This window comes from Erpetoichthys calabaricus, chromosome 10 (genome assembly GCF_900747795.2).
Source record: "Erpetoichthys calabaricus chromosome 10, fErpCal1.3, whole genome shotgun sequence".
In the NCBI taxonomy this organism is placed as follows: domain Eukaryota; kingdom Metazoa; phylum Chordata; class Cladistia; order Polypteriformes; family Polypteridae; genus Erpetoichthys; species Erpetoichthys calabaricus.
Genome location: NC_041403.2, coordinates 119771111 through 119914494, shown reverse-complemented (window position 1 = coordinate 119914494; position 143384 = coordinate 119771111). Strand labels below are relative to the sequence as shown.

The 143384-nt window shown below is 39.1% G+C and overlaps 1 protein-coding gene across 1 annotated transcript; it reads right to left on the bottom strand.

Moving 5' to 3' along the window:
* Positions 1-22062: 22062 nt before the first annotated feature.
* On the bottom strand, positions 22063-118311 carry LOC114659374 (endothelin-3-like). The gene is made up of 4 exons (XM_028811828.2): positions 117753-118311; positions 100534-100807; positions 53986-54144; positions 22063-23565 (listed from the first exon to the last, which is right to left on the bottom strand). Exons 1-4 carry the CDS (start codon positions 117820-117822, stop codon positions 23535-23537), a joined length of 534 nt encoding a protein of 177 aa, XP_028667661.1. The 5' UTR covers positions 117823-118311; the 3' UTR covers positions 22063-23534.
* Between the last annotated feature and the right edge of the window lie 25073 nt (positions 118312-143384).

The window sequence follows — 143384 nt, the reverse complement described above, 5'->3', positions numbered from 1 at the left end:
TTTAAGTACAGTCTGCAAAGTGTTGACACTGAGATGTGGCGTCAGCGCCATATTTAAAGCCCCTAACGTTGCGGTCAGCAAGTCGGCTAACATCCGCCATGTGCCGTCTTTCAGTTGCGAGAAGCAGATCATAGAATGGTTGAAACTGTTGCCCCTAACGTTGCGCCACGGCGTGTGCTTCGTTTATACCTCGTGTCTTCTCATTAAACTTTTATCTCGCGAATATGTTATTACAATCCGCAGCGGGAGCGTTTCTATAAACTTAATTTAAACTTACGTTTTACACCGTGCTTTGTTTCCCTTATGAACATGCTTGTATGCTTAACTCGCTCCGTTCTCAATTGTTTAATTAATTTTTTGCTCTTCGCTGTTTGCGGCTGTTCCTCCATTTCCCCCTACTTCGTTCTTTAATCTCGCGAATATGTTATTGCAATCCTTAACGGGAGCGTTTCAATAAACTGATTGAAAATAGTTTAGCATTTACCTTTTTAGTAAAAGGCGAGCTTTTAAGCCTGAGAAATCACCCCGTAAATGCACACGTTTAATTGGACATGTGTTAATATGTATGGTTACACAGTATTAAAAGACAGTGAACAACGTCAGTTACCTTTCTTCCCGCGTTTGATAAAAGGCGAGCTTTTAAGCCTGAGAAATCACCCCGTAAATGCACACGTTTAATTGCACATGTGTGAATATGTATGCTTACACAGTATTAAAAGACAGTCAAAAATTAACGTCATTTACCTTCGTTCCCGCGTGTGACTCGTGCTGTAAATGTCTTCCTTGTTTTTACTTCACGTGATTACGTAGGAGGCGTGATGACGCGATACGTGACTCCGCCTCCTCCATTACAGTGTATGGACAAAAAATATGTTCCAGTTATGACCATTACGCTTTGAATTTCGAAATGAAACCTGCCTAACTTTTGTAAGTAAGCTGTAAGGAATGAGCCTGCCAAATTTCAGCCTTCCACCTACACGGGAAGTTGGAGAATTAGTGATGAGTGAGTCAGTCAGTCAGTGAGTCAGTCAGTCAGTGAGGGCTTTGCCTTTTATTATTATAGATATATATATATATGTGTGGATGTGTATATGTATATATATATATATATATATATATATGTATTTTTGTATATACAGTATATGTATATGTAGATATGTGTATATGTAGATATGTATATATATGTATATATGTATATATGTACAGTATATGTATATATATGTTTACATAACCTCTTTAACACACTACTTCTCCGCTGCGAAGTGCGGGTATTTTGCTTGTCACTAATATAAGCACAGAGAAATGTAAAGGTTTTTACTCATTCCACTGATTTACAGAGGTGTGTTCTGCTCCCTCTTTTTCTATGGGTCCACAATCATTTCCTTTGTTTTACTAACATTTAAGGAGAGATTGTTGGCCTAGTACCACATTACTAAATTTACCACCTCCTTCCTATTGGCTGTCTAATCTCTCTCAAATTTGATTATACTGGTGTTATTCTGGGAAGCAGCTCAGTCATTTCTGAAGAGGGTATAAAGCAGGGGGGGCTAGCACATAATCCTGAGGGGTCCCTGCATTTAAAACCTGTATGTTGGAAATGTTGTTCCCAATTTGAAATTCCTGAGATCCTCCTGTTAGAAAGTCCAGAACCCAATTACAGATAGTGGATGGCATACCAAGGGGGAGAAGCCTGTATGTCAGTTTTGATTGGTATCATAGCCGCTGGGCTGGCTACTTTGAGCAGTTGTTTAGAGCTGATCCTCTGGCTAGGACCTTGGATATCTCTGGGTCCACAGTTCTTGAGGCTGATCCTCCAATGATGACTGGCATCATCCCAACTGACTGGAAAACGGGACTTGTTGTCCCTAACTGGAAAGGGAAGGGTGAACGCCTGGATTGCGGCAACTACAGGGAGATAGCACTGCTCTCAGTGCCGGGTAAGGTCCTTGCTAGGGTCATTCTCAATAGGATCTGTGATCACTTGCTAACCTACCAGCGACCGGAACAGTCTGGTTTTATGCCTAAGAAGTCTACCATCGACCACATCCTGACACTGAGGGTTCTTATGGAATTTAAATGTTAATATCGGCAGAGTTTCTTTGCAGCCTTTGTCGATTTTCATAAAGCATTCGACTCAGTTGATAGAGCTACCCTGTGGGACATCCTGAGTGTTCGTGGGATCCCCTTGAGGTTGCTGGATATCATGGCCGGCCTGTACACTGGTACTGTGAGTGCTGTGCAGAGTGGAGACAGAACCTCTGTGTTTTTCTCAGTTGATTCTGGGGTTTGTCAGGGATATGTTCTTGCTCCTGCTCTATTCAGTGCTTGTATGGACTGGGTGTTGGGCAAGGTCGTGGGGTCCAGCAGCTATGGGGCATCTGTTGTTGAAGAAAGATTCACTGATCTTGACTTTGCTGACGATGCTGTGATCTTCGTGGAGTTAATGGAGGCTCTAATTGGGACACTCAAGAGACTGAGCGAGGAGTCTGAGTGTCTGGGCTTGCGAGTGTCCTGGATAAAAACCAAGATCCAGGCCTTTAATGACCTCTTGGGCACAGCCATCAGCAGTGTGTCTGTCTGCGGAGAGAGTGTTGACCTTGTCGAGAGGTTTACTTACCTTGGCAGTGAAAGTCATGTCTCTGGTGACTCTTCCTATGAAGTCAGTAGACAGATTGGGAGAGCATGGGGGGTCATGAGGTCGCTGGAAAGGGTGTGTGTGGCGCTCCCAATATCTATGCAAAAGGACGAAGGTCCAAGTCTTTAGAGTTCTGGTGTTTCCCGTCTTGCTATATGGTTGCGAGACATGGACGCTATCCAGTGACCTGAGACGAAGACTGGACTCCTTTGGTACTGTGTCTCTCTGGAAAATCCTTGGGTACCGTAGATTTGAATTTATGGCGATTGAGCGGTTGCTCATGGAGTCCTGAATGAGGCACATTACCTGCATTGTGAGGGAGTGTCAGTTATGGCACTACGGCCATGTGGCGCGATTCACCGAGGGTGATCCAACTCATAAGATCCTTATTGTTCGGGACCCGAGTGGCTGCACCAGACCAAGGGGTCGCAAACATAACACCTGGCTGTGGCAGATAGAGGGTCATTTCCAGAGGGTGGGACTGGACTGCGTGTTTGCCTGGGGGGGCTGCCAACTGGGATCCCGAGTTGTTTCATTGTGTAGTGGGTGCGGCAACGCACTGTACCAGTGCATGCTCCCCAACTTGACTTGACTTGATTGTGTTGAAGGCAAGACTCTAATCAATAAATATCGTTGACATCACTATTCTTGTTCTCAGGTTGTAGAGAACTACATACATGGCAATGCTGACAGCATAAGTATTTGTTTGTTAAAAGTACAGAGTATAGATCTGCAGTACTTTATACATATTTTAGTGACACATCATCCTCTAATGGCTGCCTCCCCACAAATCTTGAATTTAGACAGTCCTGAAGCAGCTGTTGACCCTCCCTTTACTACAAAGCAAACTGACCCCTAGCAGCTGTCCACCTGCACTGCGGGTGCCTCTCCTAAAATACTCCCCCTTGCCCCTACTATGCTCCTGTCCCATTTAGTATTTGAAGCATAAATTAGATTTTTGGTGCCTTATTCTGAAGGTGTAGTTCATTTATTGAATTTGTTGAGGATGTAGTAAGAATGCAGTAAGTACATTACTTACTTCAGCTCAGGTTATGGGTCTAAGTATTGAAAAATAACTTTAAAAGGGCACCAAAATTATGGACACCTAATGTAAAGTGCTACTGGTATACAGACGGACAATTTTCCAATCAATATTGTGTATTTTCTGTCTTGTTTCCACAGAGGCCTTGGCACCCAGCAAACTCCTGATACAATATGAAGGCCAAAGCACACTTACATGGCATTAAGTAAATGTACATTGTCAGCTTTGGAAAAACTGCTTCAAATGCTCCTATGTAATTCTTGGACTATTTATTCTATCCTGGGTAAAGACTGTGCTGCTTCCAGTTTATCAATTAATTCAGCAAAGGGGTCCACTGCACAGGGGTCACAGTGGGAGTGGCCGCAGTGCAATAAATCCTCTGGAATCCATGTGTGTTGACATGCTAAAATAATTCTACCTGATTTATGAGGATTAAAATATACTGCCTGTCTAAAGGGCTAAGATTTTAATTAATCAGGTATTGTCCGTACGGGAGGCCCTGCTTAAGATGTGAGGTTCCAAATTAATGGCATCGCCAATACTACTTAACTTCCTCTTTGTTTATTTTGGCCTTGATCCTTATTTTCATCTTTTTAAGTGGTGATGGCACCATCTGGTCTTTTATATGAAATTGTGCTACAAGTTACTATATGTGAAAAACTGTAAGGCATAAAAATGAGTATCATTTGTGCAAGCTGCCTTTGAAATATGTGTCTTATAATAATAATAATAATAATAAGGGTAACAATTTTGAAGGTTTTCTCACTGATGTTGAGGTCTCTATGTGGAGGTTTTATTTTCTCCCTGTGTTTATCTGAGTTTTTCTTTAGGTTAATTGGTGGCCCAGTCTGACCCATATGCGTGTGAGTACGTAAGTGAGTGTGCCTTGTGATGGACTGGCTCTCTGCCCAGGGCTGCTTTCAGTTGTGCACCAGATGGTTCCAGGATGAGCTGCAACTCTCTTTAACCCTGAGCACAATACACAGATGGCTAGAATTTCTAAACTTTGGTTTCTGCCTTGCACTCTAACCTGTTGGGATTAGCTCTGATCCCCTTGATCCTAAAATTGGATTAAACAGGTTTAGTAACAACACACTAATGAATGATTGAAAGAAAGGGGGGAACTCAGGTAAACAATGAAACATTGAAAAACTACATAAAGGGACAGCAAGTACAGAAATGTAATTAGAGAGAATGTAGTTCAGACCTGTCATGGACTGTTTTGGCCCAGTCAACCATTTTCTGTGTTGGTACATTATTATTTGGCTTTCTTTGCTAGCAATTATGCATGTATAGTTCTCAAAGGAACAATATGTCTGCTTCTGTCCAGTAAAAACAATTGACTTTGCCAAATATTTACTAATTGTAATTTTTCTTCATGTTAAAACAAATGTACTACTTTATTAGAAATGATTAAATCTCTAAGCACTGTGAGCATGGGAAAAGTGCTATATAAATAAAATGTTTTATTATTATTATTATTAAAATTTTTGGGTTGCCTTGTGAAGAAAACAGATTAAGTGTAGTGATTTTTGTCATGTGCATTGTAAAAGAGAAGATTTATGTAATGCCACAGTCATGGGTGTATGCCTCATTGTCAGTTAATTGCTGCTTATTTTATAGAGAAAAGTCAAGCAAAATGACACCTTTTATTAGCTAACTAAAAATATTACAACATTCTTGCCTGAAGAATGGGCCTGAGTTGTCTCGAAAGCTTGCATATTGTAATCTTTTTAGTTAGCCAATAAAAGGTGTCATTTTGCTTGACTTTTCTCTACATTCATAATGGCTAACACGGTACAACACCGTAGTGCTTATAGAGTGAATTTAAAGGATTCACAGAACTTTACATGACAATTTAAATCAAATAACTCCATTTACGGACAATAGGACATTTCTGAACCTTGGAAAGGTAGAAAAGAAAATGTTTGCAGAATCAGTAGTGCATTCTGGGATGTTGCATCTCTGAGGCATATAGGTGAGTGATGGAGTTGTAAAGATGATACTAAAATGGGCAATCCGTCAGGGGGGCTAAGCTAACTTGAGGAACTGCATTGTGTGTAAGTTAGTTCACTGTCAAATGTACTTAGTGCTAATCAAAACTGAAAAGTGGTCAATAATTTTAATTATAATAATAATTATATTATACTGTAAATAATTATCGGTTCGCAGCCGAGTGTGAAGCGGCTGGGATGAGAATCAGCACCTCCAAATCCGAGACCATGGTCCTCAGCCGGAAAAGGGTGGAGTGCCCTCTCAGGGTTGGTAGCGAGATCCTGCCTCAAGTGGAGGAGTTCAAGTATCTCGGGGTCTTGTTCACGAGTGAGGGAAGAATGGAGCGTGAGATCAACAGGCGGATCGGTGCGGCATCCGCAGTAATGCGGGCGCTGCATCGGTCTGTCGTGGTGAAAAAGGAGCTGAGCCGCAAGGCGAAGCTCTCAATTTACCAGTCGATCTATGTTCCTACCCTCACCTATGGTCATGAACTATGGGTAATGACCGAAAGAACGAGATCGCGAATACAAGCGGCTGAAATGAGTTTCCTCCGCAGGGTGTCTGGGCTTTCCCTTAAAGATAGGGTGAGAAGCTCAGTCATCCGGGAGGGGCTCAGAGTAGAGCCGCTGCTCCTCCGCATCGAGAGGAGTCAGATGAGGTGGCTTGGGCATCTGATCAGGATGCCTCCTGGACGCCTCCCTGGTGAGGTGTTTCCGTGCACGTCCAACCGGGAGGAGGCCCCAGGGAAGACCCAGGACACGTTGGAGGGACTATGTCTCTCGACTGGCCTGGGAACGCCTTGGGATTCTCCCGGAAGAGCTAGAAGATGTGGCCGGGGAGAGGGAAGTCTGGGCATCTCTGCTCAAGCTGCTGCCCCCGCGACCCGACCTTGGATAAGCGGGAGACAATGGATGGATGGATGGATACATATACATATATAGGTATATCCAAATCATATTATGTGATATCATCTGCTGTTGAATTCTGCACTGTATTTGTAATATTTTACTATTGTATTGAGGATTACTCATGTTATGTTCTGTGTATTGTATTGTTTTTACCCCCTTCGTTTTGACACACACTGCACGCCTAACCTACCTGGAAAGGGGTCTCGCTTTAAACTGCCTTTCCCAAGGTTTCTTCCATTTTTTTCCCTGCAAGGCTTTTTTTGGAAGTTTTTCCTTGTCTTCTTAGAGAGTCAAGGCTCGAGGGCTGTCAAAAGGCAGGGCCTGTTAAAGCCCACTGTGGCACTCCTTTGTGATTTTGGGCTATACAAAAATAAATTGTATTGTATTGTATTGTACAGTAAGTATAAGGTAGCAAAGTGGTGCGGTTGTAGCGTTTCTGCCTCACAGTAAGAAATCCAGGATTCACGCACCAAGTCCTCCCAGCATGTTGTTTGCATGTACTCCCTGTGTCTTTGTGGGTTTCCAGGTGCTCCAGTTATTCTGCCACCAAAATACATGCAGGTTAGGTGAACTGGCAGCAGTAAATTGGCCCTAGGGTGTGGTTGGTGTGTGGATATGTGTGTCTGTGTTGGCTCTGCAATGGACTGGCACCCTATTTAGAGTTTGTTCCTGCCTTACACCCTTTGCCAACCGGCCCAAACACGATCCTGGTCTTGATTAAGCAGGTTGGAAAATGATGTGACAAGTAAGTATAAAGCTGGTGGAACATTATATGACTTTTAGCCAGAGTGGATGACTTTGATGACTGCAGAAACTGATCTCTCTGATTCAGGATCTCAGATTACATGGCTAGATATCACTAGGGATATCAAAGTACATGACTGCATGACAACTTTCCAAAGTACGGGTCACGACCGTAATTTGTTCCAAAACTCTGGTCACAACCCGATTTGGTCATGACCCGAAGTAATTTCCCCCATAGGATTGTATGTAAATCCAATTAATCCATTCCGGACCTTACAAGCTGTATGTAAACCCAAAAATTTTAATAATAATAATAATAAAACATTTTATTTATATAGCACTTTTCCCATGCTCACAGTACTTAGAGATTTAATCATTTCTAATAGAGTAGTACATTTGTTTTAACATGAAGAAAAATTACAATTAGTAAATATTTGGCAAAGTCAATTGTTTTTACTGGACAGAAGCAGACATATTGTTCCTTTGAGAACTATACATGCATAATTGCTAGCAAAGAAAGCCAAATAATAATGTACCAACACAGAAAATGGTTGACTGGGCCAAAACAGTCCATGAAGAACATGTAGAAAAATAGTTAATTATGCCATAGAATGTACAGTGTAATAGTAAACTAAATGTAAAAACATTGAATAACACTGAGAAAACCTTGAACAGAGAAAACTAAATTGCAAGAGTTCACGCTACAGCCTTACGAATCGCTCGCTGTAAACACTTTTTTTTAATGAGTTTTAAGCACAAGGAAAAAAAATGAACATTTGAAAAATCCATAATTTATACAAAAACTAACCATAAACATCCAAGAAAACTAACCTTGCATGAGTCGAGTTCTGGCATGAAGGATGTGAGGAGGAAGCTGGGAGGAGAGGAGGTTACAGTTTTGAGGTAAAGTCCCTCTGCATGATGCAAGTCTGACCGAGAACAATGTACTGTACAGGGAGAGACTGAACACGTGCGGAAATCTTAGGCGCATACGAACTAGAAAGGAAAACTGGCTTGTTCGTCACTGGATGTGTGGTCATGAACAGATGCAAAAGTTTGGAACACTTTTTTAGTCGTAACCCAATTTGTATGTGTTCCGAGACATTCGTGACCCGAGGTTCCACTGTATTTCAAGCCCGTTACATTTTTATGATAGCCAATAATGTTCTGCCTGACAGAGCTGGTGTTGTATAAATGCTTTCGACTAACAGCAAGTTCAGCAACCTCAGCCCCTTTTCTCCCTTTCTGTCATGGCACATAAAACATGAGACATCAGACAGACGAGGCTGTCTTCTGTTTCTGACGTTCAAAGCACCCATGTTCTTTACAGTATATCTCGTAGCTACTTTGTACTCTGGTTGAGCTCTCCCCTTTGACTTAAGAGAAAATTGAACATTATTGATTTTGTTGGGGCAAATTACTGAGTCGCTGGGTACATCAGCCTGAATGGTTGTCACAGAAGTTTGCCATAACTCCCTTCGACTCAGTAAGATTATGTAAATGAAGTCTGTATCTGAAAAGCACTGGAAAAGCATGTAGTGTAGAGTTAGCTTATTCTTTTTAATCATTTTATGAGCCCTTGAAGAGCCTAACTCAGCAGCACTAATACCAAGAGCAGCACCCAATCATCTAAGGATGGTAACTAAATTCAGTTACATTTTCCTCCTACATACCAATGATGTGTGAATCAAGTTGCTTGATCATTTTAAGCCATGAGTACAGGTATGTGTGTGTGCTTCCTATGATGGACTGGAATGCAGTGCTGACAGAGAAAATATCTGGCCACTCATGACCTGAAGATTTAAAAACAAGGATGTCCACCAGTTGAGCAGAAGTTTAGGGAAAAGTGCAACATCTGACAACAAAATGTGAAAACCATAAGAGCAAACTCATACATATAGAGACTGTTTAGGAGGAACTGCTAAACATGCTTGTTAGAAGTAACGCTTGACTTTGTTTCTTCAATCAGGTTATGTTCTGAAAAAAAGAAAACACTGCAGATATGAAATTTTGTGTTTTTCTTTGGTATTACATGCCACTGTATTGGGTTCCTTAATCTCACACAGGACAGCACAGGGGGTTTATCTTGGACATTAGCAGTGACAGAATTGTTCCAGCAGTGACATTGTCTCTCTGTATTCATCCATTATGCCAATGCTTTCTTATTATTATCATTTCTTTTTTAAGCAAACCTCAAGATCAATCACTTCAGCTCAAAGATGTACAGTTAATGAATGAAGAGAATGAGAGAGAGAGAAGGTTGGATGATGTGCAACAGATTAGCAAGGAGGAAGTAAGAACAGCTATGAAGAGGATAAAGAATGGAAAGGCCGTTGGTCCAGATGACATACCTATGGAAGCATGGAGGTGTTTAGGAGAGATGGCAGTGGAGTTTTTAACCAGATTGTTTAATGGAATCTTGGAAAGTGAGAGGATGCCTGAGGAGTGGAGAAGAAGTGTACTGGTGCCGATATTTAAGAATAAGGGGGATGTGCAGGACTGCAGTAACTACAAGGGGATAAAATTGATGAGCCACAGCATGAAGTTATGGGAAAGAGTAGTAGAAGCTAGGTTAAGAAGTGAGGTGATGATTAATGAGCAGCAGTATGATATCATGCCAAGAAAGAGCACCACAGATGCAATGTTTGTTCTGGGGATGTTGATGGAGAAGTTTAGAGAAGGCCAGAAGGAGTTGCTTTACGTCTTTGTGGACCTGGAGAAGCATATGACGGGGTGCCTCGAGAGGAGGTGTGGTATTGTATGAGGAAGTCGGGAATGGAAGACATAAGTACATAAGAAGTACATAAGAGTTGTACAGGATATGTACGAGAGAAGTGTGACAGTGGTGAGGTCTGCAGTAGGAGTGACGGATGCATTCAAGTTGGAGGTGAGATTACATCAGGGATCGGCTCTGAGCCCTTTCTTATTTGCAATGGTGATGGACAGGTTGACAGACAAGATTAGACAGGAGTCCCCTAAGACTGATGTTTGCTCATGACAATGTGATCTGTAGCGATAGTAGGGAGTAGGTTGAGGAGACCCTGGAGAGGTGGAAATATTCTCTAGAGAGGAGAGGAATGAAGGTCAGTAGGAGCAAGACAGAATACATGTGTGTGAATGAGAGGGAAAGCAGAGGAATGGTGAGGATGCAAGGAGTAGAGTTTGGGAAGGTGGATGAAGAAGAAAAGAAGAAGGCCTAAGCAAAGGTTTATGGATGTGGTGAGAGAGGACATGCAGATGATGGGTGTAACAGAGCAAGATACAGACAACAGAAAGATATGGAAGAAGATGATCCACTGTGGCAAACCCTAACGGGAGCAGCCGAAAGAAGAAGATCTTTGATGCTTAATTCATTTATCCTTGAATCCTTGCATGGCTCACACTAAATTCATGAAGCCAAAAATGATTCCCACATTTTTTATTTTCAACATATGCCTAATTAATAATTTATTTTTCCTGTTTTCTGCAAAGTGCATTGCTTTTAAAAGTTTTGGTTTTCATGTGTTTTATAGTCTTTGTAAAGCATTAACAAATCAAATAACACTAAACTGATGAATACCACGACTCATATCAATTTTTCTGTTTTTCAAATCTGTATTTCTAGAACAGTGTTGGTAGGTGCTAAAGTCTGTCTTTCTAGGTATGGGTGAATAGTCCTGAATCTGAATCTAAATCAACCATTAATGGGATACTAGAAGAAACAGTGGAAGCAGACGGAAATTTGAGCATAATGTGAAAAATACATTGAAAGCAGATCAATGGTTGTCTTTGGCAAACAACCTTGCTTTGCTATTGTGTTACAATCCCCTGCTCATAATACCTTGACTTTTAAATTTAATATATGAAATTTGTAATAATAGTAAAAGGCCAAAACAGTGAGGGTGAATAGTAATGTATCTTAATGACTAGGTTTTTGATACTGTATAAATGCTTAAGAAAATGCATGGGTGATTAATGTACAATATACCAATAATATTTGTAAGCTTGAAGGACATTGTGACTGTTTAAGGTGTTTTTTTTTGTCAATGTAATCGAATACTGCCTGAAATCTAAGTAATCCACATAGACCTCAGCGTTAACGTTTGCAGTGCACCTTCTATTGGAATGCATTTTGTAATGCATGTTGTAATAAAGTGCAGTGTGTTTGTCATTACAATAGATGGCACATCACAAACATTTATAGTAATCTGTAATTTGTTCATTCTTAATAAAGTCGAACTAAAGTAAGTGGGTAATGGCAAAATACTCCAGAAATAATTTCTATGAGTGGCTGGTACTTAAACAAGTGAACCAATTTGTATTGTTTCTACATATATTAAACTATTTAATGTGACAACCAAGAAATTTAAGTTACTTGTACTAGGAATCAACATGAAAGCCCAAAACATGTTTGTTTTGAGTAATGCCAATTTATATTAGCTACTAATTAGCAACATACTTCAATAATCATTTTTGGAATGACAGGGAGAATGAAAAAAAAAAGATCTATTCAGGATCTCCTATTTTTCATGTTTCCATAGTTCATCAAGTGTATTTGAAGATTACCTTGAATATTAGTAAGGATGAGACTTGTTTGTTTAGTAGTTACCACTGCTGCCTCACGTACAGCTTGCAGATCAGATGCTGTCTGGGTCATGTTTTCACATTGTCCCTCTCTGTGGATGGGTTTTTCCCCCAAGAACTCCCAAAGTTGGGCATGATCGGTTACCTATATATGGTCAAAAAGATGCCGAGATTGGCTTCATATCATTTCAGCTAAATAATTGGATTATGTGGGTTCATTAACAATTTCCTCAAGGTGGGCATGATTTGGCCCTGCGAATAGTTGCTGACCTTTCCACAGTTGCCTCCTGCCTTGCATCTGATGATGCTAGGTTAGACTCAAGTAGTCCTAAACTGGATATTTAACAATATTATGTTTGATATACAAGAAATGCTTGGATGAATACTGGACTAACTCCAACTCACAAATAAAAACTTTGTGATTCAGATTAAGCTGTACTAATTTAATTCTTTAGTAACATGAAAGATGCTGAAATCCTTACAACAGAAAGTACCTTCTTCTTTCCATGTTTTAATTACATTGAAAAGGGCAATGGCATTATACACTTTGATTCCATTTTAATTTTCTGTAAGGAATAATTTTGCATAATTCATTTGCCCTGTCAATGATGAGCCTTATATGTTAGTCCCATAAATAAAACTGTATTGCCTATGCAAATTATACATTCTATTACATTTTTAATTTCAACAAAGTAAAGGGTGTTACTTTCAAAATACTGTAGTTTATTGAAAGAATACCATATGAAATAAAACTGCAATGCAGTATTTGATAAAAATTGACCTCAGCTAATCAAAAGGCTTTTGAGCACTGTCTTTCCTTATGGCTACCTTTAATTTGGTGGCAATATATGAAAACACTTAATTTTTTTACTGCAAGGTGTGATTTATTACATTTTTAAGCCTTATTACTAGAGCACAATATGCAAAATATGTGTGAGTTTGGTACAGCTGATTTGAAAGTACTGAGCCACTCTGCTAAAGTCTACGAGTGTCACTAAATCCTTCTCACTTGGGTTTGTGTTTCACTTTCCTCTGGTTTACAGTTTAAAAGGAATGAACACTCTAAAGAGGGTGATTATTGTCAAATGTGCAAGTACAGAAACATTCTTACTTCTTCTTCTTCTTTCAGCTGCTCCCATTAGGGGTCGCCACAGTGGATCATCTTCTTCCATATCTTTCTGTCCTCTGCATCTTGTTCTGTTACACCCATCACCTGCATGTCCTCTCTCACCACATCCATAAACCTTCAAAGTTCCTACCCTCAGTTCCACTCTCTTTACTTTCCTCCTCTCCTCCTGCCTCTGGACACGTCTCCCCCCTCTTCTTCTCCTTCTTCGGCCAACAGTAGCCCAATTTCCGGCAGCACCCTGTTGGCTAACGGTATTGGTGGTGGTCGTTGTTAACCTGGGACCCGACCAATGGAAATGTTTATTGTGGTCCGCATGTTGATCTAGCAAAATTTTACACTGGATGCTCTTCCTGACATAACCCTCCCCAATTATCCAGGCTTGGGACCAGCATGAAGAAACACACTGGTTTATGCATCCCCTGTGGCTGGTGCTAATCTGTACAGAACATACATAAGCAGCATTCGTAATTTGATTTTAGCCACTTTCTTAAATAATCTGAATAAACATTTCATATGTAGTTTTGAGTTTCAGATATCAGCTATATGTTTTAAATGCAATCTCATGTTTAAGACATTTTTCTTTTTTTGTCACAAATCTGTGTCCCCAGTGCCAATTTAGTGGTCCCCTACTTCTTACTTTCTTGGATAACTTTGGATTTACAGCTGAAGCTTAGGCACTACATCCTGCCTGAAGAAAAGGCCCAAGTTGCCTTGAAAGCCTGCATGTAGTAATCTGTTTAGTTAGAAAATAAAATGGGTCATTTTACTAAACTTCTTATTGCATTCATAATGGCTACAACTGAATCTTAGTACAGTGATCCCTCCTCGGTCGCGGGGGTTGCGTTCCAGAGCCCCCCGAGAAAGGTGAAAATCCGCGAAGTAGAAACCATATGTTTATATAGTTATTTTTATATTGTCATGCTTGGGTCACAGATTTGCGCAGAAACACAGGAGGTTGTAGAGAGACAGGAATGTTATTCAAACACTGCAAACAAACATTTGTTTCTTTTTCAAAAGTTTATACTGTACTCCATGACAAGACAGAGATGACAGTTCATCTCACAATTAAAAGAATGCAAACATATCTTCCTCTTCAAAGGACTGCGCGTCAGGAGCAGAGAATGTCAGAGAGAGAGAAAAGCAAACAATCAGAAATGAATAGGTGCTTTTTGGGCTTTTAAGTATGTGAAGCACCATGCGGGAAGCATTTCACTTGACAAAGCAGCTACAAGGAAGTTGTTTAGATGAGCAGCCATATCTACTAGGGGTGCGAACAGCCCCCGTGCTCACAATATATTTGAGGAGTTTTATTTAATACGTAATAGGTGCTCTGATATGGGTAGCTTCTCAGCCATCTGCTAATAGCGTCCATTGTATGAAATCAACTGGGCAAACCAAATGAGGAAGCATGTACCAGAAATTAAAAGACCCATTGTCCACTGAAACCCACGAACCAGCGAAAAATCCACGATATATATTTAAATATGCTTACATATAAAATCCGCGATAGAGTGAAGCCACGAAAGTCGAAGTGCGATATAGCGAGGAATTACTGTAAAGCTAAATCCTGCTCATAGAAGGTGTGTGACACCCCGTGTAGTGGGAATCAAGAACACCAGCCTACACTCTAGGTGTCTAGTATGTGGGATGGAGCGTGACCAGGATGATAGTGCAAGACAGGGAGACACGGACACAAAAAGGGTTGGGTTTTTGAAAAATAAAGTGAAGTTTTATTTACAGGTGCACTTAACAAAAATAATGTCCTGCGGAATTTATATATTAAAACACAGTTCAATACCGCAAAAGACAAACAAAAACAGTAAATAAATGATGTTCAAAAATAGTGGCTATATACAAAAATAAACAGTGAACCAATACCCATAACCAAATTAAATACCTCCACCAAAAAATATTCCAGAGATATTTTCACGAACAAATATTTACAAAAACAAGGCACAAGCCGTAATGCTTGGTAAATTCAAGCTGTTCTACCGAGTACCCTTCTCCAAGAAGATCTAATCAGAAAGAACCAACCTCTAGGGGCCATGAGTCCCTTTTATATTCGGCGCCCTTGTGCCGACCAATTAAGCTGTCCTAAGTCATCCCTCTACAACCACGCGATGACGAGAACGCGTCTGCGAGAAGTGCCGTCTCCTGCCGTGCAAAAATACTATTAATAATTCAAGCAGCCGGTGCGCGCGTGTATATCTGTGCCGGCTTTTGAGACGCAACTGCGCTTCTGCCTTAAGTTACCGTAAGCACTTTTAAATTTTCACGTCCTTCCCCTGAGCTACTGCCCAGACACCTACAGACATGGGATCCCTTTTCTAAACCGCGGTAAACCAATATTACGACGCTTCACACTATCTTTTACTCCTTTAGTGTTGCGTCGCGGGAGGCACACGTAGTAGTAGAGGACCGACAATGACATCCTGGCCGGTAAATGGTAAGGCTGTCTCTCCGGTCTATCCGAGACCTACCGCAACACTCTCCAAAAGGCGCTAATAAGGTCAATGAAGATGTCCATCTGCATTCTATACAAAAGAAAAAAGGCAAGTTTCCTTTCTTTATACTTTGATTTTTTTACCCCAAACAAATGCCTCTCAACGCTGCAGAGGACACTTGACAAATTTTATATAATTATAGGTAATGCCAGTAAGGCGCATTACCACAGGGTGTATCCAACAGGGGGCGCTAGCTCCCTGGAAATGTGTTCTTTTGTAATTGCGGCGTGTTACATAACCCAAATCTATATACATATGATATTAAAAGGCGATACCCCTCTCTTAGTGATACGGTGCTAAGAAATCACATAGGAGAAATAACAGCTTTCTTTAATGACGGTTTACACAGCATAACAGACAAAGGAAGCCAATGGCAAGAACCAGTTCGGGACTCGGGGCCCGATGTGTAGAGTCTGCCATTTTTGTCGCTGCATTGCAAGGATTTTCAGGATCGGATGACCTTATCTTCCATCAGTCCGTCGGCTTCAAAGGTGTGCCGGACAATGTTCCAAGGCTTTATACTCTTTCTTCACATGCAGGACCCCACTTAGGTGAATCATGCCATTCCAAACAAGGCAAAGAGGATACAGTTTCATGCTGACTCTGACAACGTGACTGCCATTTCGTAGTTACCCCTAAACTGTCTTGCATTAAAATGCTTGCCTAGCAGTTCTTATATGGTGAACTCCTGTGCTAAATCTGGCTCTGTGTCAGCTGTGCATGTGAGTAGAAAAAGACAGATTTATGAAATATATTTGCACAGAGCACAGTGACATATTAAACGTTGTCACACACGTGCGCATGGGAGGCAGATAAAGGGCTTGAGGGACGGCAGTTCTCATACATGCCGGGAGGTGGCAGAGTGCACTGACTCTTTTACTCTCTTGCCTGCAGACCATTCCCGGGGGATTCCACCTGGCTCTCGTGACATAATTTCCGGGACCGAGCCAATGGAAGGAGACCTGACTGGCTCCGGCCCCTCTGACGTCATGTCCGGGCTCGGTCCAATGGAGAACGAACACATCCCTGATCCTTATGACCTCACTTCCTGTCTTCCCCTTTAAAACCCTGCCCTCTTTCCTAATTCCTCAGTCTTATCCTGGACTCAATTGTATGCACATCAGTGCTATTCATTGGCTTTCAATGACTTTGCAGCCGAGGATTTTGAGATTATACGGGTGGCTGCCCCAAACCTTTTTCTGTCTCAGACTCGTTTTGTGACAACGTATACACTTATTACAGAGGGTCAACTTCCTTTCTTTTGCCATCCTCACAACTACTTGCTTCTCTGGCACTGCTCGACTCTTACACCATCAGAGCTACACAAGGTAGGAATGTTTGTGTCTCCTTTTTTGCTTTCTTAATGATTATTTGAAAATCCAAAAAACTAAGAGACAAGTGTGGCTACAAGGAGAACAGGAACCTTAAGGTACCTTATATTAGTGTTGTTAGAGTGAAATACAATTTGGTTTATACACTTACTTTAATTTGGTACTATTGTTTAAATCACACAAATGCTTTCTTAAGTCATGGCACCTAAGAAACTGCAAATCACCCGCATGCCTTCCTTTTTTAACTTGTAGTGTTGTAAATGTCATGTTAGACCTTGAAAGATTTATGCTGATCTTCTGTAGAAATATTTCACCAAAGCAATTATCTTTTGAAAGTCTTCAAGTGGTCTAAAAGTATGTGAAAGCTATAAAGAGAAGTAAAAGTGAAGCCTATTTCATTAGGTGAACTTTAATTCAACAGGTGTTTTTTTATCATAAATGTATATATTTTTTTTCTTAATCAATAAAAATCACAAAGTAGAAATGAAATATGCTTGAAGTGTTTGCTCAGTGTTTTGTCTTGCCAAAGCAAAATAAGAAACAAGTAAGATTTATTCCAATACGTAATGCTACCGTTATTATGTACAATACATAGCAGGATAAGAATTAAAATATCATTGTATACATCATTTGCAGCAGTTAGGATGTCTATTGTAGACAACAATAAATGCATAAACGCGAGGTTTTGCATAAACTGGCAGCCTTGGTGACATCTTTATTTTTTGAAAGATCCTTTTAACAGAAGGCAATGATTTTTGAAGACGTACATTTCAGTTCTTTTCCACGCATATCCATTAGTTTATCCTGTTTTCATAACCCACGTATCAAGTGCAGGGTTGTGGTGAGGTGAAGCCTCCGCCAGCAAGCATGGGGTGCAAGGCAGAAACAATCCCTGGACAGGGTGCCAGGTCATGGCAGGTCTTCAAAAATGAGCTTTTGTTAAACGTACCACCTTTTTAGAAATAGTTACGTTTGTGGTTAGATTTAAGTAAGCTGATTACATTGTAATGTCGGTTTTTGTATGGCAGCTTAGGAAAATTTAATCACTCACTTTCTTGTCAGTTCTCTCAGGATTGTAAATCTGATATTAATCGTATTGCACTGACAAACCTTTGCCTTCCTGAGAATTAATGTGCTGCTAAGAAGTGGCCACGTCTTATTCTGTAAATAGAGTTCCATGTTCTAGAGTACTAGCATATGTTCTGTTACCTCTTAGAAACATTGCTAAACCAACGTCATACTGAAAGATCAATTGTCTCTTGGGACAGATTTGTCTGACAGGGCACAGTTCGAACTTCCTGTGAATTGCAGTTTTTAAACAGTGGCTGCCAAATCGGAAATGAGGTGAAAGAAATTTAAACAAAACCAAAAATCTTCATCAGTAACATTGCTTACCACAAAGATTTTCACCGATTAGGCTGATTATTCAAACATTTGCATAATTTCCAAGACATATATAACCTTAATTATGTTTATATTGTTAGCGTGATGGCATATATTACTAAAAATGAGTTAACATGATTTTTGTAAAGAATTACACATGACAAGTAGATCAGGGGTGTCCAACTCCGGTCCTGGTGGGCCACAGGTTTTCATTCTAACCCTGTCCCTAATCAGCGTGCAGTTTTCACTGCTAATTAACTCCTTTTCCCTTCAATTTAATAGCCCTGTTTTTAAGGATTCAGTCCTCTTCATTAAATGGCAACCAAACAGAAATGAAATGTGAAACTAGCCAACAGATGTCCAGCTAAATTGGAACGTCAAACTCCAGCCAATTTCACTCCAACCAGTTTCTTAATGAGAAGCCAATTCTTGCTGTTAATTAAAGCCGTTATTGAATATCATGACTTGTTGCTGCTCTCATTCTGCCACAGCTAACTCTTGATTTTTGTTTTCTTCTAAGACCCCCATTAAGATGTTTTGGTGACCTGAGCAGACCAACATGACGAGAACTTTGTCTCTCTTTATTTTCAGGTTAGCTGGTTATGTGGTGGCTTGTTTTGTGTCTCATTATTGTTTGGCTGCTCATTAAGGAAAAAGAAACAACTAAGGGGTCTGAGTCGCATCTGTTAACACTAAAGCAAAATAAGTTAATGAGCAGCAAAAACAACTCACTAATTAAGAAGATGGTTAGAATGAAAACCTGCAGCCACTGCGGCCCACCAGGACCAGAGTTGGATACCCCGAGATAGATAAATGCTAAAAAAAAAACCTCATAAATAAATAAACAGGAAAAAGATAGTGAGCGTGGGTGAAAGTAGTGACTGTCTGCAATGCTACACTGATGGTTTGAGCTGCCAGAAGTTGAGAAGAATGTTCTTTACACATATCTTTTAAACACATCAGGGACAACCACCTTCCTTGTCAAACCATTCTGGGCATGTTGGAATGTTTAAATCATCCTGAGGGTGCAAAAATGAAGTTCCTTTTACAGCATGACCCCTGGCAGAAAACTCTTCATCTGACCTTCGGCCTGCTCTCCTCCTTACTTTGACTACAGTAAAAGACGACACTTAATATTCCTGTTTCCTGGGAAGGTGTTGACCAGGGATTCTTTTTACAGATTACTAGCCCATTGCCTACAGATTTGGTAAAACTTTAAATTCAATCCACATCTGTTATGAACATTTTTGACATGATTCTAGTACAACATAAGTCAAAAATATGTTAACTTTGAAGCTCAATTAGCTCCAGCCCATGCAATTGATTTTGAATCATTCATAATAAGTGATTTATTGTTTATTTTTAAGTAATAATAAAATATTCAAAGACTGAATTGCTTCATACCTAAGTTAGGTACATCATATTACTAGCATATCTAAAACCTTTGCATATTCATATTCCATGCTCAATAATAGCTAGAAGCCCGGAAAATACCAAGTACTGCAACTCTAAGAGCTACAGTGAGAGCTGACATTATGTAAAAGGAACTGTGGTAGAAGAAATATCCATGCAGTGAGAAGCAGCACGCTGTTGGAATTAAAGCTGCTTAAAAAAACAATTATACGTATAAATAAGGTATGAAGTGAAAGCTCTATTTATTGGTGAATATTTACAGTCAGCATTGCACATTCCTTGTTACTCATTGAGTTGAGGTTTTTTAATCCAGTTGCATTTGGGATAATTGGGTGATCCAGGTATCCAACAAGAACAAAAGGAATGTCTTATGTGTGTGTGTGAAATGTGTGCCATATTACATTTGTAATTAATTTAGGCAACTTTGCAGAGGTCTGTTTTCACATCATTTCTGTTGATCAATGTCAAAACAGCCAAACTAAATCCTTTCTGATTCAGTGTCTCTCTCTCTCTCTATTTTATATATATATATAACATATAACATATATATTGGTAACATTCTTTTCAGAATTTATTAAATTTTAATGTGATGTTGTTAGATTTTCTGATTCTTATTCCATTTTTAAATTATAAACTAAAATATCAAGAACTCATGTCCCGCGAGACAAGGCTTTGTGCCAAGAGATTTAACCATGCTCAGGGCTGGAAATAAAAGACAAAGAGTAGGACAGATGCTGTACAGGCTTTTAAATGTTCGTGACGCAGCGTGAGATGCAGATCATGGGGCACGGCAGCAGCAGCAGCAAGCCAGCAGCTGATCGAGCAAAGAGGAGGTAAAAAAAAAAAAAGTTTAAGAGGGGGTTTTGGAGGAGTGATGGCATCTCCTTGGGGTGCATTCAGCCCCCCTCTTCATAACACAAGTGGCAGAGATGAGAAGTGGCTGGCATGTAGCACAGGAAAGGTGGGGGGTTGCGAACGAAGTGAGCCGGGTGTGTAAGCCCCCTAGTACAACAATAAAATATGAAAATTTATAGGGACCGGGTAATTTTTATAGGCACCGTATATGCAGTGCAACCAACTGGTTACATCTCAAGATTGTCAAGGACAATTTAGAATTATCAAGAAATGGCCAATATTGCTTAAATTTGCAAATGCAGTAGTGGCAGACATTACACATCTGATTGTAATATAACATCACCAGTCTCAGTTATGTATTAATTGACCAACGCTAAAAAGATTCGTCTGAAAAAGACAGTTTGGGAGTCTGAACAGTTACATAAATAAGGGATTTCAGTGTTTTTCTTTTTGATACATTTGCAAACCATTCCAAAAAATGTTTTCACATTTCCATTAGGGTTTATTATGTGTAGATTGATGCACAAATTTATCCTTGTAAAATTATATTCACACCAGAATAAAATGTGCAGAAAGTGAAGGGGTCTGCATAAAACAAAAACTCCAGCATGGTTGCTGTCAGTAGCAGTACTGTAGGGGTTGCTCGCAAAGTACTTTGATTGACGCACTAAGAGTAGCTAATAAAAAATCAAAGAGCTCATCGGTGAAAACTGAAATGTGAAAGTCATTGAAATGAAGCTTCCCTGGCAGCGGTTCATCCATCACTTTATACATAAGGCATGATTAGAGTTCTATTGCAAGGGTACTGTCAGTCTTCTGGAACACTCGCAAAAAACTAATAGTCAGGAAAGAATTTGACACAAAAGTAAATGTATGTAGATTTAATTTTACATGTAATTCCCGATTCATATCTTTATTACATAATACAATCACCATGCAGATCACTTGTGGTGCTGTAGGACAAAGTATAATTTAATAAATGGGTGCTTACAGAGTTTCTTCAGAATTATTTTTTCCATAAACCTAAGAGTATTTAACCTCTCAGCCTCAACATTGAAAATTGAGCTTGTTAAAGACCATGAAACGGGCCTAATCCAGAGCCTTCAAGGGCGATTACCTCAAGACACTTTGCTTTTGACAGTATGAAATGTAACTATATGTCCAATATTATGATGACTACATCCTACTGACATTTTGAAGGGGTGTCTAATTGTGAAGAAAGTTCTTCAGTTACACAAGAATTCTGCTGGTACTCCTAAAGCTGACTGTCCTTGCCATAACAAAAAATCCAATGAAAGCCTTAAAAGTGAGGCTCTGAAAAGTAAATCTAAGGCCTGCTCGCCAAGACAAAGGCCATAGTGTTTTTGATTGTGTTAATACAAAAATTATGTCTAGCATTTATGTCAAGCCAGTGAAGACAGTTCAAATACAATTTGCAATTTAATAAAAACAATCAGCTGTTGGGTGTAAAAGACTCATGTTAGTACTAATAACTTTGAATTGCAGATGCACATCGAAAATATAAAGTTATGTTAGATCGAAATGGACATGTACAAAGTATGACAATTCTTTACATGTGCATTTTATTAGTGTTTCTTTTACATAAGAATACATTGTAAGCACTGTATATACATTTATTCAAGACATCCATGCACCTTCCTTTAAATGGCCATGAAGATCAAGATGACCCTATCCTGGCAGATTTTGAGCACAGCTTCAAAAAAGTCTGGATGGAAGGACAGTACACTCTGGAGTACACTCTCAGTCACGGTTGAATAACGAATCCAAATGCACTTATTTGAGAGAACCCCAGAGAGGCACTAAGTGAGTTGGGAAGCAGGGCTGAAGCCAGGGAGTGGGGAGGCAGCAGCGGCCACAGAATGTACTCGGTTGGTTAGCCTGTAGGTTTCAGTCAAGTCAAATTATGTAAATTCCAGTTTCTGCCCAAAGTACTTAGTGAATTGAAATTTTGAAAGTGCTTCAAAATGGGCTTTATTTTTTTATTTGAATTTCTTAAAGAGTACAACTTATCCATAGGGTTGGGGAAGGTTTTGAAATTTAGTAAAGCAAGTCCAGCAGTCTAAAATAACAGATTAATAGAGTATGGTTTTGGAAAAAGAGTTTGCAAACTGGAATAAAGTTTCTTTTTACAATTGCTCATTAAAACTTCCCAAATGGTGACAGACTGCATGTAAAATATCCTTGTATTTATTTAGGTGCTTGTATCCATTAAACTGCTGCAAAAGTGTGCCAAAATGTAGCTTTGCTCTATGACTAGCCTCGTCTTTATCGACAAACCTGTGAGAGGCCTTACACGGACGAAGATGTTTCTCCTTACAGTGCTAAAGTTCATTTCCACAGAAGCACATTATGGACTGAAGTTGTATCCAATTAGCTCCCCAGGATTATGTAAAATATTCAGTTAATCCAAATATGATTTTCAAGACATCCACAAAACGTGTATCAGGCAAACTGCCTGTGTTCTGGTTTGTAGCCATGGAAGCTCATCATAATTGACACAAATTACTTAGCTCCGGGGTATCCATGTCCTAAAAATGAGCTCAGAGTTTGTTTCCTCATCCTCACAGCAACTGCCATCAGTGTATTAACTGTAGAGTATCATAGCAAAAACATGGCAAGTTGCATCTTTTTGGGTTACACCGTCACAGTCCTTCAGCACTTTCAAAGTGTGCTATCCCCCTGTTTTCGTTGTAAATTCTAATTCTCAATATATGGGTGCATATACAGTATGTGTGTTAAATATTTATATAATATACATATATATTTACTGTTATTATGTACATATATGTGTACTTTAGGCCTTTAAGACTTAGTACACCTTGGCTATTTCTCCTAAATGTGATGAGTCCATTCTATAGGATACTGAGTCATCGTACTGAAGTCATAACCCATTGTGTTAAAGAACAGGAGTCTTTTTTTTTTTTCTTTATTTCCACCATAAAATAGCCAAAGACTTGCATGTAATGAAAAATAACATGAAGAATCATCTTGCTGTGATGCACTACATGATCTTATCTTTTTATTTGCTCCCACTTCAGGTCCCTGTTGAGATAAGAGAGACATAAGGAAAAACATCTTATTAGCACAAGTTAAGTGGCAATATATTGATAACAGTATTCTTTATACTGATGTATTTAAATAGTCTACACCTCTTAAGACTATGCACTGCACCCCTTACTCCCTGTAGCTTTTCAACAGGCTACATGCACACTCTCTTCCAAATTCCATGTCAGCCAGCTGCTGCACTTCTGGCGCTGATATCAAAATGGACAAGCTATGGCATTTTTCACCTGATCGCTTCAAGACGTGGTCACACAAAGAGCTAAAAAGGAGAAGGGCTTCAAACTATATGTTTCAAGCTACATCAACAATTATGAAAGCAAGATCCTGATTTATTAAAACCTTTTATCGACTATGAACTTTCATGGGACAAATATGCAATTACATTAGGCATCTGTAAAAAACAGTTTCAATAATTAGTCATTGAACTTCATTCAGGGAGAAGTGAATATATATGTAAGCTTAATATTGCAACGGAGCTGGACAAGTTATATCAGCCAGAACTGAGCCACCAAAACAGTGAGCTGGCATTACATCATTGATAACAGGAGCTCCAATAAAAACAGCAGCCCTGCAGCCGCATGTACTTTTTCCAACTAGTGTGTCAAAAGGCAAGCAGTGAGCCACCTCAAAGTGCCATGTCAAGAGCTGAGAGTCTATTCATTGTGGCGCTCGGTGCTGATGCTACAATCCAAATAACACGTAGTCTGCTGGACATCTTACCTTGTAAAAAAGCAAATACCTGTCTGAGCCAGCAAAACAGTGAATGTCAAACCGCTGCTTCATTGTTAAGAGTTTCAGATTATTTAATCAGCTGGAAAAACTTCTCTCTGAGAGACATGTTTTCATCAAGTGCCAGGTTGACAACTGCTGGATTAGGAGCCGAAGTGCAGCCATGGTCCTGGAGGATTTTATCATCATCCTCCGCCTCTTTGCCTGGTGTGTCTACCTCTGTCGATCGCCTACTTCACTCGCAAACCCCTGGTCTTGAAAGTGGAATGGACAAACTATTCCACTCAAACAACGCAGGAACTGCTCCCTTCTTCAACAGTCGCTGCCATCTCAGATTATGACTCATGAAAATCTTAATTAAAATGCCAGCTACAAACTTGGGTATAATGACCAACCGTAAAGCTCTCACTCTCCAGATAGCAACATTGTATAGAACTGGATGAAAACTAAGTACCTTGTTGTACTTACTGGAAGCTGAAAAGGTTCACAACAATGTTCAGCTGTAGGGGTCTCTGCACACTGAAACTAAACTTCTTTTTCACAGATATTCTCACCATTAAACAAAAATCACAACTGCAGTATGGACAATGGAAGTGACTGAGCTGGCTGAGATTTCACCAGAAGTACGTCAACATTACCTAGTACATGTAGACCATTATCTATTTTAAGTGAAGTTTAAAGAAGAAGAAGGACTTTCTATGGGCATCTACCGAGGGGAGTAAGAATGGAGGCACTATTTACATTTGCTGTCTTCACCTTAATTGAGTTGAGATGGAATTACCGTGCCAAAACCATTCATTATTTTAAGCGTTCAACCTTTACTCTACAGTGATGGCTTTAACTATTGTACTTAACTATATTTCAATCTTTGTAACAAATCCTTATTTGTAATCACTCTGTCTAACAACTGCTGTTATACGTGTATCCAGAGTTCACTGTCCACATAAAAACTGTTATATTCTGAATTTGCATTAAAAAGATGTAAAAAGTGTGTGCGACAGCAGAAAGTGAAAATTACTCGCCCATCCAGAATATAAGAATAGTGTGCCACAGCCAGTCATAGGGTCGCTGTTTAATAGTGTTGTACTGAGCCCCTAAGGAAAAATGAGCAAAAAAAAAAGGTAGTAGTTGTGTGCTTTTAATTTTTCATTATCATTTTTTGCCTAATTAAATGAAAAATATTTACAAAGTGGACAAGAAGAGTAGATGTCCAACATGCCCTCTGGTCGCCATCCAAATACCATTCAGTTTTTCAGTTGGTAAGCAACTGTTCTTTTAAAACTGCCACATTTTATTTTGCTAAGCATTATATCTATTCCTTATGTGTTTTAAATGTTTATTTTATACTAGACATTAAGCCTGTTACAATAACGGGTGCTAGAACAGTAGTCCATAAACATTAGTAGGAACAGTCTATATTAAATGGCAAGAGACCTTTTACCTCAATAAATTTTTCCCGTAAAATGCCTGTAATTTTCTCTGACAGTAATACTGGCTTTGCTGTCCATAATATGCGTTCAATTTTCTGTCACAACGGTGGGCAATCAGCAGATTCTCCCCAGCAACTGATGTAATGTGCGCAAAAATAAATCTACTTTTAAAAGTCATCGTATTGTAATATCATGAAAATTCGTATGTTTAGGAAAACCCCTTCAACGACTGACACTTTACCGGGCCAAGCTTCTTAATCGCAAATCTGACATCCTCAGGGTGAACACTTGCACAACAATGGGGAAGCTGGTCGTGTTTTATGTTTTAGGTCTTACCTCATTTACCGATATCCAGTTTTCGATATTTTATAGGTCCCACCCACTCTGTCTTGTGTGACGCGTCAGGCGGTCATCGCACCATGCCCCTCGCATGCGCACTTCACCAGAAGACACACACACACGGACACTGGACGCACACAGGGGTTTTATTAAAGAGGATTACAGTACAAGCCCATTAAAGAAGTAATTAGTGTGTCAGATTCTTTATATTATGCAGAGGCCTCCCTGTTGGCTTTTACATATACATGTTTCCACCCCGAGTGTGTGGACATTTTGTTAACTCTGCAATAACTGACTTCAAAGGCCATAACAGCAATTTGAGCATAGATTTGACCAGTGGCTGACGACACAGTCCAGTACACACAGCAATGAACTTTCTCAGAGTTAAAGACTGATAGTAAAGTATCGATAATAATAATTCTTTGCATTTATATAGCGCTTTTCTCACTAGTCAAAGCACTCAGCAATTGCAGGTTAAGGGCTTTGCTCAAGGGCCCAACAGAGCAGAGTCCCTAGTGGTATTTACGGGATTCGAACTGCCAACCTTCTGATTGCCAGTGCAGATCCTTAGCCTCAGAGCCACCACTCTGCCAGACTTTTTAATTTAAACATCAATGTTCACATTAAAAGTATTAATATTACACATTTTCAATATTATGCAAGTTTATTATGTTGGTTTATTATGTTTGGACATGTTGGTGAAGGGAACAGAAGAGATGAGGAGGTGATGGGTAGGTATGGTGTTAAGGAGAGGAATGGAGAAGGTCTGATGATAGTGGATCTTGTGAAAAGGATGGACATGGCTGTGGTGAATACGTATTTTAAGAAGAGGGAGGAACATAGGGTGACGTACAAGAGTGGAGGAAGATGCAGAAGAGTCAATCTGAAGGTATTTGAAGACTGTAAAGTGGTGGCAGGGGAAAGTATAGTTAGACAGCATAGGATGGTGGTCTGTAGGATGATGTTGGAGATCAAGAAGAGGAGGAGACTGAGGGCAGAGCCAAGGATCAGATGGTGGAAGTTGAAAAAGGAAGACTGCAAGGTTGAGTTTAGGGAGGAGGTAAGACAGGCACTGGGTGGCAATGAAGGGTTACCAGACAGCTGGGCAACTACAGCAGAAGTAGTAAGGGTGTCAGCAAGAAGGGTGCTTGAAGTGACATCTGGACAGAGGAATGTTTGCTCTGAGGGCATTGATGGAGAAGTATAGAGAAGGCCAGAAGGAGATGCATTGCGTCTTTATGGACCTGGAGAAGGCATATGACAGGGTGCCTCGAGAGGAGCTGTGGTATTATATGAGGAAGTTGGGAGTGGCAGAGAAGTACGTAAGAGTTGTACAGGATATGTACGAGGGAAGTGTGACTGTGGTGAGGTCTGCAGTAGGAGTGATGCATTCAATGTGGAGGTGGAATTACACCAGGGATCGGCTCCAAGTCCTTTCTTATTTGCAATGGTGATGGACAAGTTGACAGACGAGATTAGACAGGAATCACCGTGGACTATGATGTTTGCTGATGACATTGTGATCTGTAGTGATAGTAGGGAGCAGGTTCACGAGACCCTGGAGAGGTGGAGATATGCTCTGGAGAGGAGAGGAATGAAGGTCAGTAGGAACAAGACAGAATACATGTGTGTAAATGAGAGGGAGGTCAGTGAAATAGTGAGGATGCAGGGAGTAGAGCTGGCGAAGGTGGATGAGTTTAAATACTTGGGATCAACAGTACAGAGTAATGGGGATTCTGGAAGAGAGGTGAAAAAGAGAGTGCAGGTAGAGTGGAATGGGTGGAGAAGAGTGTCAGGAGTAATTTGTGACAGACGGGAACCAGCAAGAGTGAAAGGGAAGATCTACAGGACGGTAGTGAGCCCAGATTTGCTGTATGGGTTGGAGATGGTGGCACTGACCAGAAAGCAGGAGACAGAGCTGGAGGTAGCAGAGTTAAAGATGCTAAGATTTGCACTGGCTGTGACGAGGATGGATAGGATTAGAAATGAGTACATTAGAGGGTCAGCTCAGGGTGGACGATTGGCAGACAAAGTCAGTGAGGCGAGATTGCCTTTGTTTGGACATGTGCTGAGGAGAGATGCTTGGGTATATTGGGAAAAGGATGTTAAGAACAGAGCTGCCAGGCAAGAGGAAAAGTGGAAGGCCCAAGAGAAGTTTTATGGATGTGGTGAGAGAGGGCATGCAGGTAATGGGTGACAGAGCAAGATGAAGAGGACATGAAGATATGGAAGAAGATGATCCGCTGTGGCAACCTCTGCCACTACACTGCCCTGCATTCAAACTGGCCGTGCTGCGGTCCACCAACCAAAGCAGTGGGACTGTGTATGTGAGGAAATGGTAGAAAGAAAGCAAACCATTTTTTGGAGTTATTTTACTCCACTGAGTGAACAATAATGAAGCAAAATGTGATACATCTCAGAAAACTGTACATTATTTTTGCAATACCACAAATCTAATAAAACACATGAAAGTCAGTCACATTGCGAACCCAAGAAGTTACAACAGAGCTGAACAGAAGAGTTCACAGACATTCAGATTCAAGTCTACTCTTAAAGAAGCCTGCGAGAAAGGCAGGCAGAACTCAGGTAACATCAGTATGTAAGATGATGTAAGGTTTTTGTAATTGTTTGAATAGAAAATAATCAAAGTCTGTTTTTAGGGAGGAGTACATTACATTTACAGCATACCTTGATGAATGGACATACTTCAAACACATTTTCAAACTTTCTATATTTATTATGTCCATTTTGTATGAAAAAAAATATTACTCGATATTATCTTTAAATCCCTCTCCCTAGCATTTGATCTGAGTATCACTCAGCCTGTGAAAACAACGCTAAAAGCGATAGTCTAGAGCGTTACCCAGGCAACAATATAGGTGCATCTTTTCCTCTCACGTTTAGTCAAACCTTTTAATAATGGCGTCTTGTAAAAAACATTTTTCAGCATCCAAAATGTTGCTCCTTAATGAGTGATATGAGCAGTAATGTTGAGGAGCCACTCATCAGTAGTGATGACAAAGTGAACCTGTGTTCAGGCAGTGAAACTGAAACGGACAGTAAAACCGAAGTGATGCTTGCTTGGTATTTGCATCAATATACTTTTTACATTTCTGCTTGCTTACTTTTAGTGTTTTGCACATTTACAGTAAAAACTAAAGTAATTTTTTGAGCCAAAAAATGCAATGCTTTTTACATTGAAGAAGAAAAAAATGTAACACTATCGCTTGTTGTTCCACAGATCATTTGTAAGAATTGAACATGTTTAATAATTTCTGTTAATAAACAAGCAAAGAACTTTGATCTTTGGCACTACATGTAATAGTTTACTAATGCAAAACCTTTAAATTGTGACCGTTTGATGTCAACACATCCTGTAAGTTTTTACAGAAGATTAACCATTCTTGCAAGATGACACTCAGGCTGCATCAATATTGGCATGGGTATCAGTATCGGCAATACTGGCTTCAGTATCACCCGATATCGGATCGAAAAGAAAATCAGCAGTATTTCCCATCACTAGTGTTCATCTAACTGAGTGTTTACACACAAGAATATTACATTTAGATGTTAGTTCAGAAAAAAAATAAGTGCTGTGTACATCTGATGTTCACGCAACAGTGATACTGTACATCTCTTATATAATTAAGGCGGGATTAACACTCCTACCTAATTACCTTCACCAAAGACACACACATGTTACTCAAACATTATGCAACATTATGCAGGTAACACGTGCAAATAATAGTCTTCTCTACTCAACCTCACAATTTTAGGCTTAACCAGTTTATTGGAATATAATATCACAAATTAAAACCTATAGTAAAAAATTCATCGTAAAATGTAGAAAATAGATGTTATTTGCTAATATTGCTGTTTAACACAATTTCTATAGTCCAGTTGCTTTGACCTCATTGGTTATGAAAGTATTCAACCATTTTATGCTTTCCTACCTAAAGTCCATCACTGACCCTTCTCCTTGATCCACTACAGTTCGCATATGGGGAAAATCACTCAGCACCTGGACTTGCCTAACACCTACTGTATGTAAGGGTTTTGTTTGTGGATTTCTACCTAGCCTTCAAGACTATTTTCCAGAGTTGCTTCAGAGTAAATTAATCCAGTTATTATCCCATGGTGGATGCCAGTAGATTATGAGTTTCTTAACAGGTAGGAAGCAGAATATGAGAATGGGCCCCTATATATCAGACTCAATGTCAGTTAGCATAGGCTCACCCCAAGGCTGTGTTCTTTCATCCCTCCTGTTTTTACTTTACACAAATGACTGAAGATCCATGGACAAATCTGTAAAAATCCTAAAGTTTGCATATGACACAACCGTAGTGGGTCACATTCCCAATAATGACGTGTCTTCCTATGAAAGAGAGGTGGGCCATCTTGTAGAATGGTGTTCTTGTAACAACTTGGAGCTCAATGCTATTAAGACATTGGAAATGAGGATTGACTTCCGGCAACAAGTCACTAACTGTCCACCTTTGCAAGTTAATGGCCAAACTGTGTCTGTGGTTCAGTAATTTGAATTCTTGTGGACTTTCACTAATACATTTAAAAAGAAACAAGCACATCACCTCCATCATCAAGAAAGCCAGGGATTGTTTTTCCTTCATCAGCTTAAGAAGCTGGACATATCAAGGCGTATATTGTTAAATTTTTACTCAGCCATCATTGAGAGAGTTGGTTGCAGCACATGATTTTTTTCAGCTGAGAAAATCATTGGCTATCGTCTTCTAACATTAAATGATCTGTTCATCACCAGAGCGAAAAAGAAAGCAGGAACAATTGGTGCTTACTCCACCCACCCCAGCAGCCATCTGTTCATTAAATTGCCATCACAGAGGAGGTACAGGTCTATTGTGACCTGAAGTATATGCCATCTCTGCAGCTTCTTTCCTCAGATTATTCCAATCCTAAAAAAAAACTTAAATAGGGTTACTCCTGTTTTTGCAACATATAAATGGTAACTGTGCTGTTTGTCTATTTGTAAATACTTCATACTTGCTCAAGTTGTACTATTTGATATCTATATACTCTTTTATAGTTTTTCCATTTATTTGAGATAACTATTGAAGTTTGCAATGGTTTTTGTTGAAGAAATTGTTCCATTTGTATAGTGCTTTGCACAGTGTAGGGTTAATGGTGGGTTGAAATTATGTTGTCTCGAGCTGGTAATGTCTTATATCCCATGTTTTGCACCTAAAAAAAAGTCAATTCTGGTATGTCAGTCAGTCATTGTCCAACCTGCTATACCCTAACACCGGGTCATTGGGGTCTGCTGGAGCCAATCCCAGCCAACACAGGGCGCAAGGCAGGAACAAACCCCGGGCAGGGTGCCAGCCCACCACAGATTCTGGTATGTTTCACATGTTATCAGTAAAGTGATTCTGATTCATGTCATATCGGAGTTGGGCAAACTTTTTTCTCCGAGGGCCACATAGACATCTGTAAGTTCTCTAGGAGGCCACGTGTGACAAAAACCTAAATTTGCTAAATAATGAATGATATTTTCACATAAAAATACATTATTCATATAACTATATAACTTTGGTACACAAAGAAAGGAGCCAAATAAAATTAGCTTTTTGCTGTACATCATTTTCTGATAAATTGACCTTAAAAACTGCAAGACTATCATGGCATATTAGGCACAGTGCTTTACTTTCAACATTGTATGTACTTGTATGTCCATTCCTTGTTAAAAACACAGCATTCACCTTCAATGTTACGTTTTTTCACAGTAGCACTCATGGTTAGGGATAACAAAATCTAAGATATAATACAGCACTTGGACGATTTCAGCTGAATTAATTTTAGCAATCCAAACACACGTGCGAGAATGCATGGACTTACATAGCAATCGGTCTTCCAACCATGTACAATCGAAACTTCAGTATATGCGTATGGTTATACATATCACAAAGTCCACTTTCATAAACACAAGCTTCTGCTTGTACACATGTAACATTATTAACAAGCTTGCTCATTTGCTCACATGTTCCAAAATGTGCACAGATTATGTATTTCATTATGTCATTTTTGTTAATAAAATCACGATTTTAAACTTATGCATGGGCCATTCACATTGACATTCACATTTTGTTAACAAAATCATGAAGGTTTTAAATTTGTGTGCAGACTGCACAAATTGACATTATGGGCTGCATATTCTTTTTAAAGTGCCTCATAATTCAGTGCTTAGTACTTATGTACATTTTGGAATAACCAAGAAATGCCTAACAATATTGACACTCATACCACCATAATTAGTGGTTTTAGCTGTGGTCTAACATCTCAGTGAAAAATGATGTTAACTGCCTCAGTAAAGTGTTCACAGTTCCTGCATGAGAAAGTACAGTAGCTGAGATGGGCATGTCTGCTATAATATTTGGTGACTGAATTTCAAATGAAGAAGAAAACAAAACTAACTACTGACATTCATTCACTTAACTGTGTCAGATAATGAGGTAATGTAATTTAAAGGAGACAACACAAATTTGGACTATCAGATAATCATTATAATCATCCATTAACTACCTCTAGCGAAAGGTGAAAAAGAAAATTGAGCCAAGGAAAGAAACTGACATGTAGCAAAAGAGAAATGGTAGTGAAGACTACAGCAGGGAAATGGGGGAGAATAAAGGATACAGAGGAAGGTTGTACCTGTTAGGTGACACACCAAACCAATAGAAGGGGAGGGCACAGTTGACCAAAAAATATTTCCTTGTAATTTTCATAATGCTGTGTTATTTAAGATAATTGTCTGCACCGTGTTGTTATTAAAGCTAGTTTCATCACTTACAATTTGAAAGGCATTATATTACAAAGATGGTATCAGAAATGCATAGGTTGAGATGGAGATTTTGTTAAAAAGTTAGCCGAGGCACAATATATAGATTTGTTGGATTAAAAAGTCTACGCCAGTTGGAGAATAAATGGAAACACATATTTCCAGTAGCCCTTCTAGTTTAAATGTACTTTATAGAGCAAGGGCTGTTCTGTTTAGTCTGTCCAATTTAAAACTAAGGATCTCCGATTCAACATCTACTCCAGTGCCTGTCACAGCTTCTGCTTGTATTCTACATCTTAATGAATCATACATTTAATATCCTCCATTAATTTTATTGCAAGCTGGTAGAATAATCTACATCAAAAATCAAAATTTATGTAAATTCCTCAAACCTGTAACAGCTCACTCTTCTGCTGTAAATGAGGTCACAAACCCAGCCTTAAATGAGACAGGGGAAAATGCTGCGGACTAAGCCAACATCAATAAGAATCATATAAGATTAAATCACATTGTTCCCCTCCAAGTCCCAGTATATAATGAAAGATAAGCACATCATCAAGATGAATTATATGTACATATATAAACACAGAAGAACACTTATAGGTACCCATGCATATACATTGTATAAACAGTTATGCTGTTTTAATGGTAGGAATCTAAACTCAAAAGAATCACTATTCACATAACAAACATTCCACCCCCCATACCTTGAAACACCCATATACAAAATAAACAGTAAAACAATGGCAAAGTCTGTGCAGGATATGTAACAAACAAAGTCTAGATTTGAATAAGATACTATGCCAGGTGGAAACTAGAAATGTAGAAACAGCTACAAGTAAGTTGTTTGTAACGGTCCTGATTGAGAGAGAATTGGAAGATGGTACTCCTCCCCCCAAAAAAAGAAAAAAACAAATTGATCTCACCATTCTGTTAGATAGAGATAGCCTGTTTAATGCTTCTTACCTTTATTCAAGCCAACTTACTAACTGTGCTTTGTCAAATATAAGCAGATGAGATTGCCAATGTGTTATATTCAGTGCTGGCACACATCTTCTTTGACCTTTTCTACCAAAACACACATTATTGGTTTTGTGAGTGACATATAGAAAATGTGGAACCTTATTGCTTTGTTTCTTCTGTTTTTTAATTGGATTTAATTTGGAAATAATAGTTGAAAGAAACAAGAAGTATCACCTCCTAAGAGCCGTAACATTATCTGCTGCCCTACTACTTGCTTTAACGGAACTGGAAAAAACTGTACGTGCACACTATCCACATGTACATTCAGTGAACAATACAAAACTTGTAAGCAGAAATCACATATCAGTATTTACAGTATCTGCAGCACTATAAACAGAGTAGAAGCCAGATAGGAGACAATGAGCTCCATCCAAGTAATTAACTCGTACTTGTGTTCCTCTGGGATGTAATATGCTTTTTAGCAAGTTTCAGATCAGTGAGTACTGTCAGATTGGTCAGTGCTAGCTTCTGTTTCCTTATGTACATTGGGTGTTATGAGGTGACGTCACTCATGTGGCACACTTGCAGTGTTTTTAGTGTCTGATATTCAGACTAACCCTAATCCTAAACCTAATTTACAAATTGAAAAAAAACTGAAAACAGGTTTTGTGTTTATCTGCAGTGCCAAGAATTACACACATGGTTATGTAAAATACATTTGCTTTTTGGAAGGTGATATAACTTCCTTAGACCTGGCTCGTCTGAATTTTATTTCCAAATATAATTTTAAAAAATCTGAAAGTAAAGATTTGCTGTGTGTAGAATTCCAAAACAGAACTGTTTTAAATTTTACATTTCTCTGTTCACTTACATTGACTGCGATGTTGTCACACACGTGGTGATTAGGAGACAGCTAAAGGGCTTGAGTAAGTGTAATACTACATCAGACCAGGGGGGTGGCGGAGTGTGCTGACTGTCTCTCTCAGTTCCCTTGCAGACCATTCCCTGGGAAATCACGCCAGGTCCTTGGCACCTCTGATGACGTCACTTCAGCTCCAGCATAGATGACATCATTTCCTCTACCAGCCCTTAAAACTGTCATCTTACAGTACCTCCAAGTATTCTGTTCTGTTTTGGACTCGGTCTTGTAAACAACTCAATCAAATTTCAACATTTTCAACCAAGGATCATAATGTATGGGTGGCTGCACCAAACCTTTCTGATTGTCTAGAGTCTTTTTGTGACAGATGTTTTGACTGTGGGGATTGTTTGTTCACTTTGTTCAAACGATTTGCTGGTGGAGTTGGGACAAATACATGTCATTGCATTTTGCATACATTTCAAAATGGAAAGTTTTTTACTCAAATTGGTTTTTCTGAACAGATTACAATATGCAAGCTTTTGAGGCAGCTCAAGGCCCCTCCCTTCAGGCAAGGTTTTCCCTCACTTCTCATTGCATCCATAATGGCTAAAATGGTACATCCACCCTACTACTTCATACTGGGTTTGAAACAGGTACAGCTGAGTTGCAGTGGGGATTTTAATTTGGGTGCTCTAGTTCTCCCCTTATGCATTCTGAAATCATGCTTGTTATTTGGTTCTTTTAGAATGGTTCAGTATCGCCATGAGCTCATGTGATTGACTAACTTCTGAAAATGGGTTCAAGAATCTTGTTCATTGTCACATGTACAAAAGCATACTGAAATTCTTACTGGTTACTGTCATTACAGGTATGCTCAAGACTGCTGTGAGTTTAAATTGGCAAAATTTATATGGAAATGGTTGGCTAAATGGACAATTGTTGTTCATTACCAACCTGTTGCATTTACCTCTCTGTTTAAAAGACCAAACTTCTTTTAAATCTCATATATTCTTTCATTTTTCCTTAATAAAGAGGATGAAGGATTGAAAATAAAGAGCAATCTTTCACAGGTACTTAGGGGATGCATAGGTCAGTCTCCACAAGAGACTATGAGCAACAGGAAAAACACAACAACTGAGGCACTGTCTCCAGCTTTTAAAAAACAACAGGTCTGATCTTAACAAATCACACATCACCTGCAGTTATGGCATTTTGAATCCCAGTGAGATGCAGGAAACACTTAAGATCTGTGGTTTTGATAAATGGGCCATGCTAGTAAAGACAAAGGGAACAGGAACTAGTCATGTACAACTCGTGCTCAAAGACACATTGAGTAATTTGGACTCTGTTATGTAACTGTGGCACTGTAGTTGCAACAAAACCATACCACATAAGAGCTTGAAAGAATGGCATCTTAAAACTCTAAAGTACTATTTATTTCTGTGTTTTCCCTTATGTTGAAGCAACGTCTTTCTGTTTGTTTATTATGTACTAGTGGATTAGTAATAGTATTTCAAACCACAAAATCATTTAAAAGTTGTATGCCATATTAAAAGATTAACTTACAATTTGCCAGGACATTTCATATTGTGCCTGGTCTTTTCAGCTTTTATCTCAGCCAGTAACTCTCCGCCACCTCACCTCAGCTCAGGCCATTGATTTCTAATGGGACACCGAACAGGTTGTCCTCACTTCCCTGTTCACTTACTGGCTCCAGTATGACTCTAATACTGTTTCCTTGTCTCTAACAGCTTTAGCAAGCTGTTTATGCTTATGTTTACTTCAAAGAGGCTTGAGACGATACATCACTACAGCCAGAGTGTGTGGATGATTGAGGTGCCTGGTGCTAGAAGAGAAAATTCAGATTTCCCCACTCATAAGCATATTTAGAATGGTGACAGGTTTGAGTTGGTTACAATAAATCCTCTTCTCTTGAATAATGTACCCTATATAGTATGTCTGGCTATTACTTAGTCATGTCAGGGTAAAATGAAGATATTGGAATCAGCCACAATTATCTACTCAAGTTATTGTACAGTGTTTATTCATTTTAAAAGGTGCTTTTACATTGTAACTCTATTTAAATGATCGGGAGTCAGTGGCTTGGCCAGTAGGCACTTCCATCTGGGAACAGCAGTTTTAGATAAAAAGAGATAAAGAGGTAACATGATTGAAGTGTTTAAAATTAGAAAAGGAAATAGAACAGTGGCTCTAAAGACTGTTATTTTAAAACACATATTTTAAAACATTAGGGAGGTTTTTCTTCACACAGAACCACAGACACATGGAGTATATTATCAAGTACTGTAGTATGGTAGACAGTAGGACGTTAGGGTCCTTCAAAACTTGACTTGATGTTATATTGGAAGATTAAATGGATAGGACTAGTGAGCTCTGTTAGAAACATTTAGTTGAGGACAGGCCATTAATTCTAATTTCCCAAAGTACCAAAGGAAGCTTATTACTTAATTTGCACCTTTATGCAGAAACACCAGTGCAGGCAATGGACTCGTTTCCCCATCCAAAATTGGTTCCTGCCCTGGTATTAATTTTAACAGGATAGCAGCTAAGTCCCCAAGACATTCTAATGGGAAAGGAAGGCCTAGATAATTATTGAATTAATAATTTTACAGAAGAATTGGAAATCATGGGATGAATTTTGTACAGTATTTAATAGAGTTAATTTTATTAATTATTTTGTTGAGAGGTTGAGCAGAAGGATGTTATTTTATATTTAGCATTGACTTTTGCTGCATTGGATGTTCAAGGAGTTTGTGAAGATGGAGTGAATGATAACAAAATTCCCAGCTTATGCCAGCAACAAGTTCTAATGAAGGTTGGATATTGCCATTAAAATAAATCAGGCACATTGTGCACTATATTATTCTATATTCTTTAAACATGTTTTGTAAATGAACTTGTAGGAAGATCTCAAATTAGATGTTAACGTAAATAAAGTTAGTATCAAAAAGCAGTGACAAAGTAATTAAACAGAATTTTATTAACAAGAAAGTGACACAGAAACTGAGGAACACTAGAATGACAATTTACTGTAAAAATTTATTTGTTTGTTAAGAACTGATATAGCCAAACCTTTCAGCTCAAAGAAGCCCAGAGTATATAAGCAAATTAGAAAACATTTTGTTCTTAAATGAGGAGACCTATGCATAAACACTTTTACTTTTTAATTGACTCTGTGTCATTTTGCTATGGATGAGTCACAAATGAAGCGTTTCAGAAACAAACAAGAACTGATTCAAGTCTGAGCTGTGACTGAAATTAGAAAGGTAAAATTACAACCATCACCAGGGTGCATTTTGAATATGTCAATGCATAGCCATTGCAGAATAATCACTGAAGAACAGAATCAACATACATGTGTGTTCTAGTGTAAAGAGACTTCCCTATCAGATTAGTAAATAACGTCAGATCTGCTGAACATGAAGTAATCAAGTGGAGAAAACAGGAGGGATAAGAATATCTAAACTCAAGAACAAGATATTTTATGTCAGGAAGAGCAGCCTATCACCAGTCCAGTACCGACCTCATAGAGTGAACAGAAAATGGAAGCAGACATATGCTATGTCATGGCACACAGTGTAGATATGGCCTGCTCCTAGTATCCTATACAGAAAGCAAGAGGCAGTGCATCCTTTCCACTTATGTTTAATGTGGAAATATTCTTTTTAATTTAATCCTGGGGTCTCTAGCCAGGTAAATGGAAAATTTATATGTGTTTACAATGGAGAATCGTAAAATCAATGGAGAGTTCTACTAGCTATGATGTGAAGCAGGCAGGCAGGCAGGCAGGGAAAGACACCTAATGCTTGACCTTTAAAAACAAATTAAGCAGGAAACCTCCAGTCACGGCATGAAAATATTAACAGCTATACTATAATGAAAAATGACAGATAATATATCCATCAAGAATACATGATGAAAAATATATCAGCATGTAGATCTAAGTCATCCAGCATTACTTAGAAAATTGCATCCACTCGTGATTAATCTTTACTTTCTGAGCCCTAGAAAACAAGTTTCTTGCATTTTGAAACTTTTGCACGTGTTTTTCTTCTTTTTTTTTTATATTGTCATAATTGCTGTAGTAAACAGATACTTCATTTTTCCCCAAGCGGAGACTAAAATATTACAGAATTTATTTTTCCCCAGGCGGAGACTAAAATATTACAGAAGCTCAAAAATACAAATATTAAACAAAATTCAAACAAAAGCCCTCAAAACAAACATAAAAACCAATTTTTTTGTATAATAGAGAGCTGTTGGTGTCAATAGCAGGCTTGTAGGCGGCAGTAAGGCCCAGCTAATGTCAGAATGATTCATTATTAGAATCTAAGTAACAGAGTGAATCATTTCTGTTGCTGAGTTGGCCGGGGATGATGAAACTCATCTGCCTAGACAGTAACGTGGATGAATTCAGTCTGCATTTCAATGTCTGGATCACACTTTTGTTTTAATTATAATGTGCTCACTTTGTTGCCATTGCTCTGTCACGCAGATGTCCAGTCGCCCTTATGGTTTTTCCACTTGGTCTTATTGTATCAGACGAAACCCATCCATTATTAAGGTAGCGACTGAATTAATAAAGTCAACTCAGCACCATTCTGTGTTTTGTGTTTTTGGAATGCAGACAACATTTTGATATCTTCATGGATATGTTCCATATTTATCGTTTGCCATGACTGTTGCTGGTCACATGACAAGCTGAGTCATCATTCCCTCTAAATTTAAGATGGTGGTGTACTGCCTTTGGGGTTCGAACATAGAATTAAATTACACAAGACACATCATGGATTTTAGTGATACATAGGTGACACAAATACCAGTCATGTTTGAAGACCATTTGTTACAAATATCTTTCCAATGATTTTAGTTTAGAGTTCTGCTTTTTAATGCTGCTTATGTTGCTGTTTTCAGTACTTTGATCATTTGCATGTTTTAAGGCAATGCCTCTGCCTGTCCCATTTCCTTGGTTATTTTCCTTATCCTTCAAAACATACTGCATCACTAATCATTCTCAATTCTTAGTGATGTTAACTCTTCTTTTAATTTAGCAATCAAACAAGCCTATCAAATTAAAAAAGTGGCAAAATAACAATAATGAAAAACACAACATAGAAACGTTGTAAAATACCTGTGAACAAGACATTAACATTTAGTCTATTCATCCATGTTTATTTAGTTCAAGTTATCTTTTATGACAGCAGTGACCACAACATTGAAAGCTGAACTTATTTAACAATCTCTATTCATTGTATCCAGCAATAATGTGTAATTGTTAACTAGACAGTGAAACAAACAGAATTCACTGAAGTATTTTCAAGAAGTGGAATCTGATAAATGCTTTATATATGAATGCGCTCAATGCTGTTAAAAATAAAGCAGTAGCTGGGTAGAGGATTTCATAGTTTCTTTTTAAATAACTCACAACTCAGTCTTTTGCCTAATACTTTTGTGCCCATTCAGCAGCAGGAGAATGTATAGTGGTCTAATTCCGCAGCCTGCGTACAGATCGTGTTCTTGTGCACACTGCCTTATGAGTTCTAGTTTAATAAAGATGCAAGGAATTCTTCTTTGAATTCCAAAATGAAACAAACTACCCTATACTTTTGACGTTATTTCAATCTAAATTAGCAAAAAAACTATGCCTATACCCATTCATAACTTTTTTTTAATAGAACATTATTGACAAGCATGGTTCCTGATACAATAAAGTTGATCACTGTCGGCTACTACTGATATGAATTGAATTTTGACATGAAAAGATTTAATAATTATAAGAAAGTTTCAAGCAGAATTTTTCATTTCTAAATCCTTTGAAAAAACTAGCAGCCTTACAATTTTAAACACTAAAAACATTTTGAGTATTTTAGTCCTGGGAGTGTATTTGGTAGACACATAGACAAAGGAAAGGAACCAGAAGATGGAAGCAAAGTCAAAACAAAGCTGACTTCAAAATCAGTAAAGTAACCTTTGTGCATCTAAACACGATGCAAAAAACAAAGCTTGAAGTCTTTCAAATTTTCCTAAATAAAGTTAAAAAAATCAGAAACGTTTTTAGATTGTATCCATAAGACTGGACAAGGTTAGGTTTGTGATGCCAGCTAAATAATATACCATTAACATTACACAACACAACTGCTAGGGGGCATGCTTCCAGCAACAGACATCCTCATTTTAGAAATGGAAACAAAAAAAAAATGCATCATGGTAGAGATAAAATATAATGATAAAAATAAAGTACAAAACCCCAAAACAAGAGTAAAGCACATAATGAAATTGAAGCTAAAAAACTACATGATCCAAACCATAGGAATCAAATATAAGGTCTTCAACAAAAATTTATTAAACCCACAAAAAAAAAATATCAAAGGTAATAAGAATCATACTGGGGACTGATCATAGCAATAACAACTGCCTTACCTTTAGTTGTCAATGGCAATGTCTTCCGACAGAGAAAATGATAAGCTGTCATTATTATTCCCATAGCATCAAGTGCAGCTTTTCCATACAACTGACTACGTTTTTCGTTAAGGCTATGTCACATTAGATGACCTTTCCAGCAATTTTCTGTGGTAACCTTCATTTACATAATGTGAGCAAGTAAGAGGGTGCACTCCCATGAAGTCAGTCATCTAATGTGTGGACTGAGACCAACTAGTCTGTGACTGGTTAAGACAAAATCAAAACAGGTTCGGCTTCCTTGTTAGTCAGAGGGGCTGGCTATGTACACAGGTGAGCTCACATACAAATGAACCAATGAATGCTCATCTGGAAGTACAATGTGTAGAATGTAGCAATGAGGATAAAGAACACACGTTTTAAACCTCACACACAGAACAGAAGCCCATCTGCCTGATGACATGAGTTTTACATACCATAACAGAATCGAAAAAAGGATACAAGGGCAGAGATTCCTGTTGAACTTGCTGCAGCTGTTAACCCTTCAGAAAATGCTATTCTGTCAGGCAACTCTCTTTTGGCTGTAAGATAAAGGGGCAAGCAAGACTGCGCTGGAAGACTGTAGTTCAGTTGTTATATATGACAAAGACTGGGATTTTAAGTCATTTAATTTGACATGGGATCAGCAACTGCAAATTGGCAAATGTGACATGCTCCATGAGAAAAACTCGTGTAATGTGACATTGGCTTTACACAAGCTTCAAAACTATGTTGAAATTTTAGGTTCTTGTTCTTTAGTGGGTTAGTTCATGCTTACCAAAATATTGAACATTATAGAAATGCATTGACAGTACTAGGTGTTTCTCAGGGCTTTGTTCTGGGGCTTGGACTGTAACCAGTTTCCCTCGATATGATACAATTAGACAATAAAAAATTAAAAAACATATAGAAATTCTCACTTTTATTGTCTTATCCAATCAAACATATAATGCAGATTTTATACAGGTGCATTTAGTGATGCGTGGCCACACTGATAAAAACGAGACACCAGTAGAATTTTATTATATAGTTATTACCATGGTTTAGCACATCAGGAAGCAGTCTCTGTGACTTGTCACAAAAAATGCATGTTTTGTTATACTGAAATGATGGACCCATGTACTGAGTCATACGCATACTTGCTCGTATTGTATGTTGCTACCCAAAATGTGAATTGCTGTTTCACTTTCCTACAGATAACTCTACAATAAACACAGAAAAAAAATGTAACTTTTAATCACTAAGATTTTTTAGTACATGTAATAAAAAGATAATACTCTAGTTTGAAAATTATTGATGCTACAGTTATTTCAATTAGCTAAAAAAAGTATATAAACTCGCCTAAAACTGTATTGCAGTTTTTTTGAACACATGGTGTACAAACTACACTGCCAGCCTCAATTTGACATGTGGAAAGGATAACAACCATGCTGGCAACCTGTGGCTGGAGTGAGCTGTGTGTAAAAAACACAGAAGTGATTCACTTGCAATGCATCTGCAGACCTGATAAATAAAGTGAGCTTTCTTTTGAAAATAGGACTGATAGAATCATTACAATGTGGTACTTGGCCACAAATTAGGTGCCTTAAAAAAAAAAAGTACGATTTGAGTATGGCTATGTTCAACTACTGGCATGTGCATTGGATCACATATACACAGCAGATGCATACACAAGTTAGAAAACCTATTGTTTATTCTTTTTTTTGCATACAATGTAGGATACATTGTCTGCACATTGTAATGTTTTCACAAACCTTGAGATACAAAGTTCACAGACAGCATCAACTTGATGTATACTGACAGCTTTGCTGACAGATTTCTTTCTAAAATTTTTATTATTAATTGGTAAATTTGTTCTCTGTTTGATTTGTCTAACTGCAGTTTACATGTCTGTTCAAATATAATAAAAATAAATCTTGTTTGATCTCAACTTTAAAAAAGTCTATAATAATCGTTTTGCTATAACTAGAAGGACTTCATTTTAGACATTTATAGATTTTAGGTCTATACAATAAGAAATACCATTGCAGTCCTACATTATATAAATATCATGATATATACTTTTTCTATTTTGAATATAAGAATAAACAATCTCTGCTAGTTTTGGGAAATGCTGCATACTGCAAAAATATATTGTGAACTGCAACTAAGAGGCCTGAAGTGGGATATGGAAATGTTAAAAAATGCACTTAATTCAATTTCATTTACTTTAATCACCGCTTTATTCATAGTTTGTTCAAATTGTGTTAATTACATGTTGGAAATAAACTGAATAATGCTAGTAGCCCAAAGTACAAATATATAACTACTCTTCTTAAGCCTTTCTATTGGCTTCATGCAGTTTAAAATTTGATTCAAAAATCCTCTTTCTACCTTGTGAAGATTAAATACATTTGGCCAATTTAAATAATGTGCATATTCAAGAGCATTTAAGTAAGATTACGGTTGCCATGACTTCTAAACTTTGCAAAGATAAATACATCTGCTGGGGGTAGTGGGATCCCAGATACAACAACAACAACATTTATTTATATAGCACATTTTCATACAAAAAGTAGCTCAAAGTGCTTTACATAATGAAGAAAAGAAGAATAAAAGACAAATAAGAAATTAAAATAAGACAACCTTAGTTAACATAAAAAGTAGTAAGGTCGATGGCCAGGGTGGACAGAAAAAACAAAAAAAAAACTCCAGAAGGCTGGAGAAAAAAAAAAAATCTGTAGGGGTTCCAGGCCACGAGACCGCCCAGTCCCCTTTGGGCAGATACAGTATGTCCTGCTAGCGTATGGAATGCCACATTGGACTCAGCATTTAAATCCAAGAAGAAGACTCAATAATTCAGTGCAGTGGATGCCTAATACAGCTGCTAATTAGGCTGTTCAAAATGAGAGGTTGTTTTTGGTAATATTTGTTAAATGTGTGTCAATAACAATCAGTGAGTGGTGAATGATTGTTTCCCATTCTGTTTTTCTGGGTATCATATTGTGACAATTGATGCTAGTACTACTTGGACCAAACTACTATTCCTGACAAGTGACACATCAGGAATAGGTAGAAAAGTTACAGATCAGCAGTTACTGAGACACCAGAAGGTAGGCCGTTTTGTCTGATGGACTATGAACCCCACAGAGGTTTGTTTTCTCTAGAAATACTGTTACCTTCAGTTTTCATTTTCCTCTCCTCTGTCCACCAACTATATCTATAACTGAGCCTTCTATTAGTATGACATCAATTACATTTTAAACAAAGTTCATTACTCTCAGTATTTCTGTTTATTTAATTAGACATGCCTAGTTATGGACTATATGCAATGGTTCAGTTGTTATGTAATTTATTACTGATGTATTATGTCTGTGAGTAACTCACATTTATTCTCAGTGAACAGCACTGTAATTGAAATAAAATAACATGGTCAAATATTAAAAGCAGACATTACGTTGTAAAAAAAAAGCGTTATCCCTTTTCCTCTTTGCTTGCTATACCTAGACCAGCGGTTCCCAAACTGTGGTACGGAGCCTTTTCAGGTGGTATGCATCGCGGTCACTGAAATTTAATTTATCTGTGCAAAACCCTTTATGACAAACCTGTTGTGAGCAAAAACCAATGAAACTGTTTAACTACAATAATACGTGGATTCCCAAATTTAGTGTGGTGTGAAATTTCGTCATCTGAATAAATAAAAACCTATTATTCGAATCAGTATTCAGTTCATTTAACGCTACCATAATTCCGTTTCGCGGAAGTCAACTTCTGCTTCTTCACTGTTTGAGCTTTTGGTCACTAGATGAAAGCACAACGCCGACACTATTTAGTCTTCGGTAACTCTGCCTCACAGAAACCGCTCGCGTTTGTTGTTATACGTGCACTGCCGCTGTATCGCATTGTAATCACTAGATCTAAGCACAAAGCCAATACCATTTCGTCTTCGGTAACTGCGTCACATACAGGCCGAAGGCAGGATTTAGTTTCGGGGCGGAATTTATCAATTTATGTACATGAACAAATTTTTTCATTAATTGTATGCATAATTTCTTCCAATTCTTTAACTTTTATTCAGATTTCGGGGCGGTTGTAGTCAGTGTCGTGAATTTGCTGTATATTACCTAATTAAGAATTAATCATTCGTTGCAGTACTTCCTTTTTATTTTTTTGTTAAAAATTCGGGTGGTACGCAACGCAACTCACTTAACCTCAGGTGGTACTTGACGTTCAAAAGTTTGGGAACCCCTGACCTAGACAAACTAGAATTTGGCACACACTGTAATTACACTGTCAGAATTAATTTTCAATATAAATGTACTTCTTTTTGGGACTTGAGAGAGAAAAAAATGATCATTTTAACCTAAAATGACTAAACAGGGTTGTTAGATCTAAAAAGAAAGGAAACAAATGAAATAAAGTTTCAGTTTACTTTACACTGTATCAGAAGTGCCAAACGTATGTTCTCTGATGCTCTTCAGTGTAGGAATAAATAAAAAAGACCCTTGCCTAATTCTAAAAAGTATCAGTTTGAGCACTTTATCATGTCCAGATTTCAAACCCCACTTCTTCCTTCATCTGGCAAATATAATGAACTATGATTATGGGGTTCAGAATGAGGAGAGTGAGCAATAAGCTGTTAGTCTTCAAATAATTTTGCATATAAAACTATTTATGAAGAAGTGCACAGCTACTGCGGTGGGTTGGCACCCTGCCCAGGATTGATTCCTGCCTTGTGCCCTGTGTTGGCTGGGATTGGCTCCAGCAGACCCCCGTGACCCTGTGTTCGGATTCAGCGGGTTGGAAAATGGATGGATGAAGTGCACAGCTACCACAATACTTTCTATAATGAGGAGCAATGAGCCAGAGGGGGAGGGATGGGGGGGGGGGGGGGGGGGGGGGGCTAGAGAGAGAGAGAATCTGCTTCTGTGTAAAATTACACCCTCACAGTTGCAATTAGTATTTAGAATCCCTCTCACTCACAGGTGAGCTCCCTCAACTGGGTAAGCTGGTGCTTTCTCACTCAAAGTTTGTGTCCTCTCCAGGGGCCTCATGTATAAACGGTGCTTATGCACAAAAATGTTGCGTACTCCCGTTTCCACGCTCAAATCACGATGTATAAAACCTAAACTTGGGTTTAAAGCCACACATATTTTCATGGTAGCTTGAACCCTGGCGTACACAAGTTCTCAGATCGGTTTTGCAAGCTGGCAGCACCCAGCATTAAAGCAGTGCTTTTGTTCCAGTGTGGTTTCCCTTTCTGTTTTAGATCCACATCCCTGACGCAGCTTTATCATATACAATGAAATTGTTTATTAGTTTAAGGCATCTGATTGTAATTAACCTGTAACAATATAATGGTCCACGGAATGGCCAAACTATTCCAAATACCAAATACCATAGCTGCTTTAGCGTTGTTACTCTCACTGCACCTTCTTCTTCTTCTTTCAGCTGCTCCCGTTAGGGGTTGCCACAGCGGATCATCTTTTTCCATATTACTCTCACTGCACCACTCTGAGAATTTATGTCACTGTATCTGAGTGTGGAATCACAGCTCTACAGCAGCTGATTGGAAGGAGAATTATTGGTATACAGCATCAAGCACACACTGCCTCAGCCATGCTGCCTATTTGAACTGCTCTCATAAGGCAAACACTTCAGAGCCTTTCCTGTACTGACCTTGCGGTTCAGAAACAGTTTCATCCCAAGAACTATAACCACAATCAATCAGTCCATCAAGTGCTCCTTGTAGAACTGTTTGTACTTGTAAGTACAATTACCTCACTGTAAACTTGCGATACAGTTATAATATTGCAACAACCTGAGCCACTTTAGCACGTATTTACATATGATGACAATATCATTTTTAAGATGAAATGCAGCAAAATACATTTATTATATTATACACATAAAACTTTAACTTCATTTAAATAATTTATATTGTTAATAATTAAACATGTGAAGACACGGTGTAACAGCGCTATCTAGTTCAGGGATTGTTCCTGCCTCGCGCTGTATTCCTTGCTGGGGCTGGCGCGACACTGGAAGGATAGATGGATAGAATAATTAAACATGTATTACGAAGATATTTCAATGTTCCTTAAAGGTTTTGAACAATCGGCATTCTCAGCTTACAGATGGCTTTACATCTATAACAGTGCTGATTGTGTGGCAATTGGGTATTTGGAGAAAGAAAAAGAAGGATAGGAATTGGGGGTTAGTACATTTGAAAGAGACAGTACTTCTGCAATAAATTATTAAAGGTCGTGCAGAGCACAGCAAGCATCTTGCATGGGGCAGGAACAATCTCTGGATGAGGCACCGAGTTCCCATGTTTAATACATGCTTTAATTCCTATCATCATGAAAATGATATCAAGTATACATCTCAGTATTTACATTATTCAGAGAGCTGTAATATCATGAATGTAATGGATTCTGTGTTCTGTCGGAGGAAGAGAAAGCCCGTTTAAGAAGCACATAGTGATTCACACACATACAGCACATATAAGAACACATACAAAACAAAGCATTTAACGTGCTACTTTAGTTACGATGGGATTTGAGAAACTAGTAAATGAAACGATTTTAAGATGACGTTTATGATGTTCTACTTTAATGACAAAATAAACTACGTGATTAAAGTGGAAATTTCGAGATTAAAGTTGACATTTCGAGGTTGTTTCCCACTGTGTCCCTATTTTTTTTTCTTTTCTCTGTACCCTAATAAGCTTTCATATGACACTCAGATGGTGGGCTACGACTTGCCTTTTCACTCCAACTTTGATATCTGACAACTTTTTTATTTCGGGCACTGTACGACTTTGTGAACTTGAGCTTTCGAGTTTCTCCGACACTCTATGTGACTCGATCAACTTCCTTTTGTTGTTTATACCACTGTTTAAACCAACAAATAGTACGTTTCTCCTTGCCTCCACTTGGTATTCGCTGAAATTCTTCTATTGTGCTTTTGCCATTGCCCTTTTCACAGAATGCTTAGCTTAAGGGCTATTTATATTGATTTGCATATTCAAAGAGGCATAATTTTGGGAGGAGTTTGGGGAGTGGCAGCAGGTGTGTGCACGTGCGTTACATAAATCCTGGTCGGAGTGAAAATTAAGAACGTGGAAGTTGGCCTCATGCATAACGCAGTGCATAGAATTCACACTAAAACATGGCGTACGGACAAAATCGGAAATGTGTGTACGCACAAAAAAAATTCAGATGGCCAAAACTGTGCGCAAGCCAACTTCAACCCACTTCCGCTACATAAATCCAAGTTGTCGTGAAAAGTAACGCTTGTGCATGTGCCTTCCGCCCTACCCCAACTCCACCCAGAATTTTGCATATTTTAATATGTAAATCAATATAAATAGCCCTTTCCGTTCAATGTTTCGGTTAAAAGAAAATGTAAAAAGCACATGAAAAAAAGAATTTTAACGAATGCGAAATTGAGACAAGGAAAAACATACTTTTTGTTGGCTTAGGCAGTGGTACTGTATAAACAACAAAAGAAAGTCGGTTGAGTGATACAGAGTGTGGAGAAACTCGAAATTCAAGTTCAGAAAGTCGTACAGTGCTGAAATAAAAAAGAAATTGTCAGATATCAAAGTCGCCATAAAAAGGTGAGTCATTTCCCACCGTCTGAGTGTCATACAGAAACGTATTAGGGTATAGAGAAAAGAAAAAAAAATAGGGACACAGTGAAAAAAAGTTCAAATGTCCACTTCAATCACATAGTTTATTTCATCATTAAAGTAGAATGTCGTAAACTTAATCTTAAAATCAATGTTTAATTTATTAGAGTTTCTCAGATCTCATCGTAACTAAAGTGGCATGTTAAATGCTTCATATTCTATGTGTTCTTCTATGTGCTCTATGCGTGTGAATCAGTACGTGTTTCTTAAACGGGCTTTCTCTTACGCCAACAAGACACAGAATACATTAAATTTATGATATTACAGTTCTCTGAACAATTTACATGCTAAGATGTATATATGATATCGTGTTCATGTGAAATGAATTAAAGCATGTATTAAACAAAAGGGTACAGTGGCGCAGTGGTAGCAATGAGCTGGTCCCCATCCAGAGATTGTTCCTGGCTCCCACAAGATGCTTGCTGCGCCGTGCGCAACCCTCGATAAAATAATTTATTGCAGCAGTACTGTCTCTTGCAAATGTACTGAACCCCAAATCCTGCATTCCTTTTCTTTCTCCAAGTAACCAATCACCACACAATCAGCTCTTCAATAAATGTCAACCATCTGTAAGTTTAGAATTCAGATTCTTCAAAACTTTTAAGGAACATTGAAAAATCTTCATGTTTAAGCCTTTTGCCGAATGGGAGAAGTTCAAATTTACTGTGCGCATGGCTGAGGCAGTGTGCGCTAGAAGCTGTATCCCGATAATTCTCTCTGCTCTTGACACAATCTGCCATACAGCTTTCCGATCAGCTGCTGCAGAGCTGTGATTCCACACTCGGATACAGTGGGTTAAAATACTCTGAGAGGTGCACTGAAAGTAACAACGCTAAAGCAGCTATGGTATTTGGAATAGTTTGACCATTCCGTGCACCATTACATTGTTAAGGTTAATTACAATCAGATGCCTTAAACTAATAAACAATTTCATTGTATATGATAAAGCCGCGTCAGGGATGTGAATCTAAAAAATAAAGGGAAACCACACAGGAACAGTAGCATTGTTTGACAATGGGTGCCGCCAGTTTGCAAAATCGAGCCAAAACTTGTGTACGCAATGGTTTCTGCTGGCGTGAGAATATGCGTGGCTTTACGCCAAGCTTAGTTTTACACATCGCAATGTGAGCATGGAAACGGGCGTACACATCATTTTTGTGCGTACACACCGTTTACACATGAGGCCCCAGGTAAGGACATTAAACACCGACAGGTAGAGACTTGAGCAATTTCTCACCAGTGCCAATTCCAGACGTGAGACAAAAAAGATTGCTGCATAAAAGCCCACATTTCTGTAGGAGACTTGTCAAACTGACAGCAGAAGAGGTCTGTAACATGTCAGTGTTGGGGCACAGGGCAGTTTGGGGTTGTACATGCTGGACTCGGGTACCAATCCAGGTGGTTCGTCATGTGGTAGGTACAGCAACACGCTGTATCAGCACATGCTCCCAAACCCTGAATGACTCAGTAGTTTGTTCCAGGTTCACATAACGTAATTAAGTGCTTCCTGGCTTCAGTTTTAAATCTACTTGTCCTTAATCTCCACTGGTGTTCTCAAGAATGTGATTCCCCACTTAGTCAAAAAAATTTGGCTGGATCTACTTTATCAATGCCTTTGAAGATTTTGAAGTCCTGGATCAGGTCCCCACGAAGTCTCCTTAGCTCGAGCCTAAGCAGGTTTTTTTCCTCCAAGACTGTTGAAGCAGGACATGTCCTTAAATCCTGGGATTCAACTGATTGCCCTCCTCTGCAGAACTTCAAGTGCTGCTGTGTCTTCCTTGTAGTGTGGTGGTCAGAACTACACACAGTACTCCAGATACAATTTCACTAGTACATTATACTGTATTGTCTGAGCATAACATCTCTTGATTTAAATTCAACAGTTTTCATTACATAATAGGGGATGGGATCCTTTTGCTGAGAGAGAGAGAGAGAGAATATGGTAGGCAAATGGCCCCATACCTTCTGACCATCAGGTACAAGCCAGTAGCCTAGTAATTGCGGCCAGGCTGGTTATTCAAGAGCAATCTCAGGGAATACTGGCCAGAAAATAGTATTCACTCATTCATTGGCCCCAAGATAGTGTGACAACTAAATAATCAGGTGTGCAATCACACCAGAGGCCATAAGAAAGAGTACTAGCCACCAACAACTAGGAAGTGATTCTGTGTTTGGCCGAAAGTGGTCTCTGTAATGGGTGTAAAGCTGCATCATAGCCAAAAGTCTGGAGTCAGCTGGTCAAAAGCTAAAGTGATAGAAGGAAACAAGAGAAATAAAAAGAAGGAGATGGAGACACAAGGCAAGATGGGAACTGCATTGACGAGACTGGTGTATGTGCGCAAAAGGATGAGCCACCCCACCAGACAGTTAGTGATGTAAACTGTGTAAACAGTCCCATAGTGGTCTTTCTGTTTACATTTTATTTTTCCCTCTTGCACACTTCTTGCTTGTATTTATCCATTTAATATAAATACCAGTTTTATATAGTTTGGTATTCTGAGTGTTATTCAGGTGGTGAAGGTCTGCCACCCCTGCAGTGCAATTTCTTTAAGGCAGTTTGGTTTTATATACTGTAATTTGATATGCCATTTGTTTGAAAAGACCAAAGAAAAGCTGCCTGATCCAGTGGCAGCCTGTCACTTTTTAGGAAGAAAAAATGTGTTTTTGTTTTGTGGATTGCTGTTATCATTTTCCTGCAGCTGTCCATGGTTGGACACTTTCTTTTTGCTGGTATATATATATAAAAGTCAATGTGTGTATGTATAAATGTTCTAGCATCATGTCCGAACGGCTGGAGCAATTTTCATGAAACTTGGTACACATGTTTCTCAATGATCGACTAAAAGTACTGTAGGGTGAAATCAGCCCTAACCCACCCCCTTCTGGGTAGGGATGGGGGTGATTCTTATGGTCTTGTATGCATGCTATCATCCAAATGACACTCGGAACAACCACCAGAGTGTGAACTGGAGATGACTGTCAGCATTCTTTATGTTTGAGCACCACCACACCCCTGTTGCTTTTGAAATTAAATAGAGTTCTATGTGTGAAAGTGTCTGTGTCTGTCTGTCTGGTAGAGTCGGGATGAGGGCTCCAGCTCGAGCATACGCAAGCGAGGCCAGCACACCAGCAAAAGGAAACCTCCTAAGAAAGACAGTCGCATAGCTGCTAATGAACAAATGATGTGAGCACATTGGCAAAACGAATTCTCCTAGAAGAGAGACGCCAGAGTAGTTCTGAGGATTTCAATACTTTCTAGGATACCGTGCTTACACAGTTAGTATATAGCAGGCAACTGCCAGCATTCTTTATGTTTAAGCACCACCGCACCCCTGTTGCTTTTCAAATTAAATAGAGTTGGCTGTTTCCGAGCGTCAAGTGGATGATAACATACATACAAGACCGCAAGACAAGGACATTAGTGAGTCCTTTATTGTTTGTTTAATTTATTTTTAAAGTTGTTTTTTTATTATGTTTTTCTCAAATAATTAAAAAAAAAAACACTTTATTTTTCTCCAGGGCAACACTGGGTATTTCAGCTAGTATATATAAAAAAAAATCAATGTATGTATGCATGTATGTATGTTCCAGCATCACTTCCAAATGGCTGGGGAAATTTTCATGAAACTTGGTACATTTCTCATTAATCAACTAAAAATACTGTAGGGGTGCAGGGTGGAGGGTGATCTTGCGGTCTTGTATGCGTTATCTTTCAGTTGACACTCGTAACGACCACCAGAGGGCGAACTGGAGGTGACTGCCAGCATTCTTTATGTTTGCACACCACTGCACCCCTGTTGCTTTTGAAATTAAATAGAGTTGGCTGGTTCCAAGCGTCACATACACATTAGTGAGTCTTCATTGTTTGTTAATTTATTTTTATTTTTAAAGATGTGTTTTATTTATTTATATTTTTCTCAAAGAAAAAAAAGAAACACTTTATTTTCCTCCCGGGCAACGCTGAGTATTTCAGCTAGTACAAATATAAGAATAGGAAGCAATCGGGTTAGGGCAGTAGAAACACCTCTGCTGGCAAAGCAGTGAAGAAAATGCTCACATCAAAACCTATTAAAGCAATGTTAATGCACTGTATTTTGTGAAAAAAAACTGAATTCTGGAGAAAAATACTATATTCTGAAATCCTGAAGCTAAGTTAACATTCTCAAATGTGTTACTTTTAACTGTCTAGCGTTTGGAGAGATGAAGCCTATATTGGTAGCATTAGGTGCAAAGATAGGAATCAGCCCTAGACAGGGCACCAGGTTGACCTACACACACAACTAAATTCAGCAATGAAATTTACCTGCACATTTTAGGTATATGTAGAAAAACTGGTGTGCCAAGAGGAAAACCAATGAACATATAGTGAGAATGTGAAAACTGCACATAAATAATGACTGAACGCTAGACCTTTTTTCCATAAGCCTGTAACCTTTCTTTTAATACTGTTGGTCATTCACTAATAATCAATATAAAATTGGAAATGGAATGATGTCTTATCTCTGCTTTTATTGCTCAAATAACCTACATTTTAACTGTTATTGTTATGTTTCATGGTCTGGCTAGGAATTTTCCCTCTTCCACTCAACTTTAAGCCCAAGTAGCTTTAGCATTATAGGGAACTATGTATTTTAAACCCCATCTAAGGTTACCTTCCAGGATCTCCCAGAAGTCACTCAAGGAGCAGTGGGCCTCAGGTCTAAGTGCTCTTTTATTGGCCTAGGATTTCTTTACAACTCTGGGCCAAGTTATTTTCTTAGGGGCATAGTAACTCAGGTCTGTGTCCTTGTAGGGCCACAGCAATTTACACCTATGATTCTCTGCCGCAACGTATTTAGGAAGACATAAACTGGGCCACCCCTAAGGTTTCCAATACCCTCCTCAGTGGGCATTTTACTCAGTGTCTCAAATGGTCGGGATCATTGCACAAATGGAAGTACCACTTCCTGGTGACAGCCCATACACATCCGTTACTGGAGCTCTTTCCCTCTTGCAATACTGTTTTACTCAGACCAGTTATAAGACACCTTCCCCCTCTCTTCTGGCCTCTTTCACACTTTTCTAATTTATTTGATAGGGTGTTGTGGCTAACAAGCCACTTGCATTCAAGTCTTCAATTGAAATGCACTGAAATTACCTCTTGTGGCAGAAGTTTCTGCACCCGGAATCTCCAATGTCAGTGCAGTGACACCGATGTAAATCTGAATCCACAGATTCAATCCTTGAAAGGTGCTCTGCAGATCGCTTTCCTCGCCGTGAGCCCCGGTAGGCAGAGAGACCATAGGGAACAGTGCGCCTGCAGATAACACAAAAAGTAGTAGGTAGTTTGCAAAATCTCTTTCTTTCTTATCAGAAATGTTATTATAGCCTTATCTATTGGTCTCTTATAAGTTATGTATAAGAATTTCTTTGACAGGAGTAACAGAAACAGGAGACTGGACAGCAAGACAAGTTTTATAGTATTGCTAGCAATTTACAGGATTGTTAAACTTTAATATTATCTGTTTGCATGTATTAGTCTTGGGTTCTCCTTCACATTGATAGTCACTGTAGTTACAGATCAATGGAAGATATGATGGTTTTCCAATGACATTATCGTATATCTCATGTGGAAAACAGAGATACAGTTCTTAAAAGCTATAATAAATATACATGATTCCCCCATCCCCCAAGGCTATCCTGGCATACCTTTATTCACATGCAAAAATCACAAAATGTAGGAAAATGGAAACCGAGGAAGTGTGACTCAGCCACAAACAGATCCAGCTATACAATGAAAACAATAGTTGAAAAAAAATTCCATGATTTCTCAACTGATGCCTGAAACTATGTAACAACTGTTTTCTGATACTGAAATAAATTACTTCTTACTGTCCACAAATGAACGGTTGATAATGTTAAGATATATATGCAAGGTGTTAATAAGTTGCTTATACAGTACATTAAAGGAGTAAAGTATTACAAATTTAATTTACATCCTAAACAAATACATATCTAAACATACTGTGCAATATGCAAATTTTTCACTTAAAGTGTTTATTTCTGCAATTAACTTAATATAATCACAAAGCATTATTAACTCACAGAAGATTGTTGTTCATTTATAAAATACCTTTCAATCACATTTGCTATAATGGTTGTAGTAATCTGATCTGCAGCAACTCAAACAGCTTTGGCAGGCTTAGCCCTCAGCCCATGTAGCCTAAAGCCTGTTGTCCGTTGGTTGTGTCCAAACTGCTTATCAATCCCACTCTGCCAGAGTGATGTGGCTGTCTGTGAGTGTGTCCTGTCATGCACTAGCTCTCTGGCTGGAGGTTGTGCCTGCCTCAGTGCTGCTGGCCCGCCCATTACTCACAAATGGATTGAGCCGGTTTGAGAATGGTGTGTTGTCTGCAATGGCTAGTAACACGTTTTATAATTTGACATGGAGCGTTTAGCACTAGGTAGTGTAGTCAGTACTGGAAAACACTACTTCACTCTTATCATGTGCCCCATGACTGCTTGTACTGGAGTTGATCTTGCAAGTAAAGTAATTTGCATTTTACATTTCTCAGGAGAGGGTGGTGCAATGGGTAATGCTGCTACCTCATAGATCCACTGTCCAAGGTTCAAAAACAACATCTGGTAGTTGTTTGTATGGAATTTGCATACTCTCTGTGTGTGATTTCTCCCATGTTCCCAAAGACATGCAGCTTAGGTTGTCAATCCAAATTGGTTCTGTGTGTCCTATGATGAACTGGTGCCCTTCCAGGGCTGTTTTCTGCATAGCACCCAGTGCTGCCTGGATAGACTGAATTGGATCGAGTGGGTCTGAAAATTTTATGTTATAACTCAAAACAACTGTTCCAGTTATATAAGAATGTATGTGTAATAATATGCAATCAGCAGTTTGCCTTCAGCACTTAAACTGCTCCTGTGGCGATATAAATGTTGTGAGTTTTTTGTGGCTGACAGGGTAGTGTCAGGTTTCCATTATTGTTCTTTTATTATTACTGACATGACTTCTGCTATGATGTCTTTTGAAAGCAGAATTTAAGCTAGAATTTTACCACTGGCAAAATGCTCAAGGAATTTTAAACAATCTGTTGAATATTTTACAATTATTACCAAGTGTAGCAACTGACTCCCAGTCATCATCCATTTGTTGTGGCATTGATCTAGCTGTTTTTTAAACATTTTTTTTTTAATTTACATTAACATAGTACATAATTAAGATCTGAAAAGGAATACCTACTATTATGTAAATCTAACAGTGTTATATGAATTTAAAAAGTTAAAAAACTAGATTTGAATTACACCATTTCACAACTTTTATTGCAGTTCAGTGTAGGATCCGCATTTTTCTCAGGTGTCCTCCAGTGGTGTGAGACCCACTTATAGATCACTTTACTTTAGCTGAAGTCAGTGTGCTTATTGTGTATTATGTGGCTGTGCTCCAGCTCCTTACAGTCCTGAGTAGGGACTAGAAAATTTAGAATCTGGATAGACATGTTTGATATACTGGTAGCAGTAAGTTAGCCACTGGAGGCTACTTCATTTATTTTGTATGATTTCTTATTCTCATCAGTATTCTTCATTTGCATGTCCCAAGGTGTGGATGTAAAAGGGGAATACTCAATTTTAGGATATCTATTATTTTAGGTATCCATTATAAGTAGATATTAACAGTCTGCACATTACACATTAGATTGTAAATACTTTTTCAACATAATATAAACACTGAAGAATAACTAACTTATTATGTTCATGATGTTTTATTATTGTTACATTAGTGGCAAATTTAAGATTTAATAAATTGTTCCTGTGTTGTTAATATCTGGTCTATAACCAATATCTAAACTAAAGTATGACCAAGTTGGTTTTTTTTAAATTATTTTAACAAAACAAAGAGGAAGAAATTCCATGTTGTTTCTTGGGACAGACTTAAGACACATAATGAGCAACGATCCAACATACCATGACGTTAAGCCATACTTATTCCATCATATATCAAGGCTGGCCTCTGCTATACACTATTGAAACTCTCAGAACACAAATTCCATAAACTTGCTTTTCATCCTGTTGTTTATATTGGTTTCTGTTGTAGTAGAACCTCTGAAAGGACTGACTTATGGTGCCCACTTGTATTATGAAAGAAAAGTTAAAAAAAAAGGGGATCCAATAAACTGTGTATACAATGTGCATAGCATGAATGTAATGGATTAGTTTTGGAGATAAAATGATTTGTATAAAAATATGCATATTTCAAATCTCATACCCTTATAAATCATACCACATGCTTATAGCTTGATAAGCAATTTAAAATGGGTGAATATATACAGACAAACAAGTACACATATACACACATGCATATATATATATATATATATATATATATGTACAGTGCATCCAGAAAGTATTCACAGCGCATCACTTTTTCCACATTTTGTTATGTTACAGCCTTATTCCAAAATGGATTAAATTAATTTTTTTCTTCAAAATTCTACACACAACACCCCATAATGACAACATGAAAAAAGATTACTTGAGGTTTTTGCAAATTTATTAAAAATAAAAAAAAATTGAGAAAGCACATGTACATAAGTATTCACAGCCTTTGCCATGAAGCTCAAAATTGAGCTCAGGTGCATCCTGTTTCCCCTGATCATCCTTGAGATGTTTCTGCAGCTTAATTGGAGTCCACCTGTGGTAAATTCAGTTGACCGGATATGATTTGGAAAGGCACACACCTGTCTATATAAGGTCCCACAGTTGACAGTTCATGTCAGAGCACAAACCAAGCATGAAGTCAAAGGAATTGTCTGTAGACCTCCGAGACAGGATTGTCTCGAGGCACATATTTGGGGAAGGTTACAGAAAAATTTCTGCTGCTTTGAAGGTCCCAATGAGCACAGTGGCCTCCATCATCCGTAAGTGGAAGAAGTTCAAAACCACCAGGACTCTTCCTAGAGCTGGCCGGCCATCTAAACTGAGCAATTGGGGGAGAAGGGCCTTAGTCAGGGAGGTGACCAAGAACCCGATGGTCACTCTGTCAGAGCTCCAGAGGTCATCTGTGGAGAGAGGAGAACCTTCCAGAAGGACAACCATCTCTGCAGCAATCCACCAATCAGGCCTGTATGGTAGAGTGGCCAGACGGAAGCCACTCCTTAGTAAAAGGCACATGGCAGACCGCCTGGAGTTTGCCAAAAGGCACCTGAAGGACTCTCAGACCATGAGAAGGAGAATTCTCTGGTCTGATGAGACAAAGATTGAACTCTTTGGTGTGAATGCCAGGCTTCACGTTTGGAGGAAACCAGGCACTGCTCATCACCAGGCCAATACCATCCGTACAGTGAAGCATGGTGGTGGCAGCATCATGCTGTGGGGATGTTTTTCAGTGGCAGGGACTAGGAGACTAGTCAGGATAAAGGGAAAGATGACTGCAGCAATGTACAGAGACAGCCTGGATGAAAACCTGCTCCAGAGCGCTCTTGACCTCAGACTGGGGCGACGGTTCATCTTTCAGCAGCACAACGACCCTAAGCACACCGTCAAAATATCAAAGGAGTGGCTTCAGGACAACTCTGTGAATGTCCTTGAGTGGCCCAGCCAGAGCCCAGACTTGAATCTGATTGAACATCTCTGCAGAGATCTTAAAATGGCTGTGCACCGACGCTTCCCATCCAACCTGATGGAGCTTGAGAGGTGCTGCAAAGAGGAATGGGCAAAACTGGCCAAGGATAGGTGTGCCAAGCTTGTGGCATCATATTCAAAAGAGTTGAGGTTGTAATTGCTGCCAAAGGTGCATCGACAAAGTATTGAGCAAAGGCTGTGAATACTTATGTACATGTGATTGCTCAGTTTTCCATCCATCCATTATGCAACCCGCTATATCCTAACTACAGGGTCACGGGGGTCTGCTGGAGCCAATCCCAACCAACACAGGGCACAAGGCAGGAACCAATCCCGGGCAGGGTGCCAACCCACCGCAGGAGCTCAGTTTTTTTACTTTTAATAAATTTGCAAAAACCTCAAGTAAACTTTTTTCACATTGACATTATGGGGTGTTGTGTGTAGAATTCTGAGGAAAAAAATGAATTTAATCCATTTTGGAATAAGGCTGTAACATAACAAAATGTGGGAAAAGTGATGTGCTGTGAATACTTTCCGGATGCACTGTATATGCACACAATACATTGATTATTTTTTTCTTATGACACTACAGGATATTTCAGGGCATGTTAAGGCATGGGAGGTGTGAGATGTTAGAGCACTTGCATACTGCATCAGACTAATCAGGATCTCTACTTTCTATCAGGAAGGGACATTATAATCTGAAAGAAGGTAGTATGTTTACAAAACAATTCCATTAGTATAAAATTCTACCAGTAGTGAATCCAACACCATCTTTCATTTCAAACTCCTACATATTTTCTTATAACAGGAAAGAATTTTACACATCACCAGAATACACAAATGATACAGAATTGAACTTAATACTGATCTCTAGTTGCATCTAGTGGTAACTAAGAGGAAATCAAACCGCACGTTTCTCTTGCCTGCATCATCTTAATCCTTAAGTTACTTGTAAAACTAAATAACTGCTTTGTGACATGTCCAACTAAAATTCTCGACAATGAAGGGGAGCTTCTCCATTGCAGATTATTAACCAGATGTTCCCCTATGATTCTTCTTTACCATTTTGTAGTGGAGGGTTCTCAAGTGCATCATACATTCTAGAAGTGTTGGACAGCTGGTGGGAGACAAGATATGATGATTTCAAAGAAGAAAAAAGGTAAAAATAAATAAATAAATAAAAAGAGCTATGCTTGGAACAGTGTCACAGGAAGTCACTCCTTTTGGGTAATGCTGAGAGTGGTGATTTGGGGACTCCTGTGTCCGGCCAGCATCACCTAAACAAATCATTTATGGTGACTGTGTGCAAGGCCAACCACAAGGTGACGGTTGGGAGTGGCTTCAGTGCCAACCAGTTGAAAGGCATACACAGGTAATGTAGGAGTATACTTTGGCTTTAGGAATAGGGTGTTGGGTAAACGAAGGAGTACATTACTGTACCACATATTTTCAGGCATTTCAATTACTAATTTGCTCAGAAACAGCTATTTTGATCACTTTTTACTCATGTTTTACACACAAGCTTTTACATTCTTCTGAAATTTGGAGTTTCATGTGTTCCTACCGAAGTAGGCGCTAGCTTATCCTCAACCAGAACAAAACAGATTTTAAAAATTGAATACATTTCAAAATGTACATCTTTTCTACAGTGAAGCTAGTTAGGAGATACAGTGGAAACTTTCATTTTATTCTCCTGTAAAGAAATACTCTTTACCTACCTGTTTCATATTTTACAAAATGTTTTAATAAATTTCTCTATTTTATAACTATGACAACTAGTTGACATACTTTCTCTGTATGAGATATGAGGTATTATGAAATTAAAAACCATCAGTCAAAAACAGTGTCATTATTGCCATTAAATTAAATGGTCAGTAGTAAATCATTTACTAAAAGACACTGGTGGAATTTAAAAGGAAATACATTTGAAATAGAAGACAGGAAGCACTTCTTCATACAACACATTTTTAGAATATGGAACAAACTTCTGAACTATGCAGTTGGATTGCTCTTAAAAACTATCTGGGTGATGTGTTACGCCAACTTAGGTGTAATCAAGCGAATGTGTCTTATCTCAAGGTCTCATTCTCTGCTCCACGATTTTTTATTTTCTGCTTTATTCTGGGTATCTTTTTCCCCATTATTGGTAACTGTTTTCAGTTTAGCTTGAAACCATTTTGGGCTAGCCTTCGAATGGTCACTTGCTCTCAAGTGTTGTAGCTAACAGAGCTGCAGTCACCGGAGAGAAATAAAGGGACTTTTGCATGCCTCAGCATACTGCTATCCTATTAATTAGCACAGGCTGAAAAGTGTCATGGACTAAAAAGTTCCCAAGCACACAGAAAACAATTCTCAATATTGTGGGGGATAGACTGTCAAACCCAGGCTTGTCAGAAAAAGATTTATTAATACAAAAAATACTCTGAAGACAAGGAAGCTTGAAGAACACAACAGGCACAGTAGGAGGTGGCTGAAAAGGCAAAGGCAATTCAAGGCAAATAAATCCAAATTACAAATCCAGAATATGAAGTCAGAAAGAGAGCATTAATTCAGAAATCCAGTAAATAACACAAAGTACAGGATAATTGCAAAAGATGCTCACTAACACAAGGGCAGTCAATAAACCACAATGGATTGTGGGTTTTCCTTGGTCTGTCCCTTGGGGTGATGGGCAAATGGTTCCCTTGGGGTGATGGGCAAATGGTCCCACCTTCTGGGGGATCACCCACAAAACATATGGAGCAAAAAGAAGATGTACTGATATAAAGAAATTAAATTAACAGCAATGTTAACATAAAAATAACCACAACCTTAGGGGTACCCTGCCTGAAACACAACATAATTTGGTCTGTGCATAAAGTGCAGGTGAGGCACTGTCCTCAGTCCTTAACAGAAGGTGATGTTTTACAAAAACTAAGTAAGAATTAAAGTCGCTTCAATAAAATGTTAATAATAAACAAAAACTAAGTAAGAATTAAAGTCACTTCAATAAAATGTTAATAATAAAATAATTTAATCATCATAATCCAATTTTATAGGCTATGCTCAGCTCAATTTCTTGTCTATAAAAATATTTCTTTTTTTAGTGCCTGGCACTGCTAGTTTGTGTCTGGGTTACTTGTTGCAGGACCCTTTAACTTTGCAGGTTCTTATCATACCTTTGCTCTTGTGTTTAGATGTGCAGCCTGAACTTTTCAGTTCTACTTTGATGCTTCAAGGTTACAGCCCTATCAAGTGATTTATTTATTGTTTTCCTGTGACACAATTTAAGGAGTCCATTAACTTGCACATCTTGCTAGTCTGAACTAGCTATTATCATTATTATGAATCATGTCCAATTCTAGTGTAGAATATGATTAATCAGTTTGACCACTGAAGAAAAATTGGTAATGTATTCATTTTAATTTCCATTTCTGCTTTCAGTGTTGAGTTTTTGATATTGAGATATCTTTTAATTCTATCACTAGGCGGATGTACTATATGGCAAAACAATATGATGATAGATTTTCATTTTCTGCAATTTATGTGTGGCAATATTTGTCTCACATTTTACCATCACTGGTGCTAACAGCCTAAAATATTATGAAATACGGTATCTCTCCCTTGTTTCCTCACACAAGGTTTATTGGAGACTGTCTGCTTCCTCTGCCTCCCTCCAATTCAGCTGCTGCTCCAATCTTTCATGGCTCCTTTCATCAATTTGTTGCTGCTTTTTTTGTTCCCGCACATTCACACTGCCAACTCTACCTCACAATGCTTATTTAGGGACAATGACTTTGTTAAATGGTCCGACTCAAACCACCTACACCTGAACACCAGCAAAACCAAGGAGCTGGTGGTGGATTTTAGGAGGCCCAGACCCCTCATAGACCCAGTGATCATCAAAGGTGACTGTGTGCAGATGGTGCAGACCTATAAATATCTGGGAGTGCAGCTGGATGATAAATTAGACTGGACTGCCAATACTGATGCGCTGTGCAAGAAAGGACAAAGCCGGTTATACTTCCTTAGAAGGCTGGCTTCCTTCAACATCTGCAATAAGATGCTGCAGATGTTCTATCAAACAGTTGTGGCGAGCGCCCTCTTCTACGCAGTGGTGTGCTGGGGAGGCAGCATTAAGAGGAAAGACGCCTCACGCCTGGACAAACTGGTGAGGAAGGCAGGCTCTATTGTTGGCATGGAGCTGGACAGTTTAACATCTGTGGCAGTGCGAAGGGCGCTCAGCAGGCTCCTATCAATTATGGAGAATCCACTGCATCCACTAAATAATGTCATCTCCAGACAGAAGAGCAGCTTCAGCGACAGACTGCTGTCACTGTCCTGCTCCACAGACAGATTGAGGAGATCGTTCCTCCCCCAATACTATGCGACTCTTTAATTCCACCAGGGGGGGTAAACGTTAATATTTAACATTATACATAGTTATTGTCTGTTTTTTTCACCTGTATTATTATCATTCTTTAATTTAATATTATTTATTGTATCAGTATGCTGCTGCTGAAGAATGTGAATTTCCCATTGGGATTAATAAAGTATCTATCTATCTATCTATCTATCTATCTATCTATCTATCTATCTATCTATCTATCTATCTATCTATCTATCTATCTATCTATCTATCTATCTATCTATCTATCTATCTATCTACACCATCTGCATCACTTTCCCTCAACTCCATCAGCAGGTCCAAGTTCAAGATCTTTTGTAAGACTCGCCATGGTGCCAAGGTCAATGGATTTAAGCAAGGGAGCATATCTTGTAAGTGCTGCGCTCTCTCTCCCTCTCTCTATCACTCACATACACACACACATGCACACACGCACACGCCTTTATGTCTGACTTTTCAGGATGGTTCCACCCATTCTAATAGTCCACACCAAGGACACCTTTGTAACATCTCTCTCTCTCTCTTATGGTTTTGTAATTATATTTGTTCTGCTACTCTGCTAGTTTTTCCACTTGTTTTTTTCTTCTGTTTTGCATTTTTTTATATTTGATTTTATCAAATTTGAATTTTTGGTATTGTGTGTGTGCCATCACAAATGCACGGAATGTTTCTTTCTTTAATGCCACTCCTCACTGACTTAGAGATTTGTTTCTGGGAAACATTTTGTTTTGTCAGTGTTCTTTGAAATACTTTTAGTTTTTATATAATTTTTGAACTGCACATCACAGTTCTGTTGCTTTTTTATTTTGGTTTAGTTTTGACTCACATTTTTATTACTTACTTAATGCTGTTGGTGACCTTGATAATCACAATGAGGCCATAAATTTGCAACGTTTCAGAATGCTCCATTCTTTAGTGTTTAAACCAACATTCTGTTCTCTTTAGTATAGTTTGCTTATAAAATTCATGTAGGCCCTAATGATCAATTGATTTTTAGGTTTGACAAGTCTCATTTTTGCCTTAGACTTCTGATTTTCATTTTGTGACTTGACTTGTGGTTGCTTAGACATTTTTTGACTTTCCGGTTTTGATCGAGTTTTTATTCCCTGACTATATCTTGTTTAAATTACTATCTTCTGCTTTTTTTTTGTATCATTTAACAGTCTGTATGTGGGTATTTGCAATGTTCTATTTTTCTCATTTATGGAAGTAAGAGGAATAGTCACCCCTAACCAGTTTTCATGTTTTATGCAGAGAATGTTTAATGTTGGTTTATTATCATATTGAGGGTGAATAACAATTATCAATACTCTAGCATTTGGCAGAGTGAACAAAAAATGGCCAGTTACTTTTACATTCCTTGAAGAGTAATGATCTATTGCCATTTCCAGGAACCAGAGAAGATTCTGCTGTTCAGGGTGAGCAATAATTGTCTTAATTATTTTTTGCTGCAGTTTGTCCAGGATAGACATAACCTCTGCTTTACTGTTATTTTTTGGGTTGCAGAGAAATGATTACTCAGTGACATGCTGATATTCCATGAGTGCTTCGTTGGCTCAACAGCATTATTAAGATTTGCGCCCTCTTCTACGTGGTGGTGTGCTGGGGAGGCAGCATTAAGAGGAAAGACGCCTCACGCCTGGACAAACTGGTGAGGAAGGCAGGCTCTATTGTTGGCATGGAGCTAGACAGTTTAACATCTGTGGCAGAGCGAAGGGCGCTCAGCAGGCTCCTATCAATTATGGAGAATCCACTGCATCCACTAAATAGTATCATCTCCAGACAGAAGAGCAGCTTCAGCAACAGACTGCTGTCACTGTCCTGCTCCACTGACAGATTGAGAAGATCGTTCCTCCCCCAAACTATGCGACTCTTTAATTCCACCCGGGAGGGGTAAACGTTAACATTTAACATTATACATAGTTATTGTCTGTTTTTCACCTGCATTATTATCATTCTTTAATTTAATATTATTTATTGTATCAGTATGCTGCTGCTGAAGAATGTGAATTTCCCATTGGGATTAATAAAGTATCCTATCTATCTATCTATCTATCTATCTATCTATCTATCTATCTATCTATCTATCTATCTATCTATCTATCTATCTATCTATCTATCTATCTATCTATCTATCTATCTATCTATCTATCTATCAGAAAAAAACAACAAAACTTCATTTTAGATAATCTGTTCAGACATGATCACCTCATATCAATGACTCCATCTTAAACTTTTTTCAAAAATGTCAATGAGAATTTTTTGAAAGCCTACCAATGTGAAATAATGTAAATAAGTAACAAAAATATTTTTTTTGCCCTCAAGGCATATTACAATAATAAGAAAAGCCGATTTGCAAACAAATTAAAACTTGCCTGACTAAGTGTTTGTGCCTTAATTCTCACACCTTGAGTGAGAAAAGACAGCTTAATTAACAGTTGCTGTCTCATTCTCTCCCTTTAGGGTCTGCTCACTAACTTCATACGTACAACTTCAAAGAAGCTGGCTTGTTTGCGAGTGGCCCGAGGGGATGGGCACGGCTAGGAAATTATTTCATTCATTTGTACCTGAAGTAACTTCAAGTGAAGAAATATGCTTATCTGACATAGCTGAAAGACACATTTTTGCTACATTTTTCACCTGAACTCTCTTACCAGGTTAAAGAGGAGTTCAAACATTTCATGTATTTATATGCAGACACTTAGCTTCCAACAGCTACGTCTTTTTTGAGTATTCAGAAGTGGGCAGCATTATTTAAACAATACAATCTTACTGATGTCTTGATCAACCTATAGTTGATGAATAAGTGCATATAAGGTACATAATTTAAAATGGAAAATATGGTAATTGTTTTAAGTGAATGTTCAGATATTAACATTGAAGTGTGAAAAAACAATATATTTGCAGTCCAGGCATGACAGTGTTTGTTGAATAAAGAAAATGGACCATATCAAGAGCATGAAAATGAATAACTGTAGATATAAAAAAAGCAATGAATACTCTATTAAAAGCAAAAGGTTATTGAAGAGGAAAAAACACCTTGCAACTGAACAAAAAAAAAAACTCAACATATTCCGACATACAGTATACGGTCTATGCATATACAGTCATAAGCAAGACCCCCTTGTTACTCCAACCTGGAGTAACGTCAAGTGAATCAAAGGATATATTCAAATGTTGTGTTTTATATCCAAAAATATAAATATGGACATGAACAGAATTAGAAAGCAAACAATCAAGTCATCTTTCAAGAATAGAAATCCTACAGTCAATCTGGGTATATCTGAAGTGACATCTTTGCCCAAGTCTATTCCCTCTTTCTCTTTATCCCATACGCCTCCCCCCCCCCCCCCCCCCCCCCCCCCCCCCCCCCCCCCCAAACCCCCAAATCCACATTCATAATGGGCCGTTCACAGGATGAGGCGTCTAATTTCATGATCCTGTCTTCTGTGATGTACTTATCACTTAAATATTTTGATACTCACTGCTCTCTGAATGTAACGCTGAAGCAAATAAAATGATTATAATGTGATGCATGCCCATAGTGTTACATACAACTACTCTAATGTAGATTTGTCCCTCCTGTGACCTCAGAACAGCCTAAATTTGTCATGGAATCGAATCAATAAGGTGTCAAAAGTGCAGAACAGGGATAATGCCCTTCTTGGCACCAATGCATCTTGTCATTTTTGCAGATCAACTGATTGTGGATCTCTTCATTAAATGTCTCATTCTATTCCATCCCTAAATTAGTTTAAGATGAATTGACTGGAGATGATGTTGCATTAAGATTAATTCAATTCCATGTTTCTGAAGCTATTCCAGGTCTTTTTTAGCTATCTGTTATGGAGCATTACCCTACAAAAAGTGTCATTTGCTCTTGTATCAAAAGACACACTATATATCATAAAAACTACCAGCACTCAGCTTCATTCAGAGTGGATCTATGAACGTGGAGATTGTTTGCCACTGGGCACAGAGATTCCCTACAGTAGGCATTTTTCTAGTCAATCAATGTCCGTTGTATAAGTTACTAACACTACTGCACCCAAAATACTTTCGACAATCAAGACACGATTAGTGTGTTGGCTGCCATACATGACAAGAAACAACAAACAGGTTTCTGATCAGCATCACTTGTGTACTCGCTGGCGGGGTGACTGACTGAAACTATTCTGTTATTCTACACAACTTATGTCAGATTCTATCCAACCTCAAGACCACTGTTAATGGTTGTAGTAAGAAATCAATCAGGATCTCACCCATCACTGATGTACGTTTTCACAGGGAGAGGCCAGATACAAACCCAGGGCCTCCAAGCCTTATGCAGCTTTGCTAAGTAAATTTTGCTTCCCCCAAATGAATAAGCGGACCTCTGACTTCCACTTCAGATGGGATCTGATATCATATTATACAGTGGCAAGTTCTCACTCTCTCGCCTTAATGCCCCTTTCCTACAGCTGGCTCAATATTTTATGAGAGCTTCCCAATATAACCTGTCACAATATCAGGCTTGAAAATTTTAAAAGATGTACTCTTCCTGATACACTCATCCAACTGCATTCTGTATCAACCATCATGCTGCACTTAAAGCCACTAAAATCTTCCATCCATCCATTTTCCAACCCGCTGAATCCGAACACAGGGTCACGGGGGTCTGCTGGAGCCAATCCCAGCCAACACAGGGCACAAGGCAGGAACCAATCCCGGGCAGGGTGGCAACCCACCGCAGGACACTAAAATCTTTATCATTTTTATTTTTGAACTGCACTCAGAAACACGTTAAAATCATTACTAACATTTTGGATCTGTGTCTGGAACATAATTATTTTTATTTATGTGTGTGCATATTTTGGGTATTATTTTGGTGATATCAATACATTGCCAGTTTGTGGGTATCTTTTTGCATGGGAACTTCTGTTTTGTGTGCTTGGTTGTTATAATAGCGAATGGCTGCTGCCCATGTGAGTACTGTCTGCACCAGGTGATGTTATTGTAGAATTTTAATCACAACTAGGAGATGGAACAAAGTCAGAAAGATAGTCAAGACTGTAACCACAAAGTCAAAAAAAGCATATCAACAAGACCAAGGATATGAAGCCAAAATCTTAGTAAAGAAAACAGAGGAGAAGGTCAGAAGTATGAGGAATTTCACATAGTCGTAGTTGAAAACAAAAGGGATCATAACCAGAAAATGGTGAAGAACAGTAACACACTACTGCTATGTATAATAGTGTGTATCCACAAGTCAGGAAGTGTACAGTGCTGATCAGTACGCTTGACCCAGAGATGCCATATGCTGGACACTTCCAGGTGACCTTACCTAGCTATTGTTTGGCAACCACACCAAACAGAAAACACAAAAGGGCAATACTAATATCAAAAACAAAACAGTGCCATGGTAAAATATATTTGTTTTTTAACCTTGTAACCATTGTATTCCTTGACCTGCCAATCCCTAAAACATTGCCCCAGTACTTTTTTAATGGCCAACAAACAACCGCTGAAAGATTAAAATTATTAGCCGGCTCATGACAATGCAATACGCCTGCATTGTGACCCATAACATCATGGCGGTCATGATAGTTAAAATGTCTGCTCACACTAAGCAGAATCCAACCTGTAAGCAATTAAAGGAAAGACCCAACAAGAGACTAGCACTAGAGCAAACTAGAACTACTGTGGGGAAAGATTTGGGCTTTAACTTTTGTTATGACTTTTATTTGTTTGCTCTTTAAATCTGGGTGAAAGTTCAAACAACTTTTATTTATCCCTTTGTAACAACCATGACAATCTTTTTGTTTTGTCCTTAAAATACTCTATTGATCTCTGTCATCTACTGTACAAGATCTGTCTGAAAGGATTTGCAGTAAGAATTACTTCAACATGGCAAATAAACACACATGTCTACACTAATTCCATAGTGCCTGCTTTTAAAAAGCATTGATGCCTTATACAGTGTGGCAGTGGCAATAATTAAGTAGTAGCAAACATCAGTGAGCATTTAATTCAGAAAGGAAATATAACCCAAGACAACCATTGCAGAAAACCATTAAATTGCAGTGGAAAAAAGTATCAGTGTTACTCCAGCAGGACTGGCTTAGAGAAATCACTTATTTCCAGTCATACACTAACATCTGTTTCTGAACAATAACACAGGTCAACAGGTCATTTTCATTAGAGATAATTTTATGTGGGTTGTGTAGTGTTTTCATGTTGATTTCAAGTCTATGTTTAGTTTTTTTCTGTAGCATGCCTAGTTTTTGCGATGAAGCTAATTATATATTGCATGATCCATATTACTAAACGAGAATGGTAAACCGGATATGGACGCAGGGACCTGCCCGTGGACGCAAAAGACATAGTGCACAAGTGCCACACAATGCCCCCCCCCCCCCCCCGAGTGAAACGGGAGAGACTACGCACGTGCGCACGCGCCACACAAAGCCCCCCACCGCACCAGAGCAAAACGGGAGAGACTACGAACCGTCAGAATAGGAAACAAAGTAAAACGTCATAAAGAGGTTAAAGAACAGGGACAAACACATGAAGAGCAGGTTACAGAACAAAGCCCCCCTCCCCAGAGTAAAATGAGACAGACTACGAACCGTCTGACATGCCACAAGCAGGATAAAGCGAGGTCAGAAATAAAACACAGAGTAGGAAACAAAGTAAAACTTTATAAAGGAATTAAAGAACGGGGACGAACACATGGAGAGTGGGTTACACGGAGTCCACAAAGGTTCATACATCAAACCCGAGATGGTACGGGCACGCATCTGAAACCACGGAAGCAAAACTGTCTCGGCTCCAAAACCAAACAGCTCAACAACTAACACAGCTTCGACATCGAGCCCGCGTGGACAGATCTAATAAACGTGGACGCCTACAACGCGCGTCTCAAACTGCGTAGGCAAAGCAGGCACGGATTCAACATGACACAGCTTGAGTGACCGAGATACAAAAGCGCGCCTGCCTAGATATAATTAATGAACGCAGGCGCCTACAACGTGCGTTTGAAATGCCGCAGACCAGGCTGGCACTGCTCCAAAAAGAAAGAGCTCGACTTAATGAGATACAAAGTGAAACGGGAAACACTACAGAATCCGCAGTGCTCCACAATGCACCACATGATAGTTCTGAAAGAGCTTCGTAGTAACAGTGGGGAGACCCAGAGTGACACGGGCGAACGCTCCGTATTAAACATACGTCATCCTCACACGTCCAAAATATACAGCATAGATGAATCACATTACAGTGATGCATTGTTAACAGTACGATAGACATCACAGTATCTCAAACAAATGAAAATTATTACTCGAAAAAGGGAAAATATATTCACCACGCACCAGGTGTCATTGAAACAAAAGCAGAATAAAGCGAGATCAGAAATGAACGACAGATTAGAAAGCAAACTAAAACGTCATAAACAGGTTAAACGAGGGTGCCAAACACATGGACAGCAGGTTACAGATAATGAAAACCGGAATTCAAAAGCTTCAAAAACAAAAGCTCGACTGACCAAGATACAAACTGAAACGGGAAAACACTACGGGGTCCGCAGTAGTCCACAATGCACCGCATAATAGTACGGACGGAGCTCCGTATTAACAGTGAGGGGCCCCAGAGTGACACGGGCGAACGCTCCGTATTAAACGTGCGTCATCCTCACACGTGGATGCCCAGCGGGCACGGGTTCAAAACGCTGGGGGTAGGCGAGCGAAGCGAGCAGGGGGCGGAGCCCCCTTGTATGTGTTAGAAGTATTAGAAGATTTAACGACAGTTCTCTGTATTTTTTGTTACAGACGGCATTAACTGCAATTGATTTCAGTTGTTATCATGCCTAGAAACTGTATTAAGCATTCAGACAGTTTCTGTTATGTGTATGGTTCATTCACGATGAGAACACAACATCATCCGATTACTGCAGATCTTAAGAAGATACACACATTGTAGTTCGGCTGTCCACTTGGTGACCAGGCTAAATCTTGGGCTCCACATGTCATCCTGTACCAGTTGTTCCAACAGAATGCATGACTGACTACATCAGCGAAAGGCAACGATGCCATTTGCAATCCTGATGTTGCGGAGGGAATCTTGAGGCCATCTCAACGACTGCTACTTTTGCTATGTGAACTCAGGTGGATTCTCAGCTAAAACTAAGCACAAAATTTTATATCTCAGCCTAGTTTCTGCTTCAGGTATGTCTTTGAAAACACACTTCTTGCAATCGGATCTACAGTTCTTTTCAAAAAATCTTGGTATGGTCAGTGACAAGCAAGGAGAAATGTTTTCACCAGGACATTCAGTTAATGGAGTGTCACTACCAAGATTTCTGCAATGAGAGTATGATGGCCGACTGCTGCTGGATGCTGTACTGTGACAATCCAGACACCGTGTACACAAGAAAATCCTACTCTAAGTGTTTTTGAAGAAACAGTGGTAGCTGACTGACACCGTTCAGCATGTCTATGCCACAGCATGTGCCTATTTGACTTCTCACTGAAGATATTGAAACGTTTACTTTATTGGTGCTTACGTTTTAGTAAAAAAACTACATGGAAGAGCACTGTAAACTAACATTGCTCATAACTCAAAAAGCTGATGTGACTGGAAAAGACTGAACATGAATCTGAAACCAGCTTGAAAAACTGATTTAAAAAAGGGTGTTGTGGTCTGTGATGAATACCAAAAATTTTTTTTTCTTGACTTGTGTAATCTAAATTTTAAAATTCTACCTCTTGAAAGAATAAGGTTGTCATTAGTCAATGAAAAAAGATTCCATGAAAGGAAGGAGGATTATGAATCCTTGTACACAAATCTTGCCTTGCTGAGTCAAAGGACTGGATGTATTAAGGTTGTTATGAGGTGGCAAAGCTTTCAAATACCTTAAAATTTTAAATACTGTAGCTTAAAAAACAAAACTCTTCAAACTTCTTAGGATGACGGCTGCAATTAAAATAATGTACAAGAAGCTAAGACTTAAACAAAAATTTCTTGTACTTTTGCCTTAAAGGAATACTCCACCAAAAAATTATTTTTTAAATGTTACTTACCCAATGTAATTTGTACTGAAAGCTGAGAAAAAAATGTAATCTCATGTTTTTGCGGAGGAGAGACATACAATGGGAGCCAATGGTGACTAATGTTGGACAATATAAAAAGTCTCATTACACGTCTCATAATCCTCATGTCAAGTCATCCAAACATATGCTCACAGTCTGCAGAATGCACAGATTTTTTCATTAAATATTTTTAAATAAATAACTACAGAAATGAAAGTAGTCTACAAACAGGAAGTCCCATCACATGGGGTCATGCTTTTCCAGAGGCATTTTTAAGCAATATTTTCTCCAAAAATTATTGTGTTTTGCACATTGTGAGTATATGACTGGATAACTTGACATGGGGATTATGTGAAACGATTATTTTTTCATAGACATTTTTATAATGATTGTTTTTGTCTAGAGTTGGTTACCATTGTCGTATTTTATCAGAAATGTTATGTCTGCTCTCCATGAAAACATGACATTAAACATGATAATATATTCAATACAAATTCAACTTTGAAGTGTGCCCTATTTCTTTTTGATACAAACAAACCCATAGCCTACGCCGTTCTAACCATTTCTAATGTTACGATCTGGTCACAAATTAATGTTTTGTCACTTTCCTATTGTTCTATGATAAGCCATTTGACCCACTTATTAAGTTTTAGAATGTGAGGATTTCAAATTTTTGATTTTTTTAAAAATTATTTAAAAGTGTTGGATTATTTTGCATCATTTTCACTGCCATTTTGTTTACAGGGGGCATGGTAATTTTGTGGAGCAGTTGTTACTGCTTTGCTAGGTAATTGGGCCATATATAGACATAAAAGTTAATCTGGCTCATAAGAGTCCATAATCTCAGGGAAGTAGTAGCTCTAGAGCTATGTATTATTATTATTCATCTTTCTGACACTTATTTATCTTGATCATTACGACAATAATGGGCACAATTTTTGTACTTGCTTCTCATGTTCTTTAAAATAACAGCGGCTGTGAATGACACTGTGATCACTAACGTCGATACTGAAGATGTTTCCTGTTCTTTTAAAAGAGGACAGTACGGTAACATGGACATCCATGTATTGAGTTCAGTTGGGAAAAAAAAAGTACAACTTGTGTTAGTTAATGCCAATGAATTTAGAGAGTGAAAAACCTTTTTGATGACTGTTACCTGCCTCTTAACATTGACTGTCTCCTGCCGCAGTCAGTGCCATCTCCTAAAAATTTTAACAGATTTATTGTTTGACTCATATTTTTTGTATAGTTTCATTATTGTTAATTCCCAAAATAGCCCTTAGATTTTTAAACCTTTCATTTCTAGCAATGTTTTAATTTCTGGGACTCTCTGTCCTCATGGTGACATGTCCGAGGTGTTCTTTTCCTTTTGGCCAGCTCTTTGGCATGTTGGTAAAGTCCAAGGACCGGAGTTTTGAGTCTTGGCCGAGTCACTGTCTCTGTGGTGTTGTCCATGTGATTTTTCGCTGGGTACTCTTGATTTTCTCCTACCTCCCAAACACATGCTGGTGACGTGGATTGTCAACTCCTAACTGCAGCTTTTTGAATGATCGTGGTGGTGTGATAGTATGTGTCCCATCCTGGGCCGACTTCTGCTTTATGCTTAACACAGTCTGACCAGTCCTCTAATGTGCCCAAAGCAAAACTTTTAATGAAATGGGTGGGTTTGAAAGATGTAAGGATATATTTTGATTTTAAATACATTCTGCTTGTTATTATAATGAGATATCTGAACAGTGTAATCACATGATTTAGGATTCTGCATTCAACCATCCACAACTTGAATCCACTTAATTCATTTCATTCCTGTGGGAAGTTAGGGCATGGGGTACAAAGTGGAACCAGCCATGGATATAGTAATGCAGGTATATTGGAGGTCTCCCTAACACAGGACTAGTTTAGAATTTCCAGACAATATAACCTGCATTTGGAAGAGATGAACACTGGGAGAGCATGCAAATACTACACAGGCAATCAACAGAGTGAGCTCTATGGATTGTAAGTGGGCAAATGGTAACTACTGCGCCACCATGCCTCTCTGTTAGTGCCTGTGCTGACTGTTAAATGTGTTAAGCGTGTGATTGAATTTAAGAGCCTTACTGATTTACGGAGAAAGCTGCTCAACTGACTGTTTAGATATTTTGATGAAAAGGTCACCAAGGCCATGTAGGAAACTCTTGTATAAGAAGCTTGGTACACAATTGATGACACATAGTGAGATGTGTTTAAATTCAAGACCTGAAAATGATTAATCATGTCATATAGGAGTTACTGACAAAAGATGTACATCCCGCATTTAAAGAGGCAGAAGGCAACAGGAGTCTTTGAAATGCAGTCCAGGATCGGGCCTAGTGTGACCTCAGATTGCAGCCTCTTTGGCCTCTGTCACGCCAGCTGTGCACGATCAAAGAAATATTTTAAAAAATGGAAAGCACTAATAGGAATCTCCGTGGTTGGGACCCTGATTAGTTTATACTAACCTGCTTAAAAACAGGTCAGCTGGAGAAAAATATGGCTTTGCTTACACTCCATACCACTAGGCAGATGTTCAACCCAGTGGTGCAAAAGTACAAAGTCAAAAACAAATACATATCATACAGATGAATGAAAACATTATGAAGAATCTGAAAAATATCAGACAAAGCCTTTTACATTTACTGGGTGCATTAAATAAATAAATACAGTCTTGGCTAGTCAGTGACATGTTCAGCAGAGCCTTAGTGTTCACTTTTAGAAAACAGCTCTTCCCTAAATTGTTAACATATTTGTGCCTTAGCTGGGGGTGTATACATGGACACATCACAAGGGTACTTGGTGCTGGACAGTCATTGTCTTAAGAGTCATTTTAACAACCTTAGCTACCCTCAATGGTGCCATGACACCTGATCAAATTTTGAACCACCAGGCTTCTTACAGGTATAGTTCTGGGCTCCAGCTTGTTATATTTTATTTAAAGATTGAAGTTGTGCCACAAAAAAAAGGAAAAAATTAAGGAAATAATTTGTGTTTTGCTTCCAGAAAAACGTTTTCTATTCACAAAGATGAAATTTCTTTTAGGTCATGTCTATAATTGTTTTAATGCACTTAATCTGTATGTGTTGGTCATATATTTAGTATTTAAATAAAAATCTCTGGTAAAAAAAATAAATAAATAAAAATCATTAGAGGTAAGCATATCCTCAACTTGGATAAGGCAGTGTGTTAGGTAACGATAGTTGCATGCTTTGGTAGCAGTGACTTTCCATGTGCTGTACTTTTCTGTGTGGAAAATACTGTAATGGTAAGATTGTGAGTTTTGGGGTATCTACAGTATGTGTGGAAAATATGCAGCCTGTATTTCTTTTTTTTTTTTTTTGCAAAATACCACATTCCTCTGGGGTGATGTGAATGACTTGCAAAAATAGAATTGATTTTACTGGTGTGGCACATGCATCTGCAAAAAGAACACAGGTAAAATCAGCAGAGTGAGCAAGGCTTTAGGAGAAAATATTGATTTCCACCAAAAAACCTTAAAAAACATATTTCTCAATTTATGAAATTTCCTGCAAAACAACTTTTTTGTTTTAGTTTCAATAAACTGTATACAAATTGAAACCTGCCTGTTTCACTCATCACTAATATGAATGTGCATCAAAGGACCACCTTCCTGGCTCATTTGTGGTATGTAACACCATTCCCGGATGACAGAGGGCGCTATCATTAGCAGTGACAACTCCCTTTCCTTCCACTGTGGTGACAAGATGCCATATGAGAACAACTGACTGCCCCTTCCAGTTAGGCCGGATACACCCCAGAAGGAGGTGTTTTTCTTTTGGACCAAGCTGACCACTGCATGGAGTAGACCCACTCAAGAAAGCCATTGAAACTTGTCTTGAGAAGCTATTTTTTGATTTCCTCTGTTTTAGAAAACTTTTACTGCGCTAACATGCGCTTGTTTTGGAATAAAAAAGCAAATAAAATATTTTTTTTCCTTCCATTTCTATCCCTTTAATTGCAAATCCTAAAAATAATGCCATATTCTTATGTTAAATCTCACTTTTAAAATTGTAATAAAGTAGTTTTATGATAGAACGTAAGGAATTTAAACTCTTCAAGCTATGCATTTACAGTGGAACCTCTAGATACGAGTTTAATTCGTTCCAGAACTGAGCTTGTATAGCGAATTTCTCGTATCTAGAACAAACTTCCCCATTGAAAATAATGGAAATCCAGTTAATCCGTTCTGCACCCCAAATATATTAACATAAAAATCAATTTTCCTAATAAATAACACTGATAAATTATATATACTGTAGTCTACCTTTAATAAATAACACTGGTAAATAATATAACTGATTATTAAAAGAATCAAAACAGGTGTCCAAAGTGCAGTAGAGCATTCAATAAATCTTGAAATAAATAATCCTTAAAACAGTTGTGAAGTGGAGGTTTAAAATACACAAGAATAACAATCCTTTAACACGAGGTTAAAACGTCAACAAGAAGCAGTCTTTAAAAACAGATGACAATCCCCGGTGCTTCTTCTCTGTTAGCGTCTCACCTATTTCTCCCATGCGGGCTCTAAAACAGGCGAGACACTCTTAATGCAGCTGACCTTCTCTACACCGTCCTGTTTCAGCTGTTTGGCTCGCCTGTTCAGCTACACGCGAGCCTGCGCGAGCCTGCACTTGCCTGCCTGCCTGCCTGCCTGCCTGCCTGCCTTCTCTCTCTCTCTCTCTCTCTCTCTCTCTCTCTCTCTCTCTCTCTCTCTCTCTCTCTCTCTCTCTCTCTCTCTCTCTCTCTCTCTCTCTCTCTCTCTCTCTCTCTCTCTCTCTCTCTCTCTCTCTCTCTCTCTCTCTCTCTCTCTCTCTTTTTCTCCCCCTTAACCTGCTCGCGCTTCTCTATATATGCGGGGAGGACATGGCAGCTGCAGCCCATCAGCCACAGGAACAATCATGGATGTGGGCAGTTTCCCACCTGTGCACTTAAGTGAGAAACGCAGACACCGCAGATCGCGGCTCGCAACTGCTACCACGCCCCCTTGCTAAGCCGCGAGCTATACCCACAGCCTGGCTCGTGGCTCGTTACGCGAACCAATGCTCGTATTTAGAGCTGAATTTTTCGCTCATACTTTCCTCGTATTTTGAATTTCTCGTATACAGAGGTGCTCGTATCTCGAGGTTCCACTGTACTTGCTCTCAGACACCTAAAATTGTGTTGAATGGGAAAGAAAATGGGTACATGGGTGGCTATGAAACATTTACAGAAGAGTAATTTGATTTCCAGTAGTTTTAGTGGTGCTGTTAAGGTCATGTGTTTGCTTAAGTGACTAGGTCAGGGAGGACATTAGAAGGCCTGCCCTACACCATGACCTAGGTCATCTCATTGAATTTGGCTGTTCTATCAATTTAATATGACAGGAAGCCCTTTGTTCAGCACATAAGATTTGTTCAGACTGCCTGCATAAGAAAAGGTGGACTTAGTGAATTTCCCCTTGGGATTAATAAAGTATCTATCTATCAATCTAGCAATCTAATCTAATCTAATCTAATGTCAGCCAGGACAGAAGGGCATGCAAGGCAATTGCCATGAACAATTAAAGTTGGAACATCTGGTGTTATTTTGTTAAGGCCGACCTCAGACTTTTTGAGGATGAATCATCAAGAGACAATAATGAAATGTTAAGAGGGGTCTACGACTAGTATCTGCAGTTAGGCCAAATATGTTGTAGTGCTATTGCCAGTTTTTCCCCAGAAGTGTCCCTGTGAATGTACTTCAATACAATTGTCAGTGAACTGGAAGGTCAACACACTGAAGAATCATGGCTCTTGCGATATTCTGTTACATTTGTGATTTTCTTCACCACATACTTTCCTGAAGTCCTGTTGCCTCCAGAAGAAGTTCTTAGCGATCTACACAGACTTCAGCACACTAATTCAGATTTTGAAATTTTATTTCAACAGCATCTTAAAAGTTTCATAATAATAGTATTTTGTGGCCCCTTCAAGGGCCGTTTCCTGCTTTGTGCCCAGTGCCATCCTTATTTACAATGGTGACATCAATTTCACAAGCATGGGAATGCAATTCTTAAAGCCTGATTTCATACTGGTCTTAGCTCCTGTGGATATAAGCAGCTCCAAAACAGTGATTTGCCACAGGAGAATGTGTTTTTAATTAGAAATCATTTTGGTCCTGTTACACTATTTTTAATATGTGTAGATTTCGTTTTACAAAATTACAAAATAAAAACTGCATTAAATGAAGTTATAAAGGAAAGCAGTTGAGAAATCTCTCTCTATGTTTTACTAGTGCTGACATGGTAATCAACATCAGTAATGATAAATTAATACATCATAAAAAAGCACTTGTTCTGTAGCTCTTATGTTCAATTTTTTTTAGAGTAAGTAATGGAGAAAAATATGGAGAGAAAACAAATACAAGTGAGATTTAACCTTTGTGTAAATTTTCTTTAGCATACTAAAGCAGGATACCAATTCATATTATGATTCCTAACGCTTAATCCTGTATTCAGTTCTTATTGAACTTTAGTCTCATGGCTATTTGTTAGTAATATGAAACAAGACACTTACAGCCGAGCTTCTATTGAATTATTAACAATTTAGCCAAGGAGTGCATGTGCTAGTGGAGAAGGTGGTGTTACCTACGCAGTGGACATGCTCAGACCTGCATCAAATAAACCAATAAAATATTCCTGAACTAAGCTTGTAATATCTACAGTATGTAACTCGTTATAATGGACAGCTATACGTAATATGAAATGCCTGTTGTCTAATCTATTTGCAAAAGAACAATTTTTGGCCTCATCCTTTATCTCCTTAAGAAGCTACAATAAAATAATTTGGTGCAGACTGTCATGCTAGAATTCCAGAAAACTCAGATGACGATAAATTGAGCTGCCAATATATGAACGTTCTTTGCAAACACTTCTGTAAATTATTTCAATTTGCCTTTGATAGAATCTCAACCTGGTCACAAACTGATGACAGTAAAGCAGTGACATTGTATCTACTTGACACCTGAGAACCTCCCTGTTCTTTCTCACCATTTCATTGTGCTTTGCTTCTTGATGTCCCGCTCCCTCGATATGTGGCACTTTCACCCAGCCATGTATTTTCAGTAGTGTACAAGTGCCTAAATCAGAAGTTCTTAACCTTTTAAAAAAAAAATGCAACCCTTCCCTCAGTGCCACACAGTTCACTAACTACCACTCCAAATGTCCCATCTAAACTGCTGTTGTACACAATATGGAATTACTTACAAAATCTATAGTTTCATAAATTACAAATGGCAGCAATAGGCGAACCACACTTGAGAAATTTTAACAGCTGTCTCCCTTCCATTACACAATATGAATCCACTAAGCTCCTAGGGGTGTAAACAGCACAAAGAAAGCAGATCAATGAAAAATGTATGATAACAGCTGTGACCTTCAGGGGTGTAGCAGAGCCACAATAACCCAGACATACAGTAACTACACTGACACAGTCTTGGGTTCAAATAAAGTATTCTCATTTCAGTAAATACCTTTTACAGACATCTTCTCCCAAAACACACAATACAACTTTTTTCCCTTTTCTCCTTTTACCAATTCCTTCTTTTTCTCCTCTACTCTGCCCAGGTGTGCTTTGTCCAGCACCACCCCATCCCATGCAGCCCTGCAGGTCTTCAAGCTGGAGCTAGAGCAGACGACCGCTGCACATATCATATTAAGGGAACAACTTTGCCTGGCAGGCAGCTTCCCCGAGTCCATATTTTCTTCCTAACAGGGAAAGGGAGTAGGACAGATCCCGGCCGAGATACATATTCATCCCAGTTGGGATATCAGTCTATCCATTACATCTATCATATAGCTGGTCGGGTACATTTAGCATTAACTATTGATAGTTTGCTTCAGGAAGTGATTAAAAATGATGTGTATGAAGGCTTGTTAATCAATGAACGTTCACAAGTTTTCTGTATGACTTGGATGATTCTCTCCACAGAAATCCATTGATAGTGCGCTTCAATGGGTATGTCTGTCTATAGCCAAATAGCAAGTTGCAGCTTCACTATTGTTACTGTGGTAAATGCTCCAGTGTAGTGACTCCCCAGTAAAATACCACACTTTTTTTTCAATGGAGAGTCAAGATAAGTCTAGATAGCTTTAACAAGGCTTATCACTGCTTTTTGTCCGCTTCTTAAAACAAAAACAAAGAGTGCATTCTTAACAGGAGAAGAGGGTACTTGGGAAAACGGAGAAAAGGGACAGGAGCTTGAGCCACTGCAGCCACTCTTTTATACATATCTATGGACTTAAGGGGTTGGGGAGGTGGCACACCATGTCCTCCACTGCTCTCTCACAACATGTCCCTTTGTTCTGTAGTCACTTTACTGCCTGTCAGCTCACCCCCAGCCCTTGCAGCACCTGGAATAACTAGCAGCTGTCTACCCAATGAATCAATAAAACTTCTGAAAATGTAACTGCTATTATCTGTCCAATCTCAAATAGTTATAGTTAAACATTTTTTTTCTATAAAATTCTAATAAAATGTGTTTGGACTTGAAAATCAGATTCCTCTTCAGTGAGAATTGCAGTGATATAGATGTTCCTGTAGCGGCCCAGTTCAACAGCCATGGACACTGCAAGAGGGACTTTAAAGTCACAGTGCTTATGGGCAACTTCAGAACACAGCAAGAGAGAAACAAATGGGATGTTACACTCATGCTAAAATTTAACACATTACAATATGGTTTGAATAGAGACAAGAGTTTTATGGCCAGGTATGAGGATTCTTTGCATCTCTCGGACTGACACTGGCAGCCTGTCTACAGACCCACATTGTATTGAAACACTCATCAGAAACTTCAAAAGACTCTGTTGGGCAGTAATCTTATCCAAAGATCTTGACCATACATTGTTCCCCTCTCTTGCTAAATGAATATTAGCCTGGAGAGGTCTATTAATTTTTTACATTTAGGATGTCTCACTTAAGAGTTTTCCAAAGTTGTTACTTGTCCTAGAGTGTGTATATAAACACAGGGAACTCCAGTTTTTGTATTACATCTTGCCTGAAGAAGGGGCCCGAGTGCCTTGAAAGCTTACATATTGTAATCTTTTTAGTTAGCCAATAAAAGATGTCATTTTGCTTGACTTCTCACTACATCTATAATGGATGACACGGTACAATACCCTAGTACTACAGTGATAATTGTAGAAAAATAATTCTAGAGCAATTACAGCAATTTTGACGAGAACAGGCCATCCAGCCCAGCAAAGCTTATCAATCATATTCACCTAAATAAATGATTTAAAATTAACTAGGAAACGCAATACAGCCAAATGCAACTGATATAAATGTTACAACAATTTGGCAGTGTAAACTAGGAGTTGGTGGGGCAGCGGACAGTGCTGCTGGATTACAACTCTCGAATGTGAACCCTGGTCTGGTCACTGTTGCTGTGGAGTTTGCACATCGTGTCTTTGTAAATTTTGTTCTAAGCACCCTGAATTTTAAAAGAATTATATGCTAGGCTAACTGGAATCTTTAATCTAGGTCTGTACGCATAGAGATGGGTGCATATGTGAGTATATGAGTGTGGCCTACAATGGGCTGGTATTCCACTCAAGGCTGTTTTCCCCATGTGTATTGTTCTTCCTTGGGTAGGTTCTGGCCTCCATGACTCTGAACTGGATTAAGTGGATTCAATAACAGATGGAAAAAGTAATAATTTGGTGTAGTTTTCAAATTCAGCATGACTGAGAAAAACAATACAATTCTCAAAGTGTCCAGTGTAATCTCAGTTCCTCAATGTCACAAAAGACCAAGTTTTAGGTTGTGGTTGCCCCTTTACTGTTCCCGCTTTACTCACTATACTCATCGAGATGCCTGACCTGAAAGAATCAATGGTCTAACTTTGCTAATACTGTATATAATATATATATAGTATCAGAGGATCAGGTACAACTCAGTTTTTTGATTCAACTTGTTGTTGTTTGATGGGCTCTTAGAGTTTTTTCCCTTCAAAGAGTTCAGTTTTGTACCTGCTATTCCAAACACCTTTAGAAACATTGACAATGTTGTCCAAGCCTCTAGGAGCCTCATGGCCTCTACTTTTCTCAGAGGTATCATTTATACTGAAAAGCAGAAGTAATGGAGGCATGACTAAAATCGTTTTAAAACACATTTCCTTATCTTACTTGAATTGTTGTCTGCATCTTTTAAATGAAAGGAATGAAGAGTGTCCTCGAGTGACATTATTTTTACTTGTAAGCATGTAACTACTACCTGTTCTTTCAATAGTTAACTGTAAATGTCTCACATGTCCTACCCACAGAATAAGCTAGTGAAAGTTGATCAGGTCATTATCGTTACGCCACAGCCTCACTTGTGTGGTGTTTATTTGCAGATCTAAATCTTTGAAGCCAGCTGAGCAAGACTTACATGCTGACACCAACTTTTATTACAGTTTACCAGAAAAAAAAAGTAATTCACACTTGCCTTAGCAATTCAGAAGTAACAGACAATTCAATAGGCATCATTTACCCTTGTTCTTGTTTTTATAAAGTACATATACATATTGGTGTACAAAAGGTTCTTTCAGTTTCCATCCCTTTACCCCTGTAGCATCGTACCTGACAGAAACACGGTGGAGGATAACTTTGTGTTGTTTGCTAGATTTTACATTTTTAGATTTTACATTTTTCATCTACTCAAAGCACAGTGATGTTCCAACAGTGATGGATTAAAAGCCAGAAGTCTGCATGACCATCATCATCAAGTCCTTCCGTGAGAACCCTAAAAACAAAGAGGACTGTTTCATTTATGTTAAGTAGAATACCCAGAGAGGACTGGGCGGTCTCGTGGTCTGGAACCCCTGCAGATATGATCTCGGATAATTTAAGCGACATACGGAAAATACCCCCCAGATGCCTGATCTTGGATGAGTTAATGCCGGTGAAACTCATCTGGGATAAGTCGGTTTTTCAAACGCAGCCATGTAGTAGATTAGTTTAGCTGGATCTAATCATCCGAGATGAATGTGCGCGCCCGCGCTGATTGAAAAGCCCATATATATTGAGTCTAGAAAACATGATCAGCACGTCTTTGATAGGCTGTAACAAAATGACGAAAGAATGGGCACATTTTTTTTCACACAAGCGGAGCTGGACCTTTTATTCGAAGGACATGAAGAATTTCAAGATTTAATATGCACAAGGGGTAACACTGCAAAAGCAGCCCAAACCAGAAAAGATGGCTGGCAAAAAGTGGCCGACAAATTAAACGCTAAGTAGTGTGCATTGTACTTACTGAATGCAGCGTTTCATTTCCTATGTGTCTGATTAATTATTATTTAATGTCATAATACCAGATCAAACGTGAGCACAAGGAGAACATGGGAACAGGTTAAAGTGAAGTACAAGAATATACAGTACTTCAAACTGGTAAATATTGGTATATAACTATTTAAAGAATTGTTGACATAAATAATCATATATAATATAAAAAACATTAATTTTAAAGCTAAGAAGAAAGCAGACAAGCAAAAAACAGGTGGAAGTACACGCGGTCCAGACCTAACCCCTGCAGAAGAGTCCAGCAAAATGCCCATCGCCCTGTTTCTGAGGGCATTCCACAGGGAAGCTCCTACCCAGAACCAGTGGCAGGATGCAGTGGTCACTTTATTTCAGGTAAAGGATGGTCATTGCATATATTTGTCCTCAATGTGTGCCATATGTATGTTCCATATAGCCCTCTTTTTTTTGTTGGGTCAGTTGCGGGGAATGTCATATCCCTCGAACTTGTGTCTGACCAACGAGATATTGACGAAGGTCAAATATTTGATGAAGACACTGTGTTTGATTATTCATCAGGAGGAGAGGTACATTTTCCAAATGGATGAACAAACTCTACTCTGATCAGTCCCATGTGCCCCAATCACATTTGGAAATCACATTTGGTAATGAGAATGTTAGGCTGATTGTGAGATTCTTCATGGAACTGTGGGTGTTTTTGCCTGTGTATTACCTACCTGCAATGGCATGAAATGCCTCTTTTATTGTCTGCACACGCAGGTGTCCAGGAAACACAATGAAAACCCGAAGGAAATATTTCAGAGCCAAACAGAATTTACGAATTGCCTGGCAAACTGCACTTTTAGATAGATTTTCCGCATCGCCTACAGTATATAAAAAAAGTGCCGCTTGCAAAAAACCTCAAAGCAATGCATACTGTCTGTGTGGCTATGACAGCCTGACTTCGCCTAGTTTGACTTCGAATATAAGGTGGCAATAAATCTTTGAGGTATAATATTCCCCCTCGGCTAAAGCGGTATCTTTCGAAAAGAATTTCCTCCGGGAGCAATAAAGGATCTTGCCGATCGCGCAAAACCCTCTCTATATGAAATTCTCTTCTTATAATTTGCGCACCGATATCAATCGGTTGCTCATTAATGAACGGTGAAGCCATGACTGAATGAATTCCATGCTCGGACACTGATTAAGTGTGTGAGCTAATCCTTGTTTACATTGAACAAACCTGCTCCGATCAGGTTTGAGGATTTGGATGTGCTGCTATGACAACACATCCAGCAAGAGTTTCGAAAAACCGACAGATTCAGGATCAGGCCAAATCGTCAACAATTACATCCGGCTAAACGACTAATCCATGTACAGAAAATACCCCTTGTTCCCCGACTATAAGAGGCACTTCTGGCCTCAAGAGGTTGCCTTTAGACTTAGTGGTGTGTATAGCAAATTCATATAGTATAAAAAACACCGCCTTGTGCTTGCATTTGTTAATTTATATATATATATATGAGATAGATAGATGGATAGATAGATAGATGGATAGATAGATAGATAGATAGATAGATAGATAGATATATATATATATATATACTCTATTATATATATATATATATATATATATATAAATATATAGATAGTCATATGAAAAAGTTTGGGAAACCCTCTTAATTCTTTGGATTTTTGTTTATCATTGGCTGAGCTTTCAAAGTAGTAACTTCCTTTTAATATATGACATGCCTAATGGAAACAGTAGTATTTCAGCAGTGACATTAAGTTTATTGGATTAAAAGAAAATATGCAATATGCATCATAACAAAATTAGACAGCTCCTTTTGCAAATATAACAGCCTCTAGACGTCTCCTATAGCCTTTGATGAGTGTCTGGATTCCGGATGGAGGTATTTATGACCATTCTTCATACAAAATCTCTCCAGTTAATTTGATGGCTGCCGAGCATGGACAGCCTGCTTCAAATCATCCAATAGATTTTCGATGATATTCAAGTCAGGGGACTGTGATGGCCATTCCAGAACATTGTACTTCTCCATCTGCATGAATGCCTTTGTAGATTTCGAACTGTGTTTTGGGTCATTGTCTTGTTGGAATATCCAACCCCTGCGTAACTCCTGTATTTTTCATGGCCTGCCAGACCTGGGTTTAACAGCAACTGTGCCTGTAGCCTTCCATTTCCTGATTTCATTCCTTACAGTTGAAACTGACAGTTTAAACCTCTGAGATAGCTTTTTGTAACCTTCCCCTAAACCATGATACTGAACAATCTTTGTTTTCAGATCTTTTGAGAGTTGCTTTGAGGATCCCATGCTGTCACTCTTCAGAGGAGAGTCAAAGGGAAGCACAACTTGCAATTGACCACCTTAAATATCTTTTCTCATGATTGGACACATCTGTCTATGACGTTCAAGGCTTAACAAGCTAATCCAACCAATTTGGTGTTGCAAGTAATCAGTATTGAGCAGTTACATACAGTCAAACCAGCAAAATTACAAGGGTACCAAAATTTTTGCACAGCCAGTTTTTCACATTTGATTTAATTTCATACAACCAAATACTGCTTCACTAAAAATCTTTGTTCAGAAAACACCCCAGTACTCAGATGTTCCTAGGAAATGAAAGACATACCACTGTTATCTTTTTTGTTGAAAGTAGAGTAAATTATTATGCAGGCTAATAGGGGTTCCCAAACATTTTCATATGACTGTAGATATCTTCTACTTGTATTATTTTGAAGGAGGTATTTTATAGTTTGGGTTTATGGTGCACTTTTTGTTTTTCATGTATATACACTTTTTTTTCCTTGTAAATATTTTTTGTGAATTATTTGTTTTGTTGTGTGTAGTTTCTTCCTGCTTGTTTTTTTCTTTTCTTTAGGAAGACTACAATTTTGTGCATATACATTTTTGTCTTTATTTTTCATTTTAGGGTCTGACAGCTTCACTGTAAATATAATTCACTGTTTAAGATTGGTATGTTATTATTGGTTTTTGTGCACCTGTAAATAAGACCCTCTTTTGTTTTGGAAATTACCACCTATTTGTTTGTGTGTGTGTCTCAATGTCTGACTTCTCTCAAGTCTGATTCTGGTCGGTCCTGAAATACAAGATGCCCACTGTATAGTCTGGTGCCAATCTTGCCACTACATGGAATGTCACAAAGCAACTTACTCTTCCTCCATAATTCAGTTGTAAACAAATAGAGAATTGTAGAACAAAGTTGATTTCCTGTTTCCTGCAATGAAATAAATTTGTATTATAAACCCTTTTCATATTAGGTGTCTAGGCAAGAATAACACAGTGGGAAGGATAATTCCAGTTTCCCAAAGTATACAGCTTTATTGTCACAAACCAGTAGAATGCAGGCTTAGAATATACAATGTCTATAAAAAATATTCACCCCTTGGAGGTCTTTATACTTTATTGCTATTTAACATGGAACATTTAATTTGGCTTTTTTGACACCGATCAATAGAAAAGGGGCTGTTTAATGTGAAAGTGAACAGAGATCTTTGCACAGTGGTCTAAATTAATTACAATTTGTGGTGGACGGCTGGGACCCTTGCCTGATGATGATGGCAGGACTATAGGGGAGAGGACATATCCACAACAATACCTCCCCTCGGGACGTGAGAGGCCACCCTCCCTGGATTGCATTGGGGACACGGGCTTGGAGCTGGGAGGCTCAACCCTGTTGGAGCATGTGGTCACTGCCAGGGGGTGCTTGGACAGTCCCAGAGCCATGGACAATGGAAGTGCTGCCGGAAGAGGATCCGGGTACATGTGGAGTGCTTCCAGTGACCCCTACAATACCCCTGCCACACTCGCGAGTGCTGCCGCAAGAAGATTAGAGTGCACCTGGGGCACTTCGGGGTGCACTATAAAAGAGGCCGCCTCACTCCATTCCGAGAGCCGGAGTCGGGAGGTGGTGGACACAGCTTGCGTGGAGGAGTGTAGGTGGTAAAGAAAAGAGAGAGAAAGAGAAGAAGAAAAAGAAACTGAGCTGTAGTGGTAATTGTTGGCGATTTGTGCACTGTGTGCTGAAAAGAAGAAATTAAAAGGGTGTATTTTGCACTTGTGTCTCTGTGCCTGTGTGTGTAGGGGGCTGATCGTTCACAAAATATAAAACACAAAATAATACATATTCACCCCTTTTAATATAACACATCTAAATCAACACTGGTGCAGCCAAATGGTTTTAGAAGTCACATAGTTCAATGCTGGTAACTAGTCTGGGGCTTTAATTCTTTGTATATACTGTAAATGCTCCTTATCCTGATGGCAGAACTTGTGCTGAGTCAGCATGGTAGCCTAACCTACACGATAAAGACAAAAGAAAACCCCAAGCCACTCTGTCAAAATGTTAATTGAAAAGCACAAGTTAGGATGCATACGAAATAATATCCAAATCACTGAATATCCCTTGGAGTCTAGTTAAATCAATCGTTAGGAAATGGAAAGTGTGTGGCACAGCTGTAAATCTACCTGGAGCAGGCAGTCTGCAAAAACTGAGTGATCATGCAAGAAGAAGACTAGTGAGGGAGGCGCTCAAGAGATCTTTGAGAACTCTGAAGGAGTTACAGACTACAGGGACTAAGACTGGAGAGACTGCAGTATTGCTTGAGTGCTTCACTAGTCGCAGCTTTATGGAAGACTGGCAAAGAGAAAGCAATTAAAAAAACAAGAAAACAGCATTTGACAACTCTGCACATGGAAGACTCCGAAGACAAGTGGAAGATGTTTTATGGTCAGATGCGACCAAAATTGAGCTTTTTGGCCATGAGACTAATTGCCAAGTTTGAATGCTGCACATTATTAAAAACACATTATTCATCATGCTATCAGAATTTGTCAAAGCAGCAGGCCCTTGAAGGCTTGTGAGGGTAGAAGGTAAAATAAATGCAGCCTGATGCTGTCTACAAAAAATCTGAACCTTAGGGGAAGATTTGTTCTCCTGCCACTCAATGACCTCAATCATGAAGCCAAAGCTATACAGGAATTTAAAGAAACAACATTAATGTTCTAGTGTGGTTGAGTCCAGATCTCATTTCGATTGAGAATTTGTAACTGGACTTGAAAAAGGCTATTCATTCACAATCTGCATGTAACCTCACAGAGCTTAAGCACTATTTTAAAAGAGAAGAGGAAAAATGTCAGCGTCCAGATATGCAACGCTGATATAGACCTGTGTAAACAGGACTCAAGTCTGTCATGGCTGCCAAATTTGCATCTGATAAATACTTCTAGGGGATGAATACCTACTGTAAATGACCAGTTGCTTTGTATTTTATATTTATAAATGATTTAGATCACTTTGTAGAGACTTCTTTTCAATTTGACATTAAAGAGTCTTTTTCTGTTGATCAGTGTCATTAAAGCCAAACTAAATGCACTCTGATTCAATGTTGTATAAAAATAAAATGTGAAAACTGCCAAGGGGTGAATACATTTCTTAGGCACTGTACTTTATAAACCCCAACTAACTTTTTCCAGTGTTAACATACTGGGAAGCAGGTTTCTCAGTAAGATTAGCTACCAAGCAATGCTTACATCACTGCACTTCAATGTGGAGCACAGTGGGTGGTGTTGCCATGGCCCCTGAAGTCAGATCAGTTCTCAGTCGGGGGTACTTTCCATGTGGAGTTCTCAATGTGGGTTTCCTCTAAAGATTCTATTTTGCATCCACAGTCTAATGCTAGTTTAGGTCAATTGGAGACTAAAGTTTCATGATATGAGTGTGTCTACCCACAAAATTAACAGATGTTTGTTTCAACCTTTGTCATCTGCAAGACACTTTTGCAAAAGTCTAGGTGTTTCTCTACAAAGTATGTGTGGCCCGTGCACACATGGCCAAATAAGACATAAAATGCAGATGACATCAAATGCGACCAAAGTAAACCATATCTTTGTTCTCATTTCTCATTACTCCGGTACATAGAGACGGTCCAAAAGAATGCATGTCAGCCTGGTTTTCTAAAGAGCAATGGGCTCATTTATGAATCATGTTCAATCTGACTGATCTTAGGAAATTGCTAATGCAAATATTCCAGTTGCAGTTGTTACAAATATGTCTTTATGCACCAAAAAGGGAACTGTATAATTCTTGCTTGCATGTCCAACCAACAAAGCCACAGGAAACAAAATACATTAAAATAAATACAGAATCTTTACATTATATTTAGCTTACATGACATGTTCCTCACCCCCATTTCCATACCACTTGTTGGATATGCCCCCAGTGACAGTACTACTTATTATCTCTAAGGAACTAGGACATCTATTCATCTGCACCAACTGCCAGTATTTTAGCCAAAAAATGACAGAGTGCATAGGGGAATAAAGTCGAAAAAATAAGATTCACATTTTCCGAGAACAACACCCAAATAACTTTCCTTTGCCAGAAATTTGCAGTTGCCATCTCTGGAGCTGATATATGATTTAAGGGCTTCGTATGACTATTTTTTCATTAGTACACTGTAATGATCTGAAACCCCATTCTAGGATAACTCCTACCTTGTTGTGAATGTTGCAACCATAGATTATGACTCCCATGACCCTTTTCTGGATTAATTGGGTTTGTAGATTAATGTTCCTATTGGTAAACCCAGTGTCACGGGCTTAAACCAAGGAAATCATGGGAGAGGGTTCTAGTAGAGGTCAGAGGACTCACATTATCCGTGAGACTCTAGTACTGAAGCTGTCAACACCTGTTAACCTAAAGTCTAATCAAGTATGAGATGTTTTCCTTTAGTATACCTTAATGAAGTCTAGTGGCACATTGGCCTGAACAAATTAAATAGCAAAATAGGAGCAATGTGACCATCTGTCACATCATTTGCCTTTAAAATGCAGCTCTAAGAGACTAGTTAAGTGGACAAATGCTCGTCATCTACACATTAAGTATGGTTTGGCATCATCAGTACTGCGTTTGCACATCACATTTCAAAGCTGCATTCCACTGGACTTTCTTTCTGTTCTTTCCCTGTTTTTGCTTCCTTATTTTGAACCAGAAATTGGTCAAGTGTATTCTTTACAAATGAAAGCCAGTGGCTGTGAAGAATTTAAAATTTATTACAAGGCATCATAACAATCTCCAAGGAAGTCAAACACTCACCAGCTGTGTTGACTGCAGCTCATATACATTTAAGAGAAATATTTACTTCAAAGTAGGGGGCAATCCACCAAACTGGAAGACTGAAAGTTTAAGTGTTGGTCTTAAAAGGCATCTAGTTTTATAAACGTGTTCCAAATGCCAAATATGCGGCATACTTTGCTTGAGATTCGCAGTGTTATTATCCACTGATTTCAGTATCATTAATGCACATTTGAGAATTTTAAATCAACATACAGTGTACAAAAGTAAACACATATCCTCATCTCACTGTCTCTACTACTTGTGTCACAATCATTATTTACATTCTCTTTAAGCTACCAGAATATTCTTAGCAGCATATAATCATCTCAAGGGATATGACTAGATGAAGACCATGGAGAGGATGCTGCTTCACCACCTGAGGCCACAGGTTCAACACGCCCTTGACCCTCTGCAGTTTGCATATCAGGAGAAGGTGGGAACAGACGATGCCATCATCTATATGCTACACCGATCCCTCTCTCACTTGGACAGAGGCAGTGGTGCTGTAAGAATTATGTTTCTAGACTTCTCTAGCGCCTTCAACACAATCCAACCTCTGCTCCTTAGGGACAAGCTGACAGAGATGGGATTAGATTCATACCCAGTGGCATGGATCGTGGACTATCTTAAAGACAGACCTCAGTATGTGCGTCTTGGGAACTGCACGTCTGACATTGTGGCCAGCAACACAGGAGCGCCACAGGGGACTGTACTTTCTCCGGTCCTGTTCAGCCTATATACATCGGACTTCCAATACAACTCGGAGTCCTGCCATGTGCAAAAGTTCGCTGATGACACTGCTATCGTGGGCTGCATCAGGAATGGGCTGGAGGAGGAGTATAGGGACCTAATCAATGACTTTGTTAAATGGTGCGACTCAAACCACCTACACCTGAACACCAGCAAAACAAAAGAGCTGGTGGTGGATTTTAGGAGGCCCAGACCCCTCATAGACCCAGTGATCATCAAAGGTGACTGTGTGCAGATGGTGCAGACCTATAAATATCTGGGAGTGCAGCTGGATGATAAATTAGACTGGACTGCCAATACTGATGCGCTGTGCAAGAAAGGACAGAGCTGGTTATACTACCTTAGAAGGCTGGCGTCCTTCAACATCTGCAATAAGATGCTGCAGATGTTCTATCAAACAGTTGTGGCGAGCGCCCTCTTCTACGCAGTGGTGTGCTGGGGAGGCAGCATTAAGAGGAAAGACGCCTCATGTCTGGACAAACTGGTGAGGAAGGCAAGCTCTATTGTTGGCATGGAGCTGGACAGTTTAACATCTGTGGCAGAGCGAAGGGCGCTCAGCAGGCTCCTATCAATTATGGAGAATCCACTGCATCCACTTAATAGTATCATCTCCAGACAGAAGAGCAGCTTCAGTGACAGACTGCTGTCACTGTCCTGCTCCACTGACAGATTGAGGAGATCGTCCCCCAAACTATGCGACTGTTTAATTCCATCCGGGGGGGGGGGGGGGGGGGGGGGGGGGGGGTAAACGTTAACATTTAACATTATACATAGTTATTGTCTGTTTTTCACCTGCATTATTATAATTCTTTAATATTATTTATTGTATCAGTATGCTGCTGCTGAAGAATGTGAATTTCCCATTGGGATTAATAAAGTATCTATCTATCTATCTATCTATCTATCTATCTATCTATCTATCTATCTATCTATCTATCTATCTATCTATCTATCTATCTATCTATCTATCTATCTATCTAGATATGACTACAGTATTTGAACTTGATGAGTGCTCAAAGTTTTACATATCCAAAGTATTTTAGGATAATACAAATTGTGTTTTTAATGAAATCATAGTTTGTCATTACCTCTGTAATTTTAGAGCATAACACTTTTAATTTCATTATAAGCCATTCATTTCATTATAAGCCATTTCATTAGAAACCTCTGCTCAAGTGGCAGAGGTTTACATGCAGTCATAAAAAAAGTGGAAGTCAATCGATCAGGTGAGCATTCATATTGGGGCAAAAACAGAAAAGGTAATAAGGATTTCTGGATTGTAAATCTGAAATCTTTAATCAAAGACATTCTTGATCATTTCTTTTTGCAAAGATTTATATTACATTTTAGGTAAAGTTCCAGCAAGATATTTTCTGCAACCCTTCCCTCCTAAATGACATGAGGCATTCGTGTCCTCCATATTTTCAAGTGAAACGTGGCGTAGATGTTCTGTTGATGCTGTTTACTATAAAATAGATGATTTAACTATAAACTCCTTTTAAAGACAGTTATAAGTTTTCATATCAGTGTTGAGTTTGTACATTCATCTTATGTAGCAGAAGGAGTTGGGGTCCCAATAAAGCCATTAGCCCCCAGAGTGCATAATGGCATTCATGCCTCTGTCTATGCCAGGGATGTCCAATCCCACCACCCTCCAGTTTCTGTTCAAACCACTTTCCAAAACAGTGACCATTTTTGACTGCTTTTACCTTAATTTTAATTAACTTGCTTTTTAAGACTCTGACCCCTTAATTATTAATTTTTTTTCCTTAATTAGTTGTCAAACAAAGCAACGTGAACCAGCACATGACCAGCTAACTTGTATTTATTCTACAATATCTGGAAATAAAGAAAGGTGAAGGTCTCAGTAATATTGATCTGCTCAGGTTACTAAAACATTTAAACGGTGTTCTTAGAAAATCAACTGTCTTGGAAATGTCTGGTGTAGCAATGTGTATGGAGAAAAGAAAAAAAAACAGCCGAAATAATGTAATCATTGATTCAAGACAGTGTTGTTCATGCCATGACAGTTAAAAAGCTACACTTCACTCACAATCTCACTTTCAGGAAAGCACTCACACCCCCCAAAAAATCTTGCATTTTCATATATGCATCCTAGATAAAAAGTGATACAACCTTAAAGATGCAATATGGCCAAGAACTGGCATTGCCCACTCTAGAAAGTTGACCAATTTTATGGCACTTTTGCATATTAATGATCATTTCTTACAGAGAGCATAGTTCTCCATCTACACTGTTATACTACCTGCTAGTGAACTGAAGGCTCTGAAGAATTTAAAGTAGCCCAAAATGTTATAATTGCAGGATAAAGAAATATGTGCTTATGAGGAAAGATGAAGTGAATGGTAATTGTCACTCAAGCAGTAACAGCCACTGCTACATTTCACACTGCAGATACATCTGCAACCCATTTGGTTACTTTAAACAAACAGCTCAAGTTAAACCAGTTTTTGTCTTTATTTAACTCATTTGAAAAGTTGCGGCCATTATGGTTCCAGGTCAATGTTTATGTAACCATAAAATTGCAAATAAATGCATTGGCCATCATTAAAAATAATTTTGTACCTAAATGTTTTGAATCAATACCCTAACAATCAATATTCATGAAAACATACTAAAGGAATACACTAATCTTGACAAAATAGCAGAATAAATACACTAATTCATTTGTAAAAGGTTGTTATAGTGAATTCATGGGCTTGGTGTTACTGAGGTGAAGGTTCCTTCTTACTATTCCTTTTTACCATACAGTCTGCCAAGCTAAATTCCCTAATTATCCTAATGTTATGTTGGTCGATTATAGAAGGGGGAAAATATTCAAACTATACATAATAGAGATTTCTCTGTGCTGCCATAACAGCATTTAAAAATCTTAAAAATGTTTTAAGAAGTGCTGAAAAAAATTATTAAATCAAAGTTTTAAAATATGTATAGTGCCTAACAGTAGTAGGGTGTAGTTTTCATGTTTTATTATTATACAACATTGAATCACAATTAAATTAATTTGTCTTGTTGACATTGATCAACAGAAAAAGACTTTATTGTCAAGTTGGACACAGATCTCTGCAAAGTGGTCAAAATGAATTATAAATATATGAAGATGCACACAGTAGTTACAGTAATTGTGTAAGATGAATCCCCTTTCAAGTCAGTACCTAGTAGGTGCTCCTTTATCAGCCATCACATCCTTGAGTCAGTGTACACAGGTCTCTCTCTCTCAGCTTTTTACACACGGACACAGCCATATTTCTCCATTCTTTTTTACCAGACTGCTCAGACTCTCTCATCCTGCATGGAGATTGTGCGTGAACAGCTTTTCTTAATTGAAATGGGATTTGGATTCGGTCACTTGAAGGGTCACACAAAAAGAGGTTTGAAATGTGCTTTCCATGAAAAATTTGGCATTTATAAAAGACGACTTGATGGTTGAACGTATGTATATTTATGGGAACTGTGGCCCATCTGTATGCAACATTTCAGAGAAACTGGTAAATGAGAACAGCTTTGATTAAGTAGGAAAATGCTGCAAGACGAGCTAAATGACAACTCATGCATATAATAATTAATATCACCATTATTTTAATGTGTGTTAACGTGAGAAACACATTAAAGCTCAAAGTGATTAATATTATATACAGATTCTATTCTAGTTCCCTTTTCAGAGGGCCAGTGCTGCATATTTCTTCTTCTTCTTTTGGCTGCTCCCATTAGGGGTTATCTTCCTGTCCTCTGCATCTTGCTCTGTTACACCCATCACCTTCATGTCCTCACTCACCACATTCATAAACCTCCTCTTAGGCCTTCCTCTTTTTCTCTTCCCTTGCAGCTCTATCCTTAGCATCCTTCTCCCAATATACCCAGCATCTCTCCTCTGTACATATCCAAACCAACGCAATCTCGCCTCTCTAACTGAGTCTCCCAACCATCCAACTTGAGCTGACCCTCTAATGTACTCATTTCTAATCCTGTCCATCCTCATCACACCCAATGCAAATCTTAGCATCTTTAAATCTGCCACCTCCAGCTCTGTCTCCTGGTCAGTGCCACCATCTCAAGCCCATATATCAAAGCTGGTCTCACTACCAATTTGCACTGAAGAAATTTTTTTTGTTTTTCATTAGTTTAGATTGGCTTCCTGTTGTCACTTCTCATAAGTCATCTGTGAATCCAAGACAAGACTGATCAACATTGTGGCTTGGTTCCTTCAGCCAAGATGACCTGAGCTTTTCTTTTTAAAAGTGGCTTTCTCTTTGCCATTGTCCAATAAAGTTGTGCCTGATGCAAGAATTGTGGCCTGTGTTATGACTAAGTCCCATCAGACCCTGGCTAGTAAGGAGGACAGGATCTTAATAAAACAAAAACATTTATTGTCATTAAAAATACTCAGTCACACTATAAAACTCTATGAAGTGCATGAAAAGCATAAAGGAGTTGCCAGCAAAGCAATCCGAGGTCAACAAAGTTCCAACACAGAATCCAAAGAATGGTCAAAAAACAGAGCAGCAGATTGAAAATCCAGAAAATGGCGTAATCACAGCAAAACACGAGTAAAGTCACTACTTCAAAAGTGAATCTGAAATGAACCTCCAGGAACGGTTAAAGACCCTGTGGATTTGTAAGGCAGAGGACAGTGATTGGCAGGTGGCCCCGCCTCTTAGGGAACCACCCACAAAACACATGGAACATAGTACAGGATAGAAAACAAAGCATACAGTAAATAAAAGTGAAAAAAGACATTAGATAAGACTTTGAACCCCCTGGCTGACATCTAAGAGTCTGCACAGTCTCTCCAATCTAAGCCACTGTAACTACTTCAGAATTCTTAATGGTCTCTTGGTGCCCTACCTCACCAGTCTTCTACTTGAATGATCACTCTGTTTTTGTGGATGGCCTATTTTAAACAGATTTACAACTGTGCCATACTCTTTCCATTTCTTAATTATCACTTTCACTGGACTCCAAGGGATATTCAGTGACTTGGATATTTTCTTGTCTCAGTCCCCTGGCTTGTACTTTTCAATCATTTGCTTTTTGTAGTGTTCTTTTATTTTCATTGTGTGGATTTAACCACCATACTGGCTCACCACAAATTGGACCTTCCAGATAAGGTGCATTTATACTGCAATCAGTGGCAACGTGAGACAGGTGATATCCATTGAACTAATTGTGGGACTTCTAAAAATTAATTCGCTGACCCAATGATGATTTAGGTGAATCGTGTTCAAAGAGGTGAATGCTTATATGATCAATTATTGTATTTTATATTTGTAATTAATTTAGAGCACTTTACATGGATCACTCAACTTCACATGGTTCATCACTTCAAACTTCACATAGTTTTCACTGGAGCCTTTTTCTGTTGATCAGTATCAAAAAAGACAAATGAAATCTACTGTGATTCAATGTTGTACAAAAATAAAATGTGAAACTGAATTTTACCTAAACTCTCTGAATTTACTTTTACTATTTACAATTTCAGTTTACATGCTTGTTTTGAAAGGAATCTCTATGTGATTAATCTGCCCAGTGGCTGACTTTTAAAGAAAAATGGTGCTGAAAGATTGTCATCCATTTGCAGGTGTGTGATTACTGATCTTTCCCTGGAGTAAGAAATTCTGACAAGCTCTACTGTACAGTCAGAAAAGATACAAAAAGAAACAGTAAATCAAAAATGAATAAAGTAGTTTTGGGTGCATTTGAGAAAGAAATTGTTAGTTTGATTGCAGCTGCATAGTAAGACGACGGGCCTTGAAAATGTTTGGTCTTTATTTAACTGTGAGCGCCAGTAGTCCAAACTGTACTTTTGAAAATTAATCTTGAGAACAATAAAGGAATTTTGAAGGGAACTCAAATTCTGCAATATATTTTTAACCTGAAACTTTTCTTTGAGAGCAATAAATTGAAAGTAGTCAAATTGCTTCCTCTTATTATTAGGTGTTTGTGGCTTTAAATTGAGTGGATTATTGCAGTTCAGCAGTCAGCAAATTTCAGATTCTCAGTATTTGGGCCACGACGCCCACAATTTTAAATTAATGAGTTCAAATTATTGTCTAGTATTTTCTGAGTTTTGGGCATTCTTTCTCAGGCCCCCATTTGGGGGTGGTGAAAAAGTCAGGACATAATGAGAGGTTTGTAAGCTTGAAAGTCAAATACTATTTATTGACTATAAGAGGCAAGAATCAAAGTCAGGAAACCATAACAGTCAAAACAATGAGATCAAACTAATATTATAAACCACACAGCAAGTTCTTAGAAGTAATCTGAATACTCAAATAATTCCTAAATGAGCAATGACAATATTTATCCCAATGTGGCGATGACATCACACAACCCGCACCACCGATTGTTAAGCCTAGCAAAAGCCTAGGCAACTGACAGTGATGGTGTTTGTGCAAAGCAATATGGAATTCAAAAATAAACCATCTTAAACACGCATCAGAACAATAAAAAAAATTTTGAGGCCAAAGATTTGCAACAAAAAATTCAAACAAAGTCAACCTATAACACCATGAAGGCTGGGAAGACTCAGTCAGCCAAGTGAATGTGCTGGGATCTGTATGTGTCTCATGTAATCTGACCACGGACGCCTAATTTGCTGCCAGTGCCGGGACCCTAAACTGAAAACACACAGTTTAGAAGACTTGAATTTTTGCATTCCTTTTCGTTATAATTTTAAGGTTTTAATTAGAAGTTAAATGAAAGAAAGACCATGTGGAATGTCAAAAGGGCAACAAAGTAAATAATGCGATCCTCAAAGCAGAAATATGGGCAAAGCAGAACCAATCGCAAACCAAAATTAACACATAAAAACAAAATAATAATAATAATAATAATAATTGCTTATTCTCTTGATGCTGTGGGTCAAGGATGCAAAAAAAAACTGGAAGCACCACCTTGGGGCAGTACTTCCATCCATCCATTCATTTTCCAACCCGCTGAATCCGAACACAGGGTCACGGAGGTCTGCTGGAGCCAATCCCAGCCAACACAGGGCACAAGGCAGGAACCAATCCCAGGCAGGGTACCAACCCACCGCAGGAGGGGCAGTACTTAACTCTGGTAAAGAGGCATTTCATGGAAAACAAACAGTGAGCGACAGGCAGGATTAAGCATCAATACGTGATCTTCATGCCATTTTTTCTCTTGTCTTTACTGTATAGTTACAGTTACTTTTTTTAAAATAAGGAACACATACTCTGTACATTAAAAATGAGTATAATATTATAATGCTGCTGTCATTTGAAACAACAACAAGAGAATTGTCAGCATTCAGCATGCCACACAAGATGGGAGTGTATAATTTCAACCCTAAGCAGCCCGGTACTGGGCCGACAAGGGTTCAAAAATGTTTTAAAAAATCTTTTGCCACATTATACAGGTGAACTGTGCCACACATGGACACAAACAATACCTTGTTTTCAAGCAATGGGTGTCTACTACACACATATAGTGAACCCATTGTTACAGTATGTATAGTTGACTTTTAATTTGGTATGAAATCATACTTGTGGTGTACCATATCAGCAAAAAAATGTAAAAAATCATAGTAATTCTATACAAGGAATACCCAAGTGTTATACATCACTTAAAAGGTCTTGATGAGCAGATTTCAACTGAACTGTCACTATGACTGAACAAATGTCCACCACAGACCAAAAACCAGAGAAACCATCATGTAAGGTGATCTTGAGTGTTAAGAAAGGCACCTATTAAATAAAATGTATTATTATTATTATTATTATTATTATTATTATTATTATTATCATACCACTCATGTGAAGTTTTACATGGTTCCACTTATAAGTTCACAAAACAACAGCAGAAATAGACAAGTGATAGATATATCAGTATTTAAAGAAGATTCTCCTGATACAAGCAAGCCCAAATATGTCATTGTGTGATGTACATCTGTAAACCTGCTGCAGGGCCCACCTGCTGGGTACCAACAATCCTTTCTTTATTGGGGGAGGGGGGGGGGCTCTTGCTCAGTGGGTCATTCCATCTTAAACTATACACCATTCGATAGCTGAGACTGTGACGTTTCCAGCTACATGTTTGTACAAAAGGAGCCACCCAGGCTTGCATAATGAAGCTCCCGCCTCACCGTACACATCTGAATTTTCATGTATTCTTGCATATAACTTGACAAAAAAACAGAAAATATATCAATGTCTATTGCAGATTCTCCTGAAAAAAAACAAGTCCAACTAGGTTTTTCCATGGTGGACCAATTATGAGTTATCCTCCATAAAAGAACATGACATGACAGACAGGCACCAACCATCTGTGGATCCTGGGCAGGTTGCTCTGGCTCAGTGGGTCTTGCCATCACAAGCTAAATACCACTGTATAGCTGCGATGGAGCCGTTACCAGGGATTCCTCCTCCTCCAGACCACAAAGGGGCGACCGCCCGGGTGGCTATGGGGACCACGGGAAATGAGCATGGAAGCTCAACTCTGTATGGGCCTGTGATTGTCTTGCCTGGTAACTCCATAGCACCATCAATGTAATTCATTTCCAACATCATTAAAATACCTTTGACATTAAAAAACGGATATAAACAATAGATTTCTTGGTTGATGAAACCCAGAAAACAATATTCAAAAAAATTTAGAAGCCCAAACAGCAGCCAGAAAAATCAAAGTCACCAGCTAAATCATGACACTTACTTTCTGCACTTTATCCTGGATAAAACCACTGAAACTACTTTATAGCCCATTTGAAGCCACTCCTGGACAATCTGAGGGAAGTTCCTTCATCCCAGAGCTGACTCCAGAGGCCTCATATTTCCTTTTATCCGCATGCCATAATACATTCTAAAAAGACCAGGCATTGTTTGTGGCTGCCACCTCCCATGTTCCATAGAAAAGGATGCAAAACTTTTTGTTTGGGGAAACTTACTCAAGTTTTGCCTAAGCACCATAATCCTTCATTAGCTGGAGAATAAGGCCCTACTGCATGGGCTACCTGTGCCTTACTGCCCTGGAGAAGTGTTGCATTCTTGTCCACAACTCTATCTAGTAAACATACATTTAGATACATGTTTTTAAGATTTCAGCTTAACAATATTCTTTCACATGGCACAAGTAGACATTTTGCCACATCTCCCTGATATAAATCTTCATTCCGTTAAGCAGAATATACCTTTATCATGAGATGATGACAGTATGAATAGGCTCAATGGTTACTCTTTTATAATCAATATTGTTAACTAATGTCACTTTATAATACAAGCATGAGCTTAGGCCAACAAAAGCTATGGTGCATACTACATTTCCTTTAAAGGAAAATTAGCAAGCCTCTCCAAAAAAGAATTCCCAGTGACTACAATAAATTGAAGTCATATCCTCTGAATAATGCTAATCCCCCAATTCTTATTCTCACCAACTGAGCGGTGAGACCTCGTTACTCACTCTGGTGTATTGATCCAGATGATGTCCAGGTGACAGTAATAGACGCACTCCTTGTCCTTGTAGGTGTAACAGGTGCATCGCTTGGTACGTTTGTGGGGCTTTGGGGGCTGCTCCTGAGCGCCAGTATCTAGAGGTTGTTTGACATTCACCAGTTGATGTGAGGCTCCTTGTGTCCAAAGGGAGGTGCTGTTTGCGGTCATCCTCTCTGCTTGCTTCACTCTTCCTTGCCACATCACAGTGGTAACAGATGGCCTGCTGTTTAGGAAAGGGGAGCCTTGGATCACAGTAGGTGAACAGTAAGAGAAAAAGGAGATTTAGAAAAGTGTCAGGAAATTGTTAAACAGGTCATAATCCTCACAGTCTATGTAATCTATGGAATTCACGTTAATTATAATGGAAAAATGTTAATATAGATAAAGTCAAATTTTACAATGCTTACAAAAACAATCATCTAAATTACTAAAATGTAACTAAATCTAGCTACTCATTTTTTTTATTTCCCAAGTTAACCCATTAGGAGACTTGACAAAGCTACCATACAAAGACGTATCACAGTCTGAATGGGACGGATGATTCATTTCAAAGCCTGAACATGAGGTAAAGTACTTCTTTTAACTTACTGTCCAGTAAATCTGTGGTCTGTCCAATAGGCAAGGGCCCTAGAAAAAATCCCCTTGTGAACCCGGGGAGAACATGCAGACTGCACAGTGTAGGATGAAAAAGATTAAGAAAGGCATTTACTGTTTGTGAGTCACAACCTTTCATGCAATTTTTGTTTAATTTCACAAAGCAAGCATACTGTATACAGCAAGTAAACACACTTGATCTTTTGAAAAGATGTGTATTCTTAATTACATAGTTTGGCTATTTGCATTCTTTATCTTCTTCTGCTGTCTACAAGAAGTATCTTACTTAGGATTATCAAACTTTTAGATTTAATGCTGTCCAGAAAATGAAAGATAACCTACATGGATACTGAATTTGAAGCAAGCAAAATTGTGTTCACCAAAAAATAACTGATTTTTGTGTTGCAGGCTGCTGTTTTTATTTTTTTACTACACCAGTACATGTGTAATTTCCTTGCATTACGTATTGCATGCACTGGAAGGACAGAAAGAAAGAAGGACAGAAAAACATTGGGTACACTAGCAGGCTTGAGATAACTTTCAGTGCGATTTGGCTTCATATGTCAATTTAGGAGTTATTTTTGGAACTTCATGAAAAAGCAGCTTTTTAAATTCAGCCACTCATTTATTCACTGACTCTCTTTTCTCTGTCTGCTTGCATCCTCTCTCACACACGAGTGTGTCAAGCAACTCACTGAGGTTCTCTGCCTTGTCAACAGGGTAGGACCTACAGTTCTGGATTCAGCTGTAAAGAGGAGAATATACAGTACATGAAAGAAAGACACAGACTCAGTGTTTTAACTTTGGACTGCTAGCCCTCGTCTCCGCTTTTGTCTATGTCCCGTTTTTAATTTTTTAAAATTTTTTTAGCATTTTATTGATTTTATTAAAATTACATAACATTCCATACAAGCAAGTCAAGTTTAATAAAACTAGGTTCAAAACAAATCAACCTTCACCCATAAGAAAGAGAACTAGGCCAGCAGAGTAAAACTATAATAATAGTAAAAATAAATAAATAAATAAATAAATAAAAAGAATAAAAAAGAGGGGAGAGAATCCACTTCCTCAATTTAAATGCTTATTCTAAAATGTTACTGATTAGATCCTGCCAGGTTTTGAAAATGTTTTGCACAGATCTTTTAAGTGAGAATTTGATTTTTTCCAATTTCAAATAGCATATAACATCAGTTACCCTCTGACTTAAAAGAGGAGAGTTAGGATTCTTCTGTGTCCCATTTATTAACCCTCACAATGTCTCTGCTGATTTAATGCTGTACCTTCCAGGATTTTTTGTACCCAATTTGAACACACCTTTCTTGGTTCCCTGTTCTGGACAACAGATTTTTCACCACAGACCTCTTTTATATACAAGATACAAGAAGTTTATTGTCATATACACAGTAAAAACACATGTTAAAACCATGTAATGAAATTCTTACTTTGTTTGCTCACCTTCATATACAAACACAGAAAGACAAAAGCAGTATAAAAACAAATAGCAATTACAATTATAAGATTACAAAATAAGGTGCGTAGTGCCCGATGACATATCGCAGCAGTCAGTACCATTTATGAGACTACGAGTTGTGATTTGGATTGACAATTACAGTGTCCATTTTAGGACATCCTCCTCCCTCCGAAAAAACTCCATCCTTCCTACTACCTTCGACAAAATATTCCTCCTCCCTGCGAGGAATCCCCAGTCACCCCTCCTCCCTCCTCCCTCCTCTCTCCTCCCTCCTCCATCCGCTCTCAGTTCTCCGCTGTCCGTTTTCCGCCATCCACCCTCCTATCTCCGTCATCCGCCTTCAGCTCTCCATCAAACCCCACACTCCCCCCGCCCCCTCATCGACATTTTCGTTAATGAAGTGACGTAATACTTCAGCTCCACCTTCTTCACAAGTTCATTAACCATGCCGCCCGCATACAAACTTAAAAGGTTTAAATAAAACAGAAATATATACCTTTATTTTTAACTTCCTTAACTTGTGGAGGGTGTATCCTGTAGCAAAGCCCTAACTTTTTTCACGAAAGCCCCTTTCAGTCAATAAGCCTTAAAAACAGGTGTAAAGATATTGACAATAAGCTACGCAAACCCACCAAGACATGGAATCGTTTAAATCAAGGCGCTGTGCTACCTTATTCCAGATCGGTCCTAAGGCGTTCGTATTTTTCAAAGCAGTTCTGGTTTCCATCTGCATCTGTAGCTGAGTTGAAAAACACCATCCCATACTATTAGTTAACGATTAACACATTTCTATATGTATTGTAAGCATACAATACAACTGATAATATGTTGCGCTTATTTATCTGGTGTACCGACATTTTTGCGTGGTTTGTGCCCTTCAGAATGAAAAAAGTTTGCATTTACCTTTTTAATAAAAGGCGAGCTTTTAAGCCTGAAAAATCACACCGTAAATGCACACGTTTAATTGCACATGTGTTAATATGTATGCTTAAACAATATTAAAAGACACTCAACAATTAACGTCATTTACTTTCGTTCCCACGTTTGAGTCGTACTGTAAATTCTTACTGTGAAATATAATTGACAAATAATTTGGTTAATGAACTTGTGAAGAAGGTGGAGCTGAAGTATTACGTCACTTCATTAACGAAAATGTCGATGAGGGGGCGGGGGGAGTGTGGGGTTTGATGGAGAGCTGAAGGCGGATGACGGAGATAGGAGGGTGGATGGCGGAAAACGGACATCGGAGAACTGAGAGCGGATGGAGGAGGGAGGAGAGAGGAGGGAGGAGGGGTGACTGGGGATTCCTCGCAGGGAGGAGGAATATTTTATCGAAGGTAGTAGGAAGGATGGAGTTTTTTCGGAGGGAGGAGGATGTCCTAAAATGGACACTGTAGACTTTAACTTTTAGCATTGTTGAGGAGTCTGATTGCTTGTGGAAAAAAAAACTATGCGTCAGTCTTGTGGTGCGTGATTTCACACTCCTGTAGCGCCTCCCTGAGGGAAGCAACGAGAAAAGCGTGTGTTGAGGATGAGTATTGTCTTTGATTATGTTGCACGCTCTCTTGATGACCCTATCAATTGGCCATCTTAGCCTGTAACAGTGATCATCCTAAATTTTAGAAGATATGACGTTTAAAATATTTTTTATTATTATTATTATTACATGATTTTATTCAATTTGCCCCCTTTATTTGTCTGATAAAAATTTTGCAATCAGTTTTTTACCCACTTTTACTGAACCAAATTCTTTTAAACTTTGTATTCAAGCTAATCTATGGTGACAATACAATATTTCATCAGTTTTGACCCAGGATCTGTTTGTTAATTATGTCAAATTGAAATTTCTCATTTCTTTATATTATACTTTAAATGAATACACATATATCTACTCTCTATATATAAAATCCTAAGCCTAAAAGAGCAACGATTTTGTGCAATGTTTTTATGTCACGTTTTAGTCATGCTTTAAATCGGGTTTATTTTAAAACCTACATATATACGTTTGCTATCATTTCTTTCAGAATTTATCGAACTTTAATGTAATGTTAGATTTTCAGATTCTTATTCCGTTTTTAAATTATGAATTAAAAAATATCAAGAACTCACATCCCGCAAGATGAGACTTAACCAAGAGTGCCAAGAGATATTTCCACACCCGGGGCTGGAAATAAAAGACAAAGAGTAGGACAGCTGCTGTACAGGCTTTTAAATGTTCAAAGTGCCGCGCAAGATGCAGATCACATGGCACGGCAGCAGCAGCAAGCCAGCAGCTGATTGAGCAAATTGGAGGTAAAAAAAAAAAAAATCTGTATTTGTTCCCCATTGTATCACTGTTTAAGAGAGGGCTTCAGAGGAGCGACCATGTCTCCTTGGGGTGCGTTCAGCCCCCCTCTTCACAGTGTGAGTGGCAGACTGGGGGGCTTGCCTCACTAGTATATATATATATATATATATATATATATATATATATATATATATATATATATATATATATATATATATATATATACTGTATATATACATACAGTTAGGTCCATACATATTTGGACAGAGACAACTTTTTTCTAATTTTGGTTCTGTACATTGCCACAATGAATTTTAAATGAAACAACTCAGATGCAGTTGAAGTGCAGACTTTCAGCTTTAATTCAGTGGGGTGAACAAAATGATTGCATAAAAATGTGAGGCAACTAAAGCATTTTTTTAACACAATCCCTTCATTTCAGGGGCTCAAAAGTAATTGGACAATTGACTCAAAGACTATTTCATGGGCAGGTGTGGGCAAGTCCATCGTTATGTCATTATCAATTAAGCAGATAAAAGTCCTGGAGTTGATTTGAGGTGTGGTGCTTGCATGTGGAAGATTTTGCTGTGAACAGACAACATGCGGTCAAAGGAGCTCTCCATGCAGGTGAAAGAAGCCATCCTTAAGCTGCGAAAACAGAAAAAACCCATCAGAGAAATTGCTACAATATTACAAGTGGCAAAATCTACAGTTTGGTACATCTTGAGAAAGAAAGCAAGCACTGGTGAACTCAGCAACGCAAAAAGACCTGGACGTCCACAGGAGACAACAGTGGTGGATGATCGCAGAATCATTTCCATGGTGAAGAGAAACCCCTTCACAACAGCCAACCAAGTGAACAACACTCTCCAGGGGGTAGGTGTATTGATATCCAAGTCTACCATAAAGAGAAGACTGCATGAAAGTAAATACAGAGGGTGCACTGCAAGGTGCAAGCCACTCATAAGCCTCAAGAATAGAAAGGCTAGAATGGACTTTGCTAAAGAACATCTAAAAAAGCCAGCACAGTTCTGGAAAAACATTCTTTGAACAGATGAAACCAAGATCAACCTCTACCAGAATGATGGCAAGAAAAAAGTATGGAGAAGGCATGGAACAGCTCATTATCAAAGCATACCACATCATCTGTAAAACACGGTGGAGGCAGTGTGACGGCTTGGGTGTGCATGGCTGCCAGTGACACTGGGACACTAGTGTTTATTGATGATGTGACACAGGACAGAAGCAGCCGAATGAATTCTGAGGTGTTCAGAGACATACTGTCTGCTCAAATCCAGCTAAATGCAGTCAAATTGATTGGGCAACGTTTCATGATACAGATGGACAATGACCCAAAACATACAGCCAAAGCAACCCAGGAGTTTATTAAAGCAAAGAAGTGGAAAATTCTTGAATGGCCAAGTCAGTCACCTGATCTTAACCCAATTGACCATGCATTTCACTTGTTGACGACTAAAGGCCCACAAACAAACAGCAACTGAAAGCCGCTGCAGTAAAGGCCTGGCAGAGTATTAAAAAGGAGGAAACCCAGCATCTGGTGATGTCCATGAGTTCAAGACTTCAGGCTGTCATTGCCAGCAAAGGGTTTTCAACCAAGTATTAGAAATGAACATTTTATTTCCACTTATTTAATTTGTCCAATTACTTTTGAGCCCCTGAAATGAAGGGATTGTGTTTACAAAATGCTTTAGTTGTCTCACATTTTTATGCAATCGTTTTGTTCACTCCACTGAATTAAAGCTGAAAGTCTGCACTTCAACTGCATCTGAGTTGTCTCATTTAAAATTCATTGTGGTCATGTACAGAACCAAAATTAGAAAAAAGTTGTCTCTGTCCAAATATTTATGGACCTAACTGTAGATAGATAGATAGATAGATAGATAGATAGATAGATAGATAGATAGATAGATAGATAGATAGATAGATAGATAGACAGATAGATAGATAGATAGATAGATAGATAGATAGATAGATAGATAGATAGATAGATAACTGACCTGAAGGACAATATACTGTTCAAAATGTGTAGCAGCTGTACAAAAATGTGACATTTGGAAACCTTTTTTTGCTTTTTGTAAAGTTAGGGCACTTCATTAAAAGTCTTACCATCTCTGAACTGAAAAATGGACATTTAGGTGCTTTTTATGGGTTGTGAAGAAACAATCTGCATTAAATGCAGTAGAAAGTCCATTAATGACAAATGAGAGACAAGGCAAGATATTTTTTAAGAACCTGTACAAATCAAGGGATGTATGACTTTTTTCTTTTACTGTTCATTAATTTGAGGAAATGTAGGAAAAGTCCAACCGTTTCATCCTGAACAGATTAAATTTAGGGTGCTTTTACTGATTTAAAATACAAAAGCGGGTAAAATTTGACCAGAAGATGTTGTAAGTGTTAAATAAATGTTTAATACATTAACACTTTGTGCAGTCAAAAACTGCTTGGTTCCTAATTAACCTTACTTACAAATTATTAACTTATTTATTAGGCGATTCACCTGATGAATTATATTTAAAGTTGTTTTGACATACTCGTTGAGTAAGCTGTCTAATGTCTCATCTGTTTACTTAACTGAAGGGTTTGGCTTTTGCAAGTGTTACGTTGTGCTTTAATCATTTATAGTGGGATATGTAGAGTGCTTTGCCTTTCCTTTTATATGTCTGTATTCCTAGTTTACAAGCTGCTTAAGAAGAAAATCCTCCCAGACCTACAAACTCGGTAAGCTGGTCACAGAATAGACATAGTGAACAGGGTGCATTCCAAAGAGCAAAATTTATTTCTCAGTGTAAGAAAACTATTCTGGAGTGCAGATATTTGAAATGAACCCTTATTTTAAAGTCCTAGGGGAGTTTTCCTTCAATTAATGAAGAATTTATGTTTCCTTCCCTTCATTCTTTTGGCATCTGCATTGCTTAAATCACATCAGCCCACAACCTTGAGAATATCTAACAAGTTTAAACACATTCAAGCCCTGCTTGCTTGAGGAGACGTATAATTTCACACAGTTATCATTTTCCCATTTATAATTTCCAAGCAGCTTTCTTAACTAATAAAACTAAATTTAGTGTTAATATGTCACTATTCTCAGAAGACGCTATTCTAAAGTGATTACCCCACAATGGAGCACAGGTGCAGTGTGTGCTGATTATGGGATGTTGAAAAATGAGCCTGCAGCTTTCTGCTTTACAGACCATGTCTGTTGCTAGACACCATTCATTCTGTTCTCGGAGTTGTAGTAATTCAAATTTTCATTTAAAAACTAAATAACAGGCAGATAACATGAAATTATTGCAAACAGGCACTTCCAGACACGAGCTAAACACCTTTCTTCTTGTGTCAATGGTTCTGATTTCAATGGAAGCAAACATTCCATTTCTTTCATGATTATTTATTTATTTATTTTGCAAAGCGAAACCCTGAGCTTCCCTGCGAATTCAGATTCTTAGAAATTGTTTCACTCATCAGCAATGTTCCCTATAATTTTTTTTTCTGCTGAGTGGATGTTCTAATAAATTATGTCCAGGTACTTTCTACACTTTGCATTTAAGATCAAATAATTCAGCATTGGTTCACCCTTGGAGTTTAGAGCACCTTGACACAATAACATAAAATTGTTGAGTTGGGTCCCCTGGAGTTTTGAGTAACACAATTCAATAACGCACAATCAATTAGCTCTGCCTGTTGGGTTTCAGTGTGATGCTGCTGGGCAGTTCTAGAGATAAGAGATGTCTGGCTGCACAGCCACACAGCACATGGGCATCATTGCTTATCCCTTTTCACTGCAGAACTAGTGAACATGTGGTGTAGTGGTCTAACACACTCCAGCCACTCTGTTCCACCTGTTTGGGTCACACTGGCCACTCCAATGTGGTAGTTGTGACCTCTTCCATACAGACAATGTTGGCTTTCACAACACTTACTGTAGTTTCATGAAAGGCGCCTCAACTGTATCAAATATCGTAACACTAATGAACTACTACTCTAACACAATGACCAAGATGATACCAAAACACCAGGCATGAGCAAAAAATTAAAGACCATCTATTTAACTGATATACAAGGAAGGATTAAACAATTTGCAAATAAACAGAAGGATACCAAATCCTAGCTGACCTCATACTTGTGGTGTTTGTGGGGGGCTCTCCCCATTGCCTTTCTTACAGTTCTCAGAGCACTCATTCCCTTCCTTATCATCCACCACTCCACAACCCTGGCCTCTTTACCCGCCAGTAGTTGAGTTCTTGTCCTCTCCAACTGCTTGACTCCACCTCGTGGTGAAGATAACTACTGTTAAGATTGAGATAACTTTAAAAATGTTATTATGTGGTTAATAAATTATTTTACTGGTCTCTACTTTCTTCCTTTGGGGGTTTTGAATATCAGGGGCCATTTCTGGAAGTATGTGTGCTTCTTTTGGAACCTCTGGAATCTGTTACATTTGTTATTGTTATATTTTTGCAATACCACAACACCATTTTGCTTGTTTATGGGTGCTGGTATTTTCATTGTCTAATCAAACAGCATGCAATTCTCAGTTGTCAGAGGGCAAGGTGCTAAAAGTCAGGTCAAGCAACATCATAGACACAATGCTTTTTAAAATATTGCAACGAAACTTTACCAAGATTACCAAAATTAAATGTAATTGCATTGGAGCTTCTGATTGATTCACAATGTCATAATTCTTCACAAAATATTTAAGTGAAATTGGTTACTGTTTTGTTTATGTGTGTCATTCTTAGGGCCCTTGAGCAAGGCTTTTAACCAGCAATTGCTTTGTCTTGAGTATGATGTTAACCTGCATCCAGCCCTGCAAGCAGGTCCTCCACCTTACAAGGAAAACTTGGGGATTGGCACTCCAGCCACTGTGAAAACCTCACATTGTGTGGTGCTGAGGTGTCACCCACTGCACTCGGGTCCCAGTCCAGGTGGTTTGGCATGCGTGGGCTCAGCAACGCGTTATCAGTGCAAGCTCCCACCTGTTTCTGACTTTTACTACAGTCCTCTTTCATTTTTTCTTCACTCTATGTACCTCAGACTATAAATGTAACACCAGGTCATGTCACTTGTACAAATTCTCAGATGAGTCTGCACTTATGGGGTGTATTGATAAAGGCGATGAGACAGAGTATAGGAGTCAGGTGGAGACCTTTGCTTTATGCTGCATAGAGAATTGCCTGCAACTTAACATCATCAAAACCAAGGAAATGGTCATTGACTTTCTCCACACCCGATAGCCTCTATATCTGGTCACTATTAAAGAAGAGGATGTAGAGGTGGTCCACTCCTACAGGTACTTAGGGGTCCACATTAATGACACTTTGGACTGGTCATGTAACACAGAGGAGCTATATAAGAAAGAACAGAACCGGATCTTTTTACATAGGAGACTGCGTTCCTTTAATGTGGGTAGTGACACCCTTTACAGCTTCTCTAACTCTGTGATGGCCAGTGTGATTTTGTAGGCTGTGGTGTGTTGGGCTGGTAACATCGCTTCAAGAGAGACCAACCAAATCAACAAGGTAATTAAAAGGCAAGGTCAGTTTTAGGACATACTCTGGACCCCCTGGAGGTCGTAGCAAAGGAGAGAATTAAAACAAAACTGAGTGCCATTATAAACAATGCTGCACATCCTCTGTGTGACAAACTAACACTGAGGACTTTCAGCAAACAAATCATTCAACAGGAGTGAATGACAAGAAACGCGACTGGATGTCCTTAATACCAACAGCAATACGTCTGTATAATGCCTCACTGTGACTATGACCGCCAAGTCAAAAGTTCTCTTTCTTTTTAATTTTCTTCTTTGTTCAGACCAAAGTGTGTGAATTTATTTATTTATGTATTTATGTATTTATTTATTTATTTTCTTACTTGTCTGTCTGTTTATGTATTTAAAGAACTTGGTAAATACCCAAATTTCCCCCTGGGGACAAATAAATAAAGTTCTACTTTCTATTTTGTTATGGCTACAGTCCATCTCCTGATGCTTTTTACCAGTCTTTTTTTGTAAAAAGGGATTTTGGGGTTTAAAAAAGCAGATTTTCTCCCTAGTGCTGAGACCCACCTGAGCTGATAGCTTTTATCTAGCATTTAATTGAAAATATATATGTTTTTTCTCTAATATCTTTTTTCCCTTGGCAGAAGAACTACAGCATACCCTCTGTGGTTGCTTCCAGCTGTACATCTGGGATCAGTGGGCGTTTATAATGTGTCTAATACAAGCCTCTGAGACCACTGAACACTTTTTAGGGCAACTACCATTAAACCATTGACCACAAACTACCCACTGTGCAAATGTAATATTTAAGGGCCTGTATGCCCTCTAGGAGATTATCTCCATGTCCTCATTCCCTTTATTAAGAACCAGCTGTGCTACCCATCTAATATGGGTTGAAACCTCCTTCTTCTTCTTCTTCTTCTTCTTCTACTGCTCTCATTAGAGGTTGCCACAGTGGATCATCTTCTTCCATATCTTTCTGTCCCCTGCATCTTGCTCTGTTACATCCATCACCTGCATGTCCTCTCTCACCACATCCATAAACATTCGCTTAGGCCTTCCTCTTTTCCTCTTCCCTGGCAGCTCTATCCTTACCATCCTTCTCCCAATATACCCAGCATCTCTCCTCTGCACATGTCCAAACCAACGCAATCTCGCCTCTCTGACTTTGTCTTCCAACCATCCAACTTGAGCTGACCCTCTAATGTACTCATTTCTAACCCTATTCATCCTCGTCACACTCAGTGCAAATCTTAGCATCTTTAACTCTGCTTCCTCCAGCTCTGTCTCCTGCTTTCTGGTCAGTGCCACCGTCTCCAACCCATATAACATAGGAGGTCACTACCGTCCTGTAGACCTTCCGTTTCACTCTCGCTGATAACTGTCTGTCACAAATCACTCCTGATACTCTTCTCCACCCATTCCACCCTGCCTGCACTCTCTTTTTCACTTCTCTTCCACAATCCCCATTACTCTGTACTGTTGATCCCAAGTATTTAAACTCATCCACCTTCACCAACTCTGCTCCCTGCATCCTCACCATTCCACTGACCTCCCTCTCATTTACACACATGTATTCTGTCTTGTTCCTATTGACCTTCATTCCTCTCCTCTCCAGAGCATATCTCCACCTCTCCAGGGTCTCCTCAACCTGCTCCCTACTATTGCTACAGATCACAATGTCATCAGCAAACATCATAGTCCATGGGGACTCCTGTCTAATCTCGTCTGTCAATCTGTCCATCACCATTGCAAATAAGAAAGGGCTCAGAGCCGATCCCTGATGTAATCCCCCCCCTCCAACTTGAATGCATTCGCCACTCCTACCACAGACCTCACCACTGTCACACTTCTCTCGTACATATCCTGTACAACTCTTACATACTACTCTGCCACTCCCGACTTCCTCATACAATACCACAGCTCTTCTTAAAGCACCCTGTCATATGCTTTCTTCAGGTCCACAAAGACGCAATGCAACTCCTTCTGGCCTTCTCTAAACTTCTCCATCAACATCCTCAGAGCAAACATTGCATCTGTGGTGCTGTTTCTGGGCATGAAACCATACTGCTGCTCACTAATCATCACCTCACTTCTTAACCTAGCTTCCACTACTCTTTCCCATAACTTAATGCTGTGGCTCATCAATTTTATTCCCCTGTAGTTACTGCAGTCCTGCACATCCCCTTTATTCTTAAATATCGGCACCAGTACACTTCTTCACTCCTCAGACATCCTCTCACTTTCTAAGATTCCATTAAACAATCTGGTTATAAACTCCACTCCCATCTCTCCTAAACACCTCAATGCTTCTATAGGTATGTCATCTGGACCAACGGCCTTTCCATTTTTCATCCTCTTCATAGTTGTCTTTACTTCCTCCTTGCTAATCCATTGCACTTCCTGATTCACTATCTCCACATCATCCAACCTCTTCTCTCTCATGTTCTCTTCATTCATCAGCCTCTCAAAGTACTCTTTCCATCTGCTCAACACACTCTCCTCGCTTGTGAGTACATTTCCATCTTTATCCTTTATTACCCTAACCTGCTGCACATCTTTCCCAGCTCAGTCCCTCTGTCTAGCCAATCGATACAGGTCCTTTTCTCCCTCCTTAGTGTACGGGTTGAAGCCTAAGTAATCAATATTGACCTCATGTTTTTTATTTGATGCATGGGTTGTCTATTTGGTCTGGTATAAAAATATGTATCTGATTCCCTTCCCTCGTGGTGGCCTTTTCCTCTTTGGACTGAGCTTCCTGTTTTTACCTTTTACTCTTGGCATTGCTTGTCAAAGTGACCACTGTTATAATGTCTTGCTGGGAAAATGTGGCAGTGGTCACAACTGCATTTGCCTGGTTTGGTGACTTTATCCTAGTCGTGTCTGGGCATTGGCTTCCCAACATGTGTGTCGATTTATCAATATTTTCACTTATGCATAGTCCACCACATGAAGTTAAAGGTCATTAGCATTACACCTATAAGCCTTGTTCACAAGACCCCAGTGCAAGCAAAAAAGTCACCAGCACCCTGCTGTTGCTGGCATATAATGATGGACAGCAGAATAGACTGATGAGACCAATTTTATTTTTAGACCCTTATTTGGGATTTTTATTATTATTTTTTTCTTTCACGTTTTGCCTATTTTTTAAATTTTCTTCCTAACCCGAACAATCAGGCAGACACACAGGTACACAGACAAACACAGACACTTGTCCTTTTATTAAGATGGAAAATTCAGGCATCCCTGTCAGTAGCTGGGTCTCCTTTCCTAGAGCATCCTTGGAAAGAATACCATGATGCGTGCAGCACACAGTCATGACAATGGTGCCCTGCTGCCCTGCTTCTTTCATGAGCATGATAATTTACATCATCACTCCCAACACAAGGGTTTTTCAGACTGCCTGCCTGTTTTTCTTACCTCTACCTGTCCCAAGTTATCCTTGTTCACAAGGGCTCTCCTTTGGAGCTTATAGGAATTGGATCTCTCTAGATATCTTGTTTGGTTGTGTGTGTGTGTGTGTGTGTGTGTGTGTGTGTGTGTGTGTGTGTCTGTGCGCATGCTTCTTTCATGGAGGTGTATGTTTCAATAAAAGTATTTTAACGTTTTTGTAAAAGTGGCTGACTAGAAAGAAAAATTAAGAAAACTTGACATTAAACCTATTCCAGAGCAATTCTGAAGATAATACTTTAATTTTAATACAGGTACGTTTATAACGTGCATAAATTACCCACTCCAAAAATTATAAAAGCTTAATTTGAGTGCCTTAAAACCCTTCCTCAAAATGGAGTAGCACAGTGGTTAGTGCTTTGCAGCCCATGAACCTGGGTGTAATTCTTGCTCTAATCTCTTTCTGTGTGCAGATTGCATGTTCTCCACAGGTTTCCCTACGATTCCCAACATTCCAGACTCTTGCAGGTTTGCTTGATTGCTAATTTTACACTGGCTTCAGTCATTGAACGTGCCCTGTGATGAAGTGGCACCTTGTCTACTGCTGATTTTCTTGAGTCCACGGCTCATAGTCTCTTGTGGTCAGGTCTGAAAGTAAGCTGAATAAGTTTTATCTTAGGGCCTCACAGTCTCAAGGAGCCTGTCAAGATCTCCAAGAGTTTTTTTTTTTTTTTTTAAATAGTTTTAGTTTCAAATATTTTAAGTTCTAAGGGAGCAAACTTTCCTTGCCCCCCTCATGGGTTTGGTATGCATGTTGGTATTCTTGTCAGATTCTCTCCTCACACAGCCTTATACTTTGTTAAACTTTGCTGGACAGGGTCTCTACAGCTTCCCATAGCATATGGTCGCACCATGAAGTCCAGTCCTGTCTGTAACTTAAAAAAGAATTAAATACACAAGGATACCCTTCATCAATCGATCGTATATTGTCATTGGTTTTCCAAAGTTGTATGAGTTTTTTGTCATGCTTATCCATTCAACTCCTTTCTTGTGCTGTGCCTGAACTTTCATTTACAAATGTGGTCTCATTATTCTTGTCTGTCATGTCTTAGAATGCCATCTTTCCTTTCACCTGACCATAATGTTCATCATCAACATGCCTAAAACGTTTCCAATCTGTCCTGTTTGCAAGGTGTGTGTAGCGCCTGGGTGGTGGATAATGGAGCACATTCCACTTTTTAAAGGAATACTCTAAAATTGAAATATTATTTTTGAATTGTTTCCAGTTCCTTAAACTTTATAAATGCTGCAGGCAGCAACCAGGGACATTCGTTTTTGGACCTTAACACAAATCATTTAAAAAAAATTAGAATTAGCATAAAGAGATTCAATACTAATGCAAAACAAGCCCCTGTATTGGAATAAGTAGGCTAGATTAGGAAAATGAGTGAATGAATAAACATTAGGTAGATGTAACGATTAAATTTAATTATGTCTATTATTAAACACACTTAAGTTCAAGATCACAAAGCGTATTCTGGCACTTACTGGCTAAAGTCAAGAACTAACGGTTCCTCTTACGGACGGTCCTGCCGGCCGACCGCCGTGTATTCAGCGCTCACGGAGGGCTCACCGAGACACCGCTCTCTGCGAGGATTATTAGAATGTCCGACGGATGGAGAGATTCATTGTCTGTATGAGGCGCAGCTTCTAAGCGAAGACACGTCAATTGATAGCAGTTACGGAATAAAAAATAGTGCAGTAAGGTGTCCAACCACCTACGCATTGTCTATACTCTCTACACAGCCGTCTAATTTCAGGTCACAGAAGCTGGTGGCCCGCTATGATGTGCAGTTAGCTTCTCCACTACCTCTTTCACATCAGTCACTTTCTCGCTCTCCTACAAAATATGTTCTCTTAATGCCTAATGAACTTATTGACCTTGATCGACAAGTTGCATAACACGAACCGCTGCCCGCGGGAAGCGCTCCTCTTTACATTCCTTTTACAAATCAGCGAAATCCAATGTATGGACGACCCTCAGTGGATCCCGTCGGTGGAAGGGAACCTAATTAAGAGTCAACTAAACGTATAAAGTTCGGTTTGCCCAATGTTTTTACGAGGAATAGTTGACGAAATGGGAAGTTTTTTTTTTGATCGCCTTCTCTGTTCGTAGTTCCAATGTAGGTCCACTAGGGCGATCGTTGTGCACCTTAGTTTGTATATGGCCGAAAAAAACGCAGGCTGTAATTGCAGAGTTCATGATCGCTACGAAGGATCGGAACCTACATATGCATATTCACGAAAACACGTATGCGTGGAGAATGCAAAAAACGTGGCATGCTTCTTTATGCACCTATTGTTAATCTTTACAAATATATAGCACGCATGTTGGTTGTGATTTTTTTCAAAACGTTATGAAAATCTTTTATATGTTTTCCTTCTGATTTTGTTCAACAATACATTATTTTCTTAGTAATGGAGTTGGCACTTGCAACAAGGGTTAGGACGGCTGCCTCGCTACTAGACACTTTCGATAAACTTAATCACAAGGTGTTATATTGACTGTCCCTGTTCAATTAATATTGATGGGTAAATCGCATTTAAATGTCGAGATGACCTAAATGTGAGTTTTTAGTTTCTCTTTTGTGCTGGTGCATTCATATACGCTTTTGACACAAATATTACAGTTTTGGCTCCACATCATAATATTCTTTCTACCAGTTCACTCTGTTGGGAGGCTTTATTCCTGCAACTAGTGATCGATATGAGAGTCACCTCGACCTGTTTAAGCATCTTTAGGGGCACAGCGATTAGATTCTCCTCACAGCTCAAGGGAAGTGGGATCGATTGCAAGTACGTGCTCGCTTTGTTATTCACCTGAGTTACTGCTCGTCCACAATCACTTTTTGATTTCAGAGACTTGCGTGCCAACGCAACTATCCAGGTTAGGATGGACAAGTTTGAGGGTCTGTGCGTGTCTCGCGATGGGCTGGCATCCCGTCAACGGCTACATCTTTCATTAATGGCACCCAGGCTGCTGGAATTGCTTCCAGCTCCCCAAAATCTTGTAATGGAAATACACTTTTCTTAAATTGGATTGATGAACTACAAAATTAAAAAATAAAATATATGGAGCTTTCACTGTTATATTAAATTGCAAGACATTTTCCTTAGTCTGGTAAGCCTTTATACACTCGCCTATACATTTTTTAAAGGGGTTTAGCTGACACATCTGGAATACTCTGCAAGACTTTTAAGCTTTTAAAACACCTCAGATGGGATCGTAGCATTGTTATCATGCGAAAAAAGTTGTATGTCACTTCTTCTGTTATAATACGCAAAATGTGTTTACCTTTTGGTCGCCTTCTTTTCTTCGAGAGTCATGTAAGCTGGGGCTTTTACCTATCTTTTCACTGTGGTATGTGTTGTGTTAATTTAGTTTGGTTTTTGTTTTGTTTTTTTTTTATTTTACCTCAATGGGAGTATATTATACATGACTTACTATAGTATACAGATGTATTTAATTACTGCACATTTTACAAACGCGCATTATTGTATCGATATCTTAATGTTGCACTGCTTCCAGCTTCTTGGTTATGGTTTCAGCGTAAAATTACATAATATTGACAAGCCCGATTTAATCGAATTTATTATGGTCGCGGGTGGCGAAGCTTATTACACTTAACAAATGTAAGTAAGCTTGCTTCAAGCGTTTTCTAAAAAGGCAGTGAGCCGGGCACATAGTATTTGTACTGTTTCCACTTTAAAGGCCAGTGCTCTTGCAAGTGCTCTCACCTGCACTTTGTCACACACGCACGCTGTCGTATGCACACCTGTATAAACAAGCGCCCAGCCGTATAATCAGCGTCATATCCAGCGAGCTTCACCCACAGCACACTCAACATCATTAGGATCACTTACCTTTTACCAGCGCTATAATCAGTACCATTATTAGACACACCCCTGGATCCATCCGGAGAATATGTGCCATGCCAAGGCAACTCCGAGAAAGATGAGCAATAAACCCAATGCAGCGGTTGAAAATCAAAGCCAAAATCTGTATCTTAAAGGTAACACAGCTGGAGCCTAAGTCATATCCATTTTGTCTGTGAAAAAATGCAACGAAGCAATAAACTTTATTTCCTTTTTGTATCCAGGTAAATTGATGCAAACAGATGAAGCAAAAATCCTTTAGACAGATGAAATAACAAACAGAAGATGACCGCTGATATCTGGTAACACAGCTCGTGGTACGTCTGGTGGCACGGATATCAAGTAGAAGGGTGAATTGCACTTCACAAGTGGAGCCAGTAGCCCTGACTTGCAGCCGACACGAGTCTCTGCAGAAGTGAACAGCGTCTTTGTGCCTTGTGTACTGTATAACGACGAGCTCTTTTGGCTCCCTCTGCTGGAAACACGTAATTCCACGAAGCAGGTTGCTTTCGAAGAGGGTGAGTGAGTTGCGCTGATGAATTCCTGAAAGATGGGCAACACCATTCAATTCATGTCTCCACCTGCAGATTTCTTAAAATGCATCACGATCTCATTGTGTAATACGACACAATGAAGACATAAATAAGATTTATTTGAAGGATTGTAAATGTATGCATAACCACCCTAATCAAGCCGGCTCTCCGTGTGCAAACCAGGTTTGCTGTTTTCAGCTATTTAGTCTTCTTTTCATTACATCTGTTTTTCAGTTTCTACGATGACGGAGTCTGCTGTAGCTGCAATACTAATGCCAACTTTGTTACCCTGTTCGCATTTCTTAATGCATTCAGTTCTTTATTTTTTCCTTATGACTTGATGTCAGATCATTTGCAGATTATTTATAGACTCGGAATGGTCCCATGTATTTAACTTGTATTTGGATGAATAAATTAAGTAAATGTATTTCATTAGAATTACAGTCTGCTCTCTTGCGCTCCTGTCTCTTAAGGGGAACCTTCTACGTCATTGGTTTCTGTGGAAGGCGCTGGATAGATAGATAGATAGATAGATAGATAGATAGATAGATAGATAGATAGATAGATAGATAGATAGATAGATAGATAGATATGAATACGTTAAGTATAGTCATTAGTTTATTTGTATGAATAAGTAGATTTTATGTATAAGCGCAAACTATAATAGGTTTTTTTTCTTTTTCATTTAAGCTTTGAGAGAAAGTACATTATCATTTTTCTTGGTTAGTGTTCCGCCAATTGCATTTTTATACAGTATTTATCTGTCAGTGAAACTTCAAAAAGATTGTATGGATTGCACAATGAAGCTTGAGGGTATAGTCAGGTTGCATTGTTGGCTTTGTTTCTAATCATGCTAAAATGTCACATTGGTCTTTAAGCAAAGAAACAAGGAATTTACTTAATTAAACTGACGGTATTCAAAAAGAAAAAGACAACTATAAACATGACTAGATCACAGTGCAGTATAGTAGACACTTTGTAAACCTATAAGGATCACTTTTGACAAAATAAATCCCAGTGGTGCATGCCCATTATGGTTATCCTTACAGATCTGTCCGCTATCAAATATCTTCCTTTACATGAGACCAATGCCTGCAGCTGCAAGCACCAAAACATCCCCAGTTCTCTTTTTCTTCAACCATTTACATACTGCTTTCACATTTTTTGTGTGGATTAGAAAATAATTTTTGGCAGCCGGCAGGTTTTCCAGTAATTGGATAAATCTGATATTTATCTGCCATGGAGCTCAGTTAGAGGTGAGTGCAGTACAGATGCACAAAGGTCTTAATTTAGTGCAGAAGAAATCTGAATGATTGGTTTCGTGATTGACTCCTTATTATAGGTGTGCGTGTTATAAATAAAATACATTAGAACATTAGAACAATCTAGATCAGCCATTCAATCCAACTAAGCTCGACAGTCCTATCCACCTATTTCTTCCAAAAAAACTTCAAGTTGAGTTTTGAAAGTCCCCAACGTCATATTGTCTACCACACTACTTGGTAGCTTATTTCAAGTGTATCGTTCTTTGTGTAAAGAAAAACTTCCTAATGTTTGTGTGAAATTTACCCTTAACAAGTTTCCAACTGTGTCCACATGTTCTTGATGAACTCATTTTAAAATAACAGTCTCGATCCACTGTACTAATTCCCTTCATAATTTTAAAAACTTCAGTCATGTCACCTCTTAATCTTCTTTTGCTTAAACTGAAAAGGCTTTTAATCTTTCTTCATAAATTAACCCCTGTAGCCCTAGAATCAGCCTAGTCGCTCTTCTCTGGACCTTTTCTAGTGCTGCTATGTCCTTTTTGTAGCCTGGAGACCAAAGCTGCACACAGTACTCTAAATGAGGCCTTACCAGTGTGTTATAAAGCTTGAGCCTAACCTCCTTGGACTTGTACTCCACACACTGTGCTATATAACCGAACATTCTGTTTGCCTTCTTAATGGCTTTTGAACACTGTCGGGAAGTCAATAGCTTAGAGTCCACTATAACTCCTAAACCCTTCTCATAAGGTGTACTCTCGATTTTCAGACATCCCATTGTGTATTCAAACCTAACATTTTTATTTCCTATATGTAATACTTTACATTTACTGACATTCAATTTAATCTGTCACAAATCTGCCCAAGCCTGTATGCTGTACAAGTCCCTCTGTAATGATTCAATGAATTCTAGATTATCTGCCAGTCTACCAATCTTGGTATCATCTGCAAATTTATCCAGCTTGTTACTTACATTCCTATCTAAATCATTTATATATACTGTATATATATATTAAAAATAGCAGCGACCCTAGCACTGCCCCCTTTTAAACACAACTCTTAATGTCAGCCAATTCTGATGAAGATCCTCGCACCATCACTCTCTGCTTCCTGTGTCTGAGCCTATTCTGCCCCCATCTTAAAACATCACCCTGAACTCCCACTTCTTTTAATTTGATGCCCAAACTCTCATGTGGCACCTTATCAAATGCTTTCTGAAAGTCCAGATAAATAATATCATATGCTCCACTTTGATCATCACCTTTTGTTGCCTCCTCATAGAATTCCAGCATGTTAGTAAAACACGACCTCCCTCTTCTGAACCCATACTGACTGTTCAGAATAACTCCTGTCCTTGCCAGGTATTTCTCAATCTTATCCTTAATTATTCCTTCCATTAATTTTCCTGTAATGTATGTTAAGCTTACTGGCCTATAATTGCTTAGATCTGCCCTGTCACCCTTTTTATATAATGGGATGATATTTGCCATTTTCCAGTCCTTCGGAATCTCTACAGTGCGCAGTGACTTCCTAAGAATATGTGTCAATGGTTTATATATGTACTCACTAGCCTCCTTAAGAACACGAGGATAAATATTATCTGGTCCTGGTGATTTGTTTGATTTCAGCTTATTTAATCTGAGCAGCACTTCTCCCTCTACAATTTCCAAATCCCTCAGTAACTCCTTAGTAGTCGCGTTTACCTCTGGGAGGTTATCCACTTGCTCACATGTAAACACCACAGAAAAGTGTAAGTTTAAGGCATCCGCTATTTCACTGTCTGTATCTTTTAATTCAGCTTTACTATTTCTGATGCACTTGACCTCCTCCTTGACTGTTCTTTTACTACTAAAATATCCTGGCTGAAACATGACACAGTCATCATAAGGAAATGTCACGTCCTGACTCACTCACCCCCACACTCACACCCCACTTCCTCAATTGGCTTAAGAGCATCTTTTAGGACTGTGGAGGCCCAAGTGGGCAGATCACTGGGCGCTAGACAGGAGCCACCCCGGGTGAGAATGGTAGCTTTTAACAGGGCTCATTCAACGTAGTCACGTTTTAGTTTCATACATTAGTCTAAGCTGCATATCTTTGGATTACATCAGGAAACGGGACTGTGTGGAGTTAAAAAAAACACAGAGACACATGAGGAACATGAAAATTCTTTTTGTTATTTACTGCAGTTCCCTTTTTAAAATAACCAGCTAAAAACCATGTTCAATTAACCATTATATTCTTAAATACATTATGTCTTTCATTGAATAAGTGGGTCAATATCACTCAGGTGCAGGTGAAATACTAAAAAATACAATGTATAATACAATGTAACACTACATTGTTGTACTTAAATGCATCTTTTGTTTTTGGATTAAAAAAATAAATATTAGAAAATTACCATTTTTTCCATAAAGTCAAAAAGTGTAATTGAAATTAGATAGACAGAGATAGATCCTGTATAGGTTCTGATTTACTGTATATGACACTTTTCTTAACACTCAGAACACTTTAGACAGTGTGGAGCCCCTTCAGTCCCCACCAACGTGTAGTGTCCCCCTGGTTGATGTGATGCAGCAGAATGGTCACCACATGTTGGCTATTAGGTGGTGAAGGAGAGACAGTCAATAAGGGACAGGGGAATGGCCAGGGAATGGAGGGCAGTTTAGCCAAGATATTGGAAAATACCCTACTCTTTTCAAGAGATGCCCGACATCTTTCATGACCTCAGAGAGTCAGGACCAGAGTTTAAAGTCTCATCCGATAGACAACACCATTTTCCCAGCACACTGTCTCCATCACTAACTTGAGCATTGCGATCCACACATACTGTAGACTACAGTGTAAGCTCCCCCTGCTGGCCTCACCAACACTTCTTCTAGCAACAACTCAAGCTTTTCCTGGAACAGGGGTCTCCAACTCCAGTCTTGAAGCACTACTGAAGGTGACTGAAGGTTTCCACTTTAACTATTGTCTTAATTGGTGACCAGTTTTTGCTGTTAATTGACTTCTTTTCTCTTCATTTTAAATGATTTGTTCATTTTAAGATTCAGTCCCCTGAAATACTTAATTTTTTCCAAATAGAAATGAGATGTGAAGTAACCAATAGATGAGCAGCTAAGTTGGGGTCTTAAGCAGGGCTGTCTTAATGTATGGGCACTGGCTAGGGTCTGCAGGAGCATAGGAGCCTACAATGTTTCTGATGCCTATATATGTTTCTGTTTTGCTGTCAAAACAGGGGCCCCAGCACATTGCTTTGCTTAGAGGATAATGATGCTGGTAAGGTGGCCTTGATCTCAATCTACAACTTATTTTATTCTCACCAATTCCTTAATTAGAAGCCGATTCCTGTTGTTAATTAAACACATTATTTATTTCTGTGGCTTGTTGGTGCTCATTTCCAAAACTGCTAGTTTTTATTTTTCTAAGAACACAGTGAAAATATTTTGTGGGCCTGAGGTGACAAACACTACTGAGACTGTCACTTTTCATTACTTTCCAAAATTGTATGATGGACACAGGTTAGCTGGTCATGTGTTGTCTTGTGTTGTATTTCACTTTTGTTTCACTGCTAATTAAAGAAAAAAATCAGGGGTCTGTGTCTTAACAAGCAAGTCAGTTAAAATTAAAAAGAAGATTTTCTTTCAGCTGCTCCCATTAGGGTTTGCCACAGCGGATCATCTTATTCCATATCTTCCTGTCCTCTACATCTTGCTCTGTCATACCCATCACCTACATGTCCTCTCTCATCACATCTATAAACCTTCTCTTAGGCCTTCCTCTTTTCCCCTTGCCTGGAAGCTCTATCCTTAACATCCTTTTCCCAATATACCCAGCACCGAATGCAAATCCTAGTATCTTTAATTTTGCTACTTGCAGCTCTGTCTCCTGCTTTCTGGTCAGTGCCACCGTCTCCAACCCATATAACAAAGCTCGTCTCACTACCATCCTGTAGACCTTCCTTTTCACTCTTGCGGATACCTGTCTGTCACAAATCACTCCTGACACTCTTCTCTACCCATTCCACCCTGCCCGCACTCTCTTTTTCACCTTTCTTCCACAATCCCCATTACTCTGTACTGTTGATCCCAAGTATTTAAACTCATCCACCTTCACCAACTCTGCTCCCTGCATCCTCACCATTCCACTGACCTCACCCTCATTTACACACATGTATTCTGTCTTGTTCCTACTGACCCTCATTCATCTCCTCTCTAGAGCATATCTCCACCTCTCCAGGGTCTCCTCAACCTGCTCCCTACTATCGCTGATGATCACAATGTCATCAGCAAACATCAGTCCTAGGGAACTTGTCAACCTGTCCATCAAATGATGCAAATAAGAAAGGGCTCAGAGCCGAACCGTGATGTAATCCCACCTCCACCTTGAATGCATCCGTCACTCCTACTGCAGACCTCACCACTGTCACACTTCCCTCATACATATCCTGTACAACTCCTACATACTTCTCTGCCACTCCCGACTTCTTCATACAATACCACAGCTCCTCTCATGGCACCCTGTCGTATGCTTTCTCCTGGTCCATAAAGACACAATGTAACTCCTTCTGGCCTTCTCTATACTTCTCCATCAAAACCCTCAGAGCAAACATCACATCTGTGGTGCTCTTTCTTGGCATGAAACCATACTGCTGCTCACTAATCATCACCTCACTTCTTAATTTAGCATCCACTACTCTTTCCCATAATTTCATGCTGTGGCTGATTTTGTTTTATGTCCCTGTAGTTATTACAGCTGTGCATATCTCCCTTATTCTTAAAAATCGGCACCAGTACACTTCTTCCAAACCCCTCAGGCATCCCCTCACTTTCCAAGATTACACTGTCATGCTTGGGTCACGGAATTGCACAGAAACACAGGAGACTGTAGAGACAGGAACTTTATTCAAACACTTCAAACAAACATTTCTCTTTCAGAAGTTAAACGAGCTCAGTATGCAGTTAGTTCTCGTTTATAAGAATAGGCAAATATCATAGGGGAGCACAAAGGGAGTGGGACCTGCGACAGGAGCAGAGGATGTCTGGGAGAGAGAGAAACAAAGCAATCAGCCAACAAGGACAGGTGCTGTTCAGGCTTTTAAGTATGCGTACCGCTGCGCGAGAAACATATCACGTGACAGAGCAGCCGCAAGTAAGTCAAGCAAGTAAGGGAGCAATGTGAAGGTATTCTATCAGTGTTTTTAAGAGGGTTTTTTTTAGGAGCATCCGTGTCTTCTAGGGATGCGTTCAGCCTCCCTGCTCACAACATTAAACAATCTGGTTAAAAACTCCACTGCCATCTCTCCCAAACATCTTCATGCTTCCACAGATATGTTATCTGGACCAACGGCCTTTCTATTCTTCATCCTTTTCATAGCTGTCCTTACTTCCTCCTTGCTAATCTGTTGCACTTCTTGATTCACTATGTACACATCATCCAACCTCTTCTCTCTCTCATTCTCTTCATTCATCAGCCTCTCAAAGTACTCTTTCCATCTCCTCAACACACCTTCCTCACTTGTGAGTATGTTTCCATCTTTATCCTTTATCACACTAACCTGCTGTCCATCTTTCCCAGCTCGGTCCCTCAGTCTAGTCAATCGGTACAGGTTCTTTCCTCCCTCCTTAGTGTTCAACCTCTCATACAACTCATCATATACCTTTTCTTTAGCCTTCGCCACCTCTCTCTTCACCTTGCGCTTTATCTCCTTGTACTCTTGTCTACTTTCTGCATCGTCTTCCTCTGTGTTCTCTCCTGTACTTCCTCACTCCACCACCAGGTTTTCTTTTCCTCCTTCCTATGTCCAGATGTCACTCCAAGCACCCTTCTTGCTGTCACCCTTACTACTTCTTCTGTAGTTGCCCTTCTGTCTGGTAACTCTTCAGTGCCACCCAGTGCCTGTCTCACCTCCTCCCTAAACTCAACCTTGCAGTCCTCCTTTTTCAACTTCCACCATTTGATCCTTGGCTCTGCCCTCACTCTCTTCCTCTTCTTGATCTCCAGCGTCATCCTACAGGCCACCATCCTATGCTGCTTAACTACACTTTCCCCTGCCACCACTTGTGGCAACAGGTCCATTGAAATCTACACCAATCACCACTTTCCGTCCCTTGAGTATACTGTCCCTTACTTCATCCAATTCACTCCAGAAATCTTCTTTCTGATCCATCGCATACCCAACTTGCGGGGCATAAATTAAAATGAAGATTAAAAAAAGTTAATTAGCATCAGAAACTGGTCCCTAATTTCAGAAATGGTGAGAATGAAAACTTGAAGCCACAGCTATGCTCCAGGACCATAGATGGAGACCCCTGTCCTACATGACCTCCCAAGTGCTGGCCAGGCCCAAACATGCTTAACTTCAGGTGGAAGTTCAGGTGCTAGCTGACCTTTATGCTTGATGTGCAAAGAAGATTTTAGTGTTGCTAGTATCTTTTATTTTTTCAGATGATCAATATAAATTTATTTTTGGCATAAAGCAGATTAACTCAAAAAGCTTCCATTTTGTTTCACAATAAGGCTCATTAAAGATCAGGTTTATTTCTATTTATATGCCTGCAGAAAAAGAAAATATGCTAAATATATATTGATCTATGATGGTACTTTTTGAAAATGTCCAGTTTTAACATTAATTGTTTTGAATGGTGGAAAAGTGTTAACATAAATATTTAAACATTTATGAAGACACTTAGAAGTTAAAAATGTGCTTCTTTTCTTTAGAACAAGTCCTAATGACTATGAATCTGATAGTTAAGTGGTGCTGTAACCTTCCAAAGGTTGTTGACTATAAATAAAGCTAAGTTTAACTCTTTCAATCTCTGAAATACGCCCTCACTGCAGTACCCAGTTAAGTTCAAAGAAACTCTGTATGTGGAAGCAGTCTGGCACAAAATGCCCTCTGGCATAAACAAAATCAACCTGAATAAGAAGGAGAAACACAAGACGAGATGGGAGGAACTCGTACAAACATAAGAAGAACATTGAGTCGTCACATTAAGTGCTACATGCCCTGTTTCTCACACAAAGTGAACAGCAATGAAATCATTCAGAGAAATGACTTAATTTCCCAATGCACTGTATATTTATTTTTTTAGCTTATTGTAATAAAAGTATGGGTCACTGAAAGAAAATATTACAATAATTTCTACTTTGAAAGTATTACTAAGTAAACTTTCTCTTCAATATGATTAATTTCTATTTACAGCCACTATGACTTACAGTACAATGAATTAAGTAGTGTGATATGCTGTATTCTGGCACTTTTTGCTTGTTATGTGACAAGAATCTTTGGCAATTACCACATTTGTCTGTCAGCTTGTCCAAATGAAACAACTTCGCTCACAGAAGCCTAATTGTGTTGAAATTTGGCACACTTATTCTTTTCAGATTTCTTTGAGATACAGTATCTGGAATAAATCGTTCTGTATCAAGTTGTGAAACTTCAAAAATCTTCCCTTGAAAAGTATTTCCTAATTTGAAAATCATATACAGTATCTTAAACCCAAAAATTCTGTGTGTCTTCAATTACGTATATGTTTACTGATTATCTTCACTTTCAACTTGTACATTTTGTATTTTTCTCTTCAGCTCATCTGGTAATCACTTCTGATGACAAAATAGATGTCCAATACAACTTAGTTAAACTCCTGCACATTATAATGATTCAATATTTCTCTGACACATAATGCATTGGCAAAACTTCAGACCTGTTTTCCATCGTAGTTCTTTGAAACTTCAACAGAAATGTTAGCTCTCTGTCAGGTACTTCTTTCAACAATGTTATGTATAAGAAATTTGAACTGCAATTAGTTCCAGACCATCTACAGCCAGCAGCTAACAGCAGAACATCATTCAATGCCTTCTTTACATCACTTGAACTGGAATCTGCTGTCTATGAGAGCTATTAAGCCACACCACCTTACTTGGGCTTTTTTGGTTTTAAATAACATGACACTCATACAATATATTAAATATAATAAAAAAATTATTCTTTGCATTTATATAGCGCTTTTCTCACTACTCAAAGCGCTCTCCATGCAGGGAGGACCCGGGACATGAACACACGATCTCCTTACTGAGAAGCAGCACTATAAAGCATGTATTTTACTCATGCATGTAACTGCATTCTGTTAACATTCCAATTTTCGAATATGGCTCATTGTTAAAAAAATACAGTATTTAATAAAGAAAACTGTGATGACTCTGCTTTTGATGAAGTACATTTTAAGTAGTAGTACAGTAAATTTTAAATGGTCCAGCTTTCAAATTATTTAACTAAGTCCCTGAAAACATCCAAATGTTGAGCCATAATAATATTTTCTTACTGGTTAAAAAACTTTTTGGCTGGGTTTCAATAGACATACGAGTTCATGTCATAATGTTTCCAACTTTACAATGGAGAATGGGTTTGGAGTGTAGGTAGATATACAGTATATAAAGATAGGCAGTTAAGAAATGCACTATGTAATAGATTCGTAGACAAGAAGTGCACAATTTAATAGATATACAGTGTGATATATGGCCGGCCGTTCATCCCAGCCAATACCCCCAGGCCGCCAGGTGGAGCTCTCCCTGCAGCATGGAGGTGCCCCGAATGCCAGCAGGGAATTATGGACATTGGAGTTTTCCATTATAGCCCTGCTGGATACCTTGGGGGCCGCTAGAAGGCGCTGCAGGGAGGCCCAGAGACTCTTACGTGCCCTATAACCCAGAAGTAAGTCTTAGTCACAGCAACAGGAGGAATGATGTATTTCCGGGATGAAGAAGAAGAGTTTTTATCTGACCCAGAAGTATTCCTAGTCATATGGACAAAGAGAGCGAAACACTTCCGTGTCACAGACTATAAAAGAACCGTGGGAGATCCCAGAGATGGAGCTGAGCTGGGTGGAAGGGTGGCAACGCGTCTGGGAGAGTGGAGGATTGATTATTATTGAGTATTGTAGTGTTTATTGGTTTATGAGTATTGTGGAGAGGAGGGTGCTTTGTGCACATTATTGTCACAATAAATTCAGTTATTGGACTTTTACCTGGTGTCTGGCGTTTGATCCGAGGGTTCAAGGGAGCGAGAGCGCCCCCATCAGTCACAGTGGCATAGCCGGCAGGATACTCTGGCCGTCGATTTGGCAGAGGACCTGTTTAAAAAATTTCTGTGGGCAGAGAACCCTAAGACGGCAGCGTCAGGACACGCAGGTCAATTGCTGGAACCCGCCTTCACCAAGTCCGTTATGGGGAAGAAGAGAATAAAACAGAGAGACAGCACCAGCGGAGGATCCGAGCTCGTCATGCCCGACACTTGGGATGAGCTGAGGAGCGGCCACACGGGGCAAAAGACGCCTCCAGAGAATGATGACCATCACGAGGTACGTGCTGGGGAGTTAAAAGAAAATCCTTCTAAAATAACTAATTTTGTCCCATGCATGTACCTCGGAGAAGGCTCTGCGGGAGGCAGAAGAAATTCCCGATGACTGTGGTGCGCTCCTATACTAGCTGACAAGCCCAAAAGGGGACTTCTGCATGTCAGCTCCCGGCGAGGGACATGTGATCGAACCCGATGCATTTTGGGAAGTAGGAGGCCTGCGTCCCGCTGTTTGCAACTTCGTAGACAAAGGAATGGACTTGGACTTTCCGAAGGGGAAGTGGGAGGCAAGCGAAGTACCGCTCACCCCACAAAAAGGTAAAGAGGGCTGGGAAATGGCTGATCGACCCACCGACAAATTAATACAGGCGGATCGCAGTCAGCCAAAGATGGCGTCCCGGTCCTCGATGGAGAAATCCAAAGCCCAGAAGCCTCCACGAGACCCGTCAGAGCACATGCCTGGAATGGACGTGCTCATTGGCTCCCGGCCGGTTGGTAAGGTATGTGATTCTTTAAGCCTGCCTCCGGCCGAAGTAAGTAATATTGTGGACGTGCAGAAACTCGAAAAACTGATCGAGCCCGTATGAGTTGTTTTGCAGATGCTGGAAGCTATAAAGAAAATAGTCAGAGACCTAGGAGCGACGGCCGAAGTACCAATAAAGAAGGTGGACGAATACCTGCGGCAGCTGGGTTGTGAGCGTCCCGTCTTATATGATTTGGCGGTACAGGTGAGTAATGCCGGTACTGTACAGCATAAAGGAACGCAGTGTGGTCTGGGCCTGCATTTAATAAGTAGCAGGTGCCAAATCACTGCAACCTCTACAAAAGAAAGAGGAACGATGACAGAGTGGTCGGGGGAAGGCTCGATCGAGCCGGGGCAGCTGGATGGTGCTGTCTCACGGAGCGATGCAATCCTGAAGACCCCGACCCGTATTCTAAATAAATCTAGAGGGGTGCAAACAGTAAAGGGGCTCTCTTTAATAAATAGACTCAGACTGTGAGAAAGCCCCAGAGTAAGCAGGAGATCCCTAAAATTAAACAGGGGTCTCCTGACAAAATAGAAAAGGGAGCTGAGAGCTCAAGGGCGGCGGTGGAATCCTCCTCGTCGGGAAAAGGGGCGGAGCCAGCATTTCCTGAATGTTTTCAGTTCCGCAGAGGGAGAGTAGCAGGAGGACGGAGGCAGTGCTATGGATGCCGAAGGCCGGGCCACATTTGGCGATATTGGAGAACAGGGGACCAGATGTCTCATTGGATTAATATTCCCCCTGGGTTCTCCAGGGAATACGGAACAAAGAGTAGCCAAGGTCCGAACGGAAACTCCTCCTGGAGGAATTTATCCCTCGCGGGGCTGGCCGCTCCGAATCTCGATTCTTTGCTGGGGGGGAAGTACTGTGATATATGGCTGGCCGTTCATCCCGGCCATTACCCCCAGGCCGCCAGGTGAAGCCCTCCCTGCAGCATGGAGGTGCCCTGAATGCCAGCAGGGAATTATGGACATTGGAGTTTTCCTTTACAGCCCTGCTGGATAACATGGGGGCCGCTAGAAGGTGCTGCAGGGAGGTCCAGAGACTCTTACGTGGCCTATAATGTCTTATAGTACGTATAGTACGTCTTAGTCACAGCGACAGGAGGTATGACGCACTTCCGAGATGAAGAAGAAGAGTTTTTATCTGACCTGTGTTCCTAGTCACATGGACAGAGAGAGCGAAACACTTCCGGGTCACGAACTATAAAAGGACTGTGGGAGTTCCCAGAGATGGAGCTGAGCTGGGTGGAAGGGTGGCAACTCGTCTGGGAGAGTGGAGGATTGATTATTATTGAGCATTGTAGTGTTTATTGGTTTATGAGTATTGTGGAGAGGAGGGTGCTTTGTGCACGTTATTGTCACAATAAATTAAATTATTGGACTTTTACCTAGTGTCTGGCGTTTGATCCGCGGGTTCAAGGGAGTGAGAGCGCCCCCTATCAGTCACAACAGATACACTATATTGATCCCCAAGGGGATATTCACTTGCTTGAAGAGCAACTTAGAATGTAAAGAAAACTCATGTAATTTTTTTTCTCTAAAGAGCCATTGTCAATGCATCTTTTTTAGTGGTAATGGAAACCAGTGTCAGTCCTGAAATACAACTGGCCATCCTGATCAGTTAATTTACAGTAATCCTTCGCTATATCGCGCTTCACCTTTCGCGGCTTCACTCTATCGCGGATTTTATATGTAAGCATATTTAAATATATATCGCGGATTTTTTGCTGGTTCGCGGATTTCTGCGGACAATGGGTCTTTTAATTTCTGGTACATGCTTCCTCGGTTGGTTTGCCCAGTTGATTTCATACAAGGGACGCTATTGGCAGATGGCTGAGAAGCTACCCAACTTACTTTTCTCTCTCTCTCTCTTGCGCTGACATTCTCTGATCCTGACGTAGGGGGATTGAGCAGGGGGGCTGTTCGCACACCTACACGATACGGACGCTCGTCTAAAAATGCTGAAAGATAATCTTCACGTTGCTCCCTTCCGTGCAGCTGCTTCATGAAGCGACATGCTGCACGGTGCTTCGCATACTTAAAAGCATGAAGGGCACGTATTGATTTTTGGTTGTTTGTTTTTCTCTGTCTCTCTCTTTCTCTGCTACTGACGGAGGGGGTGTGAGCTGCCGCCTTCAACAGCTTTGTGCCGCGGTGCTTTGCATACTTAAAAGCCAAACAGCCCTATTGATTTTTGTTTGCTTTTTTTCTCTCTCTCTCTCTGACATTCTCTGCTCCTGACGCGCACTCCTTTGAAGAGGAAGATATGTTTGCATTCTTTTAATTGTGAGACGGAACTGTCATCTCTGTCTTGTCATGGAGCACAGTTTAAACTTTTGAAAAAGAGACAAATGTTTGTGTGCAGTGTTTGAATAAAGTTCCTGTCTCTCTACAGCTTCCTGTGTTTCTGTGCAAATCTGTGACCCAAGCATGACAATATAAAAATAACCATATAAACATATGGTTTCTACTTCGTGGATTTTCACCTTTCGTGGGGGGTTCTGGAATGCAACCCCCGCGATGGAGGAGGGATTACTGTATATATCCTGTGAGCTGGTGTTACTGTCCTAGCAGAACTCAACATATAACAATGCACTGACCACAATGGACTGGGGGATCATCCTTTTAGAAAGACCTGTGTCTCCTTGCAAACAAGATCCTACTCTGACCCTTGCATAAAGAAGGTCTTGTTTGTCCACCCAATATACTCCACTCAGATGGACTCCCAGCTTTTTATATGTTCATATATCACACCCACTCCTCCCCATTAAAGTGACTTATGTCAGGTGCCCCTGGGCCCATAAGAAGTTAATTTCTATATTCTTTGTCTTAGTAGTACTTAGTATGCTTTATTACTCATACACACAGAGCAGTGCTTAGTTCTTCATGGAACAGAAGCACTGTAGAAAGCCATAATGTAAAGGTGAGGATCATGCATGCTGAAGAATCCCCCAATGCACCTCTTGTCTCCCTAACAACCTTTTCTTCACTCATAAATGTTTTTCAAGAAGAAACATTCTTCAGATATTTTGCGTATACATTCATGCATCCATATTACTAAAAATGTTTAATCCAATTCTAGGACCACAGTTTTGTGGAGTCATTCCCGTCAGGCAGCACTGTGGAAGGAACCATCCTCTGCAGGGCACACTTACAGCTGGATTCACCTATGAGGCTCATCTTTGGAATGAGGGAGCAAAAATCAGAGTCCTCAAAAAGTACAAACACTTGCAGAAGACACAAAATCCCGCTATTATCTACTGCAACATTTCAAAATTGGCCATTTTTCTCCCCACAGTAACATCCCGTCTCACTTTCCGTCAGAACCATAGCCAGCCCACAGTATAACAGCTATAACACCTACTTTTCTTGGTTTATATAGTCAGAAAAGGCTGTCCCAATACTTTAAACATTGACACAGTAACATTGCCCTCCTTTTCTTACTTTACGTATGGCAGATCCTCCACACCTCCACTCTGGCCTTAAGCATGTTTTGAAAAGTGTAATTGTTTCTCACAGTCATTCGTTCCTTTCTACATAGCTCTTATTGGAGCTGGCTGTGCAGCAGCCTCAGGCACAAACGTGGCCAGCCCGTTCAGGAGTGTGTGCATCTTGTACACGTGCAGTCAGGGAACTCACCAGTAAAGCCTGCACATAATCTCCTTCACCCAATCTGCAGGTCTGGCCTAGATTACAGCGAAGCCGCCTTCCTTCATTGATCTCTCTCTGCCTCTTGAGGTTTCCTTTTCTGTATTTGAATCATAATAGACCGTAATCCTTCTTTTTTTCATATGCTGCTAAAGGAGAATACTACAATACAATTTTGTTGTTAGTTTTCCACTCTAAACATTTTACTTTATTGGTGTTTAGATACAACAACAGAATGCTGCTCATAAGTTAAGCAGAGTTAGTGTATTTGAATGCATTCCAGGGGTGTTCACATGTGCACTCTTGGGTGAAGAAAGAATTTAAATCAAATTACTGTTATATAATCGGAATCATCTAATGAGGATTGTTTTGTAATTGCTGTTATTACACCTTAGTAACATTCTTGCAAATTTAAATTCAAGCTGCAGAAACCTTTCCTTCGGTAACTACTTAATAAAACTGTTTCGTCATTTCTGTTTTAACATGCATTTATGAGCTTAGCAGCCTGGGGTGATTAGTAATAAACAGTGTGCAGAACATCCTGATGAAATGAGGCAAAGAATGGCTCTTTGTGTTGCCGGGTGAAGGGGATATTAGCCCATAAATAGCCCTGTATGTGACCTAGTGCCACAAACTCAGGTTTAACAAAGAACAGGGATAAAGGAACACAAGTCTCACACAGAGACATAAGTCGGTGTCACATTAGACAACTCTAGGTGGAATGCAGTTGCGGATCACATCCCCTGAGGATGTCAGATTACAACTAGCAATTGCAGGGGATGACAAAATATACATACTTTTGATGACTATTTCAAGATCATGATTTCTTCTGACGGCCAGTAACTTGCTGTCTGATTGTGTTGGTGCTGTACAAATACTTTATAGGAGCATCAAGTCCAGCTGGCCTTCTTTTTCTTTTTTCCTTTTTGCCATTGTACATAAAACATGAGACACCAGGCAGAAGAGTGTCTCTTCTGTATGCGAGGTCTAAAACCTGTGCTTTCTCTGTCTCATTGCAAGCAGCACCATTTTCACTTTAGTCTTATTGGACTGAGTCACTGGGGGATGTCAGTGTACAAGATTGAAAGGCACAGGATGACTTCCCGTGACTTGGTAAGGTTAAGGCAGGCAGTATGGTGTAGTGGTTAAGGCTTTGGACCTCTGAACCTTGTGGGTTTGAATCCTGCTATTGACACTGTGTGACCCTGAGCAAGTGCTCCAATTGGAAAACCAAAAGAAATGTTACCAATTGTATCATAAATGTTAGAAGACACTTTGGATAAAGGTATCAGACAAATAAATAAATGTTATGTAAATGAAATCTGAGATTGCAAATTGCTCCCACAGTCACATAGTTGTGTATACTAAATGAAACTGATCCTTTTTTCATTTATTTTTTTAACCATTGATGCCAAAGCAGCACCCATCTGTGGAGATGTTCTTTTCCATTGCCAGGCACACCCACTTGTAAGTCCACACACCTTTGATTTTGTCATTTATCTAACGCATGTGTAATAATGGTATGTGTGATAAAATTAATTTACATTCCATTATTAGATAAGTGTAACTGGAGCTAAAACTGGACAGAATACCATTTTGTGAACACACCCACACTTACTCAATTTCCGGCTGCTTTGGATATGAGAGCAAATTTCAACAGAACAATATTAATAGAAGTATTTGCCTTTTAAATCACATATGCGTATTTAGTCTTGCTCTTGCTATTAAATTCTCATTTATTGGTTTCTTTGGTTATTTTGTTATTTCATTATAGAAATGCTTGAATATTGCGGTGGATTTGTTAAAATTAGTCAGGCCTTCGGTGCAGTGATCAGTACTGCTGCTTCATGGGTTCATATTCTATTGCTTGTAAATGTATGTATGGGTGGACTGTGCCTTGATTTGGATTAAGCATCTGTGAGAATTTTATAAGAATTACGTTATTGCTCCAAGCATTCAAAAATCTCATATGTGTATTGGTTCTAACAGTTATGGTTGCATCACTATGTGTTTTCACTTAAATTTGCATACCTGCAAGCTTACTTCAACCCATCTTGGGGCGTCATCTTCTTTTGGGAACCCTCATTCATCTTTCAGATAGAAATTCAACTTAAAGGATAAATTTGGTAGTTTTCAGAGTTATTTCTTCACAATCATGGTGTATATTAATTAGCCCATAAGTGCCATAGTGGGGAGAAACAGGGCAATGATTACCCAGGGCCCACTGGCTTTCAGGCCCTCAAAGCCTAGAATGAAAAGTTTGTTTTTGAAAGGAAGGGGTCCACAGAGACTGTGTATATATATGGGACCCAGAGTTTTGTGCTACAACCCTGATTAACCACATGAAATTTTGTTCTGAAGTGAGGAATTTTTATAAATTTCAAAAAATACCCAGTCTGATCTTTGTAAAATGGAAGTCGTGAGGCAGGTGTCAAAATCTGAAAACAAAACCCTTAAAACTTACCAGATACATCCATTTTTCAAACCAAGTATTGTTCTTCATCTTGAGATTGCACACAAATTGCAAAACAGTGTATCCCCGTTGTTTTAATAAGGAACAAAGCAAAAAAAAAAGCACTTTTGTGAGATTTAGCTATTTTCAAACCTCACCTTGCTCTTTCCTCAGCAATGTTTCAGCCCTACGAGTGTAGTTTCACTTCGAAAAGACATCTGTTTTTCGAAAAGTGCTGTTATTATCGTTATTAAATGTTGAAGCCTAAAAGTTAATTGCTATCTCTGTTCTGTAAACAACTAGACAATAATTAAACGATCACTCACAGTCTTTCACTACATGTGATAATAATAATTAAAAGTTAATTTAAAATTGCAACGAATTACAGCTCAGAACTACCTCATCATATTATGGGTTTGAGTAAATGTCTATCATGAAGAAACAGTGACATTTACTAATTACGTTTACTCATTCAAAAATGTCCTCATTTCTTATTACCTTATCCTCACCATGCATTGTAAAATTCAGTAACTTCAATCACTTTCATTGTTGTTTGGCTGTATTGCATACTCTACCTTTTTCTCCTTCTCAGTATTTTTTGTCATGTATGCACACAACACACTACAAAAACAAATATGTTCAAAGTATAATAGAAGTCTTTCATGTGCTCTTTACCACTATGTACCACGCTGCCACTTGGTGTGAATCACACTCTGTAGGCTATGAAAAATAGATAGAGATAGATAGAGATAGACAGATACTCTATTAATCCCAATGGGAAATTCACATTATCCAGCAGCAGCATACTGATACAATAAATAATATTAAATTAAAGATTGATATGAAATGAGTATACAAAACATGATAAAATGATATGGTTTAAGCATGCATGTGCTACCAACATTGGCTCACATTTTGAATCTTTGCACTTCATGTCTGACTGATCTGCTGCTATATCAGACACTCGGCACACTGGGGCATCATTTGTTACAAGTACTTTCAGAACACAACTATTGAAGAAATCACAGAGACAAAAGTAGAATAGTATGCAGCCTGAAGCTATGGAAATTTGACAAACTGGGAGCGTACTCGAGGTCAAAGTCAAACTCCACCCAGGACGGCTGCTGTGAGCAGACAATGAACAATAAAGGTTTCCATACTTCAAGAAAATAGCACAGAGAACCTGTAATAAAATGTATTAATTTCAAGCTTACCTTTGCTGGTGCAAGCATGCCTTAAACGTCTGCAAGGTGCGCTTTCTTAGATATAAACCTTTGCTGCTTCAAAATGGGTGTATTCAGCAGAATTGAAGGCTTTTGTTCTCGCATTTGAAACCCTATGACAGAAACAGGCCAGGCATTTTTTTAAATTTATAAAAAATACTTCACTTTAGAACACAACTTCCTGTGGCAAATTAATACGTTCTATGATTGTGAAGAAAGAAACTACATCATTCTCTTACACAGATTTGTAATCTATGTTGTGTTTTTAGTTTAATGTTCTTACATTAGTTTGCTAATTTGTATCAAATCATGTTTAACAGTATAGAAATGTACTCTATGTTCTGGAGATCTGGTGTCCCTTAGGGCTTGGACTGTAGCTGTTTCTCTTGATACGATAAGAAGAGCTGAAACAAGAGTAAGGATGCCCTGTTACCCTTGATAAATGGTGGGAAGAACATAGTTGATTTCCTAGATTAATATACTCTTATTGTAGGCAACTGCATTCAGGGTCCAATGAAGGATACAGCCTAAACCAGCATTAGGCAAGTAGAGGAAACTGCTGACCCATGTGAAGAAGAAATGGGCATGAAGAGAGCCACAGCTTATATTTAAAATCTCGCTCTGGAGATGAAATAGATGAAAGGAGAAAACTAAAGAGATGTGTTAGTCCTCATACAGTCCTTTCCTCAAGCATATGTCAGTACACGTGAGACAAGTACAATGAAACAATAGACAAAAAATTACTTTTAATTGTCTTGGGTTTCTGAGTTCACGTTTAGTATGGGTGGAGTAAAAAGAGCATAGAACAATTTATCTGAAATAAAACAAAGAAACCTAATATGCAGAACACTAGACATGTCTGTGCCTATGTAATCTTCCTTCTGTGGATAAACCTGCAGCATATTTGATCAAATAATATAAAAGACATTTAAAATGTATTTTCTTCTAATTGCACCTGCAGCTAAGAGGGCAAGTTATGTTCACAACATGAGTGATGAATGGAGCAAACTTGTGCACTTCACAGCTCATCATATTTGACATTCCTTGCATTTGTGCTTTATGAGTGAAATATTCAAAACTCCTTTCGGTACATTTCTGGCATAATTTGTGAAATCTATCATTATGTTAGTAGCACACTCCTGGCTTTTGGCCCCATCCAAAGGTTAATATGCTGAAAACAAGTGAACTATTTAACTGCACTGTAAAAAATGTTTTGTTGGATCAACCTAAATAAATTACTTCACAAGGTAACAAGCAATTTAATTGATTTCTTTCAAATTTTAAAAAGTATTTGAGTAAACTTAATTCATTTGAGTTTGTTTTAACCTTTTCAAAAACTTGAATAAAAGCAAAAAATGTATTTAGCTCAAACCCAATTTCTTTAAAAACTCAAATTAACTGTGGTGGGCTGGCGCCCTGCCCGGGGTTTGTTTCCTGCCTTGCGCCCTGTGTTGGCTGGGATTGGCTCCAGCAGACCCCGTCACCCTGTAGTTAGGATATAGCGGGTTGGATAATGGATGGATGAACTCAAATTAAAATTTTGTCCATTATTGTATTCACTGTAATGCCAACTTAAATTCTATATATATAGTCACAAACTCGAGGCAGAGTCATATAAAGGTTTGGGGCAGCCACCCATATAATTTGGTTTCCTGGCTGCAAAGTTGCTTTTCAAAATAATACAGCACTGATGTGCACAAAACCGAGTCCAAACAGAATTGAGGGAATAGGGAAAAGGTGGAGGCTTTTAAAGGGGGAGACAGGAAGTGAAGTCAAAGGGGTCGGGCTCATGTAGGTCTTCTGCCATTGGTGCAAGCCCGGACGTGACATCACAGGGGTCGGAGCCGGCATGGTCTCCAAAGAGATTTTTTGCTTTAGACTAAATAGAAGAAGTTACATTAAGCGACAGCAAGGTTTTTCAATTTGGAGTAAGGCAAAAAATTACGTTAGGTGAACAAACACATTAATATAGTTCATTACAACTACTAAAATTACCTTAAATCAAAAAGAGCCCTTTTTCTCTTTTTAGAGTGTGGACTAGGTCCATAGTAGGTGGCTAAAAACCAGCATGTACTAATTGCTAGCATGTCATTTTCTGCAAAAAAATAAATAAACTTAAGAAATTACTACTTCCTTTTCTGTCCATCATGGTAACGAAACCCATAAAAATTTTTAAAATACTAACAACATTGCCGTTCTATAACAGCAAAGTCAAAATATACAGGGAATGAAAAAAAGAGGTAAAGTGGTTAGTGATTCACAAGACCACAAGTTTAATTCACACCAATACCTTATGCGAATACTGGCAGAGTTTCTTTGCAGCCTTTGTTGATTTTTGTAAGACATTCAACTCAGTTGATAGAGCTTCCCTGTGGGACATCCTGAGACTTCACTGGATCCCTTCGAGGTTGCTGGATATCATGGCCGGCCAGTACACTGGTACTGTGAGTGCTATAAAGAGTTGAGGCAGAACCTCTGTGTTTTCCCCAGGTGATTCTGGGGTTCGTCAGGGGTGTGTTTTTGCTCCTACTCTGTTCAATGCTTGTATGGACTGGGTGTTGGGCAAGGTCGTGGGGTCCAGTGGCTGTGGGGCATCTGTTGGTGAAGAAAGATTCACTGATCTTGACTTTGCTGACAATGCTGTGATCTTCGCAGAGTCAATGGAGGCTCTGATCAAGGCGAGAAGTCTGAGTGTCTGGGCTTGCAAGTGTCCTGGATAAAAACCAAGATCAGGCCTTTAATTACTTCTTGGGCACAGACATTAGCAGTGTGTCTGTCTGCGGAGAGAATGGTGACCATGTCCAGAGGTTTACTTACCATTGTGCCAGTCACACAAGGAGTCCCTCAGGGCTCTGTCCTTGGTCCTCTGCTTTTCTGTATTTATATGCTTCCCCTTGGCCATATTATCCGTAGTTATGGATTGGGTTATCATTTTTATGCAGATGATACCCAGCTCTACTTCAATGTTAAAAGTGGAACTTCATCAGAGCTTTCTCAGCTCACAACCTGCCTTAGTGAAATTAAAACCTGGATGGAGCAGAACTCTTTAAAATTAAATTGCAATAAAACTGAACTCCTGCAAATTGGGACTAAAATGCAACTTAATAAAATGAGCTCCTTCCCAGTCCATCTTGGCAGTGATCTCATCAGACCTGCCTCTACTGTAAAAAATCTTGGTGTCATTTTTGATTCCTCCCTCACTTATTCCACCCACATAAATCACATTAAGAAACTTTCTTACTTTCACCTCCGTAACATATCCCGTGTTCGCTCCTTCCTCTCCTTCTCTAATGCTGAGAAACTTGTCCATGCTTTTATCACATCCCGCATCGATTATTGTAATTCCCTACTGGCAGGTGCCCCTTCTAATCTTATATCACAGCTCCAGCTTATTCAAAACTCAGCTGCAAGAGTCCTTACTCGAACCAGCAGCAGCGAGCACATCACACCCATCCTGCTCCGTCTTCACTGGCTCCCTGTGTCCTACAGAATCGAATATAAAATCCTACTAATAACCTACAAAGCTTTAAATAACCTCGCACCAAACTACATCAGTGACCTCCTCCATCACTATGTGCCTGCCCGCCCACTAAGGTCCTCTGATTCTGGTAATCTTGTTGTGCCCCTCACTAATCTACACTCCATGGGTGACAGGGCCTTCAGCTGTATAGCGCCAAGACTCTGGAATGACCTACCAAAATTAATCAGGTCAGCTGACTCCATGAATTCCTTTAAAAAACAACTCAAAACTCATCTGTTCAGGAAGGCTTTTAGCTCTATTTGACTTTATTACCTTTCTCTCAGTTTACATCTCTGTCAAGATGCCAATGTAACCTGTATGTGTGTGCTAGACCATCAATTATGTTGTCTGTTTTTTTTTCAGAATTTACTATCTTAATCTTCTTTATTTATTTGTCTTGGTTTGTACAATGCTATATACTGTATATTCTGCCGTTCTTTATTATATTCTGTAAGTGCCTTGAGCATGGGAAAGGCGCTATATAAATAAAAAAAATAAAATGTATTATTTGGTAGCGACATTCATGTCTTTGGTGACTCTTCCTATGAAGTCAGTAAATGGATTGGGAGAACATGGGGGGGTCATGAGGTCGCTGGAAAGGGATGTGTAGTGCTCCCAATATCTCTGCAAAAAGACGAAGGTCCAACTCTTTAGATTCCTGGTGCTTTCTGCCTAGCTATATTGTTACGAGACATGGACGCTGTCCAGTGACCTGAGAGAAAGACTGGACTTCTTTGCTATTGTGTCTCTTTAGAGAATCCTTGGGTACTGTTGGTTTGACTTTGTGTTGAATGAGCAGTTGCTCATAGAGTCCCGAATGAGGCACACTACCTGCATTGTGAGGGAGCGTCAGTTACGGCACTACAGCCATGTGGCATGATTCTCCGAGGGTGATCCGACTCGCAGCCCATAGTCATTTCTTTAGTTTTGTTTATGTTGAAAGTGAGGTTGTTGAGGTGACGTAAGTTAGCCAAACTGATAATCTCCTGATGCTAAGCAGTCTCATCATTATTCAGAATCGGACTGATTTGATGAGGACAAATGTAAATATATGAATCGAGTCAAATTCAGCTGTAAGTGGGCCCAGAGAGCAGTCTTGAGGAGCTCCAGTGTTCAGTATTAGTATTTGCTCCCAATCCTGACTACCCGGATTCTACCTGATAAAACGACCAAAAATCCAGATACAGATGGTTCTGAACAGGTACAGTTCTTTAAGTTTTATAGCCAGTTTGTAAGGGATAATGACATTAAAAACTGATCTGTGGCCAATCAACAGAAGCCTAACGTATGTGTTCTGACTATCCAGGTAATGAAGAGCAATGTGGAGGGTCTGTGACACAGCATCATCCACAGACCTGTTTGGCTAGTAAGCAAACTGCAATGGGTCCAGAGAGGCAAGAATAAAACTTTTGATGTATGACTGTGCTAGCTTTTCTAGACATGTCATGGTCACTGAGGTGTTAATCATTCAGAAATGGAACTCTGGGACTTTTACACACAGGAACAAAGCTGGTATTGTGGAAAACCTGTGGGATGGCTGTCTCTTTTAGAGCTGAGTTGAAGAGATAGATAGATAGATAGATAGATAGATAGATAGATAGATAGATAGATAGATAGATAGATAGATAGATAGATAGATAGATAGATAGATAGATAGATAGATAGATAGATAGATAGATAGATAGATAGATAGATAGATAGATAGATAGATAGATAGATAGATAGATAGATACTTTATTAATCCCAAGGGGAAATTCACATTCTCCAGCAGCATACTGATACAAAAAACAATGTTAAATTAAAGAGTAATAAAAATGCAGGTAAAAACAGACAATAACTTTGTATAATGTTAACGTTTACCCCCCGGGTGGAACTGAAGAGTCGCATAGTTTGGGGGAGGAACAATCTTCTCAGTCTGTCTGTGGAGCAGGACAGTGATAGCAGTCTGTCACTGAAGCTGCTCCTCTGTCTGGAGAAGACACTGTTTAGTGGATGCAGTGGATTCTCCATAATTGATAGGAGCCTGCTGAGCGCCCGTCGCTCTGCCACAGATGTCAAGCTGTCCAGCTCCATGCCTACAATAGAGCCTGCTTTCCTCACCAGTTTGTCCAGGCGTGAGGCATCCTTCTTCTTAATGCTGCCTCCCCAGCACACCACCGCGTAGAAGGGTGCGCTCGCCACAACCGTCTGATAGAACATCTGCAGCATCTTATTGCAGATGTTGAAGGACGCCAGCCTTCTAAGGAAGTATAACCGGCTCTGTCCTTTCTTACACAGAACATCAGTATTGGCAGTCCAGTCTAATTTATCATCCAGCTGCACTCCCAGGTATTTATAGGTCTGCAACCTCTGCACACAGTCACCTCTGGGTCCATGAGGGGTCTGGGCCTCCTATAATCCACCACCAGCTCCTTGGTTTTGTTGGTGTTTAGGTGTAGGTGGTTTGAGTCGCACCATTTAACAAAGTCCTTGATTAGGTCCCTATACTCCTCCTCCTGCCCACTCCTGATGCAGCTTTAAATGAAAACTCCAGACAGCTCTGAAGTACAGATATTTAGCACCCGTAATCCATCTGCTCCAGAATTAAAATAGTGCAGAGTGGTAGCAAATCTGAGCACAAGTTGGAAGTATCACGGTTTCATTCCCTTTTGTATTTTTTGTATCTTGATCTTATGTATGTTTTGCATGCAAAAATATATGAAAAAATTCAAGCTACATGCCCCTGATTAACTGATTGTCCAACTAACTGACTAACAAGGAATCATTTGCTATTTGCAGGCAACCTAAGGTAAAATGATTTTCACCAATGAATCAATTACTGAAGCCCTTAAAAATCCAAATACACAAAAAAGTTTATTTAATCAGAAACAAAATGCAGTGATGTTTCAGACTAAATAGTTGCAAAGGGCTTTCTTATTGCCAGTCAGTGACATACTTTGAGAGGTGTAGGTGGCACACAGGATGGATGGACATCCCGGTCAGGAACCTGGAAGATCCTTTACCCGGACGGGAGGCCCCAAAAAAACGTAAAGGCATCCTGGCCAGTAGAAGGAAGGAGGTTGCACCTGGACTAGGTGGCCCTAATAGGTGGATGGACA

Coding starts and splice junctions, on each gene's coding strand:
- LOC114659374 (XM_028811828.2), bottom strand. CDS start 117,822: ATGGCACATATTCTCCGGATGGATCCAGGGGTGTGTCTAATAATGGTA. Junction 100,808..117,752: donor GATTATAGCGCTGGTAAAAG/GTAAGTGATCCT, acceptor CTGTGATCCAAG/GCTCCCCTTTCCTAAACAGC. Junction 23,566..53,985: donor AGAAACTTCTGCCACAAGAG/GTAATTTCAGTG, acceptor TTATCTCAACAG/GGACCTGAAGTGGGAGCAAA.